Consider the following 144,179-nt stretch of genomic DNA (forward strand, 5'->3'; position numbering starts at 1 on the left):
ATAGAAATTGTAGTGAGACCTATTATACTGCATCAAATAATTATGTAGTACTGGAATTGTGTTATTCAGTAGAACTAAATAAAAACCTCCTCCATTAAGAAAGAGGAGAGCTGGATGGGCAGGGTGGATGAGCAGATTTCACAATAGATAATCTCTAAAATGACTGACTTTATTTTAGACTATATTCAGACCTGGATGCAGGTTGATAGAACATCATCATAGACTCTTTCTTTAGCCTCAAATATACAGGGCATGAGTAAGTGGATTGGATGAATTAATTTTTGTCCTACCACAATTTCCTGCTAATGCTATCCTACAGCATTAAAACGGTAGCATTGCACTTCTTTTCTCAATATATCAGTGTGTACTACAGTTCTAATACTGCCGGGGTCAGCCGGCAGCAAACCAGGGTTCGCGGATTGGGATTCCTGAAATAGGGGCAAGGACTAGGAAAAAATAGAAGAGAGACAAACAGATGGAGTTCGGGAGGACTACAGCCCAAGTCAGCAGTCCAAGAAGACTGTGAGCTCCAGACTGCTGCCTAAGACTGTCTCGTTTATTTTAAGTTCCGACCTTAAATACTCTTCTTAAAACTTGGAGTTGCCAGAGGCTACATTCATACAAAATAGTAAACAAATCACATATAGGATAAATGAGAAAGGATTAACATTGCTTAAAGTCATCATGATAAGAACTGATTGACATTGCTTAAAGTCATCATGATAAGAACTGATTGACTTTGCTTAAAGTCATCCTGATCAGAGTTACTTCCTTGTGTATACAGTTGTGTAGGTCCAAGGTCAGGTCCAAGGTCATTGACCCCACAGTCGGTCCCCAACATCTCCCCCGTCTGTCTTTTAAAAGATGCGGTCTTGCTTGTCTTGAGTTGGGTGGATCGCTGACTCTGCCTTACCCGTCATGGGGAACTTCTTCAGATCAAGCTGAAGGCCCTGTCTTAGGTTGGTCAGAGAGCGTCCCCTCTTATCCCATCCTTGACTGCGATTCCTCTCGGGGGGGGGAATTCATCCATCTGGGGCTTAGAACTGCGGAGTTGTTCGATTGGTGACTGTTGCAGATGTGACCATTGGACGGCTACTGGCCATAGGTGTTGATTTGTTCCCAACCATAGCTTCAGTTGTCACTTTACTTGGAGTAGAAACAACAGCAGTTGGCTTGATATTGGCTGTTGGTGGATCTGAAGTGCTGGCAATTCCTCATTCTTCAGAAGCTGCAGTCGTTTTCAACGTGATCAGTCTCTGCTGTTCTGGGACCTTACTAGTAGGTTCTTGAGGCTCTTTTCTCTGCTCCAAGTGCCTCCCTTTATGATCTCGGAGTTCTCTCTCCAATCTACTGATTCGACCTTCTTAATGGGACTTAAGAGCTGTCATACAATCATCAAGTACATTTTTTTTGATCTAACATTCCATTCTCCCCCCTCTTTAAAACAATGCAATAATTCAAACATAAATGATTTTCTTGATTAAACCTTGAACATGTTCACTCACTCATTCACACACATTCATACTCAAAGATTTTAAAGTGCACAAAATTAATATTGGCCATTCATTTTCCGGAAGTTTGTGTCAAGAGAGCTTTGCCAATTTTACTCTTGCAGGTGAGAACCAGGTTCAAAAGAAAACTTTAGAAAAAACATAAGGATCCATATTTAAAACTGGTACCAATTTCAAAGACAAAACTGGACAAGAAAAAATATGTAACATAATTTTACTCTTGCAGGTGAGAACCAGGTTCAAAACAAAACTTTAGAAAAAACATAAGGATCCATATTTAAAACTGGTACCAATTTCAAAGACAAAACTGGACAAGAAAAAATATGTAACATGAACAAGACAAAGAAACAGAGACTTTTACACTTAACACAAAAACATGAATTCAGGTCTTTTCTGCATTACTGGATGCATTACTGGAGGGTTGGGGGTGAAGGTCTAGTGGGTCGCTGCTTGGATGACCACTGTCACTCTCCACAATCCGAACATAGCGTTCGGGCAGCCAGCGGGCATCATTTTCTTCCTGTGAGAAAACACATACATGCCCTCTACCCCAGGTTAGAACAGGATCTGGTCCGTGCCAAGCACCAGTTAGGGGATCCTTCCATTTTACTAAGGCAAAAGCACGCTGCTCTCTTTTTTCCCAGAATCGCTGAGCAGCAGATAAATTATTTGAATCCAGATTCAAAAAATTTAAAACAAATAAAGCATGATTAAGTATATTCACAGGAGTAGCGGGATACGACTCTCCTTTCTGTATTTTAGCAATTTGATGTTTTAATAATCCATTAGCTCTCTCCACGATGCCTTGACCTTGAGGATTGTAAGGAATGCCTGTAATATGAGTGATATTATAAGAATGGCAGAAGGACTGAAATGCTTGGCCTACATAGCCAGGGCCATTATCTGTTTTTATTTGCGAGGGAATCCCCATCACAGCAAAACATCGAATGCAGTGAGAAATACAATGTTTAGTAGCTTCCCCAGCAAGGGGGGTGGCTAGGATAAAATTAGAATAAGTATCTACAGTAACATGAACATATTTTAATCGGCCAAATGATGGAACATGTGTGACATCCATCTGCCAAATGTGATTAGAAAGCAGTCCTCGTGGATTTATACCTAAATGAGGAGCTGGTGAGAAGGGCACACAGTTGGAGCAAGTTTTAACTATTTGACGTGCCGCTTCTCTAGATAATTTAAACTGTCGGCGCAAGGCTCGGCTGTTTTGATGATGGATGGCATGTGACTGCTTAGCAAGTTCAACTTGAGTTAAATAAACTCTGGTGGAAGAATCAGTAACTGCGTTACCCTCACTTAAAGGGCCAGGAAGATTAGTGTGAGCTCGAATGAAGCCAAAAAAACAGGGGTGGTTGCGAGAACAAAGCAAAGTTTGTACTTGGCGAAATTGGGTCTGGATATTGGAGTTAGTAGTTCCAATAAAGGGAACAGTTTCTATGACTTGAAGAGCACGAATTACATATTGGCTGTCTGAGTATAAGTTAAAGGGCTCATCTTGTAACAGGACGAGTGCTTGTAAAACAGCCTCTAACTCTACCTCTTGGGCGGAGGTAAAACCCGTAACCCAAGATTGAGTTTTCCCATTAATGGTCAAAGCAGCCGTTCCATTAGAGGATCCGTCTGTAAATACTAAAGCGGCAGAAGATAAAGGCGAGGCCCGTACTATGGAAGGAAATAGGAACGTATGACACGTAGCAAATTGGAGGAGTTTGTTAGATGGGTAGTGATGCAAAATTTTTCCCGTATAATTGGCCCAAGCAATGGCCCAAGAATCGCAATGGGCGAATAGCCAATCTTGTTGTTGTGAATTATATGGGACACAGATAAAATGAGGTTCCTGACCTAAATATTTACGGGAATCCACTCGGCACATATGTATCAGATTAGCTACCAATTCGTAGTAGGGGGTCAGCACTTTGCCAGGTGTTGATGGTAGATAAAGCCATAAAAGTGGGCCATCCTGCCACAATACAGCAGTTGGGGAGTGAGAAGTAGCTAAAATGTAAACTCCCCATGGTTTAGAGTAGTCACAATAGTTCACTTGTTGCTGGGAAATTGCCTTTTCTACGATTTGGATGGCCCTCTCGGCGTCGGGATTTAAATTGCGCAAGGATGTAGGGTTGGTATCTCCTTTTAAGAGATCAAAGAGGGGTTTTAACTCTCCTGTGGACAGCTTTAGATAAGGACGAAGCCAATTTATATCTCCTAAGAATTGCTGAAAATCATGAAGGGTTCTTAAGTGTGAAGTTTTTAATTGTATTTTTTGGCTTTTAAAATAGTGTGGGCCTAATATATGGCCTAAATACGTAAAAGGGGGATGTTCCTGAACCTTTTCAGCTGCTATTATAAGGCCAAAGCGGCTCAGATCTTGCTTTAGTTGTCCAAAGGCTTGTCGTACGACGATAGGGTCAGAACAAGCCAACAAGATGTCGTCCATATAATGAACAATATAAACAGAAGAGAATTTTTCACGGGTGGAAGAAATGGCTCTAGCTACAAAACTTTGACATAAAGTTGGGCTATTTGCCATGCCCTGTGGGAGCACAAGCCAATGATATCGCTTCATGGGTTCTTTAAAATTAACAGAGGGGACGCTGAAGGCAAAGCGCTTACAGTCTTGAGGCGCCAGGGGTATAGTATAGAAACAATCCTTCAAATCTATAATAATCTTATAAGTATCCTTTGGGATTGCCATGGGGGAAGGCAAGCCGGGCTGTAAGGCTCCCATCAGTTCCATAGTTGCATTTATCTTTCTCAGATCCTGTAACAGCCTCCATTTACCTGACTTTTTCTTTATAACAAAAATTGGAGAATTCCATGGAGAGTTAGAAGGGGCCACATGTCCCAAGTCTAGTTGTTCCTGTACCAGCTGCTGAACTGCAATGATCTTTTCTAGAGAAAGAGGCCACTGTTCGACCCATACCGGTTCTTCCGAGAGCCAATTTATGGGATCAGCATGAGGGGCAGGACAAACAACAGCCCCCGTTAAAGAATACCCTAATCCTTGTCTCGTAGGGTGAGACTGGGGTTGGAGTGGCTCTAGCTCCCCCTGTGCTGCTCGGCCTAGTCCCCTAAAGGGGAGGAGGCCTTGATCAAGTAACTGCTTAGTGACCGCAGCACTAGGACTAAACATATACACTCCCATTTTTTCCATGATATCACGACCCCATAAATTAATTGGCAGATGATCCAAGACAAATGGCTGAAAATGACCAGAGTGCCCTTCTTCATCTCTCCAAACAAGGATCGCACTGCTCTGCTGTGGGTCAGTTGCTTGCCCAATCCCCTGTAGGGAAGTCATAGAGGTTGTCAGGGGCCATTGGGCTGGCCAATGCTTTTTAGATATTACAGACACATCCGCTCCTGTGTCTAATATTCCTTTAAAGGGTTTTTCTTGTATAAATATAGTCATCTCAGGCCTCTCTTGTTTTATGCTTTGTACCCAATAGATATCAGAGGATCCAAATCCTCTCTGTCCGCATGGGGCAGAAGAATTAGCAGTCTCCCCATGAGATAAAGGGACAAGTATTAGTTGTGCTAATTTTTGACCGGCTGGGATTGATACTACGTGTTTCGGGGCAGAGGCCATAACTTTGATTTCTCCAGTGAAATCCTGGTCAATTTTGCCAGGTGTAATCTGTATCCCTTTAAGGGCTGAGCTACTTCGCCCTAACAGCAATCCAGCCACTCCCGGGGGAAGGGGGCCGAAGACTCCCGTGGGGAGAGCTTGTGTCCCCATCTCTGGGGTCAATACTGAGCAGGTGGAGGAACAGAGGTCCAATCCTGCGCTGCCTGGGGTGGCACGGAAGAGGCTGGAGACTGATTTTGGGGGGTTGTTAGAAGATTTACTTGTGGCCGAGAAGAGGGAGGGACTGCCCCATGGTTTTGCGGGGCCAGAGGCTGGCCCCTTCTCCAGTTTCCCGAAAACGGGCGGCCATTGCGATCTGTTCTTGACCTGCAATCTTTAGCCCAGTGCTTCCCTTTACCACAGCGTGGACATGTGCCAGGTAATTTTTCTCTCTTTAACCTGGCCTGGCGTGGGCATTGCGTCATCCAATGTCCTATTTGTCCACAAGAGAAGCAACGCCCTGGGGGTCTAGCAGCCCGGGCCTCTGGCCTCTGGCCTCTATATTTTAGAAATTCAGTAGCAGTCTTTCCTTGAGGAGCGGCGGCTAAAGTGAGGCCTTGTACATGGGAGGGTCCAATATCAGCACATAGTGAAATAAAGTCATTGATTCCTCCCTTATTCCTATGGGGTCTGATAGCCGCCTGACAGGCGGCGTTGGCATTTTCATAGGCTATGTGTCTAACTATAATATTCCTTGCGTTCTCATCTTGTACTAGGTGGTCTGCAGTCTCCATTAATCGAGACAAAAATTCTAGATAAGGTTCATTCGGTCCCTGTTTAACTTCTACTAAATTTTTTGTACGATGGGAATTACGTAACCTTTTCCAAGCCTCTCTCGCCGCAGCATTTATTTGTAAATAGGCTTCCTTTGCATAACCCAATTGATCTTCGGTGTTTTTATAGATTCCCTCTCCTAACAACTGATCAAAAGTGTAAGGCAGGTTCTTAGACCTATTTGTTTCAATTTTAGCCCGACACTGTGCAGTGAACTCTGTCTCCCATAATAAGTACTCTCCCGCACTAAGGCATGCTCTGGCAAGCCGCTTCCAGTCATTTGGGCATACAATACCAGCACACGCGGCCTCTAATATTACTTGAGTAAAAGGGGCAGTTGGCCCATATTGGGAGCAGGCACTCTTTAAATCCTGCAATAGTTTAACAGTAACAGGTTGATGGTATACTTGTTCATCCTGATCAACTAAACTAGGGAAGCATCGAGGCTCTGAAATAACTTCCCTCTCTCTAGCAGCCTGAGCCAGGTTTAATTGCGATGCACTGTGCCTGGTTGTAGTGCCTGTTAAAAGGGACTTATTGCTAGGGCCTTTAGGCTTGAAAGGTTGGAAAAGGGATTGAGGCCGTAAGGCTGCAGCCAGAGGCGGTGGGTGTGAGGGATAGGATTTAGAATCAGAAACCATAGTGGCCTGAGGGTCATATCTCCTTCCTACTTCTGGAGGGGCTCTCTGCTCTATCCCCATTTTAGATAGTAGATGTAGCATTTCTTCTAACCTCTTTTCTATTGTAGCTATCCGGTCCTCCATCAGCTCATCATAACTTTCCTCCCTCATATTAAAATTTGAATTCTGATACTCAATATCTACTGGTTGTTGTTCCCTTTTCAAGATCTCACTTAGACTCTCTTGGGCTGCGGCATATGGCTCAGCCTCAGGTTTTTCAGAAGGGTCCTTTAATTCATAAAGTTCCCTTAATTCAAGTTCAGCATTCTCATGTTCAGGATCTATGCCTTCACTTACTAAATTCCATACATCGATAGCCTCTACTGGGGTCTTTTCGGGGCCATATACATTATAATAATCTTTAATTCTTTTTCCTATCCCCTGCCAGGCTTTTTGGAATTCCTCCTCTATAGACCTTGGGCATGCCTCCTCGAGAAACTGTAGGAAGCTCTGAAGTGCCCCTTTTTCCACCCACATTCCGTGGGCTTCAAGTAGGCCTGTTAAGATCGGTAAATATGACATATAGCTATTAACTTGACCCATAATTTTTTCTTCTCCTGACTATACACTCTCCTAATAGTCCTACGACGTGTTACTCACCACAGGGGGGGTCCTTCACCTTGTCCCAGATTTTCAGGTCCCTGTTCGGGCGCCAGTTGCCGGGGTCAGCCGGCAGCAAACCAGGGTTCGCGGATTGGGATTCCTGAAATAGGGGCAAGGACTAGGAAAAAATAGAAGAGAGACAAACAGATGGAGTTCGGGAGGACTACAGCCCAAGTCAGCAGTCCAAGAAGACTGTGAGCTCCAGACTGCTGCCTAAGACTGTCTCGTTTATTTTAAGTTCCGACCTTAAATACTCTTCTTAAAACTTGGAGTTGCCAGAGGCTACATTCATACAAAATAGTAAACAAATCACATATAGGATAAATGAGAAAGGATTAACATTGCTTAAAGTCATCATGATAAGAACTGATTGACATTGCTTAAAGTCATCATGATAAGAACTGATTGACTTTGCTTAAAGTCATCCTGATCAGAGTTACTTCCTTGTGTATACAGTTGTGTAGGTCCAAGGTCAGGTCCAAGGTCATTGACCCCACAGTCGGTCCCCAACATAATACCTGCATTTTCCTATTGGATTCTACTTGTACAATACACAGATGCCACAGATTTTCTCATCAAATTCTCTTTTCCTCCTGTGCAAGACTGTGTTTTGATTGGTGAAACACCTAAATTAAGTAGGATAGAATTCTGTTAGGCATATACATTAGAAATGCCTCACACATTTTCCCTCTTTTTGTATTCAGACTGAAACTATCTTAGTTCAGTCACATGACATCACTTATCATAATTAGTGGGGTTTTTTCTACTTTTTTCCCCACCATCTTTAACATTTGAAAGGATTCTCACTAATTAGGTCCCACTTAAAATGATTGAAGTAATTATTTTTTGTAATTTAGAATTATTTTATATATTTGCATATCATATTTTATTTTTGTGTCCTATTGGGATACATAACCCTCACTACATTACAGGATCCACACTTGGTGAAATTATTTGAATTTCATTCAGTATGACCTATGTTAATTGATAATCTTATTAATTTATATATGTGACTTTTTTCTTCAAATAGACAAAAAATTTAAAGAGTGTTGTTTAACATTAAAAAATAACAAATGAGCAGGCTCTGGTTTCTCATTCTTTAATACGAGCTACTCTGGAGACTGAGATCTCAGGATCCAACTTCAAAGTCAGGGCAGGAAAAAGAATCTACAATAATCTTATCTTCAATTAACTAGCAAAAAGCCAGAAGTAGAGGTGTAGATCAAGTGGTATATTGGCAGCTTTGAGTTAAAAAGCTAAGGGACAGCACCCAGGCCTTAGTTCAAGCCCCAGTACTAGGAGACATACACACACACACATATGTGTGTACACACACAAAATAATTAATGAATCACATACTAGACAGTATGGAATACATGACAGTGCCATAGGGAATCATCACAATTTTCAAGGACGAAAGTGATGTCTTTTAACTTGTGATGTAAGAAGATAGATACAATGACAAGATGAAAATATAATGAAGACTCAAACTGAAGATGAGTTGAAAAGCTCTTAGAGTAGTCCAGGCTTGTTATACAGCATACATAAAGAGGACAATATTTTAGTTTGGCTGATTTTGGGTGGGACACAGAAAGATTGCTAAAAAAATAATAAAAAAATTTAAGTTACATTCGTTTTGTTTATCTGTGTTTGTGCTTGATCATACATTTCTTTTAGATTCACTAGTTACATGGATAGTTACTAAAGCTCCTCAGATACATGACCTAGGAAGAGAAATAAATGATATTTATCTTAAAAATGAAACCTAAATGAAATATTACCAACTGTTATTAAATTTTACATTAAATATTTCACCTGTGAAGTTTCTCAAAGAATTTGTATATTTCTCAAATATAATTTTTTGTAAATTTGTTGTAGGTTGTATATACAAGCTCTATTTGTTGGAATCTATCTATGTAGATATTTTGGTAGTGACTGGAAGGTCCTGCTATATGTTATTTTTCTCTTCTATCACTATCTTAATTTCAATCTTTATCCTCTATTCATATGCAAATACTCTTGACACTTATGAAAATAGTTCTATACAGGTTAAAACAAAAAGTGAAAGCTAGCATCTGAGTATAGTTAAAGTCTGGCAAGATTTACTTTGAAGAGTACTGGGTAACATAGAAGAGCATTAGATGTCACATATAAACTGATTATCAAAAGACAAACTAAAGGAAGTAACGTAAGTTAAGAAACACTGGCATCAAGATTTTTACTCATGGTGGGCAACAGTGACTTGTGCCTATGAATCCTAGCTGCTCAGCTGCTCAGGAGGCTGAAATATAAGGAGCATAGTTTCAAGCCAGCCATGGAAAGAAATTCTGAGATTCTTATCTCCAGTTAACCACCAGGAAAAGAAAAGCCAGAAATGAAGGTGTAGCTCAAGAAAAAGTGTTCTGGGATAGTGCCCAGGCCCTTAGAAGGATCACAGTTTATTTTATTGTAGTTGTTTTCTTGTTTATTTACTAAAGCCTGGAGTCATGACTCACACCTGTAATCCTAGCTCTTCTGGAACCTGAGATCTAAGGATCACAGTTTAAAGTCAAGAAAGTCCATGAGATTCATTTTCAATTAACCAAACTAAAACTGGTAGTGGAGCTGAGCCTTAAGTAATAGAACACTGAAACAGACTGAAAAACCTGAGGGACTGTACTCATGGCTTGAGCTGAAGTCCAAGTACCGGCACATACAAAATGTAGATTTTTACATTTGGTCATTTTAGATTAGATAATTGTTGCTTTCATGGTTATCTAATGCATACGTTAACTTTCAAATATGTCTGAACACCAGTTTTTCAGTTCTAATTTCCTACCATTTGTTTGTTTGACTGTACATTACTAGTATCATTTATAATCTGATATCTTTGTAGTTATACACATAAACACAATCAGATTAATTTGTTTCCAGTAGTTACTTTTTATAAAGTTACTCTGAACTAGCAAAAACTATAAAGTCTCTGTGAATTAGTAAAATCTGAAGCATAGCTTTTAGGTGAAACACGGTACATTCCAGTCTCAGTCACAACACTTTTTTAAGCTGATTAATATGTAAGATTAAATGTAGATTTCCTTTGAAAAAACAATAAATGTAATATATATTTGTTAATTTTTAACATTCCATTCATAACCTACAGCAGTATAAATTTATCACATATTTTCAGTGAAGATCACCTGAACTTCATGGTATACTTAGTAAAATATTGTAAGGCTTCAGAACTAATATATTTAGGGGGTTTAAAACATGAAAATATCCATCAAAAGCACAAAGTATGATACATATGCAACTAAAGATATTGACAAACCACTCATTATGTTATGAAAGCTACAGCAAGAAATCACAATTGAAACATGTTTGACATATTTTGTTGGGAATTTTGATAGGTATTGATCAAATCAAATGATTCTTCCCCACACCACATCTTTGCATTATGGTAAGATAGGTTTTTTGGCAGGTTAGGTGAAATAAATGAATTTTTATCTTACAACATTTTCAACCTATGATAGATTATTGGGATGTAATTCATTGTAAGTCCTTGTCTGTGTTTGGAATGGTTGCAAAACTTATTTCTTAACAACCTACAATTTACTTCTAATTCAGTGATTGGAGTTATCATATCCTATTTTGAATTCCTAAGTGATCCTGGTCTCCTCCTAAGAAGTGCTATAGAATATATGTGCTATTTTTTAGGTGAAAGGAAATGCAAATTCACTTTAGTTTGAGAACATCAATATATTCCTTGAGAAAAAAAACAGATACATAGGATTGTTACAAATCAAACTCTATGTGTAAGATTTGGGTAAAGAGGACATATACAGCTTAAAATAGTATTTTAACCAATGTTGATACTCTATAATCATTTGGAAAAATATAAATTCTACTGAGTATTGATTTCAAATGCTTTATTTACTTTTAGATAACAATCAATAACAATTAAATTATGTTATTACTCCTACACAAAATTCGATGATTTATTAATTTATTTTTCTTTTGAAAAGAGTTCCTCCTTAAACTCCATACTAACATATTTGAAAAAATATTTGTTCAGGGTGTGGTGTGGCAGGTTCTCAAAAATAAATACAGGCCAAATACCAGTGGCTCATACCTGTAATCCCAGCTACACAGGAGGCTGAGATCTAACGATCACGGTTCAAATCGAGTCCAAGCACAAAAGTCTGTGAGACTTTTATCTCCAATTAACCTCCAGAAAAATGGATTTGGCACTGTGGCTCATGTGGTAGAGTACTACCCTTGACCTGAAGAGCTCAGGTGAAAGTTCCTAAGCCCAGAGTTCAAGCTCACAACTGACAATACTACTACTAATAATAATTTAAATACATATGATAGGCAAATTTTATATTGTAAATCAAAATAGACATTTGTACAAAGGTTGATGAAAATTTTCTGATGAGGACACAGTTCTGTAAAGGGATAAAAATTGAAATAAAAAAATGGTTAAAAACAATGACTCATTTCAGCCATGATCAAGAAATCTAATAACAACAGATGCTGGAGGGGATGTGGCCAGGAGGGATCACTATTACACTGTTGGTGGGAGTGCAAACTCGTTTAACCACTATGGAAAGCAGTATGGCAGTTCCTCAAAAGACTAAACATAGATTTCCTCTATGACTCAGCAATTCCACTACTTGGCATTTACCTAATCGTCCAGGAATAAGGACATACTAAAGCCACTAGCACAATGATGTTCATTGCAGCACTATTTACTATAGCAAAAATAAGGAACCAACCCAGATGCCCCTCAGTTGATGAGTGGATCAACAAGATGTGGTGTTTATACACAATGGAATTCTATGCTGCTGTCAAAAAGAATGGCATCACCCCATTTATAAGGAAATGGAAAGACTTATAAAAATCATATCAACTGAAGTAAGCCAGACTCAAAGGACCATAGGCTCAATGGTTTCCCTCATTGGTCATAATCAGTAGAAACCTTGGGCTCTCCTAGCAGAGATTTACAATAGAGCAAAACCTAGATACATAAGACCATATAGGATGATGCTAAATGAAAGGACCTCCAGGATATATAAACAAAAGCCACATAATGAGTGCTTGTTATCTCTTTTGCTGTCCCTTGGTTATCTCATATTGTTACAGTATTTTACCTTGTTATCTGATATATTGCATATAGGTTCATTTGGTTATTTGAAATAGGATAGGGAAGGGGGGAAAACAAGATGAGGAGTGGGGTGGAGGTAGGGAAATGGGCCCAAGACATGAGAAAGGGCATCAATATTTGTGAAGTAATGCACCTTCTATCTGTTGAATATAATGTAACCCTTCTATTAATTACAATAAAAATATCTGGAAAAAAACAATGACTCATTTCAAAGCAATGAGTTTCAGTTTGTTTCAGCAAAGAAAATAAGGTCTATTTTAAGGCTATTTGTATATCAAATAGGAAAAGAAGACATGGCAAATAGACACTACTGAACATTATCACCTCTAGAAAGTTATTGAAAACATTTTATTAATGCTAATGATTAAAAAGATAGTACAATCTTAATTCACATATATATATATATTCTTCTAAGTGTCTTTATGGGAATGTTCTACTTTCATTTTTAGGTACGTTATTGCTGTAATAATTTTCTTTAGAGTCTCTAGCCATTCAGATGTCTCAGATAATTTTTTAAAAATTCACTCTTCAGTATTAGTTTCTTGGAAAGGATGGGAGATATTTCCCCCCAGTAAACTGGAGTATAGGAAACTGTGGAAGATAACTTTAAAAAAGATATAACGGGGCACTAGAATTTGGTTTAATGTAGAATGGTGACTTACATTGTGAAAATATCCAGTGCTAGTACTAGAATAACATGAGTATTTAATAAAAATGTGCTTGATAAAATACACTCATATTCTCTCTGCATTTATACCAAATAAAAAGTTTTCTCAATTTGATATTCTTCAGTTATTCCTAATGACAATTATTTCAGCCAAGTTGCTTTATATAGTGATAAGGTAATTAATTTGGAATAATAAAAGTCTCAAATTCTTAATAAAAAAGTATGTGTATATCTCTCTATCTCTATCATGTCATATAAGCATTTCTGTACTCTTTTGAAATCTCTTTGAAAATATAAATTCAAGTGCTAAAATTATCTTGTACATTTAACATGTGCTTGATGAAGACATACACAGTGAGAATACTGGTTAAAATGATTTTTTTAAATAAAGATCAATAAATACTGAACGCTAAGTTAAATGTACAGTAGCTTATGGATGAGAAAAAAGGTGAAGAAATAGAGAAGTAGAAACTGTAGTAAATAAATTCAGCCATGGCCCTTTTGATGAATAGTGAAGTTTATTTTACAAACTTAACAAATGAGCAATCCAAAAGGGAAAAAAAATAACATGAAATTTTCGTAAGTGTATACTTTCAAATGTTTTGTGATGCTTATAACCAATTTCTATAATAGGGACTTTGCACTTTGCAAATTCAAGAATTCAAGAGTATCTGACTTGTGTAAGATTTATAATAGCAAATAGGGCTAGTTTCTGAAACATTCTTATAGTAACATATAGTACTGTACTGAATAGTAAAGATGTGGAAAACTGATCTTAAAATTTTTCCCAGAGAGAGGCAGTCTTGAGTGGATACAAAAATGGGAGGGGATATTTTAGTTTAATGAGTACAGATCTGTCATATGCCAGTAAAATAACATTAGAAAATGTTTGTTTGGCAGGGTACTGGTAGCCACATCTATTCTAACTACTCAAAAGGCTGAGATCTGAAGATCACAGTTTGAAGCCAGCTTATACACATAGGTCTGTGAGATTCTTATCTTTAATAAACTATCAAAAAGCTGAAAGTAGAGCTGTGGCTCAACTGGCAGAATACGAACCTTGAGCAATCAAAGCTCAGGGACAGTGGCTAGGCTCTTCAAGTCCCAGGACTGGCCTGTACACACACACACATACACACACACACACACACACACACACACACACACACGTTTCTTTAAATTAGAAACTATATTGGACATTGTAGTTCATGATTGTGATTCCAGCAACTTGGGTGGTAGAAGTAGAACACTACATCAGGGGCTATCTTGAGCAAAAAGAACAAGATCATATCAGAAAATAAACTAAAGCATGATGGATTGGGAGCATGGCTCAAGTGGTAGAATTCTTCCCTAGCAAACCCAAAGGACCCTCCTTCAAATCTCATTACTACCAAAAGTAAATAAATAGGTAGATTAGCAATATTCCAGGCTTTGAAGGGACACATTAGAATAGTATTATCTATCTTTTTATGCCGAGAATAGATCACAAATGGTATAAAAATAATATAAAATCGTGGGCCAGGAGTGTGGCCTAGTGGTAGAGTGCTCGCCTTGCATGCATGAAGCCCTGGGTTTGATTCCTTGGTACCACATGCACAGAAAAAGCCAGAAATGATGCTGTGGCTCAAGTGGTAGAGCACTAACCTTGAGTAAAATGTGCCTAAGGAAAGTGCCCAAGCCCTGAGTTCAAGCTCCAGGACTGGCAAAAAAATAATAATATAAAATCCTAATTCCATGCACTCAAATGTATTTATCATTATGCTTGTGAACTAGGCATACTACTCATCAATTACAGAAGTATATTTCATAGTTTTTATCAACAAAATAAAAAATGTACAGTATTTGTAAAATTAATTCCAAAAATCAAATAATAAAATATATGTGCATGCTATTTTGCAAGAAATAATATTTTGCAATAAAGAAGCAAGTTTAATTCTTCAAGTACAATTATTAACATTTTTTCTCTTTTATTTATCTTTTTAAATTTAATTTTATTGTAACGGTGTGCAGAAGGGTTACAGTTATATAAGTAAAGCAATGAGTTTATATCTTGTCCAGCATTATTACCCCCTCTCTCATTTTTCTCCCACTTTACCTCCTTTCAATCACCTTTCCCCCAGTTGTTAAATTCATTTCCAATATAATGTCTTGTGAGTATTGCTATTATATTGGTTTGCCCTCTGTCCTTTGTATTGATGTGTTTGTAACAGGCATAATTTGGAGGTATTGTAGTTTCAATTCCAAATCAGTAAAATAAGAAAATAATGCAATTATGTGAGTCTTGAATCCTTCAAAGACATTCATGGCTGACATCAACTTCTTCCAAAATCATGTTAATATTGATATTTTCTGTCTCTTATGCATCATGACAGCTTTTAATGAGTAATGAATCCTTTCCACAGATTTTCAATTTACTTTGCCCCAATCCATCAAAGGAATCACTGTCTAAACTCACTACAGCTTAATAAATTGTGTTTCTTAAACACTAAGACTTGAACATTGACATTATTGATTCATGAGTTCCAGAATGGAGATTGTGTTAGTAGACATAAAAATAAAATTAGCCTCATTGTCTATCTCCATCAGAATTTCTGATTGACTATGGTCATTGTTATTGAGTAGTAATACTTTCAAAGAATTACTTTTCGGGGGCCGGGACTTTGGCCTAGTGGTAGAGTGCTTGCCTAGCATGCACGAAGACCCGGGTTCAATTCCTCGGTACCCCACATACATAGCAAAAAGCTGGAAGTGGTGCTGAGGCTCAAGTGGTAGAGCTCTAGCCTTGAGAAAGTCCAAGGATAGTGCTCAAGCCCTGAGCCCAAGCCCAGGACTGGCAAAAAAAAAAAAAAAAAGAATTACTTTTCTCTGAATAGTCTCAGTAGTAGGTTTAAAATATTGTCTTAAATGGGTATGTTGCCATCCAAGCTTTGTTGTTCCTCTTATAAATCACAGATAGGGTAGCCTAAGTGAAATTATTATGGGTCCTAGAATTTTCAGAATGATAAGTGAGCATTAGTTTTACCTTAAACGTTATTAGTCCCACTGGGTGCTGTTGGCTTATGCCTGTAATACTGCCGGGGCCAGCCGGCAGCAAACCAGGGTTCGCAGATTTGGATTCCTGAAATAGGGGCAAGGACTAGGAAAAAATAGAAGAGAGACAAACAGATGGAGTTCGGGAGGACTACAGCCCAAGTCAGCAGTCCAAGAAGACTGTGAGCTCCAGACTGCCGCCTAAGACTCTCCTGTTTATTTTAAGTTCCAACCTTAAATACTCTTCTTAAAACTAGGGAACTGCCAGAGGCTACATTCATACAAAATAGTAAACAAATCACATATAAGATAAATGAGAAAGGATTAACATTGCTTAAAGTCATCATGATAAGAGTTACTTCCTTGTGTATACAGTTGTGTAGGTCCAAGGTCAGGTCCAAGGTCATTGACCCCACAGTCGGTCCCCAACATCTCCCCCGTCTTTCTTTTAAAAGATGCGAACTTGCTTGTCTTAGGTTGGGTGGATCGCTGACTCTGCCTTACCCATCATGGGGAACTTCTTCAGATCAAGCTGAAGGCCCTGTCTTAGGTTGGTCAGAGAGCGTCCCCTCTTATCCCATCCTTGACTGCGATTCCTCTCGGGGGGGGGGGGGGAATTCATCCATCTGGGGCTTAGATCTGCAGAGTTGTTCGATAGGTGACTGTAGCAGATGTGATCATTGGACGGGTACTGGCCATAGGTGTTGATTTGTTCCCAGCCATAGCTTCAGTTGTCACTTTACTTGGAGTAGAAACAACAGGAGTTGGCTTGATATTGGCTGTTGGTGGATCTGAAGTGCTGGCAATTCCTCGTTCTTCAGAAGCTGCAGTAGTTTTCAACGTGATCTGTCTCTGCTGTTCTGGGACCTTACTAGTAGGTTCTTGAGGCTCTCTTCTCTGCTCCAAGTGCCTCCCTTGATGCTCTCGGAGTTCTCTCTCCAATCTACTGATTCGACCTTCTTAATGGGACTTAAGAGCTGTCATACGAACATCAAGTACATTTTTTTTTGCTAATGTTCCATTCTCCCCCTTCTTTAAAACAATGCAATAATTCAAACCTAAATGATTTTCTTGATTAAACCTTGAACATGTTCACTCACTCATTCATACACACTCATACTCAAAGATTTTAAAGTGCACAAAATTAATATTGGCCATTCATTTTCCGGAAGTTTGTGTCAAGAGAGCTTTGCCAATTTTACTCTTGCAGGTGAGAACCAGGTTCAAAACAAAACTTTAGAAAAACCATAAGGATCCATATTTAAAACTGGTACCAATTTCAAAGACAAAACTGGACAAGAAAAAATATGTAACACGAACAAGACAAAGAAACAGAGACTTTTACACTTAACACAAAAACATGAATTCAGGTCTTTTCCCCATTATTGGATGCATTACTGGAGGGTTGGGGGTGAAGGTCCAGTGAGTCGCTGCTTGGATGACCACTGTCACTCTCCACAATCCGAACATAGCGTTCGGGCAGCCAGAGGGCATCATTTTCTTCCTGTGAGAAAACACATACATGCCCTCTACCCCAGGTTAGAACAGGATCTGGTCCGTGCCATGCACCAGATAGGGGATCCTTCCATTTTACTAAGGCAAAAGCACGCTTCTCTCTTTTTTCCCAGAATCGCTGAGCAGCAGATAAATTATTTGAATCCAAATTCAAAAAATTTAAAAAATTTAAAACAAATAAAGCATGATTAAGTATATTCACAGGGGTAGCGGGATACGACTCTCCTTTCTGTATTTTAGCAATTTGATGTTTTAATAATCCATTAGCTCTCTCCACGATGCCTTGACCTTGAGGATTGTAAGGAATGCCTGTAATATGAGTGATATTATAAGAATGGCAGAAGGATTGAAATGCTTGACCTGCATAGCCAGGGCCATTATCTGTTTTTATTTGCGAGGGAATCCCCATCACAGCAAAACATCGAATGCAGTGAGAAATACAATGTTTAGTAGCTTCCCCAGCAAGGGGGGTGGCCAGGATAAAATTAGAATAAGTATCTACAGTAACATGAACATATTTTAATCGGCCAAAAGATGGAACATGCATGACATCCATCTGCCAAATGTGATTAGAAAGCAGTCCTCGTGGATTTATACCTAAATGAGGAGCTGGTGAGAAGGGCACACAGTTGGAGCAAGTTTTAACAATTTGACGTGCCGCTTCTCTAGATAATTTAAACTGTCGGCGCAAGGCTCGGCTGTTTTGATGATGGATGGCATGTGACTGCTTAGCAAGTTCAACTTGAGTTAAATAAACTCTGGTGGCAGAATCAGTAACTGCGTTACCCTCACTTAAAGGGCCAGGAAGATTAGTGTGAGCTCGAATGAAGCCAAAAAAACAGGGGTGGTTGCGAGAACAAAGCAAAGTTTGTACTTGGCGAAATTGGGTCTGGATATTGGAGTTAGTAGTTCCAATAAAGGGAACAGTTTCTATGACTTGAAGAGCACGAATTACATATTGGCTGTCTGAGTATAAGTTAAAGGGCTCGTCTTGTAACAGGACGAGTGCTTGTAAAACAGCCTCTAACTCTACCTCTTGGGCGGAGGAAAAACCCGTAACCCAAGATTGAGTTTTCCCATTAATGGTCAAAGCAGCCGTTCCATTAGAGGATCCATCTGTAAATACTAAAGCGGCAGAAGATAAAGGCAAGGCCCGTACTATGGAAGGAAATAGGAACGTATGACACGCAGCAAATTGGAGGAGTTTGTTAGATGGGTAGTGATGCAAAATTTTCCCCGTATAATTGGCCCAAGCAATGGCCCAAGAATCGCAATGGGCGAATAGCCAATCTTGTTGTTGTGAATTATATGGGACACAGATAAAATGAGGTTCCTGACCTAAATATTTACGGGAATCCACTCGGCACATATGTATCAGATTAGCTACCAATTAGTAGTAGGGGGTCAGCACTTTGCCGGGTGTTGATGGTAGATAAAGCCATAAAAGTGGGCCATCCTGCCACAGTACAGCAGTTGGGGAGTGAGAAGTAGCTAAAATGTAAACTCCTCATGGTTTAGAGTAGTCACAATAGTTCACTTGTTGCTGGGAAATTGCCTTTTCTACGATTTGGATGGCCCTCTCGGCGTCGGGATTTAAATTGTGCAAGGATGTAGGGTTGGTATCTCCTTTTAAGAGATCAAAGAGGGGTTTTAACTCTCCAGTGGACAGCTTTAAATAAGGCCGAAGCCAATTTATATCTCCTAAAAATTGCTGAAAATCATGAAGAGTTCTTAAGTGTGAAGTTTTTAATTGTATTTTTTGGCTTTTAAAATAGTGTGGGCCTAATATATGGCCTAAATACGTAAAAGGGGGATGTTCCTGAACCTCTTCAGCTGCTATTATAAGGCCAAAGAGGCTCAGATCTTGCTTTAGTTGTCCAAAGGCTTGTCGTACGACGGTAGGGTCAGAACAAGCCAACAAGATGTCGTCCATATAATGAACAATATAAACAGAAGAGAATTTTTCACGGGTGGAAGAAATGGCTGTAGCTACAAAACTTTGACATAAAGTTGGGCTATTTGCCATGCCCTGTGGGAGCACAAGCCAATGATATCGCTTCATGGGTTCTTTAAAATTAACAGAGGGGACGCTGAAGGCAAAGCACTTACAGTCTTGAGGCGCCAGGGGTATAGTATAGAAACAATCCTTCAAATCTATAATAATCTTATAAGTATCCTTTGGGATTGCCATGGGGGAAGGCAAGCCGGGCTGTAAGGCTCCCATCAGTTCCATAGTTGCATTTATCTTTCTCAGATCCTGTAACAGCCTCCATTTACCTGACTTTTTCTTTATAACAAAAATTGGAGAGTTCCATGGAGAGTTAGAAGGGGCCACATGCCCCAAGTCCAGCTGTTCCTGTACCAGCTGCTGAACTGCAATGATCTTTTCTAGACAGAGAGGCCACTGTTCGACCCATACCGGTTCTTCAGAGAGCCAATTTATGGGATCAGCATGAGGGGCAGGGCAAACAACAGCCCCCATTAAAGAATACCCTAATCCTTGTCTCGGGGGGTGAGACTGGGGTTGGGGTGGCTCTAGTTCCCCCTGTGCTGCTCGGCCTAGTCCCCTAAAGGGGAGGAGGCCTTGATCAAGTAACTGCTTAGTGACCGCAGCACTAGGACTAAACATATACACTCCCATTTTTTCCATGATATCACGACCCCATAAATTAATTGGCAGATGATCCAGGACAAATGGCTGAAAATGACCAGAGTGCCCTTCCTCATCTCTCCAAACAAGGATCGCACTGCTTTGCTGTGGGTCAGTTGCTTGCCCAATCCCCTGTAGGGAAGTCATAGAGGTAGTCAGGGGCCATTGGGCTGGCCAATGCTTTTTAGATATTACAGACACATCCGCTCCTGTGTCTAATATTCCTTTAAAGGGTTTTTCTTGTATAAATATAGTCATCTCAGGCCTCTCTTGTTTTATGCTTTGTACCCAATAGATATCAGAGGATCCAAATCCTCTCTGTCCACATGGGGCAGAAGAATTGGCAGTCTCCCCATGAGGTAAAGGCACAAGTATTAGTTGTGCTAATTTTTGACCAGCTGGGATCGATACCACGTGTTTCAGGGCAGAGGCCATAACTTTGATTTCTCCAGTAAAATCCTGGTCAATTTTGCCAGGTGTAATCTGTATTCCTTTAAGGGCTGAGCTACTTCTCCCTAACAGCAATCCAGCCACTCCCGGGGGAAGGGGACCGAAGACCCCCGTGGGGAGTGCTTGTGTCCCCATCTCTGGGGTCAATACTGAGAAGGTGGAGGAACAGAGGTCCAATCCTGCGCTGCCTGGGGTGGCACGGAAGAGGCTGGAGACTGATTTTGGGGGGTTGTTAGAAGATGTACTTGTGGCCGAGAAGAGGGAGGGACTGCCCCATGGTTTTGCGGGGCCAGAGGCTGGCCCCTTCTCCAGTTTCCCGAAAATGGGCAGCCATTGCGATTTGTTGCTGACTTGCAATCTTTAGCCCAGTGCTTCCCTTTACCACAGCGTGGACATGTGCCAGGTAATTTTTCTCTCTTTAACCTGGCCTGGCGTGGGCATTGCGTCATCCAATGTCCTATTTGTCCACAAGAGAAGCAACGCCCTGGGGGTCTAGCAGCCCGGGAATGCCGCTGACCTCTATATTTTAGAAATTCAGTAACAGTCTTTCCTTGAGGAGCAGCGGCTAAAGTAAGGCCTTGTACATGGGAGGGTCCAATATGAGCACACAGTGAAATAGTCCGTGATTCCTCCCTTATTCCTATGGGTTCTGATAGCCACCTGACAGGCGGCGTTGGCATTTTCATAGGCTATGTGTCTAACTATAATCTCCCTTGCGTTCTCATCTTGTACTAAGCAGTCTGCAGTCTCCATCAATCGAGACAAAAATTCTAGATAAGGTTCATTCGGTCCGTGTTTAACTTCTACTAAATTTTTTGTACGATTGGAATTACGTAACCTTTTCCAAGCCTCTTTCGCCACAGCATTTATTTGTGAATAGGCTTCCTTTGCATAGCCCAATTGATCTTCGGTGTTTTTATAGGTTCCCTCTCCTGACAACTGATCAAAAGTGTAAGGCAGGTTCTTAGACCCATTTGTTTCAATTTTAGCCTGACACTGTGCAGTGAACTCTGTCTCCCATAATAAGTACTCTCCCGCACTAAGGCATGCTCTGGCAAGCCGCTTCCAGTCATTTGGGCATGCAATACCAGCACACGCGCCTCCAATATTACTTGAGTAAAAGGGGCAGTTGGCCCATATTGGGAGCAGGCACTTTTTAAATCCTGTAACAGTTTAACAGTAACAGGTTGATGGTATACTTGTTCATCATGATCAACTAAACTAGGGAAGCATCGAGGCCCTGAAATATCTTCCCTCTCTCTAGCAGCCTGAGCCAGGTTTAATTGCAATGCACTGTGCCTTGTTGTGGTGCCTGTTAAAAGGGACTTGTTGCTAGGGCTTTTAGGCTTGAAAGGTTGAAAAAGGGATTGGGGCCGTAAGGCTGCAGCCGGAGGCGGTGGGTGTGAGGGATAAGGTTTAGATTCAGACACCATAGTGGCCTAAGGGTCATATTTCTTTCCTACTTCTGGGGGGGCTCTCTGCTCTATCCCCATTTTAGATAGTACATGTAGGATTTCTTCTAACCTCTTTTCTATCGTAGCTATCCAGTCCTCCGTCGGCTCATCATAACTTTCTTCCCTGATATTCAAATTTGAATTCTGATACTCAATATCGACTGGTTGTTCTTCCCTTTTCAAGATCTCACTTAGATTCTCTTGGGCTGCGGCATATGGCTCAGCCTCAGGTTTTTCAGAAGGGTCCTTTAATTCATAAAGTTCCCTTAATTCAAGATTAAGTTCAGCATTCTCATGTTGAGGATCTATGCATTCACTTACTAAATTCCATACATCAATAGCCTCTACTGGGGTCTTTTCGGGGCCATATACATTATAATAATCTTGAATTCTTTTTCCTATCCGCTGCCAGGCTTTTTGGAATTCCTCCTCTATAGACCTCGGGCATGCCTCCTCGAGAAACTGTAGGAAGCTCTGAAGCACCCCTTTTTCCACCCACGTTCCGTGGGCTTCAAGTAGGCCTGTTAAGATCGGTAAATATGACGTATAGCTATTAATTTGACCCATAATTTTTACTCTGGACAATACAGCCTCCCGCTCTCTCACTCTCTTAAAATCCTCTCTTATCAGTCCTACGATGTGTTACTCACCACAGCGGGGTCCTCCGCCTTCGTCCCAGATTTTCAGGGTCCCTGTTCGGGCGCCAGTTGCCGGGGCCAGCCGGCAGCAAACCAGGGTTCGCAGATATGGATTCCTGAAATAGGGGCAAGGACTAGGAAAAAATAGAAGAGAGACAAACAGATGGAGTTCGGGAGGACTACAGCCCAAGTCAGCAGTCCAAGAAGACTGTGAGCTCCAGACTGCCGCCTAAGACTCTCCTGTTTATTTTAAGTTCCAACCTTAAATACTCTTCTTAAAACTAGGGAACTGCCAGAGGCTACATTCATACAAAATAGTAAACAAATCACATATAAGATAAATGAGAAAGGATTAACATTGCTTAAAGTCATCATGATAAGAACTGATTGACATTGCTTAAAGTCATCATGATAAGAGTTACTTCCTTGTGTATACAGTTGTGTAGGTCCAAGGTCAAGTCCAAGGTCATTGACCCCACAGTCGGTCCTCAACATAATACCAGCTAATTAGGTACTGCAGTTTGAAGCCAGCCCACAAAAGAAAGTCTGAGAGATTCTTTTTTTTCTCTTTTTTTTATTGTAATTAATGAAAGGGTTCCATGACATTTGCCATACAGAAGGTGCATTAATTCACATACATTGATACCCTTTCACATATCTTGGTACCCTTTACACCCCCACTGCCCCCCCATCTTGGTTTTCCCCCCTTCCCTATCAAATTTCAAACAACCAAATACAAATAAATTCAATATATCAGATAACAAAGTGAGGTACTGTAACAATATGAGATACCCAAGGGACAGCAAAGGAGATGAGAGACAACATAGTACATTAAGGACAACAATCATTCGTTATATGGCTTTTGTTTCAATATCCTGGAAGTCCTTTCAATTAGCTTCATGCTATATGGCCTTATGTATCAAGGTTTTGCTCTATTACAGATCTCTGCTAGTAGAGCCCAAGGTTTCTACTGATTATGACAAATGAGGGAAACCATTGAGCCTAAGTTCCTTTGAGTCTGGCTTACTTCACTTAATATGATTTTTTTCTAAGTCTTTCTATTTCCTAACAAATGGGTTGATGTCATTTTTTCTGACAGCAGCATAGAATTCCATTGTGTACAAATATCACAACTTGTCGATCCACTCATCAACTGAGGGACATCTAGGTTGGTTCCATATCTTTGCTATGGTGAATAATGCTGCAATGAACATTGTTGTGCTAGTGGATTTAGTATGCCGTAGATTCTAGATGGTTGGGTAAATGAATTCCTAGCCAGTGCAACAAGGCAAGAAGCAAGCATAAAGGGGATCCAAGTAGGGAAAGAGGAAGTAAAACTATCCCTCTTTGCAGATGACATGATTCTGTATTTAAAGAATCCTATAGACTCTACTCCCAAGCTCCTTGAGCTGATTCAAAACTTTGGAAAGGTAGCAGACTATAAAATTAACCCTCAAAAATCAACTGCCTTCTTTTATGCCAACAGTGAGAGGAACGAGGCAATAATCAGGAGAGCAACTCCTTTCACAATAGCCTCAAAGAAAATAAAGTACCTAGGAATTAGCTTAATTAAGAATGTAAAGGACCTTTTTGATGAAAACTTTAAAACACTAAAAAAGGAAATTAAAGCAGAACTAAGGAAATGGAAAAAAACCTCCCATGCTCCTGGATTGGAAGAATCAACATTGTGAAAATGACAATCTTGACAAGGGCTATCTACAAATTCAACGCAATACCCATCAATATCCCAATGGCATTCTTTAAAGAAATAGAAGAGGCAATTCAAAAGTTCATATGGAATAATAAAAGACTCCGTATAGCAAAAACACTTCTTAGCAGAAAGAACAGTGCTGGAGGAATTTCAATTCCAAACTTGTGACTCTATTACAGGGCTATAATTATCAAAACAGCTTGGTACTGACACAAGAACAGGCCTGAAGACAAATGGAATAAAACTGAGGACCCAGATATTAAACCACAGACCTATCGCCACCTAATCTTTGACAAGGGAGCCAAAAAAAAATCGAATGGAGGAAAGACAGCCTCTTCAATAAGTTGTGCTGGCAGAACTGATTAAGCACCTGCAGAAAACTAAAGTTGGATCCTTCTTTGTCACCATGCACTAGAATTAACTCCAAATGCAACAAAGACCTAGAGGTAAAAGCTGACACACTGGGAACTTTATAAGAAGGAATAGGAGATACATTAGGCCTCCTTGGCACAGGTCGAAACTTTCTTAATAAGGACCAAAAATCACAACAAATCAGAGAAAGGCTAGATAAGTGAGACTGCATTAAACTGCAGAGCTTTTGTATGGCAAAGGACACAGCTAGTAAATTAATTAGGAAGCCTAAAGAGTGGGAGAAGGTCTATCTAAAATATATCAACAACTCAAAAAATTGAATCACTCCAAAACTAATCTCCAAAGTAACAACCATCCCATTTAAAAATGGGCCAAAGACTTAAAGAGAGTCTTCTCTGAAGAAGAAACAAAAATGGCCTATAGACACATGAAGAAATGCTCAATATCTCTGGTCATAAAATAAATGCAAATCAAAACAACTCTAAGATTCCACCTCACTCCAGCTAGAATGGCCAGGATCAGGAAAAAGAATAATAACAGATGCTGGAGGGGGTGTGGCCAGGAGGCATCACTACTACACTGTTGGTGGGAGTGCAAACTCATTCAACCACTATGGAAAGCAGTATGGCAGTGCCTCAAAAGGCTAATCATAGAGCTTCCCTATGACCCAGCAATTCCACTACTTGACATTTACCCAGCCATCCAGAAAGTCTGAGAGAGTCTTATTTCCAATTAATTATTTTAAAAAGTCACATGTACAGCCATGGCTCAAGTGATAGAGTGCTATCCTTGAGCATAAAGGCACAGGGACAGCACATAGGCTCTGAATTCAAGCTCCAGGACTGGCACAGTAAAATCATTAGCTCCTAACAAGAGTGTCAACTTGGCCTGTGAAACTCTGAAGCAAGAGATTGACATTTCTCTGGCTACTAACACTGTGTGTTGTATCTTTGCTCAATATAAGCATGTTTTCTCTACACAATAATCTGCTTTCAAGTCACCTTCATCAATTAGTCTTAGATTATTTGCTGCAGCTTTTTCATCAACCCTCTGGTGTTTCACCTTGTATTTCTAAGCAAGAAATAGGATTCCTTCAAACTAGCAGACCAACATCAGCTAGTTTTAATATCCTATGTTTCTCATGTTAGCCTTTCTTTCTATAAGTGAAGAGACTAATGTTTGAAAATGGCCTGTTGAATGTGAGAAAATAGGTCCAGATAACTGATGACACTTTATTAGGACTGATGTTATCCTAAATCAGTCACTCAAAAATATCAATAATTACAGAGTGCTTTCCTTTCCAGAGACATTTTGATGAATTTTAGAGATACAGTGATGAACAAATCAGCAGTCACATTTCACATAAAGTGAATATATTAGACATATGCTTTTATAATAATAATTATATAATTTTAGTATTCATTTATGCTAACAACTATGAAGGAATAGTATCCTGTGTAAAAAGAAATAGCCACATGTCTGAGGCTACATATAGCTCTTCTGAGGATGTTACACTAAAGCTGAAAGCTGAAAAATTGATAGGGAGCCATAAGAAAATGGATCCAATTTATTTTATTTATTTTTGTCTTTAGAAAATATATTCATATTGCTAGGAGCTTCTCCTGATTATTTAGCATATGTAACAGTGCAGCTTCTAAATTAATAAGAGGCTCAATTATTTTCTTTGCTGATATCATATTAGATTTTTGAGATGGTTTAACATTTGAAACCAAGCCAAATACAAGCTAATGATCAATTATTTTCTCATTAAGCAAATGAAGACATTTGATTCATTTCTGGGATCATAGATTCTCTAATGTTCATTCAGCAATCAAGTTTTGACACTTTATTTTTATTTCTTGGCTGCACACACAATAAACAAAGAAAAAGGAAAGGAAAGAGTAGAAAAGAGAAGGAAAGAAATTTAAACCGTTGTGGTAATGCATGCCTATAGTTCTGGCTGATGGGAAAACTTAGGAAAGATGCATCACTTGAATCTGTGAATTCAAGATCAACTTCGAAATATACTGAGCCTTTGTGTAAAAAAAAAGAAGAAAAAATAAATATTTGGTATAATCTAACCCTTGTAGATACATATCTCTTGGAAATGATGCTTTAAATATGTTTTTACTAATCACTTCACTGTTACTAGCAATTAAACTTACACTAAAACTTGGAAATATCCTGTTACTGCTAAACTACTTGATCAACACAATTGTTATCCATCATTGTCATTTTATTATGACTCTCATAGAAAATATTGTGTCTTAGCAAATACAACCTCAGTCAATTTCTTTTCTTTTGTTTTTTTTTCTTTTTCTTTCTTTCTTTTTTTTTGTTGTTGTTGGTGGGGCTTCAACTTTGGGCCTGGGCATTGTCCCTGAGCTCTTTAGCTACAGGCTACCGACCTACCCCTTGAGCAACAGTCCCACTTCCCATTTTCTGGTGATTAATTGGAGGTAAGTCTCATAGATTTTAGTTCCCAGGCTGGCTTTGAACTATAATCTTCAGAGCTCAGACTCCTGAATCAGTCAATTTATTTAATATAGAAATTTGTAAGAAATAGTTCAAATTGAATTTCGCTTATGTTTTCAAATACTTATGTCATTTATGAGGATTAACTTTGCTCAGAAATTTCTTTTCTTTTTTATTTTGTTTTGTCAGTTTTGGGGCTTGAACTGTATGCCTGGGCGCTGTCCCTTAGCTCTTCAGTGCAAGGCTACCACCCTACCCCTGGGCCTAGGCATTGTCCCTAAGTTCATCAGCTCAATGCTACATCCCTACCCCTTGAGCCACAGTGCCACTTCCAGTTTTCTAGTGGTTAATTGGAGATAAGAGTCTCATGGATTTTAGTGCCCTGTCTGGCTTTGAACCAGGATCCTCACATCTCACCCTCCTGAGTAGCTAAGATTACAGGCTTACAGATGTGAGCCACTGCATCTGGCTCAGGAATTTCTTCAAACTGACTTTTTGTGTAATTTACTTTAAAACTCTTAAACTGAACTCCTCAGTTATATTTTTGCCTTAGCACTACACTGACATAGTCAAGGGTTTGAGTACGAAGAATTCATATTAACAATTAGACTGTCTCTAATGCCTCTTTTTTAGGATTTTTGTACACTCTGGGCCACTTTAAAAAAGTAACCTTTGCCTTATTTTATGTTCTTTTATCTTTTTAAGGTACTAGGACTTGAATTTAAGGCCTTGTGCTCTCATTTGGCCTTTTTGGTCAAGGCTGGCCCTTGACTATTTGAGCCACACCTCTACTTCTCTAAGCTCTTAAAAGTATGAAGAATACAGTTTTAAAACATATTTTAGCTTGATCCATAAAGATGTAATGCTGTCTGCACTTAGAATCAAAGCTATGCAAATAAGGAAATCGGTCAATGCTATTTATTGGTATTCACATCTTTTAAGTGTTAGGCTTTTGAAAGTGAGAATAGTCACACAAACTAGATCATGCATTTCTTGTTTAGTGTTCAGAAAAATGCCATTCACCAAATTAAATGACCACAATGAGGCAATTACTATTCAGTGTAAAATCAGTCTCAGTACTGACTACTGCCTCTAGAAATTATTCTATCTTCCTAGATCATGAGTACAATTTCTTGTTCCAGCATGAGATGTGATTGTCTGGCCAAACAATATACAATACACAGACAAAGCAATTTTGTCCCTGACTCCTGTCAATCAGCAAATGTTTTCTAGTATAACTTTGTGTTTTAAGAAACATTTCAGAAGTTGAATTATTTATCACCATTTGGGAGGGACCATTTTTACCTGGGTCAGTTGTTTTTTTAGATTTGCTCAAGCCTCAGTGAATATAAATATTTCAGTTTAAAATTCAAATATTTATTAGCATCATTTATACAAGTTTATTTCAGTTTGACATGCCCAGATTTTAATGCAATGCAACTTGATCAGAAATAGTTCATTTTCTACTGTTGAGTAATATTTCATGATACAGCAGTCTTGTTAACTACTCATTTCATAAATCTGAACTGTTTTCATTCTTTGTCCATTTTATATAAAACTGCTATGAATACTAGTGCATCAGTTGTGCACTAGTAATTTTTCTGGGAAAATAAATATCCAAGAATATTATCACTTATCATATAGTATATATTTAATCTTTTTGCTAGTTCTGGATCTTGAACACAGGGCCTGAGCCCTGTCCTTGAACTTCCTCAAGTCTAGAGCTCTATCACTTGAGTCACAGCACCACTTTCATCTTTTTCTGTGTATGTGGTGCTGAGGAATTGAACCTGGGTCTTAGTGCATGCTAGGCAAATACTCTACCACTAGGCCCAAGTCCCCACCCAAAAGGTGTTTTTTTATTTCATAATTCTGAAGTAATGGAAAGCCTGGACTCTTGTTTCTCAAGGCTAGTGCTCTGCCACTTGAGTCACAGCACCACTTCCGTCATTTTCTGAGTATGTGGTACCAGGGAATTGGAAGCAGGACTTTGTGCACGCTAGGCAAGCACTCTACTACCAGGCTATGCTCCCAGTCCTTCTCTTTGTGTTTTTATCACACCGGGTATAAAAGCAGAAGATGGGCAGACATATGTGAAGAGAGGTGCCAAGTCTGTTTTCTAACAATCTGTTCTTGGGTTGTGGTTCAAAGCCAGGCCAGGCACGAAAATTGGTGAGGTATTCATCTACAATTTACTACCAGAAAAAAAACAGTAGTTGTGCTGTGGCTCAAGTGGCAGAACACTAGTCTTGAGCTGAAGAGCTTAGGGAAAGCATGCAGGTCCAGATTTCAAGCCCCATGCCTGACCAAAATATCAACAACAACAATAATAGCAGTAGCAGCAGAAGCAAAAAGCGAATCTACTCTCATAGGAACCAATCTATTCACATGAAAAGACCGAATAACCCAGTATTTGCAGAAAAAATGAAACCATCCATAATTTGGGGGAAGATAAAAATCTCATTATGAGTTTTGTTACAGCTGATTTTTTTCCCAAAGCATAGCTTTGGGACACAGAGTATAAACATTCTTAATCCTTAATGTTGAAATTGTCCAAAAGAATAACTTGTTCAAAGCAAGCTCCAAAGTCCAGCATGTAAAATATCTTTTAAAACCAGTGGGAAACATGTTCATCTGATTTAGTATCTGCTGTGCCTACTGGACAAGAATTGGGCTCTAAGATCTTGAGTAGCCCTTCCTCCATGAGTTTGCCAGATTCTCTGTAGTTGCACATTGGTATTGCCTTTTTAAGGCTGAACTGCTTTAGGCTCATAAGTTCTACAGTACTGGAAAATTCTGTCTTGTTCTAATTATTGTAGTGAATCTAGTGATCCATTCCTATTCCTTTCGGCAGTTGAATGTATCCTTCACACTCTAGTTGGAGACTGCCATGCCTTTGCAGCAATTTTAATTCTACATGCTTAGAGAATTTCTGTAATGTGTAGGCTCATACTGGTAAGCCTCATTTACTGTGTTCTTCAGAATGATGGGTTAAGTTGTACCTTGAGCCACTTGATTCATAGTTCATGCAGACAAGGAACACACTGCCAGGAAGTGGAGAGTACAGAGGCCTTAGGAAATGTTTTATAACATGTTGTTTTGTCCTGAACATCTTGAGCTTGTGTAAGGGAAGGGAGATTGGAAGATGTTGAAATATCTTCGAGGACTTGCTTTGGATTATCATATTGTTCTTTTTTAGAAATTGGCCACTTGGCCAAAGCCTTGTTTTGTTTGCCCAAATGCATTTTTCTTCTTTGTATGGCTTGAGTATTCTTTTTTCAAAATATTTGTTTTATTGATTTTTACAAAAAATTTCCAGGGCATTGTTCCTGAGCTTTTGTTATCAAGCTTGGTGCTCAGCCACTTGAGTCTCAGCTCCACTTGTGGTTCTAAAGGTTTAGGTGATTAATTCTGATAGTTTTGTAGATTTTCCTACCTGGGCTAGCTTGGATCAAGAATCCTCGGGTATCAGCCTGCTGATTGGATTAAAGGCATGAGCATCTCGAGATCAGCACTTGTTTTTTAATTACAAAGTCAACCTTAAAATATTCCTTTGTTGTCAGACTGTGTGAAAGGTAACCACACAGCCCCTTTTACATTTTACTTTTAAATTTTCCTACCTGAAATTCTACCTTCTCACTGTATTACATCTCTCATAAGATTTGCCTTAGTAACTCATAAATTTATGAGTTGATAAATACATTTAGTATAATGCTCAAATCTCTGTAAGCATATCTGTTACTTCATTATCATCAGTGACTAAAATTTCTGAATCATTTTTCTCGCTTTAAAAAAATAATCATTATCTATGATCATAGCTTACCTAGATCATGATCCTCATTTTTGTGCTTCCCCATGTAGCTAAAATGCTAGGTATCAAATACCATACCCAACCCAACCATTTCACTTCTAAGTGAGGTGACAGACATATGCCACAACATTCAGTTGTTAGATAAGATGGATTTTCATAAACTTTTTGCCAAGGCTAGCTTCAAAAGTTGAATCTCAAGATCTTCATTTTCTAAGTCATTTGGATTTTAGACATTAGCTACTATACTTCTTGCCAGCACTCTACTTTTTGTCTCAGTCCATTTTTGTTGCTATAATACTTAAAAATAGCAATTGAATAAGAAAAAAGATGTAACTAATAGTTCTGAAGTCAGTGAACTACAAGTTGGCACCGACAGCTGCATGACTTGTTGAGGTCTCATGCTTCTCTATGAATGAATGATGGGGAAGTGAAGAAAAATGGATGCACGCAGAGCTTTTGTATGGCAAAGCACATAGCTAGTAAATTAGTTAGGAAGCCTAAAGAGTGGGAGAAGATTTTCATGAACCATACAACGGACAAAGGCCTCATATCTAAAATATAACAACAGCTCAAAAAATTAAATCACTCCAAAACTAATCTCCAAAGTAACAACCATCCCATTAAAAAATGGGCCATAGACTTAAAGAGAGTCTTATCTGAAGAAGAAACAAAAATGGCCTATAGACACATGAAGAAATGCTCAACATCTCTGGTCATAAAAGAAATGCAAATCAAAACAACTCTAAGATTCCACCTCACTCCAGTTAGAATGGCCAGGATCAGGAAAACTAATAACACAGATGCTGGAGGGGATGTGGCCAGGAGGGATCACTACTACACTGTTGGTGGGAGTGCAAACTCATTCAACCACTATGGAAAGCAGTATGGCAGTGCCTCAAAAGACTAAGCATAGAGCTTCCCTATGACCCAGCAATTCCACTACTTGGCATTTACTCAACCATCCAGAAACTAGGGCATACTAAATCCACTAGCACATCAATGTTCATTGCAGCATTATTCACCATAGCAAAGTTCACATATTTCTTGCCAACTAGTTATAAATAGTTCAGTTTGACAAAACAAAGTATATATTTGTGGGGTGTGTATGTGTGTGTGTATGCTTGTGGGGAAGAGAAAAATGGAATCATAAATACTAATTTTATGAAAATCAAGTTAATATATTAAAAAAACTTTTTAATAAAATATTTTAGTAATATAACATTTTTTCTAATCTAAAAATTACCCAAACAAATGATAAATTCTCAAAAATTAGGACCAAAAAGTATCATTCTTACATTTTTGAATGTAAAAGATAGATACTTCTTTCTTTGACAGCACAAATAGTGCTGCATTTTTCTACATTTTCTTGTTCATTCTAAACTGACAGCCATGCTTATGAGCTTACTTAGAAAGGATAAATTGTGTTATTGTGAATTGCTAACTCTAGGAAGAATAAAATTGGCCTTTAAAAAAGACCTTAACTATTTCAACTCTAAACTACCCATCATTCATTCCCATGCATCTACCAACCCCACTACCTCACAGTTTACTTGGCTTACGAGTACCATGGATTTTCTTGATTACAACCAAAGACACATATTGGTTCATCCAAACAAATATAACAATGCAAATTATTTGAAATATTTATAATGAGAAATTATAATTTTACATGTCCCATTTGTAGAAACATCCTGTAGATTAAGTTGAATTTCCTCAGAATAGTTTACAATCTAGGGAATGGGCATATTATTTTTTATTTCCTTAATAACAAGAAAATCTAAGGCACAAGACAGATTTTAGTATTTTCCTCATTCAAGAAGTCAGTAAAGTAACTGAAAATATGATCAGACCAAGGATATACTTAAGATAAGTGAGAAGGTTTCAGTTTATATCATTATTTATCCCAGAAAGGGTATTTTCATAGGCTTAAGCTGTTGTTTTCAAATGGAATTTGACTTAGAATATCTCAATGATAAACTAAAAATATTTTATTCAGCTCATTATTTGTAAATGCTTCAGGTAAGCATTGACATTTGCTACATCAGTTTCATGTGCTATCCCAATTCCTATCTCTGAGACAGACAGAAAGGCCAGTTATATAATGTTCTGCTTGTAGATTTCCACAGCTTGCACCTTAGGATTATAGTATGTAACTACCAAAAGAATGATTTATAAACTATGTTATATTTGAAACTGTTAAAATGAAACCCTGTGATCTCTCAGCAGAGAGTAAAATATTACACTTAAAGACTGTGTTAACAGAACACAGCCTAAAGGTTCTTAGTAGGACCCTACAGTGCTATATCCTATATAGTTACATAATTTAAAATTATGTTGAAAATGTATTGTATAACTTATATTGTATGTTATTTTGAGTTATTTTTTTAAAATTGTATTTTATTGCCATGGTGATGTATATCATTTTGAGTTATTATGTCTACTTTATCTATCTAGCTCCTGGATGCTGTCACTGAGCTATTTCAGCTGGTGCTCTACCACTGGAACCAGAGCTCCTCTTCTGGCTTGTTTTTGGTTATTGATTATAGATAAATTTCTAAAGGGCTTTCCTGCCAGGGCTAGGTATGAACTTAGATCTTCAGATCTCAATGTCCTGAAAGCTAGGATTATAGGCATGACCCACTGGGGCCTGGCTTATCAAGGTGTTTTTTTTTATATAATAATTCTAATTTTGTTCCTTTTTAAGTTTTCTTTTTCTTTAATTTTTTTGTGGAACTTCTGGTTAGTCATTAAAAATATCTCTTTGAAATGTAAATGAAAACAACTCTAAGATTCCACCTCACTCCAATTAGAATGGCCAGGATCAAGAAAACTAATAACAACAGATGCTGATGGGGATGTGGCCAGGAGGGATCACTACTACACTGTTGGTGGGAGTGCAAATTCATTCAACCACTATGGACAGCTGTATGGCAGTTCCTCAAAAGACTAAACAAAAAGCTCCCCTATGATCCAGCAATTCCACTACTTGGCATTTACCTAATCGTCCAGGAATAAGGACATACTAAATCCACTAGCAAAACGATGTTCATTGCAGCACTATTTAGCAAAGACATGGAAGTAATCCAGATGGCCCTCAGTTAATGAGTGGATCAACAAGATGTGGTGTTTATACACAATGGAATTCTATGCTGCAGTCAGAAAGAACAACATTCCCCCATTTGTAAGGAAATGGAAAGACTTAGAAAAAATCATAAGTGAAGTAAGCCAGACTCAAAGGACCATAGGCTCAATGGTTTCCCTCATTTGTCCTAATTAGAAGAAACCTTGGGCTCTCCTAGCAGAGATTTACAATAGAACAAAACGTAGATACATAAACATAAGGCCGTATAGAATGATGCTAAATGAAAGGACCTCCCAAATATAGAAACAAAAGCCATATAATGAGTGATTGTTGTCCTTAATGTACTATGTTATCTTTCATCTCTTTTGCTATCCCTTGGTTATCTCATATTACAGTATTTCACCTGGTTATCTGATATATTTTATATATGTGTATTTGGTTATCTGAAATAGGATAGGGAAGGGAGAAAAACAAGATGAGGGGAGGGGTTGGGGGAGGAAAATGGGGACCAAGGCATGAGAAAGGGTATAAATATATCTGAAATAATTCACCTTGCATTTGGTGAATGTAATGTAACCCTTTTATTAATTACAATAAAAATATATGAAAAAATATTGCTTTGTTCTCTGTATCTTAATTTTTCTCATATCTTCACTGAAAATCATCTCTGTGCAAGCTGTTCTACTAAATAATCTTAATTTTTATTTATTATTTTATTTTATTTTTTGCCAGTCCTGGGGCTTAAACTTAGGGTTTGAACAGTGTCTGGGTTTTCTTAAGGCTAGGGATCTACCACTTGAGCCATGGCACTACTTCCAGATTTTTCTAGGTATGTAGTATGAAGGAATCGAACCTATGCATGTTACGGAAGCACTCTACCACTAGGCCAAACTACCAGCCCAGTTTTTAAAAAAATTTTTAACTGACAATTACATACATTTTAAGGATTACAGAGTGATATTCTGATATATGCCTGATCAAATCAGCCTAAGTTACATATGACTTCTAATATTATTTATTTGTAATAAGAAGTAACATATGATTTTCTAGTATTATACATTTGTAGTAAGAACTCAGTTTATTTTTTTAAAAAACCTTTTTCTTTTGTTCTTGAAATGCACTGTTATTAACACAATGCACTATTATTAACCATTTTTGTAACTGAACTTCAGAAATTCTTCTTATCTAACTAAAAGCAATGCCTCCTCTTTTCAAGATGACTCCTTAATCCAAGGATAGTGCTCAGGCCCTGAGCTCAAGCCAAGGACTAGCAAAAAAAAAACCAACAAAACAAACAAACAAAAACAAAAACAAGCATTTTGGGGGGCCGGGAGTTTGGCCTAGTGGTAAAGTGCTTGCCTTGCATGCACGAAGACCCAGGTTCGATTCCTCAGTACCACATACATAGCAAAAAGCCGGAAGTGGTGCTGAGGCTCAGGTGGTAGAGTGCTAGCCTTGAGAAAGTCCAAGGACAGTGCTCAAGCCCTGAGCCCAAGCCCAGGACTGGAAAAAAAAAGATGCCTCCTTAATGCAGGCTATGGTAATCATTCTTCATACTGTATGAGTTCCATTATATTAGATTCCACACATAAGAGAGTACATCCTGTATTCATCTCTTCATGATAGATGATTCATTCCATATATTCTCTAGATTTATTCATATTTTCACAAATGTTAGAATACATATATATGTATGCAGCCTTTCATTTTGTATTTAAGATCTGCTTAAATCAACTGATCAACAGATAAACACATAGGTGTTTTCCATATCTTAGCTATTATAAATAGTTCTTGTGATGGCCACGGGTGTGCAGATATCCCTTCCACATAATGATTTCAATACGTTTGCGTTTATATCCAGTAGTGAGATTGATAATTTCCGTAATATTACTGTTTTCCATTGTGTGTGTGTGTGTGTGTGTTTGTGTGTGTGTGTGTGTGTGTGTGTGTGTGTGTACACTGATACTAGGACTTGAACTTAGGGCCTGGGCACTGTTCCTGAATTTTTTTGCTCAAAGCTAATGTTATACCACTAAGTCACAGTTTCCCTTCCAACTTTTTATTTGTTAATTGGAGATAAATGTCTCATGGACTTTCCTGCTCCACTTGGCTTGGAACAGCAATCCTCAGTCCTCAGCCTCCTTAATAGCTATTAACACAGGGATGAGATATCAGCATTCAGCTTATTTTCATTTTATCAAAGAACCTCTATACTGTTTTCCATAATATTTTCCTTTAATTCCATAACCTTATCAACATTTGGTGTTTTTGTATTTATGATAGCAACTAACAGGTTTGAAGTGATGCTTTATTTAGATTTTAATTTACCTTCCCATAACTAGAGATGTTGAACATTTTCTTATGCATCTGTTGGCAACTCTTTGTTAAAAATCACAAATCTACACTAGATGCTGTATTGAGTTCTGGGTCCACTTTTTAAAATATTTGAACATACTCATGTTAGCATTTTACTGAGATATTAAACACAATTTACTTCAAATTGAACACATTATTTCATAGTCTCTATGCTCCTATTCCATGATCTGTTCCTAGTTTTCTATTTCCTACTTCTGCATCAAGGTCTGTGATCAAAACCAAAGCCAGATAATTATTTGACTCCTGTCTTCATATGAGAATTTATGTTCAATTGGTCATATCTTATTGATGCTACCTTATTATTTCTTTTATGTTTTTAACTTTCCATTGACCCATTACAATGTGTTAATCTGTCTGTCACAATTTCTCAATATAATGGTGGCATACTTCCCATAGGGTCCAGTTTCTACACAGAATCACTAGTCCATGACATGGAACAATGAACAGAACTTTAGGGTGTATTGCAAAAAGAGAGTTGTACTAGGTGTAAGTTTTAACTTGGCTTAATTTTAGTATAACAAGGTTAAATTAGGGAGAAAAAGAGAGAAAAAAATAATGTTAAATCTCAATGTGGCAGTTGTTAACTGATGTTTTTATTCATTTTATTCTTTTTCTTTCTTTCCTGCCACCCTCCCTCCTTCTTTTCTTTGTTTCTCTCTCCTTCTTTGTTTCTTTTTTGTTTTCCTTCCTTCCTTCTTCCTTCCTTCCTTCCTTCCTTCCTTCCTTCCTTCCTTCCTTCCTCCCTCCCTCCCCTCCCTCCCTCCCTCCCTCCCTCCCTCCCTTCCTTCCTTCCTTCCTTCCTTCCTTCCTTCCTTCCTTCCTTCCTTCCTTCTTTCCTTCCTTCTTCCTCCCCTCCCCCTCTCCTCTTTTTGGTGGTAAATTGGACCTTAAAGCCTGGTAGGTTTTTGCTATAGCTGGCTTCAAACTAAGATCCTAAGTTCTTAGGCTCCAGAGTTGCTGGGATTACAAATTTGAACCAGTGGCTCCAGGAGTGCCTTTATCCCTATTGAGTTGGGAAATTACACAAGGCAAATGCTCTGGGTATGCCAAAGATGGGTGTTATTAAAAAAAAACACAATTAGGAGTACTTTGGCTTATGCAAAACATAGGGTCAACAGGAAATATTTATGGCTTCCATTTCTCAGATAAGCCTCTGGATACAACAGTCTCTACTGAGTTGTGAAGCAGCCAAGTTTTCAGCATTTCAAAGAAAGCTGTTTTGGATAGGAACTCCCACTCAGGTCATCCAGAACTTGTAATTTAGCATTTAAATGGAGGGAAGCTTAGCCATTCTGTTAGTTGCTTCTGTGTTCCAACTTCCCAGTCTGACCCTTTTTATATTTATTAAACATAATACAGTTTACTTGGCTTCTCACCTATTTGTCTTACCAAAAGCCATCTTATCTCAACAAAGGAGAGGAGAATGATTTCATGTCCCTGTAATCCCTGCTACAGGAGTGCTGTAGATAGGAAGAATTTGGGTCCTAAGCCAGCCCTAGTCCACAACATCAGACCCTATCCAAAAAACACATAAAGGGGAGGGGGGGGAGGGGGAGGCTCAGGTGTTGGCCTAGCAGGAGCAAAGCCCTGAATTCAATAATCAATTCCACCAAAAACATAAAGTGACCTGTGCAGAACCACATATCTCAGTTATTAGCTTTAAGCAAGAACTAAATCTCAACCTTACAAATGTCAGTATTCTTCCTAAGGATACCTATAGGTATAAGTTGTGTGACAGAAGAGATAGATACCTTTCAAACTCAATTTCAAAACCCATTCCTGGCATAATCTGATCTGTTGTAGATATATTTTCTTCAGCACAAAGTAATGAATCCGATTTAGGCATCAAAGTCCTTTGGGTACACTTTTGAGCAGTGTGGTGATATTGGAGTTGATTCAAAACATGCCCTGCTGCATCCTTTCATAAGGACTTCTGAACAAAGAAAATAAACTATTAACTTAGCCTGTGAAAGTAGAGTGTGATAAAAAAGTGTTTATAATAGCATTGAGCCAGAATGAGCTATTTCATGTTAGGGCATTGAGAAAATATATTGCTTTAACTAACTTAGAAAAGCACTACTCCCACTTTTTCTATTTGTGAGCTTAAGATACTGTTCTGTCGTGTGTGTGTGTGTGTGTGTGTGTGTGTGTGTGTGTGTGTGTGTGTGTGTGTGTGTGTGTATGTGTGTAGTCCTGCTCCTGGGATACTAAAATTTTTCGGCTTCTTCAGTTGTATATGTTATGCAATTTGGATATAATAACTACAAGTCTACAATGAGGGGACTGGGGACAAGATGCTTTTCCTTAATAAACTACTCTCACAGTTTCCCCAAGGAAAAAATCACAAAATAGATCATAATGAATTCCCTTATCACCAATTCTCCTAGGACAAAGTGGCACATTTTCAAACCTGGGCTACTGAGGAATGAATCTAACACAGGGAAAGGTGAAGAAATCTGTACGGGAGTTTAAAGACTTCCCTTTTATTTGCTTGACTAAGCTGTACCTACTGTCCATCGGTATAGAAGAGCTTGGGTTCGATATTTACAAGCCCGGATGCGGCTTGCTGTGAGCATGCAAATCTAACAGCTGGAGTGTGTTGTGCTTGCTCCTTTCCTGTGCTAAGCTGATTTACTTGTTTAAGGTCTGACCTCATCATCCTGTCAGTATGGGTTCCCACCTCCACTGTTAGCAGCAGCTTTTCGCTCCAGCTAGAAGGCTGGAAGTGTTCACCGCCTGCCAGAGGCAGAGGGGGAGGGGACAGAGCGAGAAAGACTGCTCTCTCTCTCTCTCTCTCTCTCTCTCTCTCTCTCTCTCTCTCTCTCTCTCTCTCTCTCTCTCTCTCTCTCTCTCTCTCTCCTCTCTCCTCTCTCCTCTCTTCTCTCTCTCTCTCCTCTCTCTCTCTCTCTCTCTCTCTCTCTCTCTCTCTCTCTCTCTCTCCTCTCTCTCTCTCTCTCTCTCCTCTCTCTCTCTCTCTCTCTCTCTCTCTCTCTCTCTCTCTCCACTTGTGCTTTTGTTCTGTATAAGAGGAGAGAAACAGGAGATAACAAAGGCTTCGTTTCCTTGCTGTTAGGGAAAGCTTTTGTCTTTCCTCCTGTAACCATGTCCGGCAAGAAAGAGTTTGATGTAAAACAGATCCTAAGGCTGCGCTGGAGATGGTTTAGTCATCCTTCTCAAGGTTCGCCTAACACTGGAAGCTGCCTTCAGCAGGAAGGATATGAGCATAGAGGGACCCCGGTTCAGGGCAGGTTGAAGAACCACTCTCGGGACAGAAACGAACTGAAGAAAGGAAGCAGTCCTGTCCACCACAATATTCTGACACCAGTGCCAGGACCGGCTCCTGTCCATTCGAGATCCCTTCCGAATTGGCACCAGCAAAACCTGATAGAACATCTCCAAGCAAATGAAGATACTCCTCAGTCAGTTCCAGAGGAGAATTTGTCCAAAAAAGCTTGTGAGAAACGCTTACGAGATTTGGAGATGATGGCTGAGGACAGTATAGAAGATTCTAGCACACGGTAGGAGTTTTTGGTTATATAAGTGAAAACTGTAACCTAGATTAACTTATTCTCTACAAGTCTCATTTTGGGTTAAATAGAAAGTGTTACAGTGGTCTCTCAATTTTTGTGTAGCCAGTCAGTGTCTCCAGGAAATCTTATGCTCTCAGCTAAAAAGGAGCACTGTAATCACACATGTTTTGATAATAATTGGAAACTTTTTTAGGTTAGTGAGTTTATTTCAGCCATTCCATAACAACTGCATTCAGAATTCTGTTTCATTACTAAGATATCTTTATAATTACTAATCTGTATGTACTCTTTGGTCTTCCAATAATGATGATTGTTGGTGGAAGCATGGTTAATGACAGCAGAACACTTTTGGACTGTGTAAAACTGGACAACTTTGGACAAACTATTTTCTAATCATGAGACTGTTCTGCTTAAAACATGTAATAGGATACTGCTCACAATTAGCTCTTAATGGAGGAAATGGAACATGTGAATTTTAGTATAATTGAGTGGATTAAAATGGAATAACATTCTGTATGGGCCTCTTATAAGTAACTTTATCAGGAGGACTTTGCTTGTTTTATTTCTCTCATAATTTCTTTTTATATTTTCTACATGAGTTAGAAACAATTAGTGATTTTTCCAATACAGTTGAAATGTTCAAATGAGACAGAAAAAAAAAAAAACAATTTGATGTGTTTTAAATCACCCAACGGCTTCCCACAAAGCTATATTGATATATTTGGAAATCAAAATCTATGGCATACTGTGTTTATAATGGAATATTGCCCATTGATGCAAGGTTTCCCACTATATTGGCCAAACATTGTCTTGCTTCCATAAATTCAAAATTAAATATTACAAGTAAAGATAACTTGATCAGAATGACACATTTATCGGAATTCAAGCTTGTTGAAATATAAACATGTTGAATATTTTAGTAAAACAGAGTAAATGTAATACAATATCATGTCAATGATGTATTTTGTATTTACCCAAAGAAATAATCCATAGCAACTAGGATCTCAAGTTGCATTTCATAAAATTAATGAGACTTTCAAAGTAATGTAGCATACACATTGAGCTCATTTCCAATTATTGCCTTTCATTGTATTTTTTAAACTGCTGAGTTTGGATAGTAATGCATGCCTTAACTCTGCTCTAGATAAATTTAAATGCCCTACTGCACTCTCTTAACAAAATTTTCTATGAATCTGTAAATTGATTTTCCAGAATGGAAGTGATTATAATAAAATAGGTGCTAGATGAAAATGATGGATTAAATATCAATTGGAAAGTGTCAAGTGATGTTTTAGGTATTATGTTGATCAATTTTGATTTACTCTTCACATTCTTATTTTTACTTTTTATCTGTTATTACTGTTCATTATTATTACAATAGTATTTTACTCTAATCATTCCATAGATGTATACACTGCACTTTGAGCAACTTTTCATTGTCTAAAGGAATGTTCTGGTAACCATCATATGGGTTTCAGAGGAACTTATAGTTTTCTTAAAATAAGTGCAGGAAATGTTTATAGATGTGCCAAAGTTCTCTTAAACAGAAGGAAGGACTAAATTGATGTTCTCATTAAATGTAATAGTTTATTACACTCTCAATACCCCTTCTAAATTTCCATATGTTGGTCTAGGAGTGTTCAAGAGGAGATTTCTCATTTCTTCTTTCTTTACTCTTTATTTTCTTCCACAAGATTGTGAAGGAAGAAATCATTGTGTTCAAATGACAATAGGTTGGCATCGCCTAAATGTAAGGCTTTATATAAAGTAAATATAAAACTATATATTAACATTACATAGTAATTAGGGAATTTGGTAAGGTCTAACATCCAAAAAAGTAAGATGCAAGACACCATCCTGCTCTCTGAAAATTTTATAAGAATCAAATAGAGAATGGACTAAGTTACAAATATACCATATAATAGGGGAAAAACCCTCTACAATTAGTCCAACCAAAGGGTAAAAAATGGAAGATCAAAATTAAACTGATAGGTTAGTTTGGAAATTTAAAAATCCAAATGCATTCCTCCATAGCTGAAATATGGATATATATTGTACTTAAGAACATTTCTGTATAATGATTAACCATGGCGAGTGGGCACATATTAATACTGTTACAAATCAGAGTTCAATGGTCATTATTCTTTTATCTTAAGAATCTGCCAACTCAATGTTGTTTTCACTATAGCTACCCAATCAAGTTTCTTTTATTTCAGCTACAGAATTCCAACCAAAGCCAATTTATTTATTTTAATTTTTTAAACTGTTTGGTTTTTTGCCAGTCCTGGGGCTTGAACTCAGGGTCTGGGCACTCTCCTTGGGTCTTTTCAAGATTAGCGCTCTACCACTTGTGCCACAGCCCCACTTCCGGTATTTTCTGTGTATGTAGGACCAAGAAATAGACCCCAAGGCTTCATACGTGAGAGGCGAGCACTCTATCACTAGGCCACTCTCCCAGCACTATTTTTTCTAGTGTATTGCAATCATGCTTCCTTTGTGACAGTGTATTTTGGTCTTCCTCCCACATGTGTGTGTATATATATGTACTAATGCTTCAGTACAAAAATAGAGGTTTATAAAGTTGTTTATTTAGTTATTGACTGCAATTGGGATTATACTTTCATTTTACAATGAAAATTATAAACTAATTCGTATATATTTGGCCTTGCTGCATTGTAGACATGACATGAAATTGTGTCTACAATTGAACCCTTTATTTTCAAATAAAGTATACTTAAAAAATAGCAGCTTTCATTGTGGAAGTTGAAATTCTAAAGGCAGGATTGGAGGAATGAAAGTTTAAATTCATTACTAATAAATCCCATAACTATTGAGTACCTAACTGTATACTACTATATATGCTACAAATAAAACTGGTTCAAAACAGAGAAAACAGTTTCATGAAATTTATACTCTGCAAGAGGCAATAAATACAAATTTAACATTTAAATAGCAATAGTGTGAAGAATAACTAGAGCAACTAGTGGAGGGGTTGGTTTCTTTCAGACATATATGAAATATATGAAGATTCAAATAAAATGTAGGGAGAAATCAATGTGCTTGACTGCAGAATTTGAATAATCCTTTTCCAAAAGAGAGCCCTTAACTACTATCTTTTATTATATAAATGAGGGCCATACATCTCCAAAAAGCACATTGATTAAAATTTGGAAAATACTCTTTAATGTAACAGGTTGAGTTCTAAATATCCCCTACCTTGTTGTTCATTATGGTAACGTCAGGGTCGTATATATGTTCTATGACCACAGAATTTACTTTTCAGGCATCTATAATGAAGGTCCCATTTTGTCCCCTGGGGACCTGGCCATTTAGCAAGCATACCTCATACCTCATACATCCAGAGGTTTGTGTCCCTTATCAAAGTAGACACATAACAGGGTGATAGTGCTCCTAATTTTTGACAAATCGATTTAGAATTGAAACTAATGAAAGTTATTGAAAATTTATTTTTTGTGGATAAAATCTGTGTTATATAAGCATTTGTATGTCTTGTTTCCTACTTTTTTCTTTTCTTTCTCTTTTCTTTTCTTTCTTTTTTATTTGCCAGTCTTGGGGCTTGAACTCAGGGCCTCAGCATTGTCCTTGGGCTTTCTCAAGGCTAGAGCTCTGCCACTTGAGCCACAGCACCACTTCTGGACTTTTCTATGTATGTACTACTGAGCAATTGAACCCTGGTCTTCATGCATGCTAGGCAAGCACTGTACCACTGACCCAAACATTGGCCCTGTTTCTTACTTTTTTTTCTTTGTGGGTCATGGGGCTTGAACTGTGGGCCTAGGCGCTATCCTGAGCTCTTCAATGTAAGGCTGCTGCCCTGCCACTGAGCCACAGCCCCACTTCCTTTTTTCTAGAGATTAATTGGAGATAATAAGCTGGCATTGAACCTTGATCCTCATATCTCAGCCTACTGAGTAGCTAGGATTACAGGTATGAGGCACCGCACCTGGTGATTTTTATCTTCATGCTATCAGATTTTTGAATGATTTCCTAGTGTTTCAACTTTAAATAGAAATTATAAAATGATTTTAAGACCTATATGTCAAAATATTATGAATTATACATTTACTGAAAAAATATTCTAGGCATTCTATTGCATGTTAGCTTATACTTAACATCATTGTCAGGTCAAATATGTAATGAACTGTATAATTTGAACATGGCATAGCAGGTCCTCATTAAACTGTAGCCAGGTATCTGTTTTACATTCTAGGGATTTGAATGTTTCTGTAAACAATCATCAAGATGAGCATATATTAATTTTTACATCATTTTCTTACTATTGCCACTTATAGCCATACATTTATGAAATATGTCTATTCTTTGAACATTTCCTCGCCTAAAATTTGTTATATATCCATATATATCTTATCACCCGAAGAAATAATCTGTTCTATAACCTTCTTTTTGTTATTATTTTTTATTGTCTGGGTAATGTATAGAGGGATTACATTTACATTTGTCAGGTAGTGGATGGACTACTTCTTGAACATTGATACCCCTTCTCATTTTTTGTCTCTCTTTCCCTCCTCCCATCCCATCCCAATCATCTTATTTCCCCCCATTCCCTTTCCTATTTTAAATAAACAAATAAATGTATATACAATATACCAGATTTCAAAGTCAGATCATGTAACTATATGAGATTAAGCATCAGGAGAAAAAAAGAGAAAAGAAATAACTGTACATAGTACATTGAGAACAATAATTAGAAAGATAAACCTCTTGTTTCATATCCTAGAGTTCATTTTTTTTAGTCTCATTCTATAGGGCCATGCATACATAGCTTTTGAGCTATTGTGATCTTCTGCTAGGAGAGTCCTAATGTGTACTAATTATGACAAATGAGAGAAACCATGGAGTCTATGTTCCTTTGGGTCTGGCTTAATTCACTTAATATGATTTTTCCAAGACTTTCCATTTCTTTATGAATAGGGCGATGTCATTCTTTCTGATGGCAGCATAGAGTTCCATTGTTCTATAACCTTTTTTTGTCAGTGGTGGGACTTGAACTCAGGGCTTGGATGCTTTCTGTAAACTCTTTTGCTGAAGGCTAGCCCTCTACTACTTTGAGCCACAGCTCCACTTCCTGGTTTTCAGTGGTTAATAAGAAATGAGTTTCCACAGAGGTAGGGGCCTGGTGGATCACACTTGTAATCCTAGCTACCCAGATGGCTGAGATTTGAGGATTACAGTTCAAGCCAGTCTAGGCATGAAAGTCCATGAGACTCTTACCTCCAGTTAACCAACAGAAAACTGAAAGTGGTGCTGTCTCTCGAATGGTAGAGTGCTACTCTTGAGCTGAAGAGCTCAAGGATAGCACCCAGGCCAGAGTCCAAGCTCCACCACAAAAACAACAATAGTGGAAGAGTTTTACAGGACTTTGCTGCCCAGGTGTCAGGTGGCAACCTGCATTATTTAAACATATATTTCTTTATACTGGATTTTGCTTGAGAACCCAAGAAAGTAGTATTTATTAGTTTACATCGCAGAGAAAGTTGTATTGTATGCAATTCAACCTTATACGTGTTGCATTTAGTCATGTAGTACGGTTTGAGGTTATGATGGGACAATAAGATAGAAACCACGTAGTAAAGATCAGAATGGAGAGCCAGATAACTCCTTTTCTTTCTTTATTCATTTTTTTCTCTTTTTTTTCTGTCAATCCTGAGCCTTGAATTCAGGGCCTGAGCACTGTCTTTGGGCTTTTCTCAAGTCTAGCGCTCTACCACTTGAGCCATAGCTCCACTTCCAGCTTTTTCTGTGTATGAGGTACGGAGGAATCGACCCCAGGGCTTCATGCATACTAGGTAAGCACTCTACCACTAGGCCACGCTCTCGGCCCACTTTATTCATTTAAGATAACAAATTATACTGTAGTCTTTAAATAACATTACATTTAGAATAGCAATTGATGCTGCCTATACCTTCATGTATAAACGCATTTTGGAGTGGTTAAACATAGCTAATTAACCTTGCAATTGACAATAGGTTTCACTAAATAATTCCCATGGTACATCTTAACACTTTGAAGTAGGAAGTAGAGGTTTCTAAAAGACATCTCAGGTAGTAACAAGATGAAAAAAAAAACCAAAAATAAAATCAGTGTAGAGAAAAATAATGTAATACAAAAACATGATATATATTTAGTTACATTTCAAAGTGAGCTGTTATTTAAAAGGAACAATGTGACCTTTGGACGACTAGCCTTTGGAATCAATTTCATAAATTTTAAACAAATATCTCAGGGCCAGGTGTGTGGCCTAGTGGTAGACTGTTTGCCTAGTAACCATGAAGCACTGCGTTCAGTTCCTTACTTCTACATACACAGAAGAGCCAGAAGTGCTGCTATATTGCTAACCTAGAGAAATCCCAAGGACAGTTCACAGGCCCTGAGTTCAAGCGTTGGGATTAGCAAAAATAAAAATAAAAAATAAACACAAATATCCCTGAAAAAGCCCTGTGATTTTATATACATTCTCTTCGTGATGGGTAAATTTATTCCAGTTTTTTTTCTAGTTCTTTGAACATTCCTATGCTTCTGGTGCTGAATATACTAATTAATTGGTACTATATGAATAATAGAAAAAAGTATGAATTTGCAGTTAATAGTTTTTCTTAGAAGAATTATTTTCTTAGTTTATGTCAGAGTTAATTCAGTGTGTTCAGAATATCAATTGTTATTCTTTACTAAAACTACTAGGAATAAAAAGCTCTCTGATAAACAAATTAATTGACATGAAGGAAAAATTATTTTTAAATCATAGTAACTAAACCATCCATTGTTTGAATATAAAAGCTACTTACGAACCCACATTATACTCCCATGTAAAATGTGACAATAATGCATTCCAAATTCAGTGTTCCTTCTGATGTGTCCCTTAGGTGGGCAGAATGTAACTTAAGAACACTAGAAAAACATATCAGGCCAAAATATTCTGTTCTTAACATCTCACTGATTTCCACAGTTATTTTTGGATATTACTTCCTCTTTTCCAAAAGTCTCATTGTCCTTTGTTTAGCCATAAATAGCCATGGCCTTTCTGCTAACACTTTCTTTTTTTCTTTTTTTTTTTTTTTTTTTGCCAGTCCTGGGCTTGAGCTCAGGGCCTGAGCACTGTCCTTGGACTTTCTCAAGGCTAGAGCTCTACCACTTGAGCCTCAGCACCACTTCTGGATTTTTTCTATGTATGTGGTACCGAGGAATCGAACCCGGGTCTTCATGCATGCTAGGCAAGCACTTTAACCACTAGGCCAAACTCCCGGTCCCTCTGCTAACACTTTCAATAGCAATGTGCTCATTTGCAAGTGTCTGATACAATTTTCCATATGTTTTTGCTTTTTTTTCTAAAAATAATAATATATTTTTTATTTTTTATTTTGTCTGTTAATGTATAGATGGGTTACAGTTACATTCATCAGGTAGTAGGTGCATTATTTTTCACATATTGATATCCCTTCTCATATTTTTCCCCATTTCCTTCCCCCCACCCACTCCCAATCATCTTGTTTCCCCCTTCCCTATTTCAAATAAACAAATAAACATATATACAGTATACCAGGTAACAAAGTCAGATACAGTGACAACATGAGATTAACCATAGGGCAAAAAAACAGAAGAGAAATAATATAGTACATTAAGAACAATAAATAAATCTCATGTTTCCATATCCTAGAGTTCATTTCATTTAGTCTCATCTTTTATGGTTTGTTATTTTTATGTTGTGGAGAGAATATTTAAAATGAAGTCTAACCTCTTAACAAATTAAAGAACAGTGTTTTGTTAACACATTGTTTTAGAGTAGATCTCTAGAATTCATTGTTCTTATGTAAATTTTTACTCAATGAGCAGTTTTATTAAGTATACATTATTTTTATAACAGATCTCTAGAATTTATTATTCTTATATAGATTTATAGTCATTGATCAGCAGTTAATAATTGTCTTCATCCTCCAGCTTCTGGCAAACATTGCCTCTTTTCCTGTCTTTGATAATGGAGATTATTTTATGTAAGTTGAATCATGTTGTGTTTACTCTGCTGTGATTGGCTTACTTCACTTAGCTTAATTTATTTCAGGCACAAATATGTTTTCATATAGGTAGATTTCTTTTATAAACTAGAATATTTCATTGCACGTGTAAACAGCAATTTTTTTTACCCATTCAAATACCCATGGTCATTTCATTGTTTCCATATTCTGTTTTTTTTTGTTCTCTTGTTTTATTGTAATAGAGGGATTACAGTTATATTCGCCAGCGAAGAGCATTACTTCACACACATTGATACCCCTTCTCAAGTTTTTGTCCCCATTTTCCTCCCCTACCCATCCTTCCATCCTGTTTTCCCCCTTCTCTTTCCTATTTCAAATAAACAAATAAATCTGGTATATACAATATACCAGATTACAAGGTACAATGTTGTAATATGAGAATAACCAAGGGACAACAAAAGAGATGAGAAATAACATAATACATTAAGAACAACATTCACTCATTATATAGGTCTTGTTTCCATATCCTGGAGGCCTTTTCATTTAGCCTCATCCTGTATGGCCTTATGTATCTAGGTTTTGAACTATTGTAATCCACTGCTAGGAGAGTTCAAGTTTTGTACTAATTATTACAAATGTGGGAAACCATTGAGCTTATGTTACTTTGGGTCTGGCTTACTTCATTTAATATGATTTTTCTCCAAGTCTTTCCACTTCCTTACAAATGGGGCAATGCTGTCCTTTCTGGTGGAAGCATAGACGGCAGCATTGTGTATAAATACCATATCTTGTTGGTCTAATCATCTACTGAGGGGCATCTGGGTTGGTTCCATATCTTTGCTATATCTAGTGCTGCAATGAACATTGCTGTGTTAGTGGCTTTAGTATGTCCTAGTTTCTGGAAGATTGGGTAAATACCAAGTAGTGGAATTGCTGGGTCATAAGGGAGCGAGGAACTGCCATACTGATTTCCATAGTGGTTGAAGGAGTTTGCACTCCTACCAACAGTGTAGTAGTGATCCCTCCTGGCCACATTCCCACCAGCATCTGTTGTTATTACATTTCTTGATCATGGCCATTCTGATTGAAGTGAAGTGGAATCTCAGTGTTGTTTTGTTTTGCATTTCTTTCATGTCCAGAGATGTCGAGCATTTTTCGTGTTTATAGGCCATTCTTATTTCTTCTTAGAGAAGTCTCTCTAAGTCTTTGGCCCATCTTGTTTCTTTGAAGATTAGTTTTGGAGTGATTCAATTTTCTTTTAGCTGTAGATATAGTTTAGATATGAGGCCTTTGTCTGTTGCATGACTAGTGCAGATCTTCTCCCACTCTGGACTTTGTATTTAGCTTGCTAGCTGTGTCTTTTGCTATATAGAAGCTCTGCAGTTTAATGCAGTCCCATTTGTCCAAACTTAGTGTTTCCATATTCTTGAATATTTTACAATTACCACAAGAGTACTAATATCCTTTTATGATGTGGGGATTACACCCAGGATCTTTCCCCCTATAAGTCATATGCTCTAGTACTGTTGCCACACTCCAGCTTTAAAAAAAATGATGTTTTGAGTCTCACTACCTTTGCTCTAGCTTCCCTCAAACTATTTCCATCCTCTGCCTCCTAAATTAGTTTTATACTTGCCAAAATATTATTTTTTAAAAAAATTTGATTTCTATCTAAGACACAAAAAAGCTTGAAGCGATTTGAAGTTGAACCATATTTCTAGCTTGCCATTTTGCTATTAATTTTGGAGATAGAATTTCAAGGACTTTTCTCACCCAACTAGATTCAAACTGCAGTCCTCTGTATCTCAGCTTCTTGAGGATCAAGGATTATAGGAATAGCCACTGATGCCATGTCAACCTTGCTAAGTGTGTGTGTGTGTGTGTGTGTGTGTGTGTGTGTGTGTGTGTGTAGGATGATACCAGGGATTAAAGTCAAGGCCTTACACTTGGTCAGCTTGCTTTATCAGCTGGTTCTTTACACATATACTCAATTTGGCTTTGAGATTGTATTTTGCTACCATTGGGAACATAGCAACTCCTTATTATGCTTTCTTTTTTTTTTTTTGCCAGTCCTGGGCTTCAGTTCAGGGCCTGAGCACTGTCCTTGGATTTTTCTCAAGGCTAGAGCTCTACCACTTGAGCTTCAGCACCATTTCTGGCTTTTTCTAAGTATGTGGTACCAAGGAATTGAACCCGGGTCTTCGTGCATGCTAGGCAAGCACTCTACCACTAGGCCAAACTCCCAGCCCCTTATTATGCTTTCAATTAAACCAATGTACTGTGCATTTATTATATTTATCTTTCGGTTATATTCAATTATTTTTCTGCAGTTGTTACAGGTAAGCCATGAACATGTTAAACATTTGAAGTGAACATATTATTAAATTCAATTTATCATACAAATAGTTGAGAAATCTGAAGATTTTAAGTAACAGAGAAAAGTGATTTCATTATTAGTGAGTGCCAAGTACAGACTTGGAGAATGTTACCCCCTGTACTGCTTTGAATAGAGAATTTTCACATCACTGAGGAGGAACATTTACTTTGATTCAGCATTTCTATTTCCATTATTTTCTTATCGAAGTCTCTACTCTAGATTTGTCATAGTGTCACTTCCTGAAACAAGAAAAAACTGAGTGGTCAACTTGATGGAAATACCATAAGCCTAATACTGTTGGATCAAGAGTAAATCGGTTATTTTGCTTTGAAATCCCATTTTATAAATACACTGCAAGTCAAAGAATAAAAATGAAAGTCAGAAGACATCCTCATCAATGTGGAAGCATTATTTCAAAGAAAAATATTCTTTTATATGTGCCCTCTAAGATCTGATATGGAAGAATTCACGTTTTGCTTAATAATACTTGTAGAAAATGGTTCAAATATTTTAAATTGAAAGATGTGATAAGTCTTGAAGTACTGTACAACTTAATGATTATGAAATTGTATTAATGAATAGTAGCAATTTATTACACAATTCAGAACACTTGAAAGGTTTTTAATTTTTTTCAGTCCTGGAATTAAACTCATGGCCTAGGCCCTATTCCTTATCTTTTTTTATTAAAGAATTTATTAACATTGATTTTTACATCATATTTCAAATGATATATTTAACAAACAAGTATTCAAGAAGGAAATCTCTATATGTCTCTTAGCTTTTTAACCAGGGCTAGAGGTCTCCTACGTTAGCTTCAGTTCCACTTCTGACTTGAGTGGCTAGTTGCAGATAAGAGTCTCACAGACATTCCTTCTGTGGTTGGCTTCAAACTGTTGCTCAGATCTCTGCCTCTTGATTAGCTATGATTACAAGTGTGAGCTACCAGTACCAGGTGAGAGACTATTTTAAATGTTTTCACCATAAAGAAATTATAAATATTTGAGGTGTTATATGTGCTAAGTAAGCTGTATGATTTTACAATACATGCAAATATTAAATCAGTTTTATTCCTAAGTATATGCACATATTATTTCTCATTAAAATAATATAAAATAAATAAAAATAATTCTGTAAGATGTTTTCAGAGGACAGTAAATGGCATTATTTCAAGAATGTTCTCTTTTAAAAACAAGATTTAAAAGCAAAATACCTGGGACGTGAGTGCTGGAGTCTCAGGCCTGCAAATCCTAGCTATTCTGGAAACTGGGATCTGAGAATCACAGTTCAAAGCCAGCCCAGGCAGGTAAGTCTATGAGATTTTTATTTCCACTAAAGCAACAAAAAGTAGATGTTGAGGCATAGCTCAAGTGGTAAGGTGATAGCTATGAGCAAAAAAAAAAAAATGCCCAGGGACAAAGCCCAGGCCTTGCAAGAAAGAAAAGATGAAAAGAAAAGTAAGGCATCTGAAATGCTTGCATTAGTAGGGTAGCCACGGCAATAAGTACACCTAGAAAGACTTCTAGTCCTCACATTCTTCATTTTTGAACTTAAATGAAATTTTCAGATCAGTAACACACTTTTTATATTTTATTGGGATAATAAGGAACAGGGAAAGCTTTTAAAAATTATTGGATAGGGAAGGGGGGAAAACAAGATGAGGGGTGGGGGTGGGGGGGAGGGAAATGGGGACCAAGACATGAGAAAGGGTATCAATGTATGTGAATTAATGCACCTTCTATCTGGCAAATATAATGTAACCCTTCTATTAATTACAATAAAAATATATGAAAAAAACTACTCCAAATTCTTCATATTTCACTAAGTCAATTTTTCACATATCTTTTAATAAATTTATGCTTTTTTCTGTACTAGCACAAATTAGAAGTTTTGCGTATAGTGTGTGGTGGGGAATGGCTTTTTTTGTCTGCTCAAAGCTACTGGTGCACCACTTGCCACAGTTTCATTTCTAGCTTTTTGGTGGTCAATTGGAGCTAAGAGTCACAGACTTTTCTGCCAGGGCTGGCTTCAAACTGATCCTCTGATCTCAGCCTCTTGAGTAGGCAGTAGGTATGAGCCACCAGCTCCCAAATTACAAATTAAAACTTTTACTGAGATAGTACAAAGATTCCATTGTATAAATTAAATGAGTGAAGCGATAAAGTACTACCATGTTATTGGGACCAATGGACTGATCACAGCTTTAGAATTAGGCAAATCTTGGTGCTTGAAAACCAACTTTATTTTCTAGCTATGTCACTTTGGGCACTTAAGAAATCTCTGGGGTATGAGTTTCCACATCTGAGAAATGGAGATAAAGTTTAATTCAAATATTAAAAGTTAAATGGATTAATTTAGAAGAAAAATAGGCTCTATTTTCAGTATTTATGTTAATTATATACTTACTGCATATGTATTATGAGTAATGAGGAAAATAAGCTTTAATAACGGGAAAATTTCTTAAAGTAATCTCATATCATGGTACAGCAATATTTAGTATTTATCTTCACAATTTAAATCATTAATATGGATTTTGTAAGTTATTAGCACTTAATAATTGTCATTTTTTTACTATTTCCAATCTTATTTTTTATTCCATTTAACTAAATTATATGTAATCATTTTCACTTAAAATACATTTATTATAGTAAAAGCCCATATGTAATTCCTTTTTCTTTATGAATATATTATCCAATCAAAGATTCAATTATTTGTCAGTAGGCACTAAAATTCATTACTATAACTGGCTCCTGAAAATAATGGCAGCCAGCATAAAATAGATGAACAAAATCTTGGTTATCAAATAGAGTCAATTTAACTTTTTCTATTTATGTATGAATTCCTTTTTTATTACTTTTTTGTATATTTTTATTGTAATTAATAGAAGGGTTACATTATTTTCACCAGATAGAGGGTGCATTACTTCACATACATTGATACCCTTTCTCATGTCTTGGTCACCATTTCCCTCCCCCCACCCCCGGCCCTCATTTTGTTTTTCCCCTTTCCCTATCCGATTTCAAATAACCAAATATGCATATATAAAATATATCAGATAACAAGGTGAAATACTGTAACAATATGAGATAGCCAAGGGACAGCAAAAGAGATGAGAGATAACATAGTACATTAAGGACAACAATATGGCTTTTGTTTCTATATCCTAGAGGTCCTTCCATTTAGTGTCATACTGTATGCCCTTATATATCTAGGTTTTGTTCTCCTGTAAATCTCTGCTAGGAGAGCCCAAGGTTTTTACTGATTAGGACAAATGAGGGAAACCATTGAGCCTATGATCATTTTAGTCTGGCTTACTTCCCCTAATATGATTTTTTTCTGTCTTTCAATTTTCTTACAAATGGGGGAATGTTGTTCTTTCTGACTGCAGCATAGAATCCCATTGTGTATAAATACCACATTTTGTTGATCCACTCATTAACTGAGGGGCATCTGGGTTGGTTACATATCTTTGCTATGGTAAATAGTGCTGCAATGAACATCTTTGTGCTAGTGGATTTAGTATGTCCTTATTCCTGGACGATTAGGTAAATGCCAAGTAGTGGAATTGCTGGGTCATAGGGGAGTTCTATGTTTAGTCTTTTGAGGAACTGCCATACAGCTTTCCATAGTGGTTGAATGAGTTTGCACTCCCACCAACAGTGTAGTAGTGTTCCCTCCTGGCCACATCCCCTCCAGCATCTGTTGTTATTAGATTCCTTGATCCTGGCCATTCTAACTAGAGTGAGGTGGAATCTTAGAGTTGTTTTGATTTGCGTTTCTTTTATGGCTAGATATGTCGAGCATTAGACCATTTTTATTTCTTCTTCAGAGAAGACTCTTTAAGTCTTTTCCCATCTTTTAATGGGATGGCTGTTTCTTTGGAGACTAGTTTTGCAGTGATTCAATTTTTTGAGCTCTTGATATATTTTAGATATGAGGCCTTTGTCCTTTGCATGGTTAGTGAAAACATTCTCCCACTCTGTAGGCTTTCTAGTTAATTTGCTAGCTATGTCCTTTGCCAATCAGATGCTCTGATTTTTAATGCAGTCCCACTTATCCAGCCTTTCTCTGATTTGTTTTGCCTCTGGGTCCTTATTAAGAAAGTTTCGACCTGTGCCAAGGAGACCTAGTGTGTCTCCTATTCCTTCTTGTAAAATTTTCAGTGTATCTGCTTTTACCTTGAGGTCTTTGATCCATTTGTAGTTAATCCTGGTGCATGGTGACAAAGAAGGATTTTGTAAGTTATTAGCACATAATAACTTACAATAACCCTGTAATTTTTTGCCAGTCCTGGGCTTGGGCTCAGGGCCTGAGCACTCTCCTTGGGTTTTCTCAAGGCTAGAGCTCTACCATTTGAGCCACAGCACCACTTCTGGCTTTTTTCTATGTATTCAATACTGAGGAATCCAACCCCAGTACTTGTGCATACTAGGCAAGCACTCTACCACTAGGCCAAACACCCAACCCCTTGTCATTTTTTTTATTACCAGATGATATTGCTATTTGGATAGAAATACATAATGTGAAGATCATGACCAATATATAGATATAATTTATATAAGAAAAATCAAGGTTAAGGTGTTGATAATCAGAATGTTTCGCCCCCTTTAAAAGCCTTATTAAAGGAATTCCGTGTGTGTGCGTGTGTGTGTGTGTGTGTGTGTGTGTGTGTGTGCATGTGTGTGAGAGGGAGACAGACAGACAGACAAATGGGACCGAACTAGAGCCTAGTACATATAATGAATTCCCCAGTGTGGAGTGCTGTCTTTACAAAGTTGGCTTTCTATGTAATAAAAAAAATCAGTCATGAATTTCTTGCCTCTGTACAATGAATGAAAATAGCATTAAAACTACATAAATGAGGCTGGGAATCTGGCCTAGTGGTAGAGTGCTTGCCTATCATACATGAAGCCCTGGCTTCAATTCCTTGTTACTACATCCACAGAAAGGCCAGAAGTGGTGGTGTGGATCAAGTGGTAGAGCAGTAGTCTTGAGAAAGCCCAAGTTCAGGCACCAGGAATGGCCAAAGACAACAGCAACAGCAACAACAAACTCCATTAGTGACACTGGCTTTGGTGGCTCATGCTCATAATCCTAGCTATGGAGGAGACTGAGTTCTGTGCATCACTATTTAAAGCTAGGCCACCTAGAAAAGTCCATGACAGTTATATCTGCAATGAACCACCAAAAAAGCCAGAAGTAGTATTGTATCTAAAGTGGTAGAGTGTTAGCCTGGAGCAAAAGAAGCCCAGGGACAGCACCTATGCTCTGAATTCAATCCCCAGGAAAACCCTTACCCATACTCAGACCCACCCACCCACCCATCCACACAAACACATTAGGAAAAACAAAAAACTTCCTATAGTAGTCTTTCAAAGACTCAAGAATGTATTGCATTTAAAACGTTGCCACATTGAAGTAATAAATATGGAAATATTTTAACATCATTTAAAAATGTTTGGAAAACTTCCACTTCCCCTTACCTGGCCTACTCTTCCCCCTGGAAGATCTGGAGCTTTGGCAATTATGGAGAAAGCCATCTTATTAACATCAAACTTCACATTGATGAATCTGCCATTTGTGTACAGATTATGCTTTATATGATCACATTGGACTATTTAAGCTTATTTTGGACACATTTTTGCCCATCATGCCTTAACTGAAAAAGTGTCATGCTTCCTGAGGTTAAATAATCCATTCAGATTAAGCAACAAATTAATAAGTACGATTGCCCTACTTCTCTTCACCTTTCAGCTGCTTAAATCTTAACCTCATTACTCTCTAGATGTTTCTACTAAAAAAATAAATCTAACTGAATTTTATTTGTTGTTTTGGTTTAGGTTCATACATATGGTATATCGGCTGTATGCCTCAGTGAAGCTAATTACAATGATGCTGGTAATAAACATGTTACCCAGTTTTCTTCTGCTGGTATCTTGTTCATAATTTGTTGATTTTACTGAGTGGTGGGGGCTTGACCTTGGACTTCTCTCTTTTTGCTTTTTGGTCAAGTCACTGTGAGCCATAACTCCTCAGACTAATTCCTTTTGAACAACCACTTCCTGTTGACTCAGTTCCTGACCATATTAATCCTTTTCCTAGGTTTTCAATTATGTGGACCAGGTTTGGTGGTTGGACAATAATTTTATTGGCATTTAACCTCTTTTAATAGTTTTTAAAATCTGTTAATGAATATTAATTGTTCTCACCACAAAGAAAATATTTAAGACCTATAAAAATTGCCCTGATTTTAAAAATAAATTTGTAATATATAATATGATGTCAGCATTTCATCATATTCCATACATATATGTAATGATTGTCATGTCACTTAAATTAAAAAAAAATCACTACAAGTAAAAGAGAAGTCATTTACTTACGGAGCACAAGACATTTCCAGAAACCTATGTGAAAGAACAAGTTGCTGAGTACCACAGCACATTCCAGTAATGCCTAAAATCCCAGACACACAGAAGGTTCCAATGGCAGGTTTGTGTCTGGAGGCTAGCTAATACAACAAATGTTAGCAAAGTCTATTTAAAAACAATAGCAATGGTGGTACACCAGGTCTGCTCCAAGGATGGTCTGGGGGCCAAAGCAATACCCCACATGAAAAATAAATGATTGTTTTTTTATTTTTGGGGACCTACAATTGTGTTCAGAATTATCTGTGCAGTTTCCTTTTAGTAGATTCAAAGTAGATTTAACGTTTCAGGTTTCTAGTAGATTTAAAGTTTTTGATTCATTTGGAGGTTATTTTTGTACAGAGTAAGAAGCAGGAATCAGCTATCAATCTTCTTCATGGAGATCATCATTTGTTAAACAATGTGTCTTTTCTCTACTGTATGCTTTTTTTTAACATTTGTCCAAAATGTTAAAAAAAATAGCTGTTAAGTGTGTGAGCTCTTTTTGAGATCTGCCATTGCTGTTCATTGATCTTCTGTTCTGGTCTATTTGGGAGCTTGTATAATATGGATTTTGTTACTATGGCTTTATGGCATTATGTGTGTCCAGTACTGTGATTTTTGCAGCATTGCTTTTGATTTTCAGAATTGCTTTTGCTATCCAGTGTCTTTTATAATTCCATATGGAGTTTTGGAATGATATTGCTATTTCTGTGAACAATTAGGTTGGGTCCTTAGTGAATATTGGATATGTGAATTGCTTTTCAGTCATTTTCACAATTCTGATTCTGCCAGTCCAAAAGCCTATCATTCATTGTCTTAAGGTTGTGTGTGGTAGGTGGCAGGGAGGGTATGTACCAATCCTTGGGTTGGAGCTCAGGGTCTGCGTACGCCCTCTGAACTTTGGTTCAAGGCTGGATTTCTACTAGAGTCATATCTTTCAGATTTTTTTCTGGTTGGGCTGGCTTCAAACTATGATCCTCATATTTCAGTCTCCTGAATACTTAGGATTACAGGTGTGAGAGCCACCAGTGTTTTGTCTAAACTTCGAATTTTTTTCTTCAAGGTTTTGTAGTTTTAATTGAAGAGGGCTTTTAGCTCCTTGATGTAGTTTGGTTCAAAGTAGTCAAACTAGAAAAAACTGAGTTAGTCTGTTACTCAGGAACTGATGAAATGTGTTTCATATATACTGTGGAATATTGTACAAGAAATGTGAAATTATATTAGACTCTAATTGAAATTTCAACAGAAAATATAAATTTCCCAATACAGGCAAACAGAAAGAAAAACACACGAATGACCAGTATAAGTTTGGTTCATAATTCTACCTTTAATTCTAACATCTGTCATTATCAAAACTATGAAAAAAGATTATAAATGTGCGCAATCTATTTCATGTTCATAACAACATAGAGGGGTATAGCTATATAAGAATAGAAAGTTTTCTATGTAATTGAAATTATTAGCAGAGTAAATTTTTACAACTTTTGTATAATGTGTTTAATTCATTAGTAGCTGCAAAAAATCTAGAAAATAGTCAATAACCAAAATAAGTAGGAAATTAAAATAATTAAGCAAACAAGGAAGTCAAAAATGGTAGGAACATCTATAAGAACTTCAGAAAATACACGTATATATTTTGCCAGTAGTAATTACTTTAAAGGCAAATATATTAAACTTTCAATTAAGAATCATTTATTGACTTAAGAGTCCTACTATATTATCTGTAAAATAAACATGTGTGTGTGTGTGTGTGTGTGTGTGTGTGTGTGTGTGTGTGTGTGTGTACCTGTATAATTTTGGGGTAAGAGGCCTGGAGTTTGGCCTTGTGGTAGAGTGCTTGCCTAGCATGCGCAAAGACCCGGGTTCAATTCCTCGGTACCACATACATAGAAAAAAAGCCAGAAATGGTGCTGAGGCTCAAGTGGTAGAGTTCTAACCTTGAGAAAGTCCAAGGACAGTGCTCAGGCCCTGAGCTCAAGTGTATGACTGGCAAAAAAAAATAATAATTTTGGGGTAAAATGATGGGAGAATACATTATTTCCAAATAGTAACCCAAAGAATATCATTAATTATAATTAATCAAATCAAATATATTTTAAGTACAAACATAAATGACAAAGGAAAATTAGAATATGCTTGTAAATAGGTCAATAAATAATATACAATAAATATAAACAGTTGTGTACTGAACACAAATGCTCTTAAACGTGAGAAAAACATTAACAGAAAAAGGGGAGAATTAGATGGATTTACAATAATAGCATATTTTAATAATGCATAAAATAATAGGACATGATATTAGTCAGGAAATAGAGAATTTAGATTGTGCAATACATGAAGTAGACCTAACTCATACAAGACATTCCAGAAATCTTGTCAGTGAAATGAAGGACATGAAAATTCTGCAGCTAAGAAGATAGTCAATGATAATGAGATTAGGAGCAAGGCAAGAATGATTAATTTGCCTTACTTACTATCAGGTCCTCCCACCACCTGCCTGGAAGTCCTTCCTAGAGTAATTAGGCAGATAATCAAATAATGTCACCCAATTGAAGAAAAGTCATGACCTTATATGATAAAAGCAAAAACACCATAAGAAAACTGTTAAACTAATAAAGTTGCAAGATATAAAAATAACACAATACTAACCTGCATCATCACTACTAAAAAACTAACAGTTCATCAGGAAAATTTTTTCATTTACAGTCACATCAAAAATATTTATGCCAAGGACAGTGGCTCACGCCTGTAATCCTAGCTACTCAGGAGGCTGAGATCTGAGGATCATGGTTAAAAGCCAGCCCAAGCACTAAAAACCATGAAACTCTTATTTCCAGTTAATCACTAGAAAACGGGAAATGACACTCAGGCTCCAGAGGTAGGATAGTAGCCTTGAGCTGAAGACCTCAGGGACAATGCCCAGGCCCAGAGTTCAAGCCCCAGGACCAACAACAACAACAAAATTTAGATATGAATCTGAGCAGAAGGGGACCATTTTGGAAATGCAAATCAGAACAAGAATTCTATATCAAACAAATACATTAACACAACCTTTTATAACTTTAAAGATATCCAAAAATATTGCCGAGGATATGAATAAAATTATACCAAATAAGAAGTTGGTGGGAACAAAATATTTCATAGCCCCTATAAAAATCAATCTGGAAATTTTTGCAAAAGTTAACAGCAGAATTATTGTATGATCAAACAGTACTTCTGAGTTTATCTTCCAAAAAACTAAAAGCAAGGACTTGGTCAGATATCTGTATGGCCATGCTCATTATTCACAATAGCTGAAAAGTGGAAACATTCCAAAGGCCCAACAATGGATGAATGGATAATCAGAGTGGCCATACAATGGAGTAATAGTCAGTCTTATCATGGAAGGGGATTAGGACACATTCTACAATGGAGATGAACTCTGAAGCCAATGTGCCATTTGAAGCAAGGCTATCACAAAAAGGAATAGTTTTATTACTTGTATCAAGTGCATAAAATAGTCAAATTTAAAGAGGCAGAAACCACACTTGGATTTTCAAGGGGATAGGGGAAAGGAAAATAGGTCGATTAATAGTTGCAGCATTTCTGATTTGCATATGGTAAAGAGTTCTAACCCCTCTATAAATCACCCTAACAAAAAATTAAGAAAATAAAATACTGTGTTGTTCCACTTGTGTAAGACATATTCATGCTTTCAGCAGTAAAGCTTGGGGATGAGTATATGTTGAGTTAATTTTATATGAGTACAGGGTTTTGGTTATGAAGTATACAAAATATTTCACTTGTGAATGAAAAATGTGAATGTCTAATTTATTTGAGACATGTGAGGCAAAACACAATGAGAGTGCAAATGGCAAGTTTGGAGTGGAAATTAGCGTGATAATTGAATCAGCATAAGTTATAGGAAGGTGCAAGGGATATTCAAAAGAATTTGGAGGAAACAGCACAAATTCTTTGTGTGAGGCAGAGGGTATAAACACAGGTCTTTCTGTGTCCAGATGAGAACTTCGTATTTATCCTGAGACAATTGCAGTACTATTGTATAGTTTGACAAAGATAGTAATAGATTTATGTTTTACTTATAACAGTCTTGCAGTGTCTTATAGGATGAGATAGAGAATAGAAAGTTACAGCTTGGACGTCTATGAAGGACACTAGTTTTTCCCTTAACCAAATTCCCTTAATCAAATTTGGTTGAAACTTGTCAGTTATATTCCTTCGTTAGTATATGCCCAACACTTGTTAACTGTAAATAAGATGACGACTAAGATAATTAATCACTAAATGTTTGACAATATCAGTGTGGAGTGAACCATTATCAGACCAGAAGAAATACAATATAATGAGTTAATTGCATTCTGAATATTTTCATACTGTTAATGGATTTTTCCTTTCCAGAACAAGAAAACAAGACAGATGAAGGAAGAGAGCAGGCAATTGTTGGACTATTCGTTCTAGAAAATATAAACTTTAATTTTGAGCAAGAAATGATTCTAGAACTGGGTAGTTTTCTGTACCAGAATTGCAATCACAGCTGAAATCACAGTGGAAACCAACCTTAATTCAGAATTCTGCTTCTTGAAATGCTTCAGCTATATTTCATACTGAGAAAAAAGATGTGATATATGTAGATTATGTCTGAAATCACAGTGGAAATCAACTTTGATTCAGAATTCTGCTTCTTGCAATGCAGCCAGCTATATTTTATACTGAGAAAAAAGATGTGATATACGTAGATTATGTAACTAGTGTACTATATGTCTTTCTTTGGGTTAATCCAATAGCCTTTGTTCTGGGATTGTCTGAAGATTTGGCTACTATGACTAGCAGAGTCTCAGAGGCTTTGTTACAAGAGTCCACTCTTTGTTGGGTTATGATATATTTAATTGCCAAATTAGAATTCACTTTTGACCACACTTTCAACTCAAGTAGGGGTAACACATAGAATCTAATTATTGTTAAATATTGTGACTGGATTTTGCAAAGATTCATTTAAAGTCTAAGAACATTTAGAGGGGAATCATTTGAGTCACAGAGAACAGCATAATCTTGGAATGATTGTCTTAGAAAATCAATAGGCTAAGTTGGAGTACAGGAAATTGAAACCTCTATTAGCAAGTAGTTGTTAAATGGTTCTTAGAACGTGACAAAACATATATTTGTGTAATTACCAATCTACTGTTTAAACTTCTACATATAAGCCTGTTTGTGTATACATTTAAATTCTAGCATTGTGTGATATTGAAAATATATGCAGACAACTTTTATTGTCATAAATTCAACAATTATCCCATTTGAGATTGGATTAACATACTGTAAAGAAAGCTATACACAGTCTAGAAATTCTTTTTTCTTTTTCTTTTTCTTTTTTTATCTTGGTGTGTGTATGCACGCCCGGAGGCTTGAACTCAGAGCTTGAATTCTAACACTTAGTTTGTTTTGTCAAGGCTAGAACTCTACCACTTGCCCCACACCTCTACCTCTAGGTTTTAGATGATCAATTGGAGATAAGTGTCTCACAGAATTTCCTGCCTTGGCTGACTTGGAACCATGGACTTCATATCTCAGCTTCATGAGTAGTTAGGATTATAGGCATGCATCACCAGCACCCAGCTCATTTCTAGAAATTATTCAAGGAATGTTTCTGAGTGTCATGAGTACTTGATGAAAAAATTAGGACATAAAAATTTATATAAATTATTTTGAGTCTTGTGTAAAGGTTCCATACATAATGACATAATTATGATTGCCATAAGAATTGAAGAAAGAAGGTGGTAATTTGATGATTATTGTTATGTATACATCAGTTGTTATTATGGGGAAGTATGCATAGTTTATTTCTGTGACTTTTTACCTTAACGGAAGGTTGGCAAGCAACCACAGAGACATACTTAAGATTAGAGAGCAAACCTTAATTTTGTTTTGATTCAACATGTTGTATATGGAATTTGATGTGACTCAATTTGATCCATGAGTACATTCAACAACAAAATGAAATGTTTAGAGAATGACTTGATGAACCCTATTGTCATTCTCTCTTCACTTTAAGATATTACAATCAGTATACTGAAGAAATGACTGAGAAATCTGAAGAGAACTTCTATGCAGTAAATCATGCAGAACAAACTCTACGGAAAATGGAGAACTATCTGAAAGAGAAACAACTGTGTGATGTGTTCCTCGTTGCAGGGCACCTCCGAATCCCAGCTCATCGGTAAATGTCTTTATACAGACAGGATATTTTTTTCTGCCAGTCCTGGGCTTGAGCTCAGGGCCTGAGCACTGTCCTTGGGCTTTCTCAAGGCTACAGCTCTACCACTTAAGCCTCAATATCACTTCCAGCTTTTGTCTGTGTATGTGGTACTGAGGAATTGAACCTGAGTCTCCGTGAATGCTAGGGAAGCACTCTAACACTAAGCCAAACTGTCGTGCAGACAGGATATTTAGAGGAAAGAGGAGGTATGAGGGTGGGAGGATGTATGAATTGAAACGTTGGAGAATTGATAAATAGTAAAAAAAATCAGCAAAATGTCATAAAGGAAATTTTTTATTAATTTAAACTTTCTAACTTCATTACTCTACTGAATTGTGAACTTTTCATACAGAAGACAGACGGAAGTTTGACAGACTTCCTGAATACATTTTATGCTTTTGCTGCAAGTACCTTTGAACTATTTCTCTTTTTAGGCTGGTTCTCAGTTCAGTGTCTGATTATTTTGCTGCAATGTTTACTAATGATGTGCTTGAAGCCAAACAGGAAGAGGTCAGGATGGAAGGAATAGATCCAAATGCACTGAATTCCTTGGTGCAATATGCTTACACAGGTAAGTCCTTGTGCTAAGATACAGTCACTCAGAATAACCCTATATATCGTGTTATTTTCCACATCACAGAGGAGAAAATTGAAAGATAGATAAGCTAAATAAGTATCCCAAGGTAATAATAATTGGAATTCAATAAAAAAATAGTAAGAAATAAAAAATCACTGAAGAATATTTTCACCATAAGACCGGAGAAGAATTTAAACTCAAAATATGTGAGCGTGCTTTTTGAGTAGGGCAGATGTACTTTTTTTCTTTATTAGCTTACATTAGCTATTGAGGGAGAATTTCATTGCTGCCTTCCCACATATGTTTACAATTACTCCAATTAATCTCACCCCTTCATTACATTCCTTCTCTCCCTTCAGGGTGTCTACATTCTCAGTTTTATAAAACAGAGCGGAAGGGAGAACCACTAACTGGGCAGTTGAGATTTATTTGGTGTTTTTCTTTCTTTCTTTTATGTTTAAAAATTTTTTTTTTGCCAGTCCTGAGGCTTGAGCTCAGGGCCTAAGCACTGTCCTTAGGCTTTTCTCCAGGCCAGAGCTCTATCACTTGAGGCACAGCATGACTTCAGGCTTTTTTTCTGTGTATGTATGTGACGTGCATACATAGAAGTCTTCGTATACGCTAGGCAAGCACTCTACCTCAAGGTCATGCTCCCGGCCCTTATTTGGTATCTTTCTTTAAAAAAAAAGTCCTGTTTATTAACAGAACAAAAGTAAGTGAATTATCTTGTGGGCCAAAAATATACTTTGATTTTCTATAATCAATATATCATCTTTAAGAGCTCCTGTTATTTAAATTAATTTATTTCACTATATATCATTTCTTCCTGTAGAAACTCACAGCATATGTCCTGATCTTCTGCAGTATTGTTTCCAAACATTTTTGCCCGCATTGACCTTAAAACAATTTTGAAAAGCTCTTTTCACCTTATATTTTTCCACTAGTGGACTACCTTTTCTAATTTTTAAAAATAACGTTGTTAAACACCAGGAAACTGGTACTTGCAAGAAGGGGGTGGGCGGCGGTTACTCAAAAGACTAAACATAGAGCTCCCCTATGACTCAGCAATTCCACTACTTGACATTTACCCAATCATCCAGAAACAAGGATATACTAAATCCACTAGCACAACAATGTTAATTGCAGCACTATTTACCAGAGCAAAGATATGGAACCAACCCAGATGCCCCTCAGTTTATGAGTGGATCAACAAGATGTGGTATTTATACACAATGGAATTCTATGCTGCTGTCAGAAAGAATGACATGGCACCATTTGTAAGGAAATGGAAAGACTTAGAAAAAAATCATGTTAAATGAAGTAAGCCAGATGGTTTCTCTCATTTGTCATAATCAGTAGAAACCTTGGCCTCTTCTAGCAGAGATTTACAATAGAGCAAAACCTAGATATATAAGGCCATATAGGATGATGATAAATCAAAGGACCTCTAGGATATAGAAACAAAAGCCATTTAATGAGTAATCATTGTCCTTAATGTACTATGTTATCTCTCATCTCTTTTGCTGTCCCTTGGTTATCTCATATTTTACAGTATTTCACCTTGTTATCTGATATTTTGTATATATGTTTGTCTGGTTATCTGAAATAGGATAGGGAAGGGGGGAAAACAAGATGAGGGTTGAGGGTGGGGGCTGGAAAATGGGAACCAAAACATGAGAAAGGTTATCAATGTTTGTGAAGTAATGCACTTTCTGTCTGGTGAATATAATGTAACCCTTCTATTAATTACAATAAAATTATATGAAAAAAGAAGGGGGAACGGGGAAGTGGGATAGATGAATGAAGATGCAGGGAGGTGGGGGGAAGAATGCAGACAAGAACTCAATGTATATACTATAAAATAAGAAAAATAAGGGAAGTGGTGCATCAGGGGATGAGATTAAGAATGTTGAAAAGTGTAATGCTGATTGAAATGCATTATAATCATAAACTGTTTTGTTAAATAGCAACTGATTTGTACAACTACTTAGAGATCATAAAAATAGTGTTAGAAAATTCCTAATGCATAGTAAACATCTCTATCATTCACAAGGCACTATTGCATTTATACTTAAATGCATCCAATGAAATCTCAACTAACAATTTGATTTCAACAATCATCTGTTTGAAATTAAACAAATATAGGAGTTCCTCAAAAAGAAATTCCTTGAAAATTTGTTTACATTGTATCTATAGATTGTAATGGAACAACTCAACTATAAGTATGTATACCTTAAAAGAAGGGAAAACATTCTCACATCAAAATATGTACAGCACTATATAAATCCATTATTATTACTACTACTATCACTAATAATAGTAATAATAATAAATATTACTAGCCAACATGTGAGGAATGGATGCATTAACTTTTGTAAATGGTATAATGGGATACTAGTTGCCAGTGATAGTGAGCAAAGTACTGTTAGATGCTATGAGATAAATTACCTCTGACATCACCACTAGTGGAAAGAAGCTTGTCACAAAAGATACTTATGGCTTTCCACTCAAACTAAATTTCCAGAAAAAGGAAAGTCAGAGACCTAGGAGGTAGATCAGTAGTTTTAGGTGTGTGGGGAATATTGAGAATGACTCTTAACTGATATAATCTATACTTCTCAGAAGATAATATAATCTACACTTCTCAGGAGATAATGATTGCTAGAGTTGTCTTTCCAAAACATGTGGCAACAAACACATGACAAAATAATTTAGACAGACCACACCTCTTTACAATACATTTCATATATCGAACAACAGAAAGAACCCAGCACAGTATCTACTACTATACTTTTTCTTATAACTGGGTAAACACATAGGATCTATATTAATGTACTTTAGAAAGAATCATTGAAACATTTTTGACTGCACTCGGAGTTGAACTCAATCTCTTGTGGTTGCTAGCATGCACATGTAAGCACCATTTGTGCTACACCCTCAGGCCAGAAAAAATATGGTTTATAGCTTATATAGGTCATTTGAAATATTATTTTGATATATCTATAGCTTATTTAAAACAATAGAAAGTATGAATATCTTGTAAAAATAATGTATGTTTTCAATACTCAATCCATAATGCTTGTTTTAAAATTTATATATACATATAATGATATAAACATATCATTATGAAGGAAATGATTGCTTCTAATCACATTCAGAGTCATTCCACTTATTTTGAAATACAGCCTGCTCTTTTTTAGTGTGCCAATTCTGGGTCTTGAACTCTGGGCCTGAGCATTGTCCTTGGGCTTTCCTCAAGGCTAGCACTCTACCACTGGAATCACAGCACACACTTCAGGCTTTTCTGTATATGTGGTACCAAGGAATTGAACCCAGGTCTTCGTGCATGCTAGGTAAGCACTGTACCACTAGGCCAAACTCCTGGCCCTACAAGCCTGTTTTTTTTATCATGAAAAATTATAGAAATAACTCTTTATTCATGCTCTTTTTGGAACACTTTTTCTTTTGAGGCAGTGCCAGGAGTCAGTTCCCAACATTGTATTTTGGCAAAGACTTCTTCTCTAGAAAATAAATACTGTATCAGTCTGCATTTACAAAGAATGATCTTTATGGACAGTAATACTACACTACACTTTCTATTTACTGAGGCATAACAATATTACTCAAATTAAAATGTAAATAGTCCGGGGCCCGGAGTTTGGACTACTGGTAGAGTGCTTGCCTAGTATGCACGAAGACCCAGGTTCAATTCCTCAGAACCACATACATAGAAAAAAAGCCAGAAGTGGTGCTGAGGCTCGAGTGGTAGAGCTGTAGCCTTGAGAAAGCCCAAGGACAGTGCTCAGGCCCTGAGTCCAAGCCCCAACTGGCAAAAAATATAAAATAGTCCTTTCCAGATTTTATTTCACTATCGTTGACAACTAAAATAGTTTATTTCATGGTGATATTATTACTTTATGCTCTCTTCAATGACCAATATAAGGTTTAAACACAAGCTTAAGATGCTATATAAATTGTTCTTTGTACTGATAGTATTCAGTCTTCATTTGCTGTAGATGCTTTTATTACTGTAGTGTGGCACCCACATAGATAATGCTTTTTGTTTCAACCTCAAAATATACTATCAAAGTAGCTCCTATCACTAAATACCTGTAAAGAAGAACGAAAAAGAATCAACCCATCTTACATACTGTATCTTTATTGGATGTATTATCATGTACTTTTTCCAATTGTTTAGGTGTCCTGCAATTGAAAGAAGATACCATTGAAAATTTACTGGCTGCAGCTTGTCTTCTGCAGCTGACACAGGTCATTGAAGTTTGTTCCAATTTCCTCATAAAACAACTCCATCCTTCAAACTGCTTAGGCATCCGGTCATTTGGAGATGCCCAGGGCTGTACTAAGCTCCTGAATGTGGCACATAAGTACACTATGGTAAGATTGCTTCGAATTGACACAGTAGTAAATGTATTAACTGTTGTGATATAATTAAATTTGGAAGCAATGTGAACAAGTATTTTTCAGGTAAGGCTTACACATAATATATCACCTGAAAATATTTATCTTGCTGATCTATAAGTTCTTTTGTGTGTATGATGGTACAAGAGTTTAAATTCATGACCTTATTCTTGCTTAGGAAGGAGGTTTACCACTTGAATTTTATTCCTCTAGACTTTTTTCCGCATAAGTTATTTCTTAGATTTTTTTAGATAAGTTTTCCAGTTTTTTTTTTGTTTTGTTTTTGCCTAGGCTATCCTATACTGTGATCCTCTGATTGAGCTACTGAGCTTCTTTTTCATTGAGATGGGGTTGGTCTCAAAAGATGGCCCTCGTGATCCTTTCCACCCAAACAGCTGGCATTACAGATACGAATCACTATATCTGGCAAGTTTTTCACTCAGAAAATGAAAAACTTTTATCTTGGTCTCAAAATTTGAAGAAATGAAAAGCTTGCTCCAAATCAAATTTTGTAGGTACACATTTAAAATGGAATCTATAAGAGAAAGAAAGATAGTACTTCTCTGATATATTGCATAGTTGGAAATGTATCTTGTAAAATTGTACAAAAGATGATCTTGAATGAAACGTCGATATTCATTTAAGAAAAATGCTTATATTCATGGAACAATACTAACTAGAAGAGCTTAAGAAATACTATAATTAGTAACTCAATTTTCTTTTCCTTTTTTTTTGCTGGTCCTAGGCCTTGACCATAGGGTTTGGGCACTATACTTGGGCTTTCTCAAGGCTAGAGCTCTGCCACTTGAGCCAGAGCACCATTTCTAGATTTTTTTCTATGTATGTGGTACTGAGGATTTGAACCTAGGTCTTCGGGCATGCTAGGCAAGCACTCTACCACTAGGCCAAACTCCCAGCCCCATAACTCAATTTTCTTAAGTGGACTTCATGTCTTTTTTTGTGTGTGGGTTGTGGGGCTTGAACTCTGGGCCTGGACACTGTCCCTGAACTCTTCAGCTCAATGCTACTGCCCTACTCCTGGGCCTGGGCTTTTTCCTGAGTTCTTCAGCTGAAGGCTACAGCCCAACTCCTTGAGCCACAGCCCCACTTCTGGTTTTCTAATGATTAATTGAAGATAAGACTCTTATGGTCTTTAGTGTCTAGTTTGAGTTGGCTTTGAACCTCGATCCTCGGATCTGTCTCCTGAGTAGCTAGGATTACAGACAGGTGTGAGCCACCACACCCAGCATGGACTTCATGTCTTAGTCAACACTTTGGGGTTTCAGTAAATTTTCAGTTCAGTCCTTTGTGTGTATATGAGAGAGTGGGAGGGAGACAGACAGACAGACAGACAGACAGACAGACAGACAGACATGCAGACACAGAGACATAAAGCTTGAATTCATGGTCTAGCCAAGTCCTTGAGGGTTTTTTTGTTTTGTTTTGTTTTTTTGCTTAAGGCTACTATTCTACCATTTTCTGGCTTTTTGGTGGGAAACCAGAGATAACAGTCTGAGACTTTTTTTTGGCCAGAGCTGTCTTTGAACTGTAATCTTAAGACCTCAAACTCCTCAATAGCTAGGATGCTAGGATTACAGGTGTGAGCCTCTTGTGCCTAGCTTGCAGTTCTGTCCTTTAACTAAATTCAATGTTTTTATTTAAATTCCACTAGTGATAATAATGAATTTAGTAAACAGGTCAGTCAGGTGGCAGTCATGAAATCTGGACTGAAGAAGAGAGAAGGAAACCTGAATAGAAAGCTCTGAGTTCAATTCCTATGTATATGTACCATATACATAGAAAAAGCCTGAAGCGGTGCTCTGGCTCAGGTGACACAGTGCGAGCTAGCCTTGAGAAAGCCTAAGGACAGTGGCTAGGTGCTGAGTTCAAGCCCCAGGACTGGCTAAAAAATAGAAGTTTTGAAAGTATAAAATTTGAATTCTCAAAACTTTTTCTTTAGATCTTTTCCCTTTCTTCTGAGCTCAAGTGATTACAAATGTATTTCTAAAATATTTTCATCATTTTATTATCACATTGTTATGGATTAATGTTTTTAAACCTGGAAATTTCATCATGCTATTTAAATTCTAGGTCCCAAATACAGACTGTATTCTACGTAATCTAAAGAAGCAGCTCTTCTGTAGGTTTCAAGGTAAATCTTACCACAAAAGGCAAACACCAGAAAGGTCTTGTTAAATAACTTAAATTTTTGAACCTAGGTATTTTATTATTTTTTAAATTTTTACTTTATTGTTGTGGTGATGAACAGAGGGGTTGCAGTTAAATTCATCCGGTCAATCTAGGTATTTTAATTCCTAATTTAGTATCTTCCTTTCTGAAATCTTACTCTTGCAGGCACAATACATTCTGATAAACAGTTTGAAATATTTTTTCTTGCTGAACATTAATGTTATCCTGCTAATTCAGGATGTATGTAAAAATTTTGTCGTTAGTTATGTTATTAACATATTAGGAAGACAGTGGAATAAATAAAAAATTTGTTCTAATAGTACATTGGGAATACTGTATAGGTAATATAATAAAGCAAATACATATATTTGCCATTGTCCTGAGTCAGAGCCTGGGTCTTGTCTCTGAGATTTTTTTTGTTCAAGACTAGTACTCTGCCATTCTGTCCAGGGTGGCTTAGAACCATGAGCCTCATATCTCAGCTTCTTGAGTAGCTAAGATTACAGGTATGAGCCACTGACACCCAGAGCATAAAGCAAGTATATTTAAAAAAAAAACAAAAAACAAAACAAAACAAAAAAACCTCATGTGTTTTCTCTGCAGTCTTTCCAGGCCAGCTCTTTGCTGGTTGAGTTGTAGATGGAGTGTCACCGACTTTTCTACTGAGGGTGGGTTCTAATTAAAATCCTACAGATCATAGTAGCTAGGATTATAGGCATTAGCCACCAGTACCCAGCTCAAAAATGAATGTGTAAGAATAATGCTCAACATTTTTATGAATTAAATCACAGTCATGACTTCATAAACAGAAAACCAAATGACCCTTTTGTGGTAGCATCTTTTCCAGAAATACCCTCATAGATATACCCCAGTAATGCATGAACAATTGTTTGGACATTCCATAATCCTAACAAGTTAAGCACATGAAATTAATCATCTTGAGAATGTAAAAAGTCCTCCGCTTCAATGAAACATGACTGAAAACAGACCATATTTATTTACTGAATTTATAGCAATTTAAATATAGATCTAAATAATGAATGATGAACCCAATGCATATAAGAAGATTGTTGTGAAAGGTCCATAGAAGAAAGTCTTTTCCTTGAAATAAGCAAAAATAATCCCAAAAGGAACCATTTGAAAATTAGTGTTTCATGCTGATGGCATGGTTTGAGAGGAAAATTCTTTTCTACTGGTAGAGAGTTTGCCTAGCATATTTGAAGACTCGGGTTTGATTCCTCAGTACCACATACCCAGAAAAAACTGGAAATGGTGCTGTGGCTCAATATGTAGAGTGCTAGCCTTGAGAAAGCTCAAGGACAGTGCCCAAACCCTGTGGTCAAGGCCTAGGACTGGCAAAAAATAGTTCAAGGCTCTGAATTCAATGCTAAAACCCTAGTACTCTGCCAAAAGTTAAGTCTTCAATCTTGAGTAATTAACTATATTAACAGATTCTGCTGTGTTATATATACATATTTTGGGGGGCATTACTGGGGCTTCAAATCAGGGCTTCAACACAAATTTCACTCTTGCTTAGCTTTCTTTTTCACAGCTGCTAGTACTCTACCAGTTGTGGTATGATTCCAGGCCAGCATTTCACTGGTTAATTGGAGATGGAGTCTTGCTGACATTGAAATGTGACCTTCCAGGTCTCAGCCTATTGAGTAGATAAGATTACTCAGGTGTTCTATTCATTGGTATTCAAAATATTTTAAGTCAGCTGATTTTATTTACCTTTTATTTACCTTATTCTATACTATTCAGTAACTTTCAGCAGTCATACTATTCACAAGGCAGCAACTCACAAGGGACCAACAGGAAAATGGAATTTGTAGCGATGCATAATAATAGCCATTTATATTCACTTTTATTCTCTCAAATGAATGATCAAGTTGATAAGCTATTCTGTTGTCTACATTAAGTAAGTCTTACAAATTGAGATGTCGTCTCACCCTACCTTCTCCCTCTTTTTTTTCTTTTCTATTTTTCTTTTTCCCCACTGGAGAACAAAGAGAAGAGTGAAATGCAGTGTTTTGTTTGTAAATTCATATTAACACATTCTCATTACTGGTAATAAGTAAGCATGTTTCATACTTTTTTGTTGTCACTTTGAAAGGAAGGCGAAATACAGAACATAATGCTGTAGATATGTTATTAGATGCTTCTGTTTGGATCAAGACTACACAGCTCATTTTGTAGGACATCAAATGATATGTGGAGTATGCTCTTCCACCAAAATGACTTAATGCTTATGAAACAATTTAGTAGAGTATATTAATAACAACAGCATAAATAGCATTATTTTCTCTTAAAGAAAATAAGTTCAGCCGGAGATGTGGCATAATAAAGGGCTCTTTTTTTCTCTTGATTGCTTGCCATAATCACAAATAGATTTTTTTTCCTAAATTGGTAAGTTACCTTGGAACAAGATTGTCTCAGAGCCTCTTTATTGGGCCATAGAACTTCTTGCGTAGATAATTTTGTTGTTAGGCTCATTCAGTTGTATAATGACTAAACTAAGGAGATAATGGAGTGACTTGATTTACCCATAGCCCCTAAATATTCAGAGGCTGTATTAAGGTTACCCTTGGTAGACATGCTTATATCCATGTCAAAAGCATATTGTTTTACTTTTCTACTTGAGATCTTCATTGTGAAAAATGTTAGAAATGGTCATGTTTTGAAATAAAAATATATAATTGTAAATAAGAGAAACATGGTGGTTGTGTTTTGGTGAAAATTGAAATAATAATAATACTTGAATAATTGAATGATAGTATTTAATATCATTACAGAAGGGTGAGAGATAGATAAAATATGCATGAAATGGAGCCCTATTACATGCATATTTCAAAACAGAGCCACATTTACATTATCTCCATTTATTTGCTTGTTTGGTAGAATTGGGATTTGTACTCAAGGAGTCCAGCTTCTTAGATAAGCAACTGTACTACTTTAGACATGCCATAGCCTTTTCTTCTTTAGTTTTCAGATACGGTCTCTCAATTTTACCTGAGCCAGCCCAACAATATAATGATCCTTCTCTTTCATTCCCAACATAGTTGAGATCACCAGCATTATACCTGGATGTTTTTCTTTCTTTCTTTTTTTTTGCCAGTCCTGGGCTTGAGCTCAGGGTCTGACCACTGTCCTTGGACTCTCTCAAGGCTAGAGCTCTACCACTTGAGCCTCAGCACCTCCGGCTTTTTTCTATGTATGTGGTACCAAGGAATCAAACCCGGGCCTTCATGCATGCTAGGCAAGCACTTGAACCACTAGGCCAAACTCCTGGCCCCCCTGGATGTTTTTCAGATGGAACCAAACTAATGTTTTCCCTGTGTTGGCATCTAAACACCAACCTCCTCATCTCCACACCCAGTGTAACTGGAAGCACAGATGTGACCTCCCACATCTGGCTTTTGATTGTCTTGAATCTGTAGGATGTAAGATACCATAAAATGATATATTTCACTTTTCCAATAGATAATTCTTTTGTATAACGGGAATTTTTTTTATTAATCTTGTTTTTTTCTTTTATAAAGTCCAATTGCTGCCTCAAATGCAGAGCCAAAGTTAAGTCCTTCAAAATATTCTACCTTAAAAAAACGCTCAGTCTTTCTTTCAGAGGTTTTGATTCGAAATCAGCTAGATAGTTTTGGAGCCTGAAGTTGATAACATGTAAAACAGCTGGAAGAAAAAAATTGTGCTATTCGATATAGCACTCTTAACAGTATCCTATATTATACTGTACTAAGTATAATAATCAATAATTATACTATGTAGTATTTGTATTATGTATACTAGTCATGGGCAGGAAAAGCACCTACTGAGTGTATAAATTCATATATTATTTTTGTGAATTTTTGGAAAATGAAAAAGTTATGTTTTCATAGTCTTTGGTTAAAAATTTTAAAGTGCAAAGTTTCAATGGTTGCTCTTTCTTTCCTAGGAAAATTTCATTGAGGTGATAAAGAATCAAGAATTCCTTTTGCTTCCAGCTAATGAAATTTCAAAACTTTTGTGCAGTGATGACATTAATGTGCCTGATGAAGAAACCATTTTTCATGCTTTGATGCAGTGGGTAGGTCATGATTCTCAGAACAGGCAGCAAGACCTGGCGATGCTCCTTTCTTATATCAGACTGCCCCTACTCCCTCCACAGGTATGGAACTTTATCTGGGTATAGAAATTAGAGTTCTATGTATGTACTTATTCAGTTGTCCAATAAGTTCTATGAAACCATAGATTTCCCTCGATTCTGCACATTTTCTGTGGTATTTTGGAGGTAGCAGCTTTATCCAGAGAAAAGATAATCATTATCCTAAAAGAATTACATACCTGTGTATTTTTTAAACCCAAGATCTAAACCTAGGACCCCAGAATATACAAGAATTTTATATATTGCAGACTTGGGATATATGTGTTGTTTCTTGCAAGAGATTCTAAGTGACATATATCAGTTCTATGAGACAAGGTATTTATGAAGCAGCAGCATGATGTCACCCGAGTGATTGTTAAGATCATAATTTCTCTCAGGCCCTGATCCAGATACACTGAAGTAATGTCCACAGGTCACTGAAGAGTATGTTTTAATAAGTACGTTAGGTAATTATTATGCATTCCTAAATTTGAGATACATTAGTATAATGTATTGGAACTCCATCAATTTACAGTTACATACCTGTTTGACATTCTTGCCACAGTTTTTCTTTCTTTGAGGCTCTGTTTTATTGTTTATTCTGGTAATAAGATTTAAACTGTTTATCATGCTTGATAGGCAGATGCTTTACCACCAGAGTCATGCTCCCAGACGCTTTAGCTTTCAAACGGCGTCGTTGTTTGTCTAAGCCTGCCTAGACAATGATCTTCGATACTTCCTGCATTGCTGGGATAACAAATATGCATGATCACACCTAGCTTCTTTTTCTTGGTTGACATATACTTAGGTGAACTTTCCAGTTTCTAACCATGATCTAATCTCCACCTCACACGTAGCTAGAATTATAATCATGCGCTACCATGCCTGACTTGAATTTATAACTCACATGTCCAAACCAATGGCATTTTGTCTTTTTACCTGTGAGAATGCCTTTTTATGCTTTCAGGTTATGATCTTTTTTGAGGATGCTTTTGATAGGCCATGACATACAAGTATAGATATTTTTATTAAAGAATTTATTAACATTGATTTTTACATAATATTTCAGATACAAGTTTAACAAACAAGTGTTCAAGAAGGGAATCTCTATATACAATCACTGGCACTTAGTTTTTAGAACTTAATCAAAATTAGGCTAAAGGTTTGTATGTCATAGATACATATTAGTTTATGAAATAAAACATTGTGTCTATAGAGTCATAGGTTTTTATGTCTATATACTTATGTTTATATTTCCATTACCATGTCCATAGCTTTTGGTATGCAGTTATTGAGTCCTCGCTCTTGTACTCTTTGGATCTAATAGCCACATATTAAGGATACCATAATTCGCTCTAGATTCATCCACTTCTCTGCGAATGCCATTTTATCTTGTCTGTTGGCTATGTAGAATTCCATTGTGTATATATACCACATTTTCTGTATCCCTTCATCTGCAGTAGGCATCTGGCTTGTTTCCATCACCTGGCTATTGTGAATAGTGCAGAGATGAACATAGCTGAGCAGGTGTCCTTATCATATGTTGGGTTATGATGTTCAGGGTAGATGCCCAGAAGTGGTATGGCGGGATCATAGCAAAGGTCAATTTTCAGTTCTTTAAGAAACCTCCACGCTGCTTTCCAGAGTGGCTGAACTAGTTTACAATCCCACCAGCAGTGTAGTGGGGCTCCTTTTTCTCCACAACCCTGCCAGCAACTGTCATTGTCTGAGTTCTTGTTGGGGTAAGGTGGTATCTTAGGGTTGTTTTTATTTGCATTTCCTTTATGACCATACATGATGAACATTTTCTCATACGCTTTACAAGTATAGATATTTAAAAGATGATTTAAAACTTACCTTAAACTAATATTTTGAAAATGAATTGTGAGAAGAGGATGGTGATAAATATTTCTGCAAAACAGTCACATATTGGGCTAACAAGGAGGATAAAGCAAGCTAAGGAATGTCAAAATAGACTATTTGCAACTATAAAAAAAAACCCACACCTGTTGAGATTGTTTGTGGAAGAGAGAAATTGGGTCAGGGAAAGGGGATGTGAAGGGAATAAGATTGATTGAAATACATTGTAAACATATGTGGAAATATAACAATGAAATCACCTATATAATGAATGTAAGCAAATGAAAAATGAAAAAATTACATATCTTGGTCTTCAAGCTTATTTCCAATCACAGAGACAATTGTGGAATTCCTAAGGGTCTCATCAGGCCATCCATGATCCATCAGTGATTATAGGTGGAGTGATAACCTGTTTGGAGCTGATGGGTTTAGAGTAAGAAACCTCAGAGGGGTTTTATAGAGAGATATTAACACTACCATTCCGAAAAACTTATTCCATGTCCTGTGATACTGTGGATCCCAAATCAGGAGGAAACTACTTTTAAGATGCCCTCTGACAATATTATGAAATATCCTCTTCACTTCTTTCTAGCTCATCTCAGGAAAAGATACTTTTATCAACTTTTTACAGTGTTCATTAGGTTCTTATTCTATGAAAGATAATGATTTTTTACCATTTACTTTTGCTAAGGTAGAAACCAAAACATATACTACCTCAATCCAATTCAAAGTATATACTTTTAGAATTCTTCATAGAAGTGATTTGATGGTACAAATGTTGTCCCTTATGGGTGAGATTATTTTAACAGAGCCTGTATGCATACCTACTGCCACTCTACTCCAATTCACCAAAAGGTTGAATTAACTATGTGTTGTAGATAGACTAGGAGCTACATTCTGTGGGCAGATACAGTTAGCCTCTTGGATGTTTTTTTGTTTCTGATGGTGGGTTCTTTATTTTCTTGTCGGTCCTGTGGCTCAGACTAAGGGTCTGAGCATGGTCCTTGGGTTTTCTCAAGGCTAGAGCTCTACCACCTGAGCCACAGCACCACTTCTTGGTTTTTCTATGTATGCGATACCAAGGAATTGAACCAAGTTCTTCATGCATGCTAGGCAAGCACTCTACCACTAGATCAAACTCCCAGCCCTCCAGTGGTGAATTCTTGATGTAAATGGATGGCATGATTGTTTCTCAGTTGCTTGCAGATCTTGAAAACAGTTCCATGTTCACTGGTGACCTCGCCTGCCAGAAACTCTTAATGGAAGCTATGAAGTATCATCTGTTGCCCGAAAGAAGACCCTTGATGCAAAGCCCTCGAACAAAACCTAGAAAATCAACTGTGGGTGCACTTTATGCTGTAGGGGGCATGGATTCAATGAAAGGTAAAAGGGAACAATCACCAGGCTGTTTAACAAAATTAATATCATCGAGAGGTTCAAATATATATTGAATGGGTGTGCTAGTTAGGGAGTGGGTGGATGAATGGAAACAGCTAGAGTGCATGAATACAGTCATAATACTCAATGTATATATGTGGAAAAGGAAGTAGGAAAATTGAGGCTAAGGAAATGGTAGGTTGAAAGTAAGAGAATGATACTGAGGTCACTCTGATAGAGATACACTGTACACATTAATAGACATATTAAAGTGCAGTGCCCTTATTATAATCATTTGATGATGGAAATTTTTGTTGTAATTAATAGAAGGATTTCATTATATTTGTTAGATAGAAGGTGCATTACTTCTCACACATCAATACCCATTCTTATGTTTTTGTCTCCATTTCTCTCCCCCCACTCCCTCCCCAAATCTTGTTTCCCCCCCTCCCTTTCCTATTTCAAATAAACATATATACAGTATACCAGATAACAAGGTAAGATATTTTTACAATATGAGAATAACCAAGGGACAACAGAAGAGATGAGAAATAGCATAGTACATTAAGAACAACAATCACACATTATATGGCTCTTGCTTCCATTATCCTGGAGGTCCTTTCATTTAGCCTCCTCTATGGCCTTATGTATCTAGGTTTTGCGTTATTGTAATCCTCTGCTAGGAGAGTCCTAGGTGTGTACTAATTATAACAGATGAGGGAAACCATTGAGCCTATGTTCCTTTCAGTCTGGCTTACTTCATTTTATATGATGTTTTTCCCAAGCCTTTCCATTTCCTTACAAATGGGACGATGTCATTCTTTCATATGGCAGCATAGAATTCCATTGTATATAAATAATACCACATTGGGCAGGGAGTTTGGCCTAGTGGTAGAGTGCCTGCCTAGCATGCACGAAGACCCAGGTTCAATTCCTTGGTACCACATACATAGAAAAAGCCAGAAGTGGTGCGGTGGCTCAGGATAGAACACTAGCCTTGAGGAAAGTCCAAGGACAGTGCTCAGGTCCTGAGCTCAAGCCCAGGACTGGCAAAACAAACAAACAAACAAAAAACAACACTGGTAACACCAAACCAAAACAGAAACAAAACCAGCAAAACTAAACTAAACAAAAATTAAAACAAAATAAATAATACCACATTGATGATGGAAATTTTAAAGGCAGAAAAGTGGAAAGGAAAACACATAGGTGTATGTAGAAGAGAAAAACAGAAAGGGGAAACTATATATTTTTCAATTTTTATTAACTACAAATTGTAGTGGACTGCATTATGACACTCATGTTACCATAACATATTACGCTAACATTTACTTTCTCTAGTACTCTATCTTCTCTCCCTCCATCACTCACAGTATGGTCTCATAATAAATAAGCCAGTTTTGTGAGGGAAGAGCTAATTCTTATCACCTCTTGCAATCCAACCCCTCTTTCAGTTTGATCACTCTGAAGGAATTCTCCAATGCAGTTTCCAGAAGATATTTTCTAACCACAGGACCTATAAAAAAGATTGTGCCAATGCAGTGATTTCTAAAGTTATATGACTACCTGAGAAATGTACAAATACAATGAAATTTCCTTATTTCAAGTTTCGAAACTTGATGTTTTATTGCACAGAGTTGAATATAATGAACATTAGTAATGTATTTGAATGTTTCTATGGTATTTAAATTCAAAGATACTAAACAAAATGAAAGTATATCTTTGTGTCTTTTTTTGTTTTATAGTGTTTAGTATCAAAGCCAGAAGCTTATACGTGTTTGACAAGTCCTTTATCGATGAGTCACATCTCCAGGACCTAGATTCTGATATATTTTTCAGCTCTAATACATTTTTGGGTTTTGAAAGCTTTGTGCTTATTTGGTTTCTTGTTTGTTTCTATTTTTGTCATTTTTCCAGACTTATAGTGTATGGTTTTGTTATAGAAAGGTGGGGAATGGCCAGCCTATAGGCCAAGTAATGCCTGCAAAATAATATCAGGTCACATATCACAATTTAATGTGAAAATCCATGGCTTGAGAACCTTTGATTTCCTAGTACCGATAAATTTATTTATGGGACCTTGGTGACTATGAAAACTGTCAAGTTTTGAATACTTAATCCCTGCATGGAATTTCAAAATCATAATTTCTAATTTTTACCCTAATGCTATGAAAGGTACATCTTAAGTTAGTCAACTTAATAAAAAAAAGCTGGAAATGGAATTGTTGCCTAAAATCTGTGCTTTTTTTCCTACTCTGCCACTGTTGCAGAAGAAATAACAAGAATAATCCGTAAGAACTATCTTTGTGGTGGTTGGAACCCTAGGGTGAGATGAGTGCTGGAGGCTCAGGACTGTAATCTTAACTACTCAGAAGGCTGAGATTTGAATATCACAGTTTGAAGCCATCCTTTGCAGGAGTGAGACTTTAATCTCCTAAGTATCATGCACAAGCTGAAAGTGGAGCTGTGGCATAAGTGGTAGATCTAGTGCTAGCCTTCAGCAAAAATGTTCAGGGACAGCACCCAGGCCCTGAGTTCAAACCCCAGGACTGTCATTAAATGAAATAAACACACTTACGATGAGCACTGCTCTTAGGATCAACAACAACAGAAAATAACATTTAAAACATAAAAACAAATCTACACATATGAAAAGGAAAAAGTAACATTTATATAAATCAATATGATATTGAAGAAATGTGCCACTTCACATTCTTTCACAAAACAGAATTCTATACATATAGTTTTTCTTTCCTTCTTTATTTTTGGCAATTCTGGAGCTTTTATTCAGGGTCTGGGTACTATCTCTGAGTTCTTTTGCTCAAGGTTACCACTCTACCACTTTGAGCCACAGTGCCACTTCCAGATTTTGAGTGGTTAATAGGTGATATGAGTTTCAAGGAACTTTTCTGTCTTGGCTGGCTTTGAACCCAGTTCTTCAGATCTCAGCCTACTGAGCAGCTAGGATCACAGGTCTGAGCTACTGGTACTCAGCTTACTTTTTCTTGGACTTTGTGTTACTTTTTTTTAAAGGCATTGAACTTTCACCTTTAATGTTTAGGAAATACAGTACTTCCCCAGGTTTCATTTCATTTCAGACTCATACAATAAACTCTGAATTAGCTGTTAAATTTAGCTACTGCATAATTGGCTATCAGCTATAACTCTGACAATGTCCCTAAGTGAATCACTAGAAAGTTCTAATTTTGAATCAAGATAAAATTAAATTATCAGATGGTAATTTTGGATGAGTTATATATACAAACTCTTTAGTAATTTTTGTTTATTAATGGCTGTTGATTTTGAAATGGAAAAGAAAAACCTTCGAGGAAACTGGTAGAAGAAAGACTTTCATAGAATGAAAGTCGCTGTAAGTTTTCAGATGTTCCAGGTTCAATAGTGTGTTTACTGTTAAAAATGACTCAAGCAGCCGGGAGTTTGGCCTAGTGGTAGAGTGCTTGCCTAACATGCATGAAGACCTGGGCTCAATTCCTCGGGTATCACATACAGAGAAAAAAGCCAGAAGTTGTGCCGAGGTTCAAGTGGTAGAGCGCTAGCCTTGAGAAAGTCCCAGGACAATGCTTAGTCCCTGAATTCAAGCCCCAGGACTGGCAAAAATAAGTGACTCTATTGCAAGAAAAATTTAAAGCAGGACAAACGTAATAATCAGTTATAAATCTGAAATATATGCTAGCATGCATGAAGCCCTGGGTTCAATTTCTTAGTACTATATACACAGAAAAAACCTGAAGTGGTGCTGTAGGTCAAGGGGTAGAAAGAATGCTACCCTTGAGAAAACTCAAGAACAGTGCCCAGGCCCTGAGTTCAAGACCCAGGACTGGCAGGAAAAAAAGAAGTCATTATGATGCTGTAACCTTTGTATATTAAACAATTTTGCTGATTACCTCCATTTTTTTTTCTAGCAGTGGTAAATGTATTGTACTTGGACCTGTCTGTCATGTTGTAGTATTATCTGACCTAATTAATTAATTTTGGCTGTTAATTAGATTTAAAACATGTGAAAGAGGTCAGTTTAAAATTTTATTGTAAGTCATTTTTATACTATTCACATTCCCTCTAATAGGTACTACTACAATTGAAAAATATGACCTCAGGACCAACAATTGGCTGCATGTTGGCACCATGAATGGGCGTAGGCTTCAGTTTGGAGTTGCGGTTATTGATAACAAACTTTACGTTGTGGGAGGAAGAGACGGTCTGAAAACATTGAATACTGTGGAATGTTTTAACCCTGCTGTCAAAGTCTGGATGGTGATGCCACCCATGTCCACACATAGGCATGGTTTAGGTAAGAACTTGATAATTTATAACCTTTCTAGAATGTTAAAAAGAGCCTTTAAAAACACAAAAATTTAGTTGTGCATTATGGAGATTTTAGCAAAATCTCCAAAATGCTGAAATGCTTTAAGCAAACAAAGCTAATAAACACTTTAATTGTAGCACTTTTATCAGTTTTTAAGAAAGATAGCACACGTGCTGTGATATACTATCAGGAAGCACGGAGGTACAAAACGGAGAGTTTTCTCTTGGCTACATGCATTATTTATTTATTTATTCAATTTTCCTTTTAACTTAGTGCATTCCACTGTTTACTTATGTCGACTTTAGTATTACAATGGTGATACCCTTTCCTGACTCACAGCTATGGCTGTATATTGTCTATGATGAGAAGACCATATTTACCTCATAGAGAATAATCAACTGGTCCATATTTGGCAAAGTCATTTAAGAAGCGACTTTTGAGAACTCAGATACTTGCAAAAGAAACTAATGTACATTATGTGTTACTTGCATAGGTGAACCTCAGGCTGTTTTTATCCTTTAGGTGTGGCCACACTGGAAGGACCAATGTATGCTGTCGGTGGACATGATGGATGGAGTTATCTAAATACCGTAGAAAGATGGGACCCAGAGGGACGCCAGTGGAACTATGTGGCCAGTATGTCAAGTCCTAGAAGCACAGTTGGAGTTGTTGCATTAAACAACAAGTAAGTCCACACGCACATGCTACATCATGTATAATAATCAACCAACCAATATGCATTCCAAATCATTGAGATCTCTTTGTTATCAATTGTGAAAGCTCTTCCTTGGAATTTTCATTGATTGTGGTGGTCAATACTTGTGTAAAATGAACATTCAAATAAACCTGTTCTGGAGACCATTGCTATTCAGTGTAGTAATACCAAGATTTCCTGAGATCTCGTTAAGAGTGCTGGATCTTAGCCCTACTACAGGTCTGAAGCAGGATGTACTTGAATAAGATCCTAGGAAGTATTGCACACATTGAATCTGAGAAGCATTTTTGTAGGCAGCCAGTTACAATTTTGATCTCAAAGTGCTGCCACTTTACATTATTGATTCTTTAGTTATCAGAATATTTGTCTATCTATGTGTGTAACATCGTAAGTTTTTATTCAGCAGTCTTCTGAGTGTGAGAGTTCAAGCTCTGTAAGTTATAGAATCCCACCTGCCGGGGCCAGCCGGCAGCAAACCAGGGTTCGCGGATTGGGATTCCTGAAATACAGGCAAGGACTAGGAAAAAATAGAAGAGAGACAAACAGATGGAGTTCGGGAGGACTACAGCCCAAGTCAGCAGTCCAAGAAGACTGTGAGCTCCAGACAGCCGCCTAAGAGACTCTCTCGTTTATTTTAAGTTCCGACCTTAAATACTCTTCTTAAAACTAGGGAGTTGCCAGAGGCTACATTCATACAAAATAGTAAACAAATCCCATATAGGATAAATGAGAAAGGATTAACATTGCTTAAAGTCATCATGATAAGAACTGATTGACATTGCTTAAAGTCATCATGATAAGAACTGATTGACATTGCTTAAAGTCATCATGATAAGAACTGATTGACATTGCTTAAAGTCATCATGATAAGAGTTACTTCCTTGTGTATACAGTTGTGTAGGTCCAAGGTCAGGTCCAAGGTCATTGACCCCACAGTCGGTCCCCAACATCTCCCCCGTCTTTCTTTTAAAAGATGCGACTTGCTTGTCTTAGGTTGGGTGGATCGCTGACTCTGCCTTACCCGTCATGGGGAACTTCTTCAGATCAAGCTGAAGGCCCTGTCTTAGGTTGGTCAGAGAGCATCCCCTCTTATCCCATCCTTGACTGCGATTCCTCTCGGGGGGAATTCATCCATCTGGGGCTTAGATCTGCGGAGTTGTTCGATTGGTGACTGTTGCAGATGTGACCATTGGACGGCTACTGGCCATAGGTGTTGATTTGTTCTCAACCATAGCTTCAGTTGTCACTTTACTTGGAGTAGAAACAACAGCAGTTGGCTTGATATTGGCTGTTGGTGGATCTGAAGTGCTGGCAATTCCTCATTCTTCAGAAGCTGCAGTAGTTTTCAACGTGATCTGTCTCTGCTGTTCTGGGACCTTACTAGTAGGTTCTTGAGGCTCTTTTTTCGGCTCTAAGTGCCTCCCTTGATGCTCTCGGAGTTCTCTCTCCAATTTACTGATTCGACCTTCTTAATGGGACTTAAGAGCTGTCATACAAGCATCAAGTTCATTTTTTTTTTTTTGCTGATCTAACATTCCATTCTCCCCCCTCTTTAAAACAATGCAATAATTCAAACCTAAATGATTTTCTTGATTAAACCTTGAACATGTTCACTCACTCATTCACACACATTCATACTCAAAGATTTTAAAGTGCACAAAATTAATATTGGCCATTCATTTTAAGGAAGTTTGTGTCAAGAGAACTTTGCCAATTTTACTCTTGCAGGTGAGAATCAGGTTCAAAACAAAACTTTAGAAAAACCTTAAGGATCCATATTTAAAACTGGTACCAATTTCAAAGACAAAACTGGACAAGAAAAATATGTAACACGAACAAGACAAAGAAACAGAGACTTTTACACTTAACATAAAAACATGAATTCAGGTCTTTTCCGCATTACTGGATGCATTACTGGAGGGTTGGGGGTGAAGGTCCAGTGGGTCGCTGCTTGGATGACCACTGTCACTCTCCACAATCCGAACATAGCGTTCGGGAAGCCAGCGGGCATCATTTTCTTCCTGTGAGAAAACACATACATGCCCTCTACCCCAGGTTAGAACAGGATCTGGTCCGTGCCAAGCACCAGTTAGGGGATCCTTCCATTTTACTAAGGCAAAAGCACGCTGCTCTCTTTTTTCCCAGAATCGCTGAGCAGCAGATAAATTATTTGAATCCAGATTCAAAAAATTTAAAACAAATAAAGCATGATTAAGTATATTCACAGGGGTAGCGGGATACGACTCTCCTTTCTGTATTTTAGCAATTTGATGTTTTAATAATCCATTAGCTCTCTCCACGATGCCTTGACCTTGAGGATTGTAAGGAATGCCTGTAATATGAGTGATATTATAAGAATGGCAGAAGGACTGAAATGCTTGGCCTGCATAGCCAGGGCCATTATCTGTTTTTATTTGCGAGGGAATCCCCATCACAGCAAAACATCGAATGCAGTGAGAAATACAATGTTTAGTAGCTTCCCCAGCAAGGGGGGTGGCCAGGATAAAATTAGAATAAGTATCTACAGTAACATGAACATATTTTAATCGGCCAAAAGATGGAACATGCGTGACATCCATCTGCCAAATGTGATTAGAAAGCAGTCCTCGTGGATTTATACCTAAATGAGGAGCTGGTGAGAAGGGCACACAGTTGGAGCAAGTTTTAACAATTTGACGTGCCGCTTCTCTAGATAATTTAAACTGTTGGCGCAAGGCTCGGCTGTTTTGATGATGGATGGCATGTGACTGCTTAGCAAGTTCAACTTGAGTTAAATAAACTCTGGTGGCAGAATCAGTAACTGCGTTACCCTCACTTAAAGGGCCAGGAAGATTAGTGTGAGCTCGAACGAAGCCAAAGAAACAGGGGTGGTTGCGAGAACAAAGCAAAGTTTGTACTTGGCGAAATTGGGTCTGGATATTGGAGTTAGTAGTTCCAATAAAGGGAACAGTTTCTATGACTTGAAGAGCACGAATTACATATTGGCTGTCTGAGTATAAGTTAAAGGGCTCGTCTTGTAACAGGACGAGTGCTTGTAAAACAGCCTCTAACTCTACCTCTTGGGCGGAGGAAAAACCCGTAACCCAAGATTGAGTTTTCCCATTAATGGTCAAAGCAGCCGTTCCATTAGAGGATCCATCTGTAAATACTAAAGCGGCAGAAGATAAAGGCGAGGCCCGTACTATGGAAGGAAATAGGAACGTATGACACGCAGCAAATTGGAGGAGTTTGTTAGATGGGTAGTGATGCAAAATTTTTCCCGTATAATTGGCCCAAGCAATGGCCCAAGAATCGCAATGGGCGAATAGCCAATCTTGTTGTTGTGAATTATATGGGACACAGATAAAATGAGGTTCCTGACCTAAATATTTACGGGAATCCACTCGGCACATATGTATCAGATTAGCTACCAATTAGTAGTAGGGGGTCAGCACTTTGCCGGGTGTTGATGGTAGATAAAGCCATAAAAGTGGGCCATCCTGCCACAATACAGCAGTTGGGGAGTGAGAAGTAGCTAAAATGTAAACTCCTCATGGTTTAGAGTAGTCACAATAGTTCACTTGTTGCTGGGAAATTGCCTTTTCTACGATTTGGATGGCCCTCTCGGCGTCGGGATTTAAATTGCGCAAGGATGTAGGGTTGGTATCTCCTTTTAAGAGATCAAAGAGGGGTTTTAACTCTCCAGTGGACAGCTTTAAATAAGGCCGAAGCCAATTTATATCTCCTAAAAATTGCTGAAAATCATGAAGAGTTCTTAAGTGTGAAGTTTTTAATTGTATTTTTTGGCTTTTAAAATAGTGTGGGCCTAATATATGGCCTAAATACGTAAAAGGGGGATGTTCCTGAACCTCTTCAGCTGCTATTATAAGGCCAAAGAGGCTCAGATCTTGCTTTAGTTGTCCAAAGGCTTGTCGTACGACGGTAGGGTCAGAACAAGCCAACAAGATGTCGTCCATATAATGAACAATATAAACAGAAGAGAATTTTTCACGGGTGGAAGAAATGGCTCTAGCTACAAAACTTTGACATAAAGTTGGGCTATTTGCCATGCCCTGTGGGAGCACAAGCCAATGATATCACTTCATGGGTTCTTTAAAATTAACAGAGGGGACGCTGAAGGCAAAGCACTTACAGTCTTGAGGCGCCAGGGGTATAGTATAGAAACAATCCTTCAAATCTATAATAATCTTATAAGTATCCTTTGGGATTGCCATGGGGGAAGGCAAGCCGGGCTGTAAGGCTCCCATCAGTTCCATAGTTGCATTTATCTTTCTCAGATCCTGTAACAGCCTCCATTTACCTGACTTTTTCTTTATAACAAAAATTGGAGAATTCCATGGAGAGTTAGAAGGGGCCACATGTCCCAAGTCTATCTGTTCCTGTACCAGCTGCTGAACTGCAATGATCTTTTCTAGAGAAAGAGGCCACTGTTCGACCCATACCGGTTCTTCAGAGAGCCAATTTATGGGATCAGCATGAGGGGCAGGACAAACAACAGCCCCCGTTAAAGAATACCCTAATCCTTGCCTCGGGGGGTGAGACTGGGGTTGGAGTGGCTCTAGTTCCCCCTGTGCTGCTCGGCCTAGTCCCCTAAAGGGGAGGAGGCCTTGATCAAGTAACTGCTTAGTGACCGCAGAAGACTGTGAGCTCCAGACTGCCGCCTAAGAGACTCTCTCGTTTATTTTAAGTTCCGACCTTAAATACTCTTCTTAAAACTAGGGAGTTGCCAGAGGCTACATTCATACAAAATAGTAAACAAATAACATATAGGATAAATGAGAAAGGATTAACATTGCTTAAAGTCATCATGATAAGAACTGATTGACATTGCTTAAAGTCATCATGATAAGAACTGATTGACATTGCTTAAAGTCATCATGATAAGAACTGATTGACATTGCTTAAAGTCATCATGATAAGAGTTACTTCCTTGTGTATACAGTTGTGTAGGTCCAAGGTCAGGTCCAAGGTCATTGACCCCACAGTCGGTCCCCAACACCACCTAGTTCAGCCCTTTCTCAATATACACCTCTTCTTTATTCCTCTCTTTGGGCGTGGTTGAACGTACTAAAGCTGGTGATATCAGAGGTTGCCACTAACTAAACTTGTTATCACAGAAAAACCTTGGAAGCCACTGATACATAGGAGGGCACTTGCTTGCAAGCTAAGCATTTCATGCAATTGAGTGGGTTACTAGAATTGTGAATCTGTATGGTCTTTGCATAAAGCCAGTATTTCATATAAATGAGCCTAGTAGAAATTTCAACACATGTGAATTTTAGTGACTTAAGTAAGAAGATGAAAATCCAGGCTGGTCTGGGTAAAATTCAAGGCCCAATTCAAAAAATCACTAAAGCAAAATTTGCAATTCTGTTTTTGTTTCTTTTTGCTTTTTTTAGATTGTATGCTATTGGTGGACGTGATGGAAGCTCTTGCTTGAAATCAATGGAATACTTTGATCCACACACTAATAAGTGGAGTCTATGTGCTCCAATGTCCAAAAGACGTGGTGGTGTGGGAGTTGCAACATACAATGGCTACTTGTATGTAATAGGGGGCCATGATGCTCCTGCTTCTAACCATTGCTCCAGGCTTTCTGACTGTGTGGAAAGGTAAACTGCTTGTACTTATGTATGCATGTGATCAGTGAGTTCTTTATATTTTAGAAACAAGAAAGCTCTTGAAAATCCTACAAGGTAATCTTCCATGTAACTGTTAATATTTTATATTTGCAGAGTCCAAAAATATGTTTTAATTCATATGAATTAAACACAGTATCAAACTTTCAAAGATGGTTGGGAGTTTGGCCTAGTGGTAGATTGCTTGCCTAGCATGCACGGAGACCCAGGTTCGATTACTCGGTACCACATACCTAGGAAAAAGCCGGAAGTGGTGCTGAGCCTCAAGTGGTACAGCTCTAGCCTTGAGAAAGTCCAAGGACAGAACTCAGGCCCTGAGCTCAAGCCCAGGACTGGCCTAAAAAATGTCTTACTTTATGATAGCCACATTATAATCAATCAAAATGATTAAAGAATAAGGAAATTTGCTGGGTGCCAGTGGCTCAGGCATGTAATCCTAGCTATTCAGGAAGCTGAGATACAAGAATCACAGTTCAACTTCAGCCCAGGCAAGAAAGTCTGTGAGACTCTTATCTTCAGTTAACCACCAGGAAACCAGAAGTGGCTCTGTGGCTCAAGTGTTAGGGAGCTAGCCTTGAACTGAAGAGCTCAGGGACAGCGCCCAAGCCCAGAGTTCAAGCCCCATGACTGACCAAAAAAAAAATAAAAAACAACAACTGAAACAAAACAGAAAAATAAGGAAATTTTATGCAAATCTTACACATAGTTTTTACTCTTTTATATTTACTCTTAGTCATTTTTTTCTTTCATATATATTTTTATTGTAATTAATAGAAGGGTTACGTTATATTCACCAGCTAGAAGGTGCATTACTTCACATGCATTGATACCCTTTCTCATGTCTTGGTCCCCATTTCCCTCCCAACATCCCCACCCCTCACCTTGTTTTCCTCCCTTCCCTATCTGACTTCAAACAATCAAATACACATATATAAATATATCAGATAACCAAGTGAAATACTGTAACAATATGAGATAACCAAGGGACAGCAAAAGAGATAAGAGTTAACATAGTACATAAAGAATAACAATCACTCTGGATTGGAAGAATTAACATAGTGAAAATGGCCATCTTGCCAAGGGCTATCTATAAATTCATCGCAATACTTATCAATATCCCAATGTCATTCTTTAAAGAAATAGAAGAGGCACTCTAAAATTTCATATGGAATAATAAAAGACCCTGTATAGCAAAAACACTTCTTAGCAGAAAGAACAGCACAGGAAGAATTTCAATACCAAACTTTAGACTCTATTACTGAACTCTAGTGACCAAAACAGCTTAGGACTGGCTCAAGAACAGGACTGAAGATCAATGGAATAGAACTGAGGACCCAGATATTAACCCACAGACCTATGGCCACCTAATCTTTGATAAGGGAAATTTTATGCTAATCTTACCAATAATTGTTACTTTTTTATATTTACTATTAGTCAATTTTTTTAAATTTTAGCTTAGTGCTTATTGTTCATGTATGTTATCCTAGTACTCAGGAGGCTGAGTTCTGAGGATCACGGTTTGAAGCAAGCCCATGCAAGAAATTATGTGTCCCATTAAACATCAAAACAACAGAAGTGGAGGTGTTGCTCAAGTGCTAGCTTTGAGCAATAAAGCTCAGGGAAAATGCCCAGAGTCTGACTTCAACCCTAGAATGGATACACATATACAATTATCATTTAAGCTCACTTTAAAACTTCATAAAGTAGTCATGTTATAGAATAATGACTCAATAGATTAAATAATAAGGAAAATTTATGCTACTATTCCATTCAACTCACCAGACTCAAAGCTAATTAGATACTTTTTGAAAAATGAGTAACATCAAATATACAAACAAAATCTCCTCATAAACTTCTTGATGATTTTCTCAACAATGACTATTGGAATAAGTATTACCTTTCTTAAAGTAAGTTCTTTGAGTGTGGGACAGCATTTTGGATTAATGGTATAGTGAGTTGGTTAAAGCAACTGCCTAAAGGCTCTATAAATTTTTATTTTTTTCCATTCTTGTTGCCTTTCAAAATAGAAAAAATACATACATACAACAAAATAATTAATAGTAACTGAGACCAAATTTTGATACTTTGGTATTCCTTATGGAGTTATGATGTATATTTATATTTCTGCAACAAAACTCTGTCACTAATATTTTGATAGGAGTTGCATTGAACTCTGTATCACCTTGTGTAGTATTTTCCATCTTAAGAGCATTACATCCAATAACCCATAAATAAGAGACATCTTTCTGTTTATCAGTACCTTCTTTAGTTTCTTCCTATTCAATTTGAATTTATATTCTTTCTCTTTACTGCTTAATTGCCCTGACTAAAACTTAAAAGTATCATCTTGCATAGAAATGTTGGAAGCAGGGACTGTGTCTTATTTTTAGTCTTAGAGGAAAAACATTTCTTAACTGTTCTGGCAATTAAATGCCCTGAGATGTAAGATCTTTGTGTTTTTACAGAACAGTCTCTAGAGATTCTTTTTAATGGGCCTTGTTTTTTGTTTGTTTTTCGGTTTCTTTGTATATCTGTGATATCTTGTTATAAACTGGACATTTGGAAAAACAGACCATTTTCTGTGACATTAGATTGGCTTCATGTGCAAGAATGAAGAATGTCATCACTAATTAGCAAGTCATTAGCAAGTTATTTCTCTGTCTGGGATCAGCTCAACATAAAACCTTCAAGGTTTCTTTAAGGCTTTTTCTTTAAATGGTGTGTGTGTATGCACGTGTGTGTGTGCATGTGTGTGTGTGTGTGTATGTGTGCATGTGCTTGTATGCACGCACACATTTGTGTGTTTCCTCATACATTGGCTACTTTTGAATGTTTAAATATCTATGTTTCCATATCTATTCAGTTCTTTAAATCACTCTCCACTTGTTCTAGCTGTGTACACATCTCTAACCTACATCAACTCAAAGTAGCATTGCCATATTTCAGTAGAAATATATAAACCTATTTTTATTTGCTTTTGTGGAAAAGTTCATGCTATGGGGTACAAAATAAAATCAGTTCCCACATCTAACATTGGAAAATAATCTAATCTCATATGTTGCCAAGTTAAAAAATGTCATGCAGGGCCAGGAGTTTAGCCTTTTGGTAGAGTGCTTGGCTAGAATGCACGAAGACCCAGGTTTGATTCCTCAATGCCACATACATAGAAAAATGCTGGAAGTAATGCTGTGGGTCAAGTGGTAGAGCTCTAGCCTTGAGAAATCCCAGGAACAGTATTCAGACCCTGAGTTCAAGGCCCAGGACTGACAATAAAAATTATGATTCACTTAACAAGCTGTCCAGTATACAATAAAAACTCAGAAGTTAGTGGCAAGTATTGTTTCTATCAATATTATAAAGTTGCACATATTTTTGTTAATTTTCTTTTTCATTAGTGTACCATTACTGTCCTGATATTTTTCTTGAAAAGACATTTTAAAAATTGTAACAACTGGAGTATAATTTTCAGAAGGTCAAAATCATACTTTTTTTACTAATTCAAAATGGAAAGAAGCTATGTTATTTTATTTGATTTACTCTTAAGATGTTTTAAGAAGTACCTGATTGAAACAAAGAAAACAGAATGCTAAAAAAATTCTTAATAGATATGAAAATGTTTAATATAGAACGCAAACAACACAATCATTAAGAATCATTGATATCTAGTATGCAGACTTCAATGCCACCTGGTAGAAATGAATCCATTTGCACTATAAGAAATAATCCATTTGTATTCTTGGAAAAGTCCACATGTATTTTCATAAAATTGTGCAAAGCAATAATCTAAAAGTTGGCTTTTTCACATGCAGTTGTGATTTCATTTTGTCGGTAGGAAGTTAGTCATAGATGGACAAATTATGGAATCTGATATCCTCATTTCTTTGCTTGGATGGATTTTCTGACACTTGTTTGCTAAAACACTGTTCTACCTAGTACCATTGGAGTATCTTACTCAATTATTTCAGATAAATGGTTAACACAAAATATTCTAAAACCTACATATTTTGGGGGGCAGAGATTATTATTTCTATAATGGTAATGAATCAAGTATAATTTAGGAATTCAAGTAATTTATACCTAATACCTCTTAAATAGGAACATTGATCCATGACTAATTCTTTTTCTTAGGTTCAATTTCATTTTTAGTAGAATATATATATTTACACCAATAGTAATGAGAGATAAAAATGCAGTAATAAGCAGAAAAATGAGAGAAGGGACATTATTTTAAGTTCAATATGATGGAATGACTAGTTTTGCTTTTTATAATTACTACTACATGGCTTTAAAGATGGTAAACTATATTGCCATCATATTTTTCTTCAAATGAATCAACATGTCCTCAGTTCCTCTTGTTAACCAAGCAACATACAACATGGTTCTGAGCATTAACTGACATTCAAATGCAGACGAGTGTTGAGTGTATGGATGCAAATCTGGAAGTCAATCCATCCTGCTGTGAGTTCAGCTTCCCTATTCATGTATTTCTGTGTATACATTGTTACTGTATTTTTGTGTATACATTGTTACAGCTTTGCTTAACAATAGCTGCTGTTTGGACTATCCAACTTGGCTAGAACATGCGATTATAAATTTTCTGGCTCTGTGTATTCTAACATTAAACTCAAGATTATCTACTACATGACAATTATATTTATTAGATATTGAGCTTGTCTTAATGACATTTTAGATAGCATTATTTTTGAGTGAGAGGTCCAACATGTATAGAAGCTTGGAGGAAACTCTTTAGAATGTGTTTCTAGAGGCAAAGCCAAAAATAGAGGTTTTCGAACAAATATAAAGTAAAAACTGATAAGTGAATTTGTGTGTGTATATGTATGTGATATTAGTCTTCAATGGATTGTGTGTGCATGTGTGTGTATCTGTGTGTCTGTGTGTGTATGAGGCAGGCAGGCAGATAGACAGACAGACAGACAGACAGACAGACAGACAGACAGACACAGAGAAAGTATGCTGGTCTTGGAGGACTGAACTCAGATCTGGGTGATGTCCATAAGCATTTATACTTAAGGCTAGCACTCCACCATTTGAGCCATAGCGACACTTCCTACCTTTTTGTCCATTAATTAAAAGCCTTATGGACTTTCTTGCCCAGGCTGACTTTGAACCTCCATCCTCACATTTCAGACTCCTGAGTAGCTAGTATTACAGTCAAGAGCCACTGGTGCCTGGATCCTCAGTGGACTTTTGCAAACAGATTCATTTTTTATTTTATTTTTCTCTCTTGGGGCTTGAATTCAGGGCCTGGGCACTGTCTCTTGAGCCTTTTTGGCTCAAAGCTAGGGCTCTACCACTTGATCCACAGCACCACTTCTGTGATGTTTTTAAAATAAAGAAACATCCCAGTAACAAATTATAAATTTCATTACTGCTCACACTTTATAAATTTCAATGTGAGGAGTTAGGAAAATTTATTGTTGAATTACCTTTTATCTGTTTACTGAATAGGCTTACTATTTAAAGTATGTATAAAACAAAAATATAAAATTATGTATAGTCTTATATGGTCTTTAGTATAGGTCAGATCAAAATAAGAAAAAAATATTAGGCTCTTGTAAAGATAAATGAGAATATAGAAGGGAAAAATACAAGATAGCACTTTATTAATTCAATTAGAAAATATTATTGAAATTAGAATACTAAAGCAAATCTGAAGCATTTTATAATGTGAACTATAATATAAACAGAATCAGACAGGTTTATTTTAATGACAAGATAATTCAAAGTAAAATGTTATCAATTTATATATTAAATAATACTAATAAGCATAATATGATATATGTATAATATTAAGATGCCAATGTGTGACATTTCATTGAAATGAATGAGCTCTTAAAGGCAGTTAGAAAATCTTTTTTAAAGTATGCTTTCAGCACCCTCTTGTGGCTGTATTGAATTATGTCATGCACATAGTCAACCCACATGGGCAAATGTTATTTTTTTAATTCTTTGTTTTCCCTGATATGTATTTTATCATTCACATTATTTTTTACTTTAAGATTGTTGAGTTTTCTTTCCTAATTGTCTTCCTAAATCTTTTAAGATATGATCCCAAAACAGATTCCTGGTCAACTGTGGCACCCTTGAGTGTGCCTCGAGATGCTGTTGCTGTGTGTCCCCTTGGAGACAAACTATATGTGGTTGGAGGGTATGATGGACGTTCTTATTTGAACACTGTTGAGTCATATGATGCTCAGAATGATGAATGGAAAGAGGTACTCACAAAAATATTCACATTTGTATATTTCACTTTTAAGTATCTAATTTAAGGCCCTGGAGTTTGACCTAGTGATAGAGAGCTTGCTTAGCATGCATGGAGACTGGGGTTGGAGTCCCTGGTACCACATACATAGAAAAAAGCCAGAAATGGTGCTGTGGCTCAAGTGGTAGAGTTCTAGCCTTGAGAAAGCCCACGCACAGTGCCCAGGCCCTGAGTTCAAGGCCCAGGACTGGCAAAAAATGTCTAATTTTACTAATAATTATATATGCCATTCCTTTCTAGATTTGAACCAGATCCTTTAATGAAACGGATAGTATGTGTTTTATCTATGCCTTAAAGAATTACTAGGTGATTTGATTGATTCTTAACAGGATAAAAGCTTTTGGCTTTATAGAAGTGTTTCCTTCAGAGAAAAGTTAATCTACTTCAAAGTTCCAGAACTCTCTAGGAAACTATCTATTGTAGGTATTGTGACTTGTGAAATGCAGAACAAAGTCCCTTTCTGCAATTTAATTCCTTTATTTGCAGAGAAACTGTAAGTAGCAATACTTGGAGCTTCCTCTGTTATTCAAAAATGTAGTAAAAATATACCAGAATGAAATATTCTCAAAAGAGCTGAGAGTCATCTAGAATACCTCACAAGGATGGTAATGAAAAAGGTTACTGTAAGCATATCCTAAAGATGCTAAAAGAAAATTCCTGTTTTGGAATTGTGTTTTAATGGAGAGAGGTAAACAAATGGAGAATAGAAGGAGGGAGAATGCAGTCAAGAATTCAATGTATATAATACAAAATTAAAAAGGGGGAAGGGGTAGTTTGAGTGGAATAAGTGAGAGTGAGGAAAGGAGTGATGTGAATCAAGATGTACTGCATTCATAATGTACTTTGGCAAATGGCAATTCCTCTGTGCAACTACTTAAAGATAATTTAAAGAATAGAGAGTAGGATGAGATGAGGAGGACTTACATAAATAATTACACAAAGCTATAAGTGGTGGAGCCCATTTTTGAATGAGATACACACACTTGTTTCTGTGATATGTGAGGACCACTCTCTGAGGAGGACCATAAAACATGGAAATTTTTGAGCACTTAAGAGCTTGACTTGATCCTTCATTATCACCAAAAGATAGTTACTGAGTGCTTAATACATCACAAACTGCTGCATGTGTAGTACATTTAGGAAAATTTTTCAGTAGCGTATTTTAAAATATGAAAGAACCATGACAAAACTTAATTCAGCAAAAAGAAACCCAACTTATCAACTTATTCCATTCTTAAAAAAATAACATTGTGGATCACAGAAATTGTTTGAGGCAAAGTAACCACTAAGTTGCTAGGAAACTGAATAATTCTTATATATGAATTTTATGAACTTATTTTCTAGGTATAGCAGCAAATATTGTGCAATATACCTTTTTAAGGGGCCATTTATATTTCTGTGAAATTATAAAATAAAAAGAAATTTAAAAATGAAAAAAATGCAAAATGACCTTTCACATATTTTTCCTATTGTTAGGCTTAGATTTGTATATATTCTTTGGTCAATGAAATTATGAGTAAATAAAATAAGGTATAATGATTTTTTTTGTGTGTATGACTGTGTCAGTTCTGGTACATAAACTCAAGACTTCACACTCTGTCTTTGGATTTTTACTCACAACAAGAGCTCTACCTCTCTAGTTCATGTTTTTAAAGAGTTAATTGGAAATAAGACTCCCAAGATATCTCCGCCTTGATTGTATCTGGACCACAATCCTCAGATCTTAGCCTCTTGTGTAGCTAGCTTATATGTTGTGAGCAGGTGGCTCACACCTGTAATCCTAGCTATTCAGGGGGCTGAGATCTAAAGATTGCGGTTCAAAGCTAGCCTGGGCTCCAATGCCCAAGAGACTCTTATCTGGCACTATGGCCCAAGGGGTAGGGCAGTAGCCTTGAGCTGAAGAGCTCAGGGACAAAGCACAGGCCCAGAGTTCAATCCCACCACTGACCAAAGAAAATAAAAATTTAAAAGATTATATGTAGGAATACACCATCATTAATTTCACTATGTACACAAACGTTGACAAAGGGGTTATATCTGTCCTCCCACCACATCTCAAATTCTACCCTTTGAGTAGGTCCTTAACTTTAGCATTGCTTAGGACTAACCAGAAATTTTTTTTAAAGTACAGTTTTAGGTAAAATAAATAATATAAAATATCAGTATGCTAGTAGATTTCAATAATATATCAGAAGAGTCTAGGTTACTTGCTATAAGCTCTAGATTATGTTTTGGTTCTGTCACATTTACTGTGTGATAATTACAAAGAGTAATAAGAGAACCAATAGTGTTATCATATGCCAAATCCTTGTCATTCATCATATCATTTTTTTTGCCAGTCCTGGACTTGAGCTTGGGGCCTGAGCACTGTCCTTGGACTTTCTCAAGGCTAGAGCTCTACCACTTGAGCACCACTTCCAGCTTTTTTCTATGTATGTGGTACCAAGGAATCAAACCCGAGTCTTCGTGCATGCTAGGCAAGCACTCTACCACTAGGCCAAACTCTTGGCCCCATTCATCATATTCTTGAATTCTCACAAAGACCTTCATGGGGATAATTTACTGTAATCTTTCAAGTGTCTCAAGATCATGTGATCATTAGATACAAGCCTGTTATCATTATGAAAACTAGACTATTTCAACCATACTGAAATGTTTCCTAGGGTGCAGTTTTTCTGATGTTTCTGTTAGGTGAAAATTGGAACAACAAAAAAGAAAGTACTTTTTAAACTCTGACATTTTATGTTATGCTAAAAATGCTTTTACACAGTGTTTCCTTTGTTCTTTTTGTTTCAGGAAGTTCCTGTTAACATTGGAAGAGCGGGTGCATGTGTTGTCGTGGTGAAGCTCACTTAAAACTCTAAAGAATGGCAGCTGGATAATTGCAAGAAACAGAGCAAGAGGAACAGAAATAAAGGAATAGGAACCTTTCTTTAATTAACCAAACTCGAATATCGTTGTGTCAGTTTAATATGTAGATAGAATTGTTCTCATTTGTGAAACTGAAACCAATTTTAAACATGAGCTACGTGCAAATTTTGAATATATGTGTTGTCACAGCTGATAATATAAACTGAAACTCCATATGCTAGATTTTGCCCCATTACTGTAGTATTTTAAACTACTTAAGGAAAATTGATAATGACTGAAGTGTGAAGGCAAGAAAAGCACCATCAATTTTCAGGTTAAAAGCCTGAGAATATAAAAACAGTTGGTATTTAAGAAAAGGTGTTCTGTTATTTGGAATATTGCTAAATATAAGAGAGAATGTCTGACACTTGATACACTATTGTCTTATTCAAATAGTAGCTCAAATAAATGAATAATATCAAAGGAAGGGTTTCCTCACTCAAGGCTTAAAGAAAGGGGTCCATTACCATAATTTGCCATGCTGATTATGTCCACATTTTCCTGATTTTACTCCTTTCCATAACTATCTTCCAGAGCTATCATATAGATTTGATAGTTCTTAATATATTGCATTGTTACTTAGTTACTCATAAGATATTATTGTAATGCCACAAACATAATCCATATAGTAAAACACTGAATATTTATCATATTGATACAAACTGTGACCTCAGCTTCTGAGTGTCGGGGACTCACTTGTAGAGAAAGTTTGTGTTGTCTTCGTAAACACCTCCCTTTTATTTAGCAAGTTTAAAAATAACATTTTTAAAGTATATTGAAATTGAGAAGATGTTACACAGTATTAACAAATGGAAATACCAAAATATTTAATATGTGTGATCCATCCGATAGTTAGGTTTTATGTACCGACACATGCCTTTATGTTAATGTTATATTAATAACATTAGACTCTTAAGGACATATGTTCTATAAAATATACACCTTTTAAATTAAAAAGTAACAGAAAACAATTTGAGTAGCATTTTAGTTTCCAATTCTTATTTCCATTTAGTCCACGTAGTTTCAAAATTGTAAGGCAAAATATTGAACTGAACCTCTTTATTAAAGTAACTTTTCAATTACTGTTCATTTTTAGAATTTCTATAACATGTTCTTTTAAACAAACTTTATATTGTAGACTGTTAAACCAACAAATAAAATCTAGAGTGATGCTTGTAAATGTACTACTACCTAGTTGATTTACAAAGGGACAGCATATGTTGTGCAGAGATATTTTTACTTTGACAAATTGAATTTAAATAAAAATCTTTTCCTGTAGTTATAAATCATGTGTTTTGAGAATGTATCAAGTTCAGTCTTTTTGGTGTTTTAGTGCTGCAATACACAGCATACACAGTTGTGTCTAATTCTATTATCTCTAATAGAGTGTTGAAGGGTTTTCCAGCTCTAGATATAAAGAAATGGACAGTAGGGAACACACACACACACACACACACACACACACACACACACTCACACACACCCTACAAAGCCCTGTTAGATTTTTTTTCCATCCTTTGACTGGAACTCAGGGTTTGGACACTATACCTGAGCCTCTTTGTGCTCAAAGCTAGTGCTCTACCATTTGAATCACAGAGCCACTAGTGACTTTCTCTAAGTAGTTCATTAGAGATAAGAGTCTCATAGACTTTCTAGCTCAGGCTAGTTTTGAACCATGATTCTCAAATCTCAACCTCCTGAATAGCTAAGACTGCAGGCATGAACTATCAGCACCTAGGAACAGAGCATCTTTTAAGAGAACATTTTATCCAACTCAGTGTAAAAGTAAAATTAGTTAATCCTTTAGCTCAGCACAGAGCTTGGTCTCTCGAGCTAAGCACAACACACAGGCAATCTGTAAAGGACACATCAAAACAGCTATTTGCTACCAGCAGGTTACTCACTAAATCAAGTGGAGATGAACTATGATGTTCTTGAATTCCATGTTCTCGATGGTTCTGCTGGAATTGCATCAGCTTGAACTTCTGGGAGATAAACAATTTACTCAGAGTTATCACAGCATAGCTATATTTGAAAATCATAATTGGGCCCCTATGGGCTAGAATGATCTGCTAAAAGCTGAGATTTGAGCAAAAGTAATAGAGAGCTCATATAGGATACTCATCACTGTAATCGAACATAATTGGGAAAAGGAAAAACAGGGACAGATTCTTGCGGCTGTGACCTATTGGATAATTCAAGCAAATGAAATAGAAGAGGGAATTATGGGCTAAGCAATTTAGACATTTTGCCCTTATTGTTTTTTTTTGCCAGTTTTGGGGCTTAAACTAAGGGCCTGGGCACTGTCCTTGGCGTTTCTCAAGGCTAGCATTCTACCACTTGAGCAACAGCACCACTTCTGGATTTTTCTGTTTATATGGTACCTAGGAATTGAACCCAGGGCTTCATGCATGCTAGGCTTCATGCTACCACTAGGCCACACTCCTGGCTCCATCCTGAGATTATATATGTGTGTATATATATATATATATATATATATATATATATTTAAATTTGCTTCTTGAATTTTCTGTTGTTTTGGTGATAATGCTTAGGGTTCCCAACACTGTATCCCTCAGGCTGCATTATGATAATTCTATGGATAGTGCTCTCACCGATGTATTTATATGCCTTCCACCTATTTGAGAAGATCTAAATAGCTTCTCTGCCTGATGGTGGCTGAAGGGCACTTGGGCAACAAACTGTGGTCCTCCCTCTAACTCTACCATCTCTCAAGTTGCCTTAGCTATGGTTGCTTCTCCAATTTGATGTAGAGGAAATGTAGAGCTTGCTTGCTGGGGTCCCAAATGCAGTTCAGATATTTTGAGAAAAAAATAAACAACAGTTTGTCTTTTTCTCTATTTCCTGGAATACAAATCCTAGAATATTTGTAATCTTCAAAGTAATCGTTTTCTTGTATGCTTAAAAGTTGACCTGTGGTGGGGGGGGAAAGTTGACCTGTGGTTTTCAACTCCTAGGTGAATTGAGGATGAGCCTGGTCACAGGAAAGTCCAAGGAATGATTTGTAGGTTAAACTCTTCAACCCCCAGTCCCAATGCTGTTTACATTGCTTACAAGTGGACAATTATGTAATCCATCATCTTTGCAAAATGAAACACAAATATTCTAAACAAGTTGTGGGGAGCTTCTCTGAACTGAGAAAAGTCATGGTGTTTCCTGAAGTACAGCTTGCTCAGAGAGGGCATAGAAGAGAGGGCACACTGCTTCCTTCAACCCTTGCCTGTCAATTTTTGTCATCTGTCACTATGCATCTGTAAATATTGTCCATAATAAGCTACTATATGGAAACATTTCTCTGGGTTGTGTGAGTCACCTAATAGATGGTAGCTGAGGAGAGCCTCAAGGGAACTTGGTTTATAACCAGTTGATCAGAAACACACATAAAACAACTTGCTGCTTGACACTGACAACTGAACAGGCAGTGACAGTATTAGAAAGCAAGTCCTCTACCTGGGGGACTGCATGCTGTCTCCAGGTAGATGTTGTCGGATCTGAATTGAATTAGGGGATGTGCAGCTGATTTTTACTGGAGAACTGATTGCTTTCTTGGCATTTCCAAGGTGAAAACACCCACATTTAGGCACAGAAGTATTTTGCCAGAGCACAGTATGAAGAAACTGGATTTGTGTCTCCCTTATATCCACAGAGAGATGTAGAACAAAAACTCCTGGGAGTTTAGATTGCCTCAAGTTCTCAAATAAGATTCTTAGCCTAGGAAAAGAAAAACAACCGTGAAACATGTTTTCTAAGCTGTCACCACCAAATTTCCCTCCTCATAACATTTATCTGAAGTTATAGGGACACATTTTTCACTTTTTCTCTTTGTCATGCAATTTCTTTATATCATATCCTGATTGCTGGTGATACAAAATCCCAACCTAAATGATGGAAGATACTATGTGTGCTGTTTAAAAAAGAACAAGTCTTCATGTGCGAAAGGACATTTCTTAAAGTATTTAATTTTTTGCTAGTCATGGGCTTGAACTGAGGGCCTGAGCACTGCCTTGCACTTTCTCAAGGCTAGAGCTCTACCACTTGAGCCTAGCATCACTTCCGGCTTTTTTTTTCTATGTATGTAGTACTGAGGAATCGAACCCTGGTCTTCGTGCATGCTAGGTAAGCACTTTCCCACTAGGCCAAACTCCCAGCCCCAGTATTTAATTATTTTACTACTCAACACAAAATGCAATAGGAGAGATGATGGAATTGAATTGAATCACTCCATATGGTATATATGTTTCAAAACATCACATTACTCCTGAAAATCTAATTACTTTCAATAAAAAATAATAGTTACTTAGGGCATTAGTGGCTCACTTCTGTAGTCGTAGACACCTAGTTGGTAGAAATCTGAAGGAATCATAATTTGATTTTCTGCCAGCCCAAGCAGAAATGTCTGTGGAAATCCATCACAAATTAATCAGCAAAATTCCAAAGCGGAGGCAAGACTCAAGTGGTAGACTCCCATTCCCCTGTCTTGAATAGGAAATCTGATTTGAGATAACAAGGAACTGAATTCAAATCCTGGTCCCTGCATCATCATCATCATCATCATCATCATCATCATCATCATCATCATCATTGTTGTCGTCGTCACCACCACCACCACCATCATAAACTAAGCACTGGTGGCTCATACCTTTTATTCTAGAGATCTAGAGAGTCTCAGCTCCAGGCATTCCAGGTAAAAATATTCGCTAGATCTATCTCTAAGGTAACCAGCACAAAGCAGTGTTGAAAACATAGCTCAAGTAGTAGAGCATTAGCCCAGTAATCACAAGAATCAGAGTTCTGTCTCAAAATTCCCAAGAAAATATTAATCAAAGTACTTTTTAGCACTGTGATTTGAACAAAAGCCCCTATGCACACTAAGCAAATGATCTGTTAATGAGCAACACCTCTAGCCCATTAAAAGATTTTAAAATGTTTTCTCCATCGGCAATACTTGTTTTTCAATACGGTTTTTACAGAGAAGGAAAAAATCCTAAGCTAAGTGCTAAAATAAATATTGACACCATTTGTACACTCTTCTTATAATTCTAATCATCTTCCTTAGTGTGTGTGTGTGCATGTGTGCACAATACACATAAACCATAAAAAATGGGCACACGTGGCAAAATAAGCACATTCATATTCTTTTTTTCACATATTTTTATTGTAGTTAATAGAAGGGTTACATTACATTCATCAGATAGAAGGTGCATTACTTCACAAACATTGATACCATTTCTCATGTCTTGGTCCCCATTTCCCTCTCTCCGCCACAGCCCATGAACTTGTTTTCCCCCCATTCCTATCCTATTTCAAATAACCAGATAAACATATATACAATATATGAGATAACAAGGTAAAATACTGTAACAATATGAAATAACCAAGGGACAGAAAAAGAGATGAGAGATAACATAGTACATTAAGGACAACAATCACTCATTGTATGGCTTTTGTTTCTATATCCTAGAGGTCCTTTCATTTAGCATCATACTGTATGGTCTTATATATCTAGGTTTTGCTCTATTGTAAATCTCTGCGAGGAGAGCCCAAGGTTTCTACTGATTAGGACAAATGAGGGAAACCATTGAGCCTATGTTCCTTTGAGTCTGGCTTACTTCACTTAATATGATTTTTTTCTAAGTCTTTCCATTTCCTTACAAATGGGGGAATGTTGTTCTTTCTGACAGCAGCATAGAATTCCATTGTATATAAATACCACATCTTGTTAATCCAATCATCAACTGAGGGGCCTCTGGGTAGGTTCCATATCTTTGCTATGGCAAATAGAAGCACATTCATATTCTTTTAAAATAGTATCCTTGGGGCATATGAATGTATTAAGAATTTATGTTTTTGTCCTGCAAACTATTAATACATATTAGCCTAAATTTATGGAATGTATACTAAATCCAGACCTATAAAATACATTATATTCCAAATGATAATTAGGAATTATTGTCCTCAACATCTGCAAAGTCCTGCTGCAGATGTCATCAAACAGCTCCTTTCCATGTGCCATATTCAGTGCATATCTGTGTGATTAAACCATCCTACCTGACTAAGAAAAATTAGATTTTACAATGGCAAGACAAGTTCTGGTCATCAGAGCCTGTCTCGTCATATTTTAAAATAGGCTTAGAAAGATAAAATCAGATGGATAACTTTGAAAGTCATATTTTCACATATCTATTAGACTGGCTTCAGTTTTGTCATTTCTGTACTAATGAGATGAAGTCAGGGAAGAGGTCAGGCTTGAATAGTCCATCTGACTTTGTTAGAGCAATCCTTGCCAGTCTAATGAACTTTAATGTGCCCAAATGAGTGGATACGGACCATGCTGTTTCAATAATTTATCTTTCTGGTGTCTTGATGTTTTTTATTCAAGGTAGTATTGCTAATGCATGTGTAGATTTAAGTGTAAAATAATGTTCAATAAATAGTTTTGAAAAATAATAAATTCATAGATTTTTATGGGATTGGAAATGGCTTGTTGCTAATTTTTTAAGTGAAAGTGAAAGACAAAGTGGAGCAGCTCCACTTCCAGCTTTTTCTGTGTATGTGGTACAAGGTATTGAACTCAGGGCTTCTTGCGTGCTAGGCGAGCCCTCTACCACTAGGCTATACACCTGGCACTCAATATATAGTTAACAGGAGACAAGGTCTTTAAATTGTTGTCAAGTAAATAATGCAAGTTAATGGATCTTCATAGATGCTTCATTTTATTCATATAGTATCAATAAATATACCTCTTTGTATTATTTTATATCTGGGACAACTGAAATCAGATGATTTCACATGACTTCAATTAATTCTTCTTTGTATTTGATCAAGTTGCTGTTGAAGCTACTTCTTATTTTTTGCTACTTCAGTTATGTTCATTATCTCCAGCATTTCTGTTTTGTCTTTTTTTGTCATTGAATTTCTTATTTTCAGGTTTGTTTCCCTGTATTTGTTGCCTAATTTTTGTTGTTTTTGTTCTCTTATAAATAAACTTGTGTAAGATAATTAAGTGGAGTTATTGTCAAGTACTCATTCTATTGGTTAGAAGATGAGTTCCTGAGTATCTGTGATCCTTGTGGACTTACATTGGTAAATAAAAAGTAAAGATGACATGGAGACATCAGGAAGGTGTGGAGAAAGCTTTGTCATGGAAAGCCATAATCAATCAGGGCTGTTATAGCTTTAATGTCCAAACTTGCTATTCATGTCTTTATGTATTCTATCTAGCCTAAGCAGCTGATGGCTTAGGGCCTGGCCTATGGAATTGGGCCCCAATCTTGGGCCTACTGGGACTTACATAAATCCCTGCCTCCTAGGGGACAGTTTAGTGCTGGGGAAATCCACAAGCCTATGTCTGCTTAGGTAGAGCTGGATCCTGATTAGGGGGCTGTCTTAGAAGCCAGGTTTTCTGATGAAGTCTTAGTGTCAAGAGTTGTAGATCCTGAGGCCACAGGAAATGAATGCCACTTGGAGTCGGCAAGTGTTAGGTGCAAGCTGGATTCACTGGTACCATGAGTAATAAGAAGTCATCTTTCTGAACATTATTGTTGTATCTTTTCTTATTACTGTCTTAAAAAGTCCTATGAACTTAGATCTGGAGAAAGTATTTTCCTGCATTGATACCTGTTCACATTGATGTTTCAGTTCCAGGATAGGTAGTAGGAAGATCTCTTCTATACCTTGCTGGTATCTCCGTGTCATGCTTATTTTATCATCATAACTTTTGTAAAGTATACACCAACCTGGAAAGTGACTCTCCGAAAGATAACGGGGAGGTATGCTTATAACAGTGATGGACCCGAACTCTATTCTTGGGTGGTATGTCACTCTCACCCAAGAACAGAGTTTGGCTTCACTGCTGTTTTGGTGCAGGTAAATTCATACAGTTCTTGGGACTCAATAATTTTTTTGTGGTGGTATGTCACTCTCACCCAAGAACAGAGTTTGGCTTCACTGCTGTTTTGGTGCAGGTAAATTCATACAGTTCTTGGGACTCAATAATTTTTTTGTGGTGGTATGTCACTCTCACCCAAGAACAGAGTTTGGCTTCACTGCTGTTTTGGTGCAGGTAAATTCATACAGTTCTTGGGACTCAATAATTTTTTTGCTGTTGGTGGTGGTGGTTGTGGGGTTTGAACTAAGGTCCTGGACACTTTCACTGAGCGCTTATATTCAAGGCTACTGCTCTAGCACTTTGAACCATAGCTCCACTTCTAGTTTTCTGGTGGTTATTTAGCGATAAGAATCTCATGGACTTTCCTGCCTGGACTGGCTTTGAATCATGGTCCAAAGATCCCAGTCTCCTTGAGTAGCTAGAATTATAGGCTTGACCTACTACTTATCAGCAAAATTCTCATTTTATTGTGTAAGCGACTGTTATGTGAGGCTTAGAGGGCAGGTACATATTCATTGTCCCTCCCATATTCTCAGCCTCATCCACATTCACATTATCACTCTATTCCTCCCCTATAGATCAATCTTCATTTCCTAACCTCATAGCACTGACAAAAAATGTAATCCAAACTTGCAGTTCATATTGACACTGCTGTCCTTGGCTTATTGTTTCTGGCACAAGCATTATCTATATGGAATTTAAAATTATCATTGCTACCTCACTTGAGAATTTTTGTCTTCCAAGATTTGGAAGACCAAGGAGACCAGGTTTAGAGACAAGGATACCTAATGAAGCATATTCCAAATTCCAGGAGCCTGCATTCAGATAAGACTGCATCCAGGCATGGTAGCTTATGTATGTAATCACAGCCTCTTTAGAGGTGGAAATTCAGAGAAATGCAGTTTTAGGATCAAGTGATGTAGAGACTTGGGGCCTGGAGTGTTTCCTAGTGGTAGAGTGCTTGCCTAGCATGCACAAAACCCTGGGTTAGATTCTTGGTACTACATACACAGAAAAAGCCAGAAGTGGTGCTGTGGCTCAAGTCGTAGAGTGCTAGCCTTGAGAAATCTCAAGGACAGTGTCCAGGCCCTGAGTTCAAGCCACAGGAGTGGCCAAAAAATAAAAAGAGAGAGATTCCCTCTCAGCTCATCAATCTGTGTGTGCTAGTTCAGGAAGTTTGAGCCCCAAGATATCAGAGGCATTAATTAAATATCTAAAGTAAAATGTACTGGGAGCATAGCTCCAGTGGTTGAGTGCATAGCAAGTAGGAAAATTGTGGGAAGGCTGATTCCTTTGGTTTTATCTTAATATATGATGGAGTAGAATTTAGAAAAATTATTCTCCTAAAAATATTATAAAATGTATTATAAATATTATATGCTATATATATGGAACAGAAATATATTAAAATGTATTAGTTTAAATATCAAATATTTAGCCACAAAGCTATTATTTTATTCTTCAAAAGCCAACCTTACTATGATTATTACTATTACATATTTCAAGATCATTATTGCAATATAAATGGCCTAATATGTCTCAGTACCCAAGAGACCAAAAGCAAAACGACAGTGATGAAAGCTGGTAGAAGCTGGTAGGATGAAAAAGCTCTTTTTTTTTTAACAGAGTCACATGTCATCCATGTGCCTTTGGAAGGAGCTCATTTCAGTAAATGACTTATCTGATATTCCAACACTGTAGATGTCTATAGATGACCAATTTATACTATTTCTGTGTAACACATAGATCTCTAACTCCTAATTAGGTGCCAAAGTCAATGTTCCTTTTTCTTTAATTTATTTCATCACTGAAGTGTCTCTTGAAATTTGCTGATTAAGAATAACTTTTTGATCCCCATTACTGTACAACTGTGAAATGTGAAATGTTTCATCCATCACTGTTAATGATGACCAATAATAAAATAATGAGATTTACCCAAGGGTGACTCATTTGTCCCAGAAATGAGAACAATAAAAGCATATTTTTATTGTAATTAATAGAAGGGTTACATGATATTTGCCAGATAGGAACCAATTCTGGAGTTTTCCCAAAATGGAACAAAATCTTCCTTTAAATAAGTTTGCAGAAATGGGACAACATAGTGCAAAGCATGATCTATGATTTACCTGTTTAATCTTAAGGCCTTGCCCTTGCCAGAGATGTGTTTTACCTCTTGAACCATAACTCAAGACCTTTTATCTTTAGTGCTTTAGTTATTTTTCTTTTCATTTTGCCAGTCCTGGGCTTGAGCTCAGGGCCTGAGCAATGTCCTTGGACTTTCTCAAGGTTAGAGCTCTACCACTTGAGCCTCAGCACCACTTCTGGCTTTTTTCTATGTATGTGGTACCAAGGAATAGAAACTGGGTCTTCATGAATGCTAGGCAAGCACTTTAACCAGTAGGCCAAACTCCCAGCCCGCATTAGTTATTTTTCATGTAGAGTTTCGTTTTTTATTTCCTTAGGCTACTTTACAATTGCTAGCACTCCACTGAAATTATTTGCTGAAATGTGGTCTTACTAAACATTTTCTGTTCTTAGAACTGGCCTCATACTATGATCTTTTCAGTTTCTGCCTCCACAGTAGCTGGGATGACAGGCGGCACACTCCACCACTTTCAACTTTCTTTCCAACTTCTAACATTTACAATGTTTTCTGGATTCAGTATGTTGTATCTGTTCATGTATATCTATACACATATACATATATATGTACATATATATATATACATAATCGTTTCACAATGCATATGAACATAGTGTACCATAGTGGTACTTTGAGATTAAGAACACATGTTCAAGCAGGTACTAGTGGATCATGGCTATACCATTAGCAAATGAGGGGACTGAAATGAGTGATTCAATGATCAAACCCAGCCAAGCAGGCAAATTGTAAAGACATTTATCTCCAATTAACTAGCAAAAATTGGAAAAGGAGGCATAGCTCAAGTGGTAGAGAGATAGCCATGAGGAGAAAAAGTTAAGCAAAAGTAAAAAGGCCTGCATTTAATCCTCAATACAAGTATGTGTGTTTGTACATGTCTGTATCTGTTCACAGATGCACACACACAGACACAAACATACATACAGAGAATACACACTCTCCCAATGTTATCCAAATTCAATTTTCAAAGCCAAACAAGTCATGTTTTCAGCTAGATTTGATCTTTTTCAACTTTGCAATGTGAAAGTTTGAAAATGTATATAAAAAGAAAATTCTTGATCCTGGCCATTCTTACTGGAGCGAGGTGGAATCTTAGAGTTGTTTTGATTTGCATTTCTTTTATGGCCAGAGATGTCGAGCATTTCTTCATGTGTCCATTGGCTATTCTTATTTCTTCTTCAGACAGACTCTCTTTAAGTCTTTGGCCCATCTTTTAATGGGATGGTTGTTTCTTTGGAGATTAATTTTTGGGTGATTCATTTTTTCACCTGTTGATATATTTTAGATATGAGGCCTTTGTCTGTTGTATGGTTAGTGAAGATGTTCTCATATTTTGTAGGCTTTCTAGTTGATTTGCTAGCTATGTCCTTTGCCATACAGAAGCTCTGCAGTATAATACAGTCCCACTTATCCAGGCTTTCTCTGATTTGTTGTGTTTCTTGGTCCTTATTTTTTTAAATATTTTCTTCTGATATTTTTTATTGTAATTAATAGAAGGGTTACATGATATTTGCCAGACAGGTGGTGTATTAGTTCACAAACATTGATACCTTTTCACATGTCTTGGTCCTCATTCCCCCCCCACCCCTACCCCTCATCTCGTTTTCCCCCCTTCCCTATCCAATCTCAAATAACCAAATACAAATATACCCAATATATCAGATAACAAACTGGGATGCTGTAACAATATGAGATAACCAAAGAACAGCAAAAAAGATGAGAGATAACAGTACATTAAGGACAACAATCACTCATTATATGGCCTTTGTTTCTATATCCTAGAGGTCCTTTCATTTAGCATACTACTATAGGGCCTTATGAATTAAGGTTTTGCTCTATTGCAGATCTCTGCTAGGAGAGCCCAAGGTTTCTACTGATTATGACAAATGAGGGAAACCACTGAGCCTAAGTTCCGAGTTTGGCCTACTTCACTTTAATATGACTTTTTCTAAGTCTTTCCATTTCCTAACAAATGGGGCAATGTCATTCTTTCTGACAGCAGCATAGAATTCCATTGTGTATAAATACCACATCTTGTGAACCCATTCATCAACTGAGGGGCATCTGGGTTGGTTCCATATATTTGCTATGGTAAATAGTGCTGCAGTGAACTTTGTTGTTCTAGTGTATTTAGTATCTCCTTGTTTCTAGGTGATTGGGTAAATGCCAAGTAGTGGAATTGCTGGGTCATAGGGGAGCTCAATGTTTAGTCTTTTGAGGAACTGCCATAATGCTTTCCATAGTGGTTGAACGAGTTTGCACTCCCACCGAAAGTATAGTAGTGATCCCTCCTGGCCACATCCCCTCCAACATCTGTTGTTCTTAGTTTTCATGATCCTGGCCATTCTAAGTGGAGTGAGGTGGAATCTTAGAGTTGTTTTGATTTGCATTTATTTTATGACCAGAGATGTTGAGCATTTCTCATGTGTCTATAGGCCATTTTTGTTTCTTCTTCAGAGAAGACTCTAAGTCTTTGGCCCATCTTTTAATGGGATGGTTGTAACTTTGGAGATTAGTTTTGGAGTGATTCAATTTTTTGAGCTATTGATATATTTCAGATATGAGGCCTTTGTCTCTTGCATGGTTGGTGAAGATCTTCTCCCATTCTGTAGGCTTCCTAATTAATTTACCAGCTATGTCCTTTGCCATACAAAAGCTCTGCAGTTTAATGCAGTCCCATTTATCCAGCCTTTCTCTGATTTGTTGTGATTCTTGGTCCTCATTAAGAAAGTTTCGACCTGTGCCAAGGAGGCCTAATGTATCTCCTGTTCCTTCTTGTAAAGTTTTCAGTGTGTCAGCTTTACCTCCAGGTCTTTGATCCATTTGGAGTTAATTCTAGTGCAGGGTGACAAAGAAGGATCCAACTTTAGTTTTCTGCAGGTGCTTAACCAGTTCTGCCAACACTACTTGAAGAGTCTATCTTTCTTCCATTCTATTTTTTTTGGCTCCCTTGTCAAAGATTAGGTGGCCATAGGTCTGTGGTTTAATATCTGGGTCCGCAGGTCTATTCCATTGATCTTCAGGCCTGTTCTTGTGCCTGTACCAAGCTGTTTTGATAATTATAGCTCTGTAATAGAGTCTAAAGTTTCGTATTGAAATTCCTCCGTCGCTGTTCTTTCTGCTAAGAATTGTTTTTGCTATACAGGGTCTTTTATTATTCTATATGAAAATTTGGATTGCCTCTACTATTTCTTTAAATAATGACATTGGGATATTGATGGGTATTGGGTTGAATTTGTAGATAGCCCTTGACAAGATTGCCATTTTCATGAGGTTGATTCTTCCAATCCAGGAGCATGGGAGGTTTTACCATTTGCTCTGTTCTGCTTTAATTTCCTTTTTCAGGGTTTTAAAGTTTTCATCAAAAAGTCCTTTACATTTTTAGTTAAGTTAATTCCTAGGTACTTTATTTTCTTTGAGGCTATTGTGAAAGGAGTTGCTTTCCTGATTGTTGCCTCATTCCTCTCACTGTTGGCGTAGAGGAAGGCAGTTGATTTTTGAGGGTTAATTTTATACCCTGCTACCATTCCAAAGTTTTGAATCAGCTCAAGGAGCTTAGGAGTAGAGTCTATAGGATTCTTTAAATACAGAATCATGTCGTCTGCAAAGAGGGATAGTTTCACTTCCTCTTTCCCTATTTGGATCTACTTTATGCTTGCTTCTTGCCTATTGCACTGGCTAGGAATTCTAATACTATGTTAAAGAGGAGTGGAGAGAGTGGGCATCCTTGTGTCATTCCTGATTTTAGAGGGAATGGCTTTAGCTTTTCACCATTAAGTATAATACTAGCTGTGGGTTTGTCATGCACATCTTGGTCCTTATTAAGGAAGTTTTGACTTGTGCCAAGGAGACCTAGTGTATCTCCTATTCCTTCTTGTAAAGTTTTCAGTGTGTCTGCCTTTACCACAATGCCTTTGATCCATTTGGAGTTAATCCTGGTGCTGGGTGACAAAGAATGATCCAACTTTAACACTTGCTTAACCAGTTCTACCACCACCACTTGTTGAAGAGGCTGCTTTTCTTCCATTCTATTTTTTTGGCTCCCTTATCAAGATTAGCTGGCCATAGGTATGTGGGTTAATATCTGGGTCCTCAGTTCTAATCCATTGGTCTTCAGGCCTGTTCTTGTGCCAGTACCAAGCTGTTTTGGTCACTGTAGATCTGTAATAGAGTCTAAAGTTTGGTATTGAAATTCCTCCCATGCTGTTCTTTCCGATAAGAATTTTTTTTGGTATACGGGGTCTTTTATTATTCCATATGTAATTTTAGATTGCCTCTTCTATTTCTTTAAAGAATGACATTCGATATTGATGGGTATTGCATTGATTTTGTAGATAGCCCTTGGCAAGATTGCCATTTTCATGATGCTAATTCTTCCAATCCAGGAGTATGGGGTTTTTTTTGTTGTTGTTGTATGTTTGTTTTTTTCCATTTCCTTTTTAATTTCCTTTTTCCGGGTTTTAAAGTTTTCATCAAAAAGACCTTTACATTCTTAGTTAAGTTAATTCCTAGGTACTTTATTTTTTTTGAGGCTATTGCAAAAGGAGTTGCTTTCCTGATTGCTGCCTTGTTCCTCTAACTGTTGGCGTAGAGGACGGCTGTTGATTTTTGAGGGTTAATTTTATACCCTGCTACCTTGCCAGAGTTTTGAATCAGCTCAAGGAGCTTGGGAGTGGAGTCTATATGGTTCTTTAAATACAGAATCATGTCATCTGCAAAGAGGAAAATTTCACTTCCTCTTTCCAGATGCTGCAGGAGTTGTGGCCAGGAGGGATCACTACTACATTTTTGGTGGGAGTACAAACTCTTCAACCACTAGAGAAAGCAGTATGGAAGTTACTCAAAAGGCTAATGAAAGTGGGAGGAGCATAAGTATGGTGGAGGGTAAATATGAGTAAGCTTATTCAGATAAATGCATGGATATAGGATGAAACCCATTATTTCGTACAATTATCACATATTAATTAAAAGATGGTATATATAATCCACATTATTCATCTTTTAAGAATTGAATCTTATAAATTGCATTGTACTGAATGGAAAGAGGGTCCCTCATAGTGAGAAAAATAAGCCAGATTCAGGAAGTATTACATGTTCTTACTTATACATGAAAATGAAAAAGAAAAAAACACAATAATTTAAAAAGATCTAAAAGAAGCAAAGGGTTTGTTAGGAAAGAGTGTGTGTCAGAGTGAGCAAAGGTAGAAGAAAGCTATATGGACATGTTCATTCTCGCACTGTATGCTTATATGTAAATATCAGAGTAAATCGCATTAATCTACATAATGTAAAATGTTTATAAAGCAGAACTATTGATATGTTTCAAATGGTAAAGTGCTTGTCTATCAGTTATAAGGCCCTATGTTCAATCTTCAATTCCTAGTAGTGAGGAAAGGAAACATTTTGTTTTCTTAGGGACATCCTATCCCTTGATTTGCTCCAGGATTGCAAGGTCTGAAGGAGTAGTTTGCTACTAGTTTTGAGCAATATGGGTAACTCACTTAGGCAGATCACTTTCACAATGTAATCTGTCAGGATGTGATTTATTTCATGGTGGAATAGCCACCTACGTTGGCCATGGTAACATTTTCCTAATCAAGTTTCTTGGAAAGCAAAATTAATAATCAGAGTGAAAGTAGTTATTCCTAGGGAGGTATATATCACCTACACTGTAGACTAGATTTCAAGAATTGAATGGAATTTTCCATCCAGGCATAGTGTCACTTCAGTGAATTTACTGTTATACAATGGATATTTAAAAATAATTTTACTATAATATATCTGTTGCACAAGGCTATTTTGTCATGACCTTTACCCACATGCATATAGTACATACTGATCAAATTCATTCTCTCTTCCCCAGTCAAAAGCAGTTTCAATAAGCTTCATCATTTTGTTTTCATATATGTAAATAAACTACTTCAATTGTATTCTTCCTCCTTGTTCCACTAATACCCACCTCTCCTAAAAGAGTCTATATTATTATCCTATTACTAATTTAAATTTGTAGTCTGTATTAATTGCATAAAAAGTTTCACCATGCCATTTCAAGTATATATTATATCTTAATCAGAATAACCTCTATTGTTGAAGATGTTCTGAGAGACTTGTGAAAGAACATTATGTTGACAGTGAACTGTGTCAACTCAAGAATGGTTTTTAATACAGGTAAAAGATTTAGTGCCAAACTACCCTGATTTCAATCCAGACTCTGCATATACTAGCTAAATCATCTTGAGAAAATTACCTAACTTCTTTTTGTCAGTTGTGGGACTTGAACTCTGGGCCTGTGCATTTTCTTGGAGTTCTTCAGCTCAAACTACCGCTCTATTGCTGAGCCACAGGCCCACTTCCAGTTTTCTGGTGGTTTATTGGAGGTAAGAGTCTCACAGACTTTCTTTCCTGGGCTGGCTTCCTACCTTGATCCTCAGATCTTAACCTCTTGAGTAGCTAGAATTATAGGTGTGAGCCACCGCACTCGGCTAAATTTTTGTTTTTTTAAATAAACTTTTCTGTTGCTTTTGCTAGATGGTAAAGAATTCAAGAATTAAGGATCCCAACCTTAACAACCAGTAAGAAGACCATCTTCCGATACAACGGGCAGGATCAGTAGAAAGGCCTACTTGGCAAATTTCTCGGATTCCCTCCTCTAACCCACAGAATCACAATGTCTTTCTCATCTAAATTGCCAGGCTTATGATGTGCTTTGTGGCTTACTATAGCAAACAGAAAGCACCTACATCTCTGCAGATTATTGTGCACAATGATTGCCATCACAGTAACTTAGTATGCCTGGGACAAAGCCCTGAGACTTCACAAATTCCCATCACATCACTGGAGAATTTCTCCATCAAGTGCATTTGTTGCTGAAGACACAGCAACATTGCCCTGTGGGAACAAAAGCACTGAATGTGAGAGGATAATAAATAGCCATATGTGGTGACCTCCTTAGGGCTTTGTTTTGCAGCAAATTCTGTGAGGAATGTGATCCAGAAGTCTGTATTTCATATGAAAAATCTAGGTTATGTGCATGAATATAAACGCTGAGAAACTGGTTTGTCACAGTGTCTGTAATCTCAGATTTTCTCAGTAGATGGTGGTATATAGCCATTTTGTCCATATTTCTGGCATTGGAATAATTTTGGTCTCAGTATCAAAAAAGAGATGGCAATTGTGTTTCTCGATGTTCGTCTCATTATTTCACAAGTTTATATTTTTGTTAGTGCACATGTGCACACACACATAGAGCACATGCATGGTTAAAATATTATTATTATTATTATTTTATTATTATTGTTATCACTCTAAAAGAATAGCTCAAAGGCCAGATAAGAAAACCATACAACAGCTCAGGGATGGCAATTATTTTCTGTCAGCCAATGTAGCCAATGAGGTGCTGATGGCTCACACTTGTAATCCTAGCTACTTAGAGGGCTGAGATCTGCGTATCATGGTTCCAAGCCAGCCCTGGCAGGAAAGTCAGTGAACTACCAGAAAATCAGAAGCAGTGCTGTGGCTCAAAGAGATTGTGTGCAAAAAAGCACAGAGACAGTGCTTAGGCCCTGAGTTAATGCCCATGACGATCACCACCACTACCAAAAAAAGTGATGTAGCCAATGTACTGTGTTTTATTACCATGAAGTATCTCTAACAGCTTTACAATTTTACTATATTCATATGAAAACAAGCCTGGAAATATATGAATCAATGTGGGTATGGTCTAATCAAAGAACTGCAAAATGTTGGCTATGTGCATTGACATTTAAATTTCAAATGAGTTTTATATACCTTAAATATTATCTTTCTTTTGGTTGTCTTTCAACAAATTAAAAATGTAACATTCTTAGCTTGTAGGTCACACAAACACTGAGGGCAGGCCAGAACTGACCTACTGCCTGTAGGCTGTAGTTTGATGATCCCTGATTTACATACCTGTGCTTGTTCAAACCAAAGACCTGATACTTGAAACTTGGGTTCTGATGTAAGACAGTATGAGAACAAATTCTTGCTCTTAAAATCTTTTGTAAGCATTAGTTTCTTTATCTGTAAACAGAAATAATAGTAGTAGACACCTCTTAAAATCATTGTCATAATTGCACATTATTTAATTTTATTTTTTCTTTTCTTTTTATTTTATTATTTATTTTAGTAGCTTAAGGTTGAAGTCAAGGCCTCTCACTTGCTTGGAAGGCTCTCTATTATTTAAGCCACATCTGCCCATTTCTGCATTTCTTTTGTTGAGGTAGGATCTCATTTTTATGCCCTTGCATTCCTGAACTGTGTTTCTCCTACTTGTACCTCCCTATGGATATTGGGGAGTGTAAATACACACCAGTGTGTCCAGACTTGTTTAGAAAACATCTCAGGAAGCATTATGTCATAGCTAGCCTTCAATCCAAAGTAATTCCTCATTCTTAGGTTTGAGCTGCCAAGCTCAGCTGAAAAGAATTTTTGTTATTTCTTTTTTTTTTAGGTGAATCTACTCTTTTATTGGGAGATAGCAAAGTCAAGATATCACAGGCCACAAAGAGGAGCTGACATGGGGATGATGGGGCAGAGTGTCTGAGCAACAGAGACCCCAGAGGCTGATTTGCTCAGACCATAATATCTGGGTGGCAAGGACCCTGGGCTCGGAATCCTGGTAGTCTTCCTTTATCATCAACAGGGGAGGGACTGGCCTGTCTAGATTTTCTCCAGCTCTGAATCTCCATCAGTGAAAGGACTGGCATTGCCCATCTCTGCTTGCTCCTATTTTTTATTGTCAGGATAATGTATAGAGGGGTTACACTTACATTCATTCGGTAGTAGGTGCATTAATTCTCACACATTGACACCCCTTCTCCTGTATTTGTCCCCATTTCCCTCCCCTCACTCCCTCCCAATCATCTCATTTCTGCCCCCCCTTACCTTTTCTATTTCAAATAATCAAATAAATATATATATATAATATTCCAGGTAACAAAGTCAGATACAGTAAAATATGACATTAATCATGAAGGCAAAAAAGAGAAGACACATAACATAGCACATTAAGAATAGCAATCATGTATCCTAGAATTCCTTTTATTTAGTCTCATCCTATATGAACTTATGTATCTAGGTTTTGAGTTATTGTAATACTCTGCTAGAGAGTTCTATTGTGTACTAGTTATTAAAAATGAGGGAAACCATTGAGCCTATGTTCCTTTGAGTCTGGCTTATTTCACTTAATATGAGTTTTTCCAAGTGTTTATATTCCCTTAGGAATGGGGCCATGTCATTCTTTCTGATGGCAGCATAGAATTCCATTGTGTGTAAGTACCACATATTCTTAATCCAATCATCTACTGAGGGGCATCTGGGTTGGTTCCATATCTTTGCTATGGTAAATAATGCTGCAGTGAACATCATTGTACGAGTGAGTTTAGTATGCCCTTATTTCTGGACATTTGGGTCAATGCCAAGGTGTGGAGTTGCTAAGTCATAGGGGAGATCTATGTTTAGCCTTTTGAGGAACTGCCATACTGTTTTCCATAGTGTTTGAGTAGGTTTTATTTTTTATTTATTTTTTTTGCCCGTCCTGGGGTTTGAACTGAGGGCTTGAGCACTGTCGTGGGGCTTTCTCAAGGCTAGTGCTCTACCACCAGAACCATAGCACCACTTTCAGCTTTTTTCAGTGTATACGATACTGAGGAATCAAACTCAGGTCTTCGTGCATGCTAGGCAAGTATTCTACAAGTAGGCCAAACTCCTAACCCCATGAACAGGTTTTCTGAAGAGGATTTTTTTTCTGCCAATCTTCGGGGCTTGAACTCAGGATATGGATACTATCTCTGAGCTTATTTGCTCAAGGCTAATACTCCACCACTTCTGGTTTTCTGCTGGTTAATTGGTGATAAGAGTCTCAAGGACTTTTATGCCCAGGCTGGCTTTGAATCACAATCCTCCGATCTCATCCTCCTTAGTAACTAGGATTACAGGTGTAAGCCATCATTGCCCAGCTTGAAGAGTTTGTAATAGCACTGACTCTATGGAAAACTGTCAGTAAATAGTCACTGTTATTACAAATTCAGTTTTTTCTCTATATATTCAACATATCACATCATGTGAACTTCATAAAAACTACTGAAATTATGTTAATTTTTTGGTGCTGGTCCTGGGGCTTGAAATCTGGGCTTAGACAGTCCCTTAGCTGTTTCTGTTCAAGGCTAGAACTTTACTACTTGAACCTCAATTCTTCTTTCAGCCTTTTGATGATTAATTGGGAATAAGAATCAGTCTTTCCTGATTTTAAACTACAATTTTCAGATTTCAACCTCCTGAGCAGCTAGGATTACAATTATGGGCCATTAGAACTTGGCTTTTTATATTCCTCAATCTTTGAAAGATTGAGGAACCAAAGTTTTTTGAGAAGAGTGACTTGCCCAAAGTTGACTAGACTGTAGGGCCATGCATTAGGGTTACATTTAGGCTTGCCTTTCTGCAGTCATCCTGTTCTTAGCATAGCACTCAACTCTTCCTGAGCTCATGTGTATGTTGTTCCGAATAAACTCTCCAGCTGTACACATTTTTTTTTGTGGGTCGTGAGGCTTGAACTCTGACCTAGGTGCTATTCCTGAGCTCTTCAGCTCAAGACTACAACACTACTGAGTCAGCCCCACTTTCCGTTTTCTAGAGGTTAATTGGAGATAAGAGTCTCAGGTCCTTTTGTTCCTCGGCTGGCTTTGAGCTTGATCCTCAGATCTCAGCCTTCTGAGTAGCTAGGAGTACAGGCTTGAGCCACCGTGCCTGACTAATATTTCTTAACTGATACTAGTAAGAACACTTCTACTTTCAACACACATCTTAATTACAATGTATTTTTAAAAGTAGCTTGTGAAATTAAAAAAATAGATGGTGTGAATGTTCTTTGTGTCAACTTGAAACCCATTATTCTTACATGCCACTGAGGAGGCACTTTTTAAAATGTGGTTACTACTTAAACTCATTTGAGTCATGTACAAAAGATTACTTTGATAATATTAATAAGCCTCAGTCAACTAGTTGAAATGCCTTTAAAAACTTAAGTTTTCTCTAGGAAAAGAACATTTTTTCTTTAAAGTGGCAACAAGTTCTCCTTGAGAGTTCCAGGCTACCAGTCTATCTTAGAAATTTCACACTCACATAAGCCAATGTCTTAAAATAAATCTCTACTTACTATGTTTCCTTGGAAAGTCCTGACTGCTACAGATGTACAGTTTTAGCACATATGAAAAAGACTAGGTGTATCGTCACTTGTGCATGTTACTCAGGCTTCTCTTCTTTGAGAGAACACTTACATTTTTAGTAATGTTATAAAACAGAATTTCTTTTTTTTAAATTGTCAGATTTTTTATTGTAATTAATAAAAGGGTTACATGATATTTTCCAGATAGAAAGTGCATTAATTCACATATATTGATACCCTTTCACATGTCTTGGTCCCCATTACCTGCCCCTCCACTGCCCCCATTGTAGTTTTCCCCCCTTCCCTGTCCAATTTCAAATAACCAACTACAAATAAATCCAATATATCAGATAACAAAGTGAGATACTGTAACAATATGAGATAACCAAGGGACAGCAAAAGAGGTGAGACATAACATAGTACATTAAGGACAATAATCATTCATTGTATGGCTTTTGTTTCAATATCCTGGAGGTCTTTTCCATTAGCTTCATACTATATGGCCTTATGTATCAAGGTTTTGCTCTATTGAAGATCTCTGCTACTAGAGCCCAGTGTTTCTATTGATTATGACAAATGAGGGACACCATTGAGCCTAAGTTCCCTTGAGTCTGGCTTACTTCACTTAATATGATTTTTTCTAAGTATTTCCATTTCCTAACAAATGGGGCGATGTCATTCTTTCTGACAGCAGCACAGAATTCCATTGTGTACAAATACCACATCTTGTTGATCCACTCATCAACTGAGGGACATCTAGGTTGGATCCATATTTTTGCTATGGTGAATAATGCTGCAATGAACATTGTTGTGCTAGTGGATTTAGTATGCCCCAGTTTCTGGATGGTTGGGTAAATGCCAAGTAGTGGAATTGCTGGGTCATAGGGGAGTTCTATGTTTAGCCTTTTGAGGCACTGCCATATTGGTTTTCCATAGTGGTTGAATGAGTTTACACTCCCACCAACAGTGTAGTAGGGATCCCTCCTGGCCACATCCCCTCCAGCATCTGTTGTTATTTGTTTTCCTGATCCTGGCCATTCTAACTGGAGTGAGGTGGAATCTTAGAGTTGTTTTGATTTGCATTTCTTTTATGACCAGAGATGTTGAGCATTTCTTCATGTGTCTATAGGCCATTTTTGTTTCTTCTTCAGAGAAGACTCTCTTTAAGTCTTTGGCCCATTTTTTAATGGGATGGTTGTTACTTTGGAGATTAGATTTGGAGTGATTCAATTTTTTGAGCTGTTGATTTATTTTAGATATAAGGCCTTTGTCCGTTTTTACTAGCTGTGGGTTTGTCATACACAGCCTTTATTATATTGAGGAATGTTCCTTGGATTCCTAGTTTCTCCAGAGCTTTTAACATAAAGGGGTGTTGGATCTTGTCAAATGCCTTTTCCGCATCTATTCAGACAATCATGTGATTTTTGTCCTTGCTCCTGTTGATGTGTTGAATTATGTTAATTAATTTGCGTACGTTGAACCAGTTTTGCATCCCTGTGATGAATCCTGTTTGATCATAGTGTGTAATTTTTTTTTGATAAGTTGTTGTAGACAGTTGGCCAGTATTTTGTTGAGAAGTTTTGCATCGATGTTCTATAGTTCTCTTTCTTTGGTGAATCTCTGTCTGGTTTAGGGATGAGGTTTATACTGGTTTCATAGAATGAGTTTGGTAAAGAACCTTCATTTTCAATTTCGTTGAAGAGCTTGAGGAGTATTGGTGTGAGCTCTGCTTTGAAGACCTTATAGAATTCAGCTGTGAATCCATCTGGCTCTGGGCTTTTTTTAGGTGGAAGTTCTCTTATTGCCATTTCTATTTCAGAGCTTGTAATAGGCCTGTTTAGTTGGGTTAGTTCTAATTGGTGGGTATTTTAATATTGGCTATGAATTCATCCATTTCTTATAGATTCTCAAATTTGTTGGCGTAAAGGTTTGAGAAGTATTCTCTCATGATATTCTGGATCTTGGTAATTTCTGTCGTGATTTTACCATTTTCATCTGCGATTTTGTTTATTTCGATATGCTCTCTTCTTTTTTTTGGTAAGATTTGCTAAGGGTTTGTCAATTTTGTTAATTTTTTCAAAGATCCAACACCTTGTTTTGTTGATTCTTTCTATAGTTTTTTTGGATTCCAAATCATTTAATTCTGCTTTGATTTTAATAATTTGCTTTCTTCCTCTGGTATTAGGGTTGGTTTGTTGCTCTCTTTCCAGGAGCTTAAGGTGAGACATTAACTTGTTGGTTTGCGATTTTTCCAACTTGTTGATGTAGGCGCTCAGCGCTATAAATTTTCCTCTGAGTACTGCCTTTGCCGTGTCCCAAAGGAGCTGGTATTTTGTGTGCTCCTTATTGTTAATTTCATGAACTGTTGCATTTCTGTTCTGAGCTCTTCGATGACCCATTGGTGATTCAACAATGTGTTGTTTAATCTCCAGGAGTTACAGGGTTTTTGTTGGTGGAGATGTGTGTTCAGTTCCAATTTGATGCCTTTGTGGTCTGAGACCGTGCAGGGAATAACTTCAGTGTCTCTGAATCTGTCCAGGTTTGTTTTATGGCCTAAGATGTGGTCTATTTTGGAAAATGTTCCATGTGCTGCTGAGAAAAACGTATATTTTGTTGTTGCTGGGTGGAATAAACTGCAGAGGTCTGTTATATCTAGTTGGTCTATATAGTTGTTCAGTTCTAAGGTTTCTCTGTTGAGTTTTTGCCTTGTTGATCTGTCCATAGGTGAGAGTGGTGTGTTAAAGTCACCGACAATCACTGTGTTTCGATTTATGTATGGTTTCAGTGTAAGTAAAGTTTGCTTGATGAAGTTCGGAGCTCCGGGATTGGGTGTGTAAATATTTAGGATCGTTATGTCTTCCTGGAGGAAAGATCCCTTTAGTAGTATGTAGTAATCTTCTTTGTCTTTTCTTACTAATTTTAGTTTGAAGTCTATTTTATCTGATATGAGGATGGCAACTCCAGCCTGTTTATATGGGCTGTTAGCTTGATAGAGTTTATTACAGCCTCTCACTTTCAAAAGATGTTTGTTTTTTTTGGTAAGATGTGTCTCTTGAAGACAGCAGAACAATGGATCTTGCTTTTTGATCCAACTAGACAGCCTATGCCGTTTAATTGGAGAGTTAAGTCCATTGATATTGAGAATTAGGATTGAGAGATATTTATTAGTTCCTACCATTTTAAAGAGGTTTTATTAGTGCCTGTGTCTTGACAGTTCTTGTGGTCCTTAGATGGTATGCTGTTTGGGTGCCATTTCTTTCCTTATATTGCATTTATTTTGGTTTTCTATGTATAGAACATCTTTGAGAATTCTCTGTAGTGTTGGATTTGTTGCGACATATTGTTGCAGCTTTTCCCTGGAATGGAATGTTTTTATTGTTCCCTCAGTTATGAATGAGAGCTTAGCTGGGTACAGGATTCTTGGTTGGTAGTTATTTGACTTAAGGGCATGACTTATGTGATTCCAGTCACTTCTTGCTTGCATGGTCTCTGCTGAGAAATCTGGGGTTATTCTGATTGGTTTGCCTTTATAGGTGATTGATCCCTTTCCCCTGGATGCCTTTAGGATCCTTTCTTGGGACTCCATTGATCCAGTTCGGATTACAATGTGGCAGTGGGATGTTCTTTTCTGGTCAGGTCTGTTTGGGGTTCTGAAAGCTTGTTGTATCTGGATGGGCCTGCCCTTCTGGATATTTGGGAAATTCTCTGAGATGATTCCCTGAAGTGTATTTCCAGTACCATTGACCTCTTTCTCCAGACCCTCCTCAATACCAATTAGCCTTAAATTAGGCTTCCTAATTGTATCTTGGACCTCCTGAAGCGCTCTCTCATATTTCCTAGATTTGGATTGACTCATTTTCTGTTCTTCCTCTATAACAACTAAATTATCTTCAACCCCAGAAATTCTCTCTTCTGCATTGTCTAGCCTACTATCAAAGCTATCTACTTTATTTTTCATCTCCCTTGCTTCTAATTGCTCATTTTTGATGCCTTGCATCTCTTCTTTTAGATCATGTGTGGATTTCTTTAGCTCCTTGATTTCCATTTGAGTGGTTATCTCATTATCTTTATTTTCTTTGGACATTTGCTGGAGTTCGGTCACTTTTTTATTTGTGGATTCTATGAATTCATCCATCTTTCTTTGAAAAACTTTTATTGTGGTCTCCTTTATGGCTTGTTCTTTTTACTTATCACCTTGTTTATTGTTTCCTCTTGTTTTGCTATGGCTTCCTCTCTTATCTCTTTCTTTATATTTTCACATTTTTCATTAATGATGTTTATCAATTGCATTTGTATAGCACTTGACAGAGTCTCCTCCAGGTTTGCCAGTGACTATTCCATTGTCTGTTTATATTGGGTGGGGAATGTTATTCCTTGATTTGACATTTTTCTTGAGTTTCTTGTTCTGCCCATTTGAAAATGCGAGCAAGATTAATACTAAACACAATTATAGTTTTTCAGATATAACCAGCCTAGACCTCTTTAGCTGGCAGACACTAGATGCTCACAATTTTTGATTGGTGTTATCACTCTTTCTTTTTGTGCACTTACAGACCAGTCTACTACAACCACTGATAAGCGATTTATGACCAAAACAATAAGCCTTTCAATCCAATCTCTATTGTGCTTAAGTCCCTCTGATCCTAGAGTATAATTGAACACCCAGATATACAGTATTGCTCAACAGCCCTCAAGTGTATATCCATGCATTATAAGGGTTGAAAGACGAACAGAGGACCAGAGATAGAAAAATAGAATGAGAGAGGTCAGGGGAGGTACAAGAGAATTAACATAGGAGTGTAAGATTTTTATAGTAATGAAGAAAAGGTATAGCGTAAGGATAACTGACCTAAGTTGGTGAGTAGGTAGCATATTTGAGTACAATGTTTGGAAAGTATTAGAGAAAACTTATGTGTTGCTGCACAACTAGCTCTCAGCCCAACCAGTGGCCTCACAGTGGGCCGTGGGATGGATCTGGGAGCTTCATTCTGAGCGCGGTGGGCAGACATTTCCCTGTGCTGCTTAGAGGCGGCCCCCGGCCAAGGGTCTGGGGTTTGAGAGTTTCCACTGGCTCTCAGCAGAACCAGCAGGAGACCGCTCTGTTCCCAGGGGTGGGGCCCAGCTGAGGACGTGGGCTACAAGGGCGGAGCCTCGCCTTTCTGATTCTCAGAAGGCAAGCTTGGCTGCTGGTTGGGCCTCCAGATCCCCGCTGTGTTTCCACTGCTTTATCAGAGAGTCTGTGACTGTGTGGGGCCCCTCGGTGCTGTCTTGCTCAAGATTCCCAGCTGGAGGATGACCCGCTCAAGATTTGAGGGGGACAGATGCTGGCTCCTATTTTCCCGTACACCCCACCCGCTGTTGTTAGGCAGGGACTCAGCGATGTCCACTCTCCAGATCCAGTGGCCTGGGAGGGGAACCTATTGTGTGGGTGGGACTGGGACAGCTCTGCCTCCCCTGGTGGGGTGCTGAGTCTTATTGTAGCCTGCCTGTCAGTCTCCAGTCAGAGGGCTGGGAGTTGAGCCTATTGGGTGGGAGGGAGTTGGGACAGCTTTGCCTCCCTTGGTGGAGTGGTGGGTCTTAGCCAAGCCCACCTGTCAGTCTCCCGTCAGTGGCCTGAGGGAGGGGGCTGTTGAGGGATGGGACAGGATTCTAAATTCCTTGCCCCCCTGCTCCCGCAGTCTTTTTCGGGGGGGGGGTGGAGGGGTCTGATTTAAGTTCTATTGCTTGGCATGAGCTCTGCTTTCCCGATGGATTTGGGGACCCGCTGTATTACTCACACGTCTGCGTTTGGCTGTGGGTACTCCACGGTGGTGGGGAGTCTTTCACTCCCCTCGGGTCTCCCCCGCTGTCTGTGTTCCGCATCTGGGTTGTGCTGCTTGCTGTTCTGGTTCCGCGTCTGGGTTCCGCTGCTTCTGCAGCTCGCTGGCCCCGGTCCTATGTTGGTTTCTGCTTGTCAGGGTTGCCTGGCCCAGCGCCCTCTGCCGCAGCTTTTTGTGGCTCAGAGCTGGCGGCTAGGGGTGGGGGAGAGGACCTCGCGTTCCGAACTCTTTGAGAAAGTTGGATGTGAGCTTTACCTTGATTTCTTTTCCAGTTTGAGTCCTTCTCTGTTGCTTTTTTAGTTTGTTGTTGTGGATTTCTTAAGGTAGTTGTCTCTTGGGACTCCCTGGTTCTCTCTTTTGTGAGAGAGAGCTAGGCAGCGTCCCTATTGTCTCGGCGCCATCTTCCATTTCCTCTAAAACAGAATTTCTGACTCTGCCCATTGTGTACAATATTTCTCATCTAAGAACCATTTTTCACTGCCAAAGGCCATTTGAGATTATCTGGAGTCAGTTTCAATTGTCACAGCTCATAAATAGAAGGAGTATTTGGTAAGGAAAGATCAGGAATGTATTTAAACCTCTAACTGCATGGACAATCACCACATAACAAGTACTATCCATCGAAAAACGTCATCTTGCCAAAGTAATAGAACTCAATCTACAACAATACCATGGTCCATTCCAATCTTCTAAAATTCTTAATGGATCCCCCATGTTGAAATAGAAAGCAAGTTTTCCACCCTAAATCTTCTGGATTCTCTCATTTGGAATTATTTCTTACTGCTCTTGTCCAAAGTAGCAATGATATAACATCCTTGTTGAAGTTGGAGTTTGCTAAAGGTACAAATGTTATTACTAAAGTCTCTTTGGAATCTTGGAAAGAGGCCTATCCTAATTTCCACAAAGTTATTGCTGTTACTTGCCAGGGAAGATAGTCGTTTTGGGAAAGGCACATAGTGTCATCAGCTTCTAGAAAAATCTTCATAGTCTAGCTGTTGTATTTCCTCCCATACTTTCTTCTTAAATTCTGTCCTGAGGAGTGTCTAGTAACTCTCCTCTTTGCTCACAGGGTTTAGAAATTTTTGTGAATGTTATTGTATGCCCTTCACAGCTGCTTTAACCAGAAGTTGCCCTAATGTTGGAAAGTCTGTACTATGGCCAAATTTCTCTTTGGAAATTTGTTTATAATGGCAGATGCTGTATGGCTATTATCTGAGAAAAAAGTCAGATTAAGAGATTAAACACAAATTTGGTGACTAAAGAGCTTCACGTAATCATTTCAGGAAAAACAGAATGAAAGGGAATTTCAGTGTCTTTGTTTCTCTATTATCAAGTTGGTTGAAATAATTTGTGAGACCTTAAGTAGGCTTCAGAATCTGGAATTTGATTAAGAGTGGCAGTAGGAAAAAGCAATAAGAACTCTCACTTCTAAGGAAATATTTCCTTAACGTAAGTCCTAGAGTAATGTTTCTCAAGAAGTGGTGTCTGTGGAGAATCACAAATTGACTTTATTCTTCCTCTTTTAAATTGTAATACATCACTGCAATTGTTGCGGTTGTAATTATCACTGTTGTTTACATTAAAATAAGCTGAAATATTTATCTAAGTTCCAACATTTCCTTCTGGTTTCTGCCATTATTTTGTCTCTTTCTCTATGTGCTGCATGAGCTGTGAACAGTTTTATTTGCTGAGATGCTAAGTGTGAAAGATCCTTATAAACACAGCATTGTTAACACATCTCTTTTAAGGACAGCAGGAATAATGCCTACTGAGTACACAAAGTGAGCTGGAATACAGGTAGCTAGGGGTTGATTCTGTCTGGTTTTAAACAGTGTTACTCAAAGTGGCAATGTGCAAACCTTACCTGATTGCCATTTGTTGGTAGAGAATGTTGGTGGGAAAGAGTGACATGAGAAATGTGTATTAAGTAGTCACTACATATGTGCAGGACAAGGCTGAAATCTTTGTTGCATCGTAGACCTCATCTCTGTGCTTTTGTTTTTGTAGCATGATATTCCTGATACAATGGCTTTGTCACTTACTAGATGACATAAAATGAGTTCATTTCTTCTCAGAACTTTTGTTATTTTGCAATAATCACACTTGTTAATCAGAGTAGAAGAATGAAGGGGAGAAAGGGTAGAATGTAGTCAATGATTCATTCTATGTATCACAACATTAAGTGAAAAAGGGAAGGATTGAGTGGGAATGCTGGTTAAGTGGCACTGATCAGGATGCATTGTATTCATTGTTTAAAGGTACAATCTTTGTATTTAAAGATAATAAAACTTTAAAAGTAAAAGCACAAGGGTTTAGTGACAAATAACTGACCTCATTTTCTCAAAATGCCTACTATAAATGTTTGAGTTAAACAAAATTTATTACATTAATTACATAAGATAATTCACTCTGAATTAATTAAAATAGTGTTGTATTAGCTTTTCTTTTTCTTTTTTTGCCAGTCCTGGGGCTTGAACTCGGACCTGAGCACTGTCCTTGGCCTTTCTCAAATCTAGAGCTTTAGCTATAACACCACTTCTGACATTTTCAATGCATGTGGTATTGAGGAATTGCACCTGGGTTTTCCTGCATGCTAGTCAAGCACTCTAACTCTAGGCCAAACTCCCGGCCCCTGTTTTAGATTTTCATATACACAAAATAACAGATGGGATTAGTTTCTGAACTGATTTCCTTCTCAAAAGAGTTTTCAGTTGTAGCGTGACAATTTTGAACCAATGACATCAAACATTACAAATAGTTATTTTTTATCATGTAATGTATGGGATGAACAAAATTTTGGGTAACTTGCTCTATAGAAAGTGAAATTTGGGGGCTGGGAGTTTAGCCTAGTTGTAGAGTGCCTAGCAGTCACGAAGATCCAGGTTTGATTCCTCAGTACCACATACGTAGAAAAAGCTGGAAGTGGTGCTGTGACTCAAGTAGTAGAGCTCTAGCCTTGAGAAAGCCCAAGGACAGTGTTCAGGAACTGAGCTCAAGACCATGACAGGCAAAAAGTGAAACTTTTGTTATTTTGTTAATGAGAGATTCAATTTAATTTCACAATTTTTATTAAAGAATTTATTAACATTGATTTTTACATCATATTTCAAATTACATGTTTAATGAGTGTTCAAGAAGGGAATGTCTATGTACAACCATTGGCATTTAGTTTTTAAAACATAATCAAAATTAGGCTAAGGGTATGTATATCATAGATACATATTAATTTATGTAATAAAATATTATGTGTGTAGAGTCATAAGTTTTTACATCTATGTAGTTGTGCTTATATTTCCAATACCATGTCCATAGCATTGGGTATGCAAATATTGAGTCTTTGCTCTTGTACTCTTTAGAACTAATAGCCACGTATTAAGGATAACAGGGATACCATGCTTCTTTTGTTCCTTGGGTCTTGACTTGTCTCACTCAACATGATTCGCTCTAGATTCATCCACTTCCCTGCAAATGCCATTATTTTTATCTTGTCTGTTGGCTATGTAGAATTCCATTTTGTGAGTGCGCGTGTGTGTGTGTGTGTGTGTGTGTGTGTGTGTGTGTGTGTGTGTGTATCACATTTTCTGTATCCATTCATCTGCAGTAGGGCATCTGACTGGCTATTGTGAATAGGGCAGAGATAAACATAGCTGAGCAGGTGTCCTTATCATATCTTGGGTTATGATGTCCAGGGTAGATGCCCAGAAATGGTATGGAGGGATCGTAGGGAAGGTCAATTTTCAGTTCTTTAAGAAACCTCCATGCTGCTTTCCAGAGTGGCTGTACTAGTTTACAATCCCACCAGCAGTGCAGTAGGTTTCCTTTTTCTCCCCAACCCTGCCAGCATCTGTCATTATCTGAGTTCAAAATCTTGGCCACTCTTGTTGGGGTAAAGTGGTATCTTAGGGTTGTTCTTAATTGCATTTCTTTATGACCATGAACGATGAACATTTTCTTTTTTTAATTTTTTATTGTATTTAATAAAAGGGTTACATGATATTTGCCAGATAGAAGGTGCATTAATTCACATACATTGATACCCTTTCACATGTCTTGGTACCCATTACCCTTCCCCCCACCCCCCACCCGTCTTAGTTTTCCCCCCTTCCCTATCAAATTTCAAATGACCAAATACAAATAAATTCAATATATCAGATAACAAAGTGAGATACTGTAACAATATGAGATAACCAAGGGACAGCAAAGGAGATGAGAGACAACATAGTACATTAAGGACAACAATCATTCCTTATATGGCTTTTGTTTCAATATCCTGGAGGTCCTTTCAATTAGCTTCATACTATATGGCCTTATGTATCAAGATTTTGCTCTATTGCAGATCTCTGCTAGTAGAGCCCAAGTTTTCCACTGATTATGATGAATGAGGGAAACCATTGAGCCTAAGTTCCTTTGAGTCTGGCTTACTTCACTTAATATGATTTTTTCTAAGTCTTTCTATTTCCTAACAAATGGGTTGATGTCATTTTTTCTGACAGCAGCATAGAATTCCATTGTGTACAAATACCACAACTTGTTGATCCACTCATCAACTGAGGTACATCTAGCTTGGTTCCATATCTTTGCTATGGTGAATAGTGCTGCAATGAACATTGTTGTGCTAGTGGATTGAGTATTACCTTGTTTCTGGATGGTTGGGTAAATGCCAAGTAGTGGAATTGCTGGGTCATAGGGGAGTTCTATGTTTAGCCTTTTGAGGCACTGCCACACTGCATTCCATAGTGGTTGAACGAGTTTGCACTCCCACCAACAGTGTAGTAGCGATCCCTCCTGACCAGAGATGTAGAGCATTTCTTCATGTGTCTATAGGCCATTTTTGTTTCTTCTTCAGAGAAGACTTTAAGTCTTTGGCCCATTTTTTAATGGGATGGTTGTTACTTTGGAGATTAGTTTTGGAGTGATTCAATTTTTGGAGTTGTTCATATATTTTGGATATGAGGCCTTTGTCCGTTGTTTGGTTGGTGAACGATGAACATTTTCTCATATGCTTTTCTGCCATTTTAATCTCTTCTTCTGATAAGTCTCTCTTTAGTTCCCTTGCTCATTTAGTGAATGGTTTGTTGGGTGTGGGGGGGTTTAGTTTCTTGAGTTCCCTGTAGATACTATATTAAGCATTTGTCTGATGTGTTATTGGTAAATATATTTTCCCAGTTGGTTGGCTTTCTCTCTATTTTGTGGCTATGCTTTATCTGTCCAGAAACTTTTTTATTTTTAGGTAGTCCCACTTATAGAGTCTCCAATCTCTTGTGACCCTGGGATTCTGTTCAGGAATCTTTTGCCTGTGCTTATGAGTTAAAGTGTCTCTCCTACTCTATCATGTAGCATTTTCACAGTTTCCGGTCTTACATTGAGGTCTTTGATCCACTTTGATTTAATGCTTGTGCATGGTGAAAGGTTAGGGTCAATTTTTAGTTTTCTGCATGTGGCTGCCCAGTTTTGCCAGCACCAACAATTGAATAGACTGTGGTTGTTCCACTGTATATCTTTGGTTCTTTGTCAAATACAAGTTGACTATAGGTATGTGGTTCTATTTCTGGGTCTGCTATTCTGTTCCACTAATCTGATCTATTGTGCCAATACTATGTGGTTTTTGTTATTATGGCTCTAGAGTTTGAAGTCTGGTATTGTAATACCACCTGCATTGCTCTTTTTGCCTAGCATTGTTTTGGCTATTCTAGGTCTTTTCTTGTTCCATATGAACCTTTGGATTGTGTCTTCTACTTCAGTAAAGAATGTCTTTGGGATTTTGATGGGGATTGCGTTGAATTTGTATATCAATTTTGGCAGTATAGCCATTTTCACTATGTTGGTTCTCCCTAGCCATGAGTATGGAATGTCTTTCCATTTCCTTGTGTCCTCTAATTTCTTTTGTTAGGCTTTTATAGTTTTCATTAAATAAATCCTATACACCTTTAGTTAAGTCCTAAGTATTTTATTCTTTGGGGGCTATTGTGAATGGGATCATTTTCTTGATTTGGCCTTCTGTTTGTGTGTTGTTGGTGTACAAGAAGGCTACTGACTTCTGAAGGTATAATTTGTATCCTGCCACTTTGCTAACGTAGTTTATTAATTCTAGGAGTTTGGGAGTGGAGTTTATTGGGTCACTCAAGTAGAGGATCATGTCCTTTTCTTGCCTTATTGCTCTGGCTAAAGGTTTCAGCACTATATTGAAGAGAACTGGAGAGAGAGAGAGTGGGCATTCCTGTCTAGTTCCTGATTTTCAGGTAAATGGTTCCAGTCTTTCACCATTTGGTATAATACTGGCTGTAGGCTTTTCATATATGGCTTTAATTGTTTTAAGGAGTGTACCTCTTATTCCTATTTTTTCTAGTGCTTTCAACATGCATGGATGTTGTATTTTATCAAATGCCTTCTCCGCATCCAGAGAAATTATCAGATAATTCTTATCCTTAGCTCTACTGATGTAATGTATTACATTAATTGATTTGCGAATGTTAAACCAGACTTACAGCTGTGGGATGAAGCCTACTTGATCATAGTGTATAATTTTTTAAATTTGTTTCTGGATTCTGTTGGCTAATATTTTATTTAGGAGTTTTGTATCTGTGTTCATTAGAGGTAGGTCTGTAGTTTTCTTTTTCTGTTGGGTCTTTCCCTGGTTTTGGGGATTAGTGTAATATTAGTTTCATAAAATGAGTTTGGTATTGTTTAAAGAGTATAAGTGTTACTTCATCTTCAAACATCTTGTAGAATTCGGCAGCGAAACCATCTGGACCTGGACTATTTTGGGTTGGCATTTTTCTGATTGCTTCCACAATAACATTTTAAGAAATTGGTTTGTTCAATTTGTTCATCTCTTCATTGTTCAATGTGGGTAGCTTATATTTATTTAAGAAATCATCCATTTCTACTAGATTTTCTTGTTTCTTTGAATATAGACCCTGGTAGTACTTATTCGTAATGGACTGAATTTCTTGGATATCAGTTGTGATTGTTTTCGTGGGGTCTTTAATCTTGTTTATTTGAATCTCCCTTCTCCTTTTTTTGATTAATCTTGCCAGGGGTCTCTATATTTTGTTGACTCTTTCAAAGAACCAACTTTTTGATTTATTAATTTTGTGTATAGTAGATCTTATTTCAATCTCTGATATTTCTGATTTTATTTTTGTTATTTCTGTCCTTCTAGTTGGTTTAGAATTAACTTTTTCTTGCTCCTCTAGGTGTTTCAATTTCTTTTTTAGGTTATTTACATGCTCTTCTTCTGTCTTTTTAATATAGGCTCCTAGTGCGATAAATTTGTCCCTTAGAACTGCCTTTGCTATGTCCCATAAGTTCTTTTGTGATGTCTATGATTGTCACTACATTCAAGGAAGTTTTGAATTTCTTCTCTGATCTGATCTGTAACACAGGAGTTATTCAGAAGTGTGTTTTTCAGCTTCCAAGTGTTTGAATGTTTTTTGACTTTTACCTACTGCATCGCTTAGTACTAGTCTGACTCCACTGTGGTCAGATAGATAATTTCACAATTTTATCAGAATATAAAATTATTAGTTTTTGGCCCATTGTGGTGCTTGAACTCAGGGCCTGTGTGCTATCCCTGAGGTCTTCAGCTAAAGGCTAGCTCTCTGACAAGCGAGCCAGAGTGACTCTTCTGGTTTTCTTATGGTTAATTGGAGATAAGAGTCTCATGGACTTTCGTGCTTAGGCTGGCTTTAAACCTCAATTCTCAGATCTCAGCCTCCTGAGTAGCTAGGATTATAGGCTTGAGCCACTAGTTCCCAGCTTAAATATTTTCTTTCTAGGGAGACAGAAACACGAGAAGGGATATCAATGTTCAAGAGGTAATGTACCTACTACCTGAAAAATGTAATTGTAACCACTTTATATATTATCCCATCAATAAAATACAATAAATATATTTCTTTCTTTCCTTTTCTGTCAATATTTAGTTTGAATTTAGAAGAGTTTAGTTTCAAAGAACTGAGCTTCTGAGGAATTTTTTCTTAGTGATAGCATCCTACAATTGCTCTGAGTTATTCTTTATATATTAATTCTTTAAATTTGGGTTTGTACTTTTAATCGAAATCCATTGGAAATCTTTATTGTACAATGAAGGGAACATACAAAAAGTACATTTTGGCTTTCAGTGATCACAATTTTTGAAAACAAAAAGACATTGAAGAAGAAAAGGAGAAGACAAAAATGGTTGTGTACAACTGTAATACAAGGTGCTTTGCAAGATGAGGCAGAAAGATGTTAAGCAGTTCATAGAAAATCTGTCTCAAAATAAAATTAAAAAGATCTTGTGTTGGGGCTCAGGGAAGAATGCTTGTCTAGCATGTATGAGATCAAGAATTTAATTCTAGAACTTCAAATTAAGAAAAGAAGAAATGAAAGATTTGTTTAAAGATCAATCTATGGTAATTTTATTATTGTATGTTTATAATCTCAAATTCTATTTTGGAATATATTGACAAGATTTGTCAAGATAAAATGATAATCTTAAATAGTTGAATTTTTACTCACTAAACAATTGTATAAAGTTGGAAACTAGTTTTGCCTCATCTAAATTTATTAAAACATTTCAAAAGCTTCATGAAAAAAGAAGTCCCTCAGTGATTACTATTTGGTAAAAAAAAAAAAGTTCGTAGAAGAAACATACTCTAAAGAGGCAAGAATAACATATTTAAACTAAAAGCACATACATATTTTATTGCAAATAATACATTCTCAACTGAATGTATTCCATTAGCTGAATTTCCATTGAGTTTTTCAGATACCTCAAGATACAAAGATAAAAACTTTCCCAACTAAAACTACCATACTGTTGAAGGGAAGAATCAATTGAAAAAATATAAAATTTCAAGTTTATCAACCATCAAATGCAACCTTTTAAGTCTAGATCATAGAAAATTATTTTTAAAAATCAGTAAGGAGCAGGGCATGGTGGCTAACACCTGTAATCCTAGCAACTCAGAAGGCTTAGATCTGAGGATCACAGTTGAAAGCCAGCCCAGGCACTAAAGACAGTGAGACTCTTATCTCCAACTAGTCACCCGAAAACCAGAAGTGGCGCTGTTGCTTAAGGAGTAGAGTGGTAGCTTTGGGCTGAAGAGCTCAGGGACAGAGCGCAGGCCCAGAGTACAAGTTCTATGACGGACCAGAAAAAAAAATCAGTAAGGAAATATTTTTCAACGTGTTAAAAACAAGATAATCACTTTCTTATCTGTAACAGCCAGAAATACTATGTGTTATAAACAGTAGCAGACAGTTGTAGCAACCAATTCAGTGAATATGCATAAAATGGACAGACAATAACTTTTCTGCCCATTATTATTATTATTTGTTGGTCGTGGTTCCAGGGACGAACACTTGGTCTGGGCACTGTGCCTGAGCTCTTCAGTTCAAGGGTAGCGTTCTACCACTTGAGATACAACACGACTTCCTGTTTTCTGTTGATTGGAGATAAGAGTCTCACAGACTTTAGAGTCCTGGCTGGGTTTGAACTGAGATCCTTCGATCTCAGCCTTCTGAGTATCTTAGACTATGTGGGTGAGCCACCAGTGCCCAGCTCTGCTTATTATTTTTAATGTTCTGACAAATCACTATATTTTCAAATGTATTGGGTTAATATAGACTGATTATATGCTATTTTAGTCTTGAAATAATTTCGCTTTTGAAAAGTCTTTCAAGTAATTTGTCAGTTAATTGATAAAAGTTTAAAGTGCAAAATTTGAAATACTTTAGCATTCTTTCTTTGCTTTCTAAAATGCTATTGGTGGATTATATATCATACTTCTCATGATGCCTTTATTCACTAAGCAACTGCATCAGAATTATTAGGGAAACCTCTTTTAAAAATACTCATATTGTTATAGTATCTCACTTTGTTATCTGATATATTGAATTTATTTGTATTTGGTTATTTGAAATTTGATAGGGAAGGGGGGAAAACCAGGATGGGTGGGGGGTGTGGGGGGGGAGGGAAATGGGTACCAAGACATGTGAAAGGGTATCAATGTATGTGAATTAATGCACCTTCTATCTGGCAAATATCATGTAACCCTTTTACTAATTACAATAAAAAATGCAAAAAAAATTAAAAAAATTAAAAAAATAAAGAAAATACACACTGTGACCAAAGAAGGTGATTTTTCAGTAGCAGAGAGGAATTTGGTCTATTGTTATTATTCACTTGAAAATTTGAAAACGCCGTGGAGTACTGAGATAAAATTTCTGTGGTCATGCAACCACTAAGTTCAAAGAAGACGCTAAAGCCCTGAGGGTTTTACACTAGGGAAATCTAGCCCTTCAGCAATTAGCATATGCAAAAAATCACTCTTTTTAGCTCCTTTCCACATAACCAGTCACTTCAACATGGTTTCTTCTTATAAAAGTATTTCCATATAGAAAAATTTCAGAATGCAAACAAACAAGAACAAAATGATTACTGAAATGTTGACTAATATTATGTATACACATGTACATTCTCTGGACATTTTCCTAAATTCTAATTTCAAAATAAATTACCTACTTTTCTTTAGAGTACAATAAGCTTCATGTAGCCATACCAAAAAGTGCATTTATAAACTGACTATCTCAGTAGTTTATTATAACTACTTAGTTCTTGAGCTGTAGAGTTAATACTATCTGTATCAAAATTAAGTCTCTGTGCATATCTTACTATGTGCTTTTAGTAAACACTAATATTCTTGTCCTTCATTTGGCTTACCAACTGAAAAGAGGCTAATAATTAATACATTGAAAAGAACTTGTCTGCTGTGAATACTCATTACATGTTGACTATTTTTATTTTGAACTCTGTAGTTCTTTAATTATCTTCCTTAGCTCAGTGCACGCAATACTCAATATTTGACAACTAATTCATAGCTACTGTTATCGGAAGAGTTACATTGATTCTGTGCTAGACAACAAATATGGTTTTCTTTTTCTGTTAGTATTGCGTCCAATTTAAAAAATTGCTTACTCACTGAAATTTCTTACCAGTTTTCCAGGATTGGATCTTAGCTTGGTAAATGTTACAACCACCTTTGCAGATCATTATCCATTATCACCTACACTAGTAAACATTCTGTAGACATAAGCACACCTAAATAGACAGCATAAAGAGAAGACCATTTTTCCTTATTTGTCATTTATTAAAAAATCAACCATAGGCTGAAAAGAAACAAAATAACAAGTTAGCCTTATACTTGTGGAGTGCTAAATCATTGGAAGGGTCCTACAACTAATGTTACAGTTTTATTTAAATCAAGTGTGTGTGTGTGTGTGTGTGTGTGTGTGTGTGTGCGTGTGTGTATTCCAAAATATTTTTGGTCTGACAAAATTATGATAGGACTTGTTTCACAAGTCCTTAAATGTTTTCTAAATAGCATTCTACATTTTTCTCAGAACAATCATTTTCTCATACAAATTTAATCTTCAAAAAGAGAAAGACATTATCCAAACAAGGATTATTGCCTAGGAAGGGGGAAACTAATGCAACATAAAGAGTGTTATAAAAATCAGATCTGTGAAGAAGTGGAAATGGTACTTTGTTGTCTAGCACTGTCATAAACAATGGAGCATTATCTAAGTGATATGGGGAAGTGTCAAGTACAATTCTTTAGAATCAACCACTTCCTGCAACACAAAAGATGTAAGTTTTAGCTGTCATTTTCCTCAGGAAGAGTGACCCAGGCAAAGTTTAACAATGTTAGGTTTTATATTGGGGATATTTCTTTGGCTTCTACTCCATCAGAGGAAAGCACCACCGTTTCTACTCATGTTGTCTCTTGTAGAGAACTCTGATCTGTGATTCCTTGTCTCTATATATATGTTTAGTCGGGATCAACGGGGAATGGAAGGGCTACTGGGTTTCCACAAAACAATGTTTAATAAAATGGAAAATTTTACTCCTATTCAAGGTTTTTTTTGTCTTTTATAACTTTTTGCTTTGTTCACTTAGGTGTGGTTTTCTCCACTGACTTTTCTTTATTAAAAGTTTTTTATTAACATTGTTTTTACATCATATTTCAAATGACTAGTTCAACAAATAATTATTCAAGAAAGGAATCTATATGCACTCACTGGCACATAAATTTAAGAACATAATTAAAATTAAGCTGAGTCTTTGTATGTCATAGATACATATCTATAATATATCAGTATATGTCTGTAGCCTCCATTGACTTTTGTGTGTGTGTGTGTGATATAAATAATACAGAAGGCATTACATTGAAAGAGAAAGTATTTCATACACATTATATTTCCTTTCTTGTATATTTCTCCACGTAGGATGTCTTTAGGAGGACTTCTAAGGAATTCAGGAAAAGAAAAAGCATAACTGAAGTAAAAGAGTATCTAAAAATATTGTCAGTAAAATGCACAAATGTAATTCCATCTATTCAATCAGATGTAATAATTTTTAAATGGATACTGGCTTTTTACATTCAATAGAACAAAATCTTATTTGTAGTTATTTATGCTTGATTTTTGTTCTTGTTTTTTTTCTACTTGCCCAAACAGATCATTTCTATTCCTCACTACTTCTTCCATACTGAAAAATATACCAGCCAAATTCTTTATAAAAAGTGCAAATGAGGGGCCGGGAGTTTGGCCTAGTGGTTAAAGTGCTTGCCTGCAGGCATGAAGACACGGGTTTGATTCCTCGCTACCACATACATAGAAAAAAGCCAGAAGTGGTGCTGAGGCTCAAGTGGTAGAGCTCTAGCCTTGAGAAAGTCCAAGGACAGTGCTCAGGCCCTGAGCTTAAGCCCAGGACTGGCAAAATAAAAAAAAGTGCAAATGATTAGAATATCTTAAAACATAATATTCACTGAGTTTGATATTAAACTTGTAGTTTCTTTTATGCAGTATGTATGGCATGAACATAGTTGTCATCAATAAATTGAGCACAATATTTATCAAACACCTATTATTTATCTCTGAGCATTAGAAGATAAAAGAGTGAATAAAACAAATCCCACCTTTTTCTGTCAGTTATAAGGCTTGAACTATGGGCCTAAATGCTGTCCCTGAGATCTTTTGCTCAAAGCTACCATGCTACCACTTTGAACCACAGCTCTTTTTCATCTTTTCTGGTGGTTAACTGGAGATGAGAGTCTCATGACAACTTTATTGCCTGTGCTGGCTTTGAACTGAAATCCTGAGATTTCAGCCGCCTGAGTAGTTAGTATTAATAGTTAGTATTACAGGTGTAAGCCACCACTGCCTAGGTTAAACACTATTATCTGCATCTAACTACACAAGTATCTGAGATATGTAAGCCTGAGTATGAATCGCTCTCTATTTGTATAATGTTAGAGCCTAATTATGATATCTCCACCATATTTGCAACTGATGACCTTCCTAATAAAGTTCTAAACAGTGAACTTCCAATAAATGTTAATTTTGATCATAATATTGTTGTCATCATCACTATTATTACCAATGCTATGTGTTATGCAACTTCTGTTTAGGCATATGTTAAGTGTATTAAGTACAAATTATACATTTCAACACTAAGGGAGCTGTTTAATTAGGAAGTCAATTTTTTATTTCTTGTTTTTTTTTTTTGAAAGGAATTTTCACAGAAAAGAGTAACAAAACTGCAAATTGATGAAAGCAAAATCATTATAAGCAATGAGAATAAGAGGTATTTAAAAATATTCTGTTTCTTTTTTTCACATTGAGGTAAAGTTGAGCTTTTAGTGGTACTTTAAAGGCACATTATGCTGACAAGTACATTCATATTTTTGGGAATGATTTTGGAAGCCCTCAGGAGACTATTAGACTTGTAAAACAAATTTCTTTTGATCAATGAACAAAGCTGTCTTTGAGAAGCAGGTCACAGTTTAGATGACAATAGAAAAATTAGAGATGAGGAGAAATGCACATGTCAATCAAAAATGCCAAAATTAAAATTTGTTAAACTTCATGAACAAAAAGCAAAAATTTCAAAAGATCCCACAGAAATTGAAACTATTCAGCTCATTTTTAGGAGGAAATGGTCTAACTCAAAGAATGATTTTAAAAGTATTTCTTATTCTACTTAGAACTTTTACCCCTGAGTATCATGTTATGTACTTCACTCATATGAGGACCTTCAAGTTCTTTGGGCTGATTTCATAAATCTTACTAAAACAAGGTGGACAGTCATAACAATAAGCAGCCATAGTGTTAAGAATTCTGCAAGTATGTAAGTGCCTGAACAGATAAGTCTGGTTATAATGGAATGGAATGGCTTTAATACAGCTATTGAATTTGATTTAACAAGGGAACTGACAATAAAGAAAGAAATTTCTTTCCATGTGGAGAACTACTAGTCGGCCTGAATATTACACTGCATCAGGTCACAAGGGCCTTCTTATAACTAGAAGATGCTCAAAAATTTATCAATAGCCAGAGGTTCTCTTCAATGTGATTGAATAAAATACATTCTCCAAAGAATATATGAAAGGAACATTGAAATGGAAAAAGTTTCCTTCTTCTTAAAAAATGAATGACCATAGCCAGGATGAACTTGTTTGTTACCTGACTACAATTTTCAAAGAAGTTATTTTTTTGTCCACTGTCGATACCTATTTGGTACTGTTGCCAAGTATTCCACTTTGAGGAAGACACAGTTTCTATAAAGCAATACTATTTTACCTCATGAACGAATAAAACCTCAAAATGTCAATGATATTTTTCTGCCTCTAATATCATTGTCCAATCTTCTCTTAGAAATTGAGTGTTTTATCTAGAGAAAGGGTGTACACATTGAGTCATAGGGGAAATTACTGTGTTAGGTTGGATCTCTAAAGGATATCTCCATTGAAATGTCCCTATTAGCCTTGGATACGACCCAAGAGAAAGGAAAACTTTCAGAAGACTGAGATTTGTTCTAGGTATGTATGACAGTCTGAGTTCAGAATTTTAACTTGTACTATTAAGGGATTAAAAAAATTCAAGTAAATATCAAAAGGGGCCCTATATATATTAAGGTTAATCAGAAATTCTACAGTTCAAAATTTTGCAGCTTATACCTTTAAAATCACTTTTACTAGGCCATAGCTATAATATTAAAAAATTTCCCATCAACTAAATATTATCTAAATGGAAGCAGAGTTCTGACACTAGTCCACTATTTTACTACAGGAAGAAAAACCTGGCCAAAATTTGTAAAGTTTTATGAGTAAATTTAATGTAAGGAGAAAATGCTACTAAATGGACATTAAATATGTTTTCAATTTCTGGGAAATGTTTTCTACATTCCCTACAGGTATACACACAACAACTCCATTTCTCTGGAAAGCTTCCATATGTTTGTTTTGTAATTAGGAAAATGTATTTTTTCCATTAAATAATTCTTTTACGTAATTGTATAAAGTGGCTTCAATGCATCATGTCAATTTATATGTACAATGCACCTTGATCAGTCAATATCGCATAACATTAATCCTTTGCAATAAATCAATTGCTAGGTCTTAGGGTATGCATACGTTTACCATTAACAAAGACCTGTCAATTTGTTTCCCCAAGTGACTGAAATATCCCACTCAGACCAGCTGTGCTTAGTGGCACAAATTATTGCACATAGTCATATACATTTGGTATTTTCTTTAAGTTTTATATGTTTTGGTAAATGTATGATGATATCTAACTGGTTTTATTTTGCATTTAACTGTATACATTTTCATGTTCAAAATAAAAATTTCTCATTAAATTTTTCAAATAGACTTGTGGTTATATTTTACTGGATTTTATTATTATTATTTTAAAAATTATTTGTACAGTATAGACAGAAATTACCTGTCAAACGTATAAATTGTATTTTTTCAGACTATGTCTCACCTATTCATTATTTTACTGGGTCTTCTTCAGTGTAACATATTTTAAAATATTTATATGAAAATCAAGCTTATTTTTTACATTTATTGCTTTCTGTGTAATGTTTAAACAATCTTTTTCTGTAACAGCCTGTAAGAAATAGTCTTGTATTTTAATTCAGAAGCCTTATAGTTTTAGCTTTTACTTCTCAATTTATACCATAAAAGATTTTTGTATGTGTGGTAAGAGGTCTAAGGTCAGTTCTTTATTTTTCATCCTTTTCTGATCACTACCACATGTTGAATAATGTATCCTTTTCCCATTAAATAAATGCAACACCATGGTCAAAGATCAATGTATGGAATGACATCAGAGATACAGGATCATGCAGTAGTTTAAAGAGGTTTACCTTTCTTAAAATCGATGGAAAAAAAACTGCCAAAAATCTGTCAAAATCAACTGCATTTGTGCTACCAGAGCTCCTGGCCAGAAACGTGAATCTTGAGTTTTCAAATCGAATGACTATCTTATCAGAATAACATAACAAAAACATAAAAATACACAAAATGAAAAACAAATATATTTATATTTTGGCCAGAATTGGAGAAACAGGAATTTCCATTTGCCTCTACCTTCCCACAGTAGTCTTAAAACTATGCAAAGTAGGCTGAGATCTGAAGATAGAGGTTCAAAGCCAATCCTTTCAGGTAAGTCTGTGACACTCTAATCTCCAGTTAACCACCAAAAACTGGAAGTAATGCTGTGGCTCAAGTGATAGAGCACTAGCCTTGAGGAAGCTCAAGAACAATGCCCAGGCCCTGAGTTCAAGCCATGGAACTGTCCAAAAAAAAATGTCAGAGGCATTAATTAAGTAAAGTAAAATGTAATGAGACAATAGCTCCAGTAGTTGAGTGCCTAGTAAGTGGAAACAAGAGGTTTATCTTTGTGATTGTTCTTAATGTACTTTATGAAGTTATTTCTTTTCTCTTTTTTCCCACTTATTGTTAATTTCATGTGGTTACTTTATATGCGTCTATTTGTTTATTTGAAATTGGGAAAGGAAGGGGAAAAACAAGAAGATTGGGAGAGGTTGGGGGAGGAAAAGGGGGACAAAAACATGAGAAGGGATATCAAGGTTCAAGAATTAATGTACCCATTACCTGACGAATGTAACTGTAACCCTTCTATATATTATCCTGATGATAAAATACAATTAAAAAGTGAAAAAATAGAGGCAAAAAATGAAATCAGCATTTGTGTTCTAAGATTAGCTGATTAGCTGTGAATATGAATGAAAAAATGTTTCAATCTTAACAACCAATGAATGATGTCTGTGCTTTCCTGATTATGAGCTATAACTAGACAATATATTTTCTCAGTGACATATAGAGAGCTTGGTGTAGTGATTGGTGTCTGTAATCCCAGTAACTGTAGAGTCAGAGACTGAAAAGATCATAGGATGAGGCCAGCTCTAAGAACAAAAAAATGTTTAGTAAGACCCAATTTCAACAAATAGGTGCCCTGAGTTCAAGCTCCAACAGCATCATCAACAACAAAAACAACAACAATTAATATAAATCTAATCACAGAAAAGAAATGTTTTGATAAAAGTTTTGTTAAAAAAAATTGGGTACAAAGACTCAATTTTGTTTTCATAGCTACTCAGGAAGTTGAATTCTAAGAATTACAGTCGAGGTCACCTTGGATGGGAAAGTTGAGAAGACTCTTTCCTCCAATTACTCACAAAAAAACATGTGGAATTAGAGCTGCAATTCAAGTGGAAGAACACTAGCCTTGAGCAATCTAGTTCATGGACAGAGCCCAGGTCCTCAGTTCAAGCCCTAGGAACTGCCAGCTCTTTATTTACAGTCTAATGAGAGGAAATTAAATTACAAATAAGATTTTTGTAGCTTGTTAGAATGGTGCATATTCGAATATCCTTAAAATGTTAGAATAATAATTGCTAATTTTCTTGTATTAGTCTTACATTTCTTCAATTTTTCCAAAGCTTTTCAAGGATCTACAAAGGTAGAATCAAATTTTCTTCCTTCATTTTGTAGACCTTAAGAAGGATGATAATGAAACTTTCCCTTGATATTGTACAGTGTTAAAGGAATGGAGTGTGGAAACTGCCAATTAGTTCCTGATTTTAGCACCAGATGGTATAAAATCTGTTGCAAAATTGTATTAATTCTTTTTTCATGACTAGCCTTTTCTTAATATTTATAGTATATATTTGTCTCTAAAATTCCTGCTTTTGGGCAACCAATAATACTTAGTAGAAACCATGTTGAAAATAGACTATACAACTTGTGGGTGGGGTTGGGAGGGGGAAAACTGGGAGAGAACGAAGGAAGGAGTAACATTGCCCAAAAAGGAATGTACACATTAACTCTCTTATAGAAAATAATCCCTCTGCACATCACCTTTATAATAACAATAACAATTTATTTAAAAAGTTCCTGCTTCCTGGGAAACCAATTTTTTTGTTTTCACCTTAAGTTTCGCATCAGGTATCTATTAAGTGTCTGTTCAATACAAGGTATTGCTATGAATATTGAACATATAGCAGGTATAGAAAGTCTATGATCTCCACCCTCCTAGGACTTATATAGTAAGCGGAGGAAACAAATTAAAATAGTCTTTGAGGACTATCACTTTAGATATTCATTCGTTTTAGATATTCCTTAGAATATCTTAGAATAAAGCCAGGAGCCTACTGGTAGAGTGCCTGCTTAGCATACACGAACTCCTGCCTTTGATTCATCATTACCACATACACAGAAAAAGCTGGAAGTGGTGCTGTGGCTTAAGTGGTAGAGAGGTAGCCTTGAGAAAACCCAAGCACAGCACAGTGCCCAGGCCCTGAGTCCAAACCCCAGGAATGGAAAAAAAATCTCTAATTAACCACCTAAAAGCCACAAGTGATGCTGTGGCTCAAAGTGATGGATTACTTGCCTTGAGCAGAAAAGCTTAGGCACAGCTCCCAGGCAAGGAGTTAAATCCCTATGATGAACAGGGAAGAGGCAGAAGCACATGGCTTTGGAAAGAATATTAACATGCAATAATAACTACTATTTACTTTTAATATGTCATGTGTGTCCTAGAGACATTCATTATTATGATCTTAAAAATGACACACTATTCTAAGATATTCTTTTTTTTTTTGCCAGTCCTGGAGTTTGAACTCAGGGCCTGGGCACTGTCCTTGTGTTTTCTCAAGGCTAGCGCTCTACCACATGTCATTTTAACATCATTCATAATAAGTGTCTCTAGGACACATGTGACATATTAAAAGTAAACAGTAGTTATTATACCATGTTAATATTCTTTCCAAAGCCTTATGACTCTGCCTCTTCCCTATTCATCATAGTGATTTAACTCCTTGTCTGGGAGATGTGCCTAAGCTTTTCTGCTCAAGACCAATTAGCTATCACTTTGAGCCCCAGCATCACTTGTGGCTTTTAGTTGGTTAATTAGAGATAAGAGTATCATGGACTTTCCATGTGCATGATTTCACTTTTCGATGTGAACCATGGTTCTCAGATCTCAGCCTCCTGAGTAGTTAGAATTACAGTCATGAGCCACCAGCTTCCAGCTTGATTTTTTTAAGTACTTATTTTTCATATATTTTTATTGTAATTAGTAGAATGGTTACATTATATTCACCAGAAAGAAGGTGCACTACTTCACAAACATTGATACCCTTTCTCATGTCTTGG

General features: G+C 37.0%; 1 protein-coding gene across 1 annotated transcript; it reads left to right on the top strand.

The window, feature by feature from the left end:
- The first annotated feature begins 39,631 nt into the window (after window positions 1-39,631).
- Window positions 39,632-98,008, top strand: Klhl4 (kelch like family member 4). Its single transcript, XM_090326058.1, has 11 exons — window positions 39,632-40,106; window positions 62,959-63,123; window positions 63,597-63,733; window positions 67,938-68,134; window positions 74,298-74,510; window positions 77,543-77,729; window positions 81,808-82,032; window positions 82,570-82,732; window positions 88,162-88,374; window positions 94,466-94,637; window positions 97,481-98,008. Exons 1-11 carry the CDS (start codon window positions 39,691-39,693, stop codon window positions 97,538-97,540), a joined length of 2,148 nt encoding a protein of 715 aa, XP_090182184.1. The 5' UTR covers window positions 39,632-39,690; the 3' UTR covers window positions 97,541-98,008.
- The last annotated feature ends 46,171 nt before the right edge of the window (window positions 98,009-144,179 follow it).

This window comes from Megascapheus bottae, chromosome X, assembly GCF_031878675.1.
Source record: "Megascapheus bottae isolate mThoBot1 chromosome X, mThoBot2.hap1, whole genome shotgun sequence".
Taxonomy (NCBI): Eukaryota; Metazoa; Chordata; class Mammalia; order Rodentia; family Geomyidae; genus Megascapheus; species Megascapheus bottae.

Bases quoted from the DNA above. Each gene is read 5' to 3' on its own strand.
- Klhl4 (XM_090326058.1), top strand. From the start codon at position 39,691: ATGTCCGGCAAGAAAGAGTTTGATGTAAAACAGATCCTAAGGCTGCGC. The intron at 68,135-74,297 runs GTAAGATTGCTT...TTTCTTTCCTAG, and splicing joins TGGCACATAAGTACACTATG to GAAAATTTCATTGAGGTGAT. The intron at 94,638-97,480 runs GTACTCACAAAA...TTTTTGTTTCAG, and splicing joins AGAATGATGAATGGAAAGAG to GAAGTTCCTGTTAACATTGG.